Raw genomic sequence first — 144,179 nt, forward strand, 5'->3', positions numbered from 1 at the left:
GATATTAATATATATATATATATATATATATATATATGTATATACTGTATATATAGTAAGAGAAAGACAAGACCATGATAAAGAGTTGGGAAACCACCATAGTAACTCCATATATTTAAATGGTTATAAATTTAAGAAAACATGCAACAATTGCAGACACAATTTCTGAACAGAACTGCCTCAAGAAGGTGGATCTTCCGGTCTTAGATCCTTCTGGCAGGAAGAGGCAGGACTATGTGGATGGGCATCGGAAGTGACGTCAGTGGTGTTACAGCTGTCAATCTTCCAGATTGCAGAGGGAGGAAGAGAAAAGATATCAGGACACAATGCCAACACATGGAGTGGCAAGGAATTACAATCACCAGAGCCCTAAGCTGTCGCTTATGCACATATGCATGACAATATATGTAATTTTGAATATAGGTGTTATTAATATACAGTATATTTATTTATTTTTGAATAGTAGTTCTAGTAGTAGAATAGTGCATTTAATTGAGCAATTGTATGTTTTTAATATTAACTGGGTAAAGATGTGAGGTGAATAGAGAATTAGTGTTTCACTAAGTTGTTAGTAAATGTTTTTGGAATTTAAATTTATTGTAATTTCAAGTCTTGAGAAAGAAAAAGTGAAAGAAGGGTTAAAATAAAGTGCTGAGAACTAGTTAGATGAAGTTTAATCAAAGGAACTCAGGTCAGCACCCTCAGTAAATGCAAGGGACCGCCAGAATTGCACTCAGTGAGTCAGTGAGTGAAGAAGCTTTGTTCTTCATATAGTCTAGCCAAGCCAATTTCTAATAATTAAGGGAAATTACACAGATAGCTGAATTCCACATTATTATACCTTAAAGTGCCGCTGTGTTTTAGTGAGTGTGATAAAGCCACAACGTCCACTTGTTCATACAAGCAAAGTCATTACATGAAAGTCAAAGCTGTGCCAAAAGTCTAGAGAGAAGACAACGTACCACTCCTTATTCCATCGATAGTCATTTATAGAATTTCTGGAACTTCATAAATTAAGCAACTCCTCTCCCTCTCCTATCCTAGGCCTTGATGCTATTCATCTTATCTTGAAAGATTAGCACAACTATGTCTTTGGTAACTTTATTAAATTATATTATTCAGGAGTCACTGAAAACTGGAAGAAATCCAGAAGACTGGAAACAGGTACGTGCCACCCCATTATATAAATAAAAAGATTTTGCTGACTTAGGAAATTGCAAGAGCATTAGCTTTAAGTGTATTATATTCATATTAAATTATATCTGATTGAAAAGACAAGACAGGAAAAATGATTTCCTGTAGAAGTATGTTGGTGAGAAATTAATATGGGTTTAGATGAATGGATACAATACAATACAATTTATTTTTGTATAGCTCGAAATCACACAAGAAGTGTTGCAATGGACTTTAACAGGCCCTGCCACTTGGACAGCCCCCCAGCCTTGACTCTCTAAGAAGACAAGGAAAAACTCACAAAAAAAAAACCCTTGTAGGGAAAAATGGAAGAAACCTTGGGAAAGGCAGTTCAAAGAGAAACCCCTTTCCAGGTAGGTTGGATCTGAGCGTCACTAAAATTGTATAATTTTATAACAAGAAAACAAATATAGTTTTGGTACTTTGACTTTTAGAAGTTGATGAGGTTCCTCATGGGAGGCTACTTGTCAACTACAAGAGATAAGAATTTGGTAGGGTAAAATTGAATATAGAATTACATTGATCACAGAAAATCACAGGACAGTGCAAAGACAGTAATTAGGTGATGATTCAACTGGGGACCAATAATGGCAGTGGTCAGCACAGTTTTAGATTTTTAGGTTTAACTCAAGTGCTAAACTCTTTTTGGAGTGTCCACATGGGTTTTGTTCAGCATCTCAAAACAGAGGAGATTGATTTTCAGTGGCAAATTGGCCTTTTAGGAGTGAATGAATGTGTGTGTGCATTCAACTGGAGTTCACTGCAGTGTTACATCTTAATGAATTACTGAGGGCATCTAGTGCCCCTTTAATTTGCAACTAACAGCTTTGTGCCAACTTGTCACAACAACTGGAGTAGAAGCATGTACGGCATAGCTCCTCGGCACCAACTTCAAACCAGGAAAACCTGTAGTATGATGCACCAACTTTACAACAAACTGTAATAAAACTATGGGACTAAGGGCAGAAGCCCAGCCAAACCCAGAAAACAATTTATATAAAAAAAATAATTAGAATTGAAGCAAAGGCTTGACACTTAATGAAGCAGTTTTACAGATTCCCAAGAATCACTAACTCTAAAATGGGGCTGAACAAAATTCGCAACTGTGAATTGACATGATTTTGATAAAAAGTTTTACACCAAGGAATTAGAAATATTAGAGATAATTTCACAATCAAGGCCTAAAATCAGAGCGTTACTATCCACATCCATTTAGTAAAAAAAAAAATGATTAGGAAGTTTAACAAGATTCTGGATTATAAACTCGCACTATGTGGAATACAAGTCAAGACAGGTTATAATAAAATGCAATTGTTAGACATCAGTTGTTAGAAAATTGTGTTCAGTTTTGGTCTCCAAATTATAAGAACACAACAGTTAGTGAATGTCCAGAGACGAGCTACTAAACCGATTCCAGGACTGCAGAGTAGGAATTCTGGGATCAGACTGAAGGTGTTGTATTGTGTTATCCTAAACAACAGAGTTTTAGAAGTGATAAGATAGGACTTTGTCTCTGTTTTCGCCATTCATTCACACTACCCCAGCATTTTCAACCCACAATAACAATATTTCTGAAAGTGCTCTCCAGAACTAAATAATTTTGTAAACACTGACGTTGCATTTTTGTGTGGATGGATGAAAACAAACATTTTTGAAAAAACAGACTCCATCATTCTCTTGTTGGTTCGTGCTTATTGTGTGGCTCTTCCCTGACTGGATCCTGCTCTGCACAATGTATTATTTCCTGATTGGTCACCCTTCACAGAAGAAAAACATATTCTGACATGGCAGGCATGGAAAGGCTGCTTTACAAGGAGCTAGTTGTTACCTGTGTGCATCTAAATTGTGTTTTGTGCAATTTTTACAAATGGTTATCAAGTGACTACTAATACCGCACGTTAGAGTTGCCAGTCGTATATGTGACTGCACAAGCACATTCATTTTAATTGACATGCTGTGACATGGGTGTTCAGACTCTTTGTGTCACAATGCACACTCACTATGGTTGCTGCACAGTAAATTTCAGAAAATCAGCTCATGAGACTGCTCACACTACAAGACTGCTGATCGAAATTTCTAAAATGACAGTAATTCTTCCAATCATGTGACAGACCAATCATATGATGCAATCACGCTTTTCAACCACTCTCATACTGCATGTTAAATGATGGCCAATAAAGATGAAATTCAGTACACCTTCAAAAATTAGTTAGTGACAACTTAAAATAATGGCAAAATTGCACAGTGTATGCCTGGTTAAAGATTTCTATGCTGTTCTCATGCCCAGTGTAGGTGGGCGATCATATTCAATTTCAACCATTTTAGTATGGACGAAAATAGTTTTGCAAACTATATGAAATGTTTTTTTCATTTAAAATAATGTTTAAATGAAAATGTAGTAGTCTGAATTTAACCTAAGTGAGTTTGTGTGATAAATTATGTATGATAACTGTTGTAAAAATTTATGAAGGGAGCTGGAAGGGTGGATGGCATGTGTTGTTTAAATCGAACTCGGAAGGTAAAAGCTGGTTTATTGGTACTGCTCACCTTCCTAACTTGTAAGGCAATAAATATAAAAACAGGCCAATATAACTCCACAAGGCACCCTGCCATACAGCCTCCTTTACACAGTTAAAACAAAAGATAAAAGACAAAGCCTATCCAGGAGCCAGTGATGCAGAATTTCATGTAATATCACCCCTGGGGGTGTTTGCTGATCTTCACCTATCTAGACAGGTTGCAAGTTGCCAATTCTTCAGATTGCCAAAGCAGTTGCTAATCTATTTGTGTAGTCTGAATGTCTTTTTCCTCTAATTACTTTTCCTCCTGCTTCACTTCAAAAAGGCACAGTGTATTCAAATTACTGCCTAGATTCCACAAAACAGATAGACAAATGGACATCCCACCTTCAACAGTGCTGATGTCAATCATTAGCCTGCTTCACTGTACAAGGCATGTACAGGGTATCGCCTTCTTCCTTTGCTCACACTTGCTGGCCAGACAGAACAGAAAAGTAGTAATAGTAACATTTGTACATGGCAGTACTACAGTTTTTTTCTATAAAGACATTAAGAACCGATAGATAGATAGATAGATAGATAGATAGATAGATAGATAGATAGATAGATAGATAGATAGATAGATAGATAGATAGATAGATAGATAGATAGATAGATAGATAGATAGATAGATAGATAGATAGATAGATAGATAGATAGATAGATAGATAGATAGATAGATAGATAGTGATGAGCTAATGTGAATGTGTTCCCCTTTGATGGACTGGCACCCTAACTAGCGAATTGCTCTTGCTTATTGAGATAGTCTCTAGCCCCTTGTGACCCTGCCCAGGATTAAGCAGACTTAGAAAATTATATGGTATGGTTAAAAATTATTTCTTTACACAGCAGAGTGCCGTTACATGAAAGCAGCACACTGAGGCCCTTCAGATATGAGCTCCTTGATATTTTGCTAAGGCTAAGTTAATATGAATAAAAAGTTAACTTGGACTGTATTAACATTTCAGAACATTCCCTATTTCCTTCTTCCCAGTAGAAATCTTAAATAAAGACCAAAAACTACCACAAACATTTTTAGGGTGAGAGAATAATTCATAATTTTAATTATCTAATAAAGGAGAACTTTCTCCTGCTTTGGAAACTGTGTTTCACATTCAAATGGGAATAGATAAATAGATAGTAATAAATAATTATTTTTATTCAAAGCACTTAAACAAATAGGGACCACTTCAGCCACCACCAATGTGTAGCAACCACCTGGAGGATGCAACAATAGTCATTATTGTGTGTCACGGGTGGCTGGGTGCCATGCCCAGCTGGGACACTTCGAAGGACTGGGAGAGGGATTATACCTCCCCCAAGCCACAAGAGGACAGCTGCCCTGGTTGCTATGGGGGTCATGGGAACCGAGCTGAGAAGCTCAACCCTACAGGGGCCCGTGGCCACCGCCAAGGTGCACATACTGGATCCTAGAGCCCTGGAAGCCAGCACTTCCGCCGCACCAGGAAGTGCCGGCGGAGGTTCATCAAGGGGCACCTGGAACATATCCGGGGGAGTATTAAAGGGGCCGCCTTCCAACAGTCGGGGAGCTGGAGTTGGGTAGAAGAAGACAAGGCTTCAGAGAGTGGAGAGAAGGCAGCCCGAAGAGGACCATTAAGAGGCTGAGAGAGAGGTGTTTGGTGCTGGAAGCACTGTGTGCTGAGCGGGACTGTGGGCATTGTATATAGAACTGTAAGTAAACCGTGTGTGGTGGACTGGATAATGGTGTCTGTCTGTGGTCAGGCTGGCTTTCACATGTGTCGATACGCCATACATTATCTGCTGGGTGCTGAATGGGTGAGAGAAATAGCCAATTAGAGGCACTGCATAATTAGGGGGCCAGAATGGATGGGTTGTGATGGGCAAGGACATCAGGATAAACCCTATTCTTTTTGCAAAATGCCCAGGGATTTTTAATGACCAAAGAGAGTCACGATTTTTGTTTTACATCTCATATGAAGGATTGGGCCATATTTACAGCACAGTGTCCAGTGACCCCTTTACTGATGCTTTACAAGTTTCTTTAGCACCAAACGAAGCCTTTGTTAAGATCAGGAGTGGTGATATCAGTAGGGTCCTGCCTCCTAAGGAATTAGCCAAAAAGAACAAGGCACATAGGCACATTTAAAATCTTCTTCTTCTTCTTCTTCTTCTTCTTCTTCTTCTTCTTCTTCTTCTTCTTCTTCTTCTTCTTCTTTTCTTTTTTCGGCTGCTCCCGTTACAGGTTGCCACAGCAGATCATCTTGTTCCATATCTTCCTGTCCTCTACATCTTGCACTGTGACACCCAACACCTACATGTCCTCTCTCACAACATCCATACAACTCCTCTTAGGCCTTCCTCTTTTCCTTTTGCCTGGCAGTACATAATAACAGACCTAACAGAAAATACAAAAAACACAGTAAAAATAACTCAAAAAACAACAGTAAAATACATATTTAGACTGATACATAACACTTTCTTTGTCACAATTCTTAATATAAATATTTACATTACTAGATCAAGTTTTTTGTTTGGTTGATTGTTTGTTTGTTTAGGCCAGAGGTTACACAGTTCTCCTCTCCGTTTTACGATTTATCAGCTTTGTTTCTGTTTGTCCATTTGGGGTGTGTAGGCTGCCAAGCCTGCCTCTTAACTTTGGGGGTCAGTGTTACTTTAAGCTTATGAGACCCACTCACCTTTCAGATTCGAGGCTTTCTTTTTGAGTTTTGTGAGCCTGCTTCAAAGCAGAATCACAACATGCATTCGTTAATGTGTAGTTTGGATGAACAGGAGCGAAATATGTAAGTGTACAAGTAGGAGGAAACACCCTACATTTAGAAGTGAGTGTTGTGGAGAAGCTGGAACAAATATGTAAAACAAGGCATAGAGGAACTATGTTTTTTGCATGCTTGGGCTTTTTTCTAGAGCCTAGCCTAGGTGTGACTGACAAGATGGCAGGGATTGAGTTGGGGTATCTTTTGTGTGTTTTTTTTATTTATTTATTTATTTTTTTTACTTTTGCTTTGTTTCTTCCTTTATATTAAAATATAAGAAGAATTTGAAATATAGTGAAGGCAGCCTAATTATGTTCTATTCTGGTTGACTAAAATGAACTCATACTGGATACAGCAGAGTTTTTCAAAATGAGCAATTTTCTTTTATTAGCCCATGGAATTTGTGACCTAGTAGTGGATGCCAGCTGTCAATTTTTACAGGTAGAGTGGCACAAGATTTCAGGACAGTGGAGATTAAACTGTTCTGGAGTGCGCTCAATAGAGATAACAACGGTACAGTAACCATCTTCATATAACGCTCATATAGTTATACCTACTACCTTTATAGAATAGTCTTAGATGGCTGCTAAAGTTAGCAATATTATCCTATCTATATTTATGCATGCTGACATTTCCAAAGCTAATGCTCTGTTGAAACCGAGGGACACAAGCTACTTTTACACTGGTGCAGGTGATGACCAGAAGCTGTAAATGAGTTTCATTGCTGCCAGGGATGAGTTCTGTGTAATCAATTTTCCAGGATTGTTCAGACAGCAGTGATTTATTTATTTGTATGCATACAATTCACTGTTCAGCTTCTCTCTTACTCACCAGCGCAGATGCAGACAGTGAGTCATGCACTGGTCTGGAAAGAAAGCCCAGGAGAAATCTGACATTTAACAAATGCAGGAATGCTCAGGCATCAGGAAATCATCTTGTTTGTGGATACATTTGGTTTTGCAGCAGGACATGAACTGGCTCATAGCATAATGTGTCATTAGTCTTTATTATGGGAAATTATGAGTTGTTTTTTTTTTAATGGTAACATTCATGTCTCCTTGAAGTTAAGCTGAGACTGACTTTTTCTTGTTCTTATTTTCCTCTTAACTTATACAGTAAAATGTCAAATGGAGGGAAATGACATAGATGGGAAGTGAGAGTTCATCTACTTCTAAGGCACATAATCCTGAGAATGGTGGCCAAGAACAAGCAGTACGTACTCCGGCTATACAAAGAGAAGGAAACCATTTAAGGCAGAGTGACCAATTTACACTGTGTTTGTTATTTCTCATAGAGAACATGGCTGTAAGCATACATAATCTCACATTTCCCAATACTGAAACTGAAAAGCAGATTTTCAAAAATCCATTAGTTAGCTTTTAGTTATTTTAGAAACTATATCTTCTTAGAATCCATTTATACAGGATAAAACATGGTCATATATCAAATATTTGCATACTAACAATATAAGATTAATTAATTTTGCATATTAGACAACCTCAGTTTCTGAGTATATATTCACATTTACAAATTATTTTGAGAGTAACTCTCACAACTTCTTATGAATGCCATCCAGAAATCCTGGGACTGCCTCTACTGACTCCAGGTGTCTCTGAAGTCCTGACTACCCAAGGTAGCTGCCAGGAAGCCTGTCTATCATAACACATGACAGAGGGTCTCTTATAGCCTAATGAGCCTTTCTGCTGCCACTTATCAGGTTGGGGTACTTCACATAAATTTACTTTCATTGAACACTGACATCCTACTTCTAAATGTGTTCCCCAAGAGGCACTTAAAATTGTGAAAAAACATCCCCTGCCAATATCTCTTCTTTTGCACCAGCATGACAATAAATGCTAGTTGTTCTTTCTTATTGTCTGCACTTTGCACTGTTGTGTCCACATCTTGTGGCAACTCCTTTGCTCTGACTGAATATATATATAGACAGGGTGCTCCAACCACCCCAAACCAACATAGACAAATGAAGGAGGCACGAGTCCAAGGACACTGATTTTATTTTTCTTTTGCTGCCCTTTACACAGTTCTTTCTTTTTCTATTCTTTCCTTTCCTTTCTCCTCCACTCTTTCCTGGCAAGCTTCATCTCCCTTTTCCTGACTCTGGCTCACCGAGTAGTGTCTGCTGGATCCTTATATAAGGCACCCGGAATTACTCCAGGTGCTCAGTGATGGACTTCTGGGTGTGGCGAAATGTGCTGTGCTCCAGGGATCAGCGTCTGCTGCAGCACTCTCTAGCGGCACCCACAGACCTCAACAGAGCTGTATCAAACTCTAACTCCCATGGAGCTCCCATGATAGTCTGAGGCACAGCTGTCATCCAGGGCAGCTGCCACCTAGCATTCAGGGGGAGGTAATGTTCTGGCCACATCTTCCCCCCTGCTCCTTTCGGCATGGAGGCATCCTGGCCAGGTAAAGGCCCTGGCTGTTCATGACACTACATATATATATATATATATAAATGTATTGTGGCAGACAGCCAGGGCCCATGCCCAGCCGGGACGCCCCTCTAACACTGGATCCACGGGAACGATCATGGGAGACCACTTACTTCCCCCAGAACACGTGGTGGCAGCCCCCCTGGGTTGCCTCAAGGCCACTACTATGGAACATTGGAGCTCAACCCTGGGGAGCTACACAGAGATGCACGGGTGAACGAGCCATGTGGATTGGACTGCAGCCACACCCAGAAGTTCAGCCTTAATTAGGTTAATTATAACCTGACGCACTTCCGGGTGTGTTATAAGAAAAACCTGCAGCCACCACTCGAAGAGCCAGAGTTGGGAGGAGGGAGACAAACCTGCTGAGAGGCGTGGAGGAAAGGAAGAGTGTTTTTAGTTTGTTGTTTGTTTGTGCTTTTGGGAAATGGGAAAGGCGTTTTACCACGTGGCGAAGAAAAATAAAAATCTTTTTGTTTTATTTTTACACGTGCCTCCTGTTGTCGGTCTGTGTCGGGTCGGGAACCTATATAGCGCCTTTCACTATATATATATATATATATTGTGGGATATGGCCGGCCATTCATCCCAGCCAATACCCCCAGGCCGCCAGATGGAGCCCTCCCTGCGGTGTGGAGGTGCCCCGAATTACAACAGGGCATCATGGACATTGGAGTTTTCCTGTACAGCCCTGCTAGATAACGTCGGGGCCACCAGGAGACGCTGCAGGGAGGCCCAGAGACTTCTATTTTACCTATAACCTGGAAATACGTCTTAGTCACAGAGACAGAGGAAATGACATACTTCCGGGATGAAAAAGAAGAGTTTTCATCTGACCCAGAAGTGCTAGGAAGTCACATGGACTGAGGTTTCAGAAGCACTTCTGGGTCAAGGACTATAAGAGACTGTGAGAGATCCCAGATGGGCGAGCTGAGTTGGGAGGAAGGGTGGCAACGCGTCTGGGAGTGAAGGATTGATTATTGTTAGTATTGTATTGGTGATTCATGAGTATTGTGGAGTGGAGGGTGCTTGGTGCACATTATTGTCCTAATAAAAATTCATATTGGACTTTTATCTGGTGTTTGGCGTCTGATTCGAGGGATCAAGGGAGCGAGAGTGCCCCCTATCTGTCACAATATATATATATATATATATATATATATATACAGGTGCTGGTCATAAAATTAGAATATCATGACAAAGTTGATTTATTTCAGTAATTCCATTCAAAAAGTGAAACTTGTATATTAGATTCATTCATTACACACAGACTGATGTATTTCAAATGTTTATTTCTTTTAATGTTGATGATTATAACTGACAACTAATGAAAGTCCCAAATTCAGTATCTCGGAAAATTAGAATATTGTGAAAAGGTTCAATATTGAAGACACCTGGTGCCACACTCTGATCAGCTAATTAACTCAAAACACCTGCAAAAGCCTTTAAATGGTCTCTCAATCTAGTTCTGTAGGCTACACAATCATGGGGAAGACTGCTGACTTGACAGTTGTCCAAAAGACGACCATTGACACCTTGCACAAGGAGGGCAAGACACAAAAGGTCATTGCTAAAGAGGCTGGCTGTTCACAGAGCTCTGTGTCCAAGCACATTAATAGAGAGGCAAAGGGAAGGACAAGATGTGGTAGAAAAAAGTGTACAAGCAATAGAGATAACCGCACCCTGGAGAGGATTGTGAAACAAAACCCATTCAAAAATGTGGGGGAGATTCACAAAGAGTGGACTGCAGCTGGAGTCATTGCTTCAAGAACCACCACTCACAGACGTATGCAAGACATGGGTTTCAGCTGTCGCATTCCTTGTGTCAAGCCACTCTTGAACAAGAGACAGCGTCAGAAGCATCTCGCCTGGGCTAAAGACAAAAAGGACTGGACTGCTGCTTTCTGATGAAAGTAAATTTTGCATTTCCTTTGGAAATCAAGGTCCCAGAGTCTGGAGGAAGAGAGGAGAGGCACAGAATCCACGTTGCGTGAGGTCCAGTGTAAAGTTTACACAGTCAGTGATGGTTTGGGGTGCCATGTCATCTGCTGGTGTTGGTTCATTGTGTTTTCTGAGGTCCAAGGTCAACGCAGCCGTCTGCCAGGAAGTTTTAGAGCACTCCATGCTTCCTGCTGCTGACGAACTTTATGGAGATGCAGATTTCATTTTCCAACAGGACCTGGCACCTGCACACAGTGCCAAAGCTACCAGTACCTGGTTTAAGGACCATGGTATCCCTGTTCTTGATTGGCCAGCAAACTCGCCTGACCTTAACCCCATAGAAAATCTATGGAGTATTGTGAAGAGGAAGATGCAATATGCCAGACCCAACAATTCAGAAGAGCTGAAGGCCACTATCAGAGCAACATGGGCTCTCATAACACCTGATCGACTCCATGCCATGCCGCATTGCTGCAGTAATCCAGGCCAAAGGAGCCCCAACTAAATATTGAGTGGTGTACATGCTCATACTTTTCATGTTCATACCTTTCAGTTGGCCAACATTTCTAAAAATCCTTTTTTTGCATTGGTCTTAACTGATATTCTAATTTTCCGAGATACTGAATTTGGGATTTTCATTAGTTGTCAGTTATAATCATCAACATTAAAACATTAAAAGAAATAAGCATTTGAAATACATCAGTCTGTGTGTAATGAATGAATCTAATATACAAGTTTCACTTTTTGAATGGAATTACTGAAATAAATCAACTTTGTCATGCTATATTTTATGACCAGCACTCTGTATATATCAAAAAATTAAAGGAACACTTTTTAATCAGAGTATAGCATCAAGTCAATGAAACTTCTGGGATAGATCTGGTCATTTAAGTACCAGAGGGGGTTGTTAATCAGTTTCAGCTGCTTTGGTGTTAATGAAATTAACAACAGGTGCACTAGAGGGGCGACAATGAGATGACCCCCAAAACAGGAATGGCTTAATAGGTGGAGGCCACTGACATTTTTCCCTCCTCATTTTTTCTGACTGTTTTTTTCACTAGTTTTGCATTTGGCCACAGTCAGTGTCACTACTGGTAACATGAGGCAATACCTGGACCCTAGAGAGGTTGCACAGGTAGTCCAGCATCTCCAGGATGGCACATCAATATCTACCATTGCCAGAACATTTGCTGTGTCTCCTAGCACAGTCTCAAGGGCATGGAAGAGATTCCAGGAGACAGGCAGTTACTCTAGGAGAGCTGGACAGGGCCGTAGAAGATCCTTAAACCATCAGCAGCACCGGTATCTGCTCCTTTGGGCAAGTAGGAGCAGGATGAGCACTGCCAGAGCCCTACAAAATGACCTCCAGCAGGCCACTGGTGTGAATGTCTCTGACCAAACAATCAGAAACAGACTTCATGAGGGTGGCCTAAGGGCCCGATGTCCTCTAGTGGCCCCTATGCTCACTGCCCAGCACTGTGAAGCTCGATTGGCATTTGCCATAAAATACCAGAATGGGCAGGTCCACCACTGGCGCCCTGTGCTTTTCACAGGTTAGAGCAGGTTCACCCTGGGCACATGTGACAGATGTGAAAGGGTCTGGAGAAGCTGTGGAAAATGTTATGCTGCCTGTAACATCGTTCAGCATGACTGGTTTGGTGGTGGGTCAGTGATGGTCTGGGGAGGCATATCCATGGAGGGACGCACAGACCTATACAGGCTAGACAATGGCACCTTGACTGCCATTAGGTATCAGGATGAAATCCTTGGACCCATTGTCAGAACCTATGCTGGTGTAGTGTGTCCTTGGTTCCTTTTGGTGCACAACAATGCCTGGCCTCATGTGACGAGAGTATGCAGGCAGTTCCTGGAGGATGAAGGAATTGATACCATTGACTGGCCCCCACACTCGTCTGACCTAAATCCATTAGAACACCTTTGAGACAATATGTTTTGGTCCATCTGATGCCACCAGGTTCCACCTCAGTCTGTCCAGGAGCTCAGTAATGCCCTGGTCCAGATCTGGGAGGAGAGCCCCCAAGACACCATCCGTTGTCTCATTGGGAGCATGTCCCAACATTGTCAGGCATGCATACAAGCATGTGGGGGCCATACAAACTACTGAGTACGATTTTGAGTTGCTGCAATTAAATTTCGGCAAAACGGAGTAGCCTACCGCATCATTTTTTCACTTTGATTTTCGGGGTGCATTTGAATTCAGCCCTCCTAACACATTACCAAGGCCATATCAGTATAGATATCCAGCATGATTTTATTTCATAACCCAGGTCAGCATACTGCTTAAAAACTCAAATCAGTTCATCACTTAAAGTAGCCTGTGATGCCCAGTCAACTCTGACAACCTCTGTTTTCTTTGAATGTTTTGGCAGTGTTTAATTTGGCCTCAGGGCTGGATGGGATCTGTTTTAGCAATTCCCAAACCTATGAAACATCAAGAAAAGTAAAAAGTATGAAGAAAAGAAAGGATTTACTATAACCAAAAAGAAAACAGTGAAGAAGGATACGGGGTTTTAGAGCCAAAAGGTACACAAATAGGGAGAAAGACAAAATAGAAGCCTTTCTCTCTCTTCTTTCCACTGTAAGTTCAACCAATATGTGGCTAGAAGGCTCTAAGGAGACAGCTGCTCAGAGCTCCAGGCACCACACTGGGGAAATCATATGACCCAACTCGTGTCCAGTACTAGGCAAAAATGTTGTATTTCCTGTCTCTGTTCTCCATAATTGTACACAATTTATCCTCTGCTAAATATTTAAAAAAAGAAACAATCTTCAGACCCTGTTTTTCCCTTGTGCTAATTATTTGAGTAACCTCTCTTCAACCTGCTGTGTATTATCTTACAACAATATTTATTTTTATAGCACATTTTCATACAGCTTTAAAGTGCTTTACAAGATGTCAAAGGAATAATTACAAATTAAATTAGGCGTGAATAAAAATGAGTAAGTAATAAAAAATAAACCAATAAACCAAAAATAACATAGATATATAATTATAATAATAACAATAATAATAAGTTTTATTTATGTAGTGCCTTTCATACACTCAAGGACACTTTACAATTCAATACATACATTAACAAGACAGTAGAAATTACATACACAAATTAGAAGAAAAGCCAAGCAAAATGACACCTTTTATTGACTAACTAAATAGATTACAATATGCAAGCTTTCGAGGCAACTCAGGCTCCTTCTTCAGGCAAGATGCAATCACATTTGCTTGGCTTTTCTCTACATTCTCTACATTCATAATGGCTAACATGGTACAACACCCTAGTACTACATACACGAATAAGAAATAGTACTCATTGAAAAGATGTCTTTTAAAAGAAGTTTGAAATTAATAATAGATTTTTCCTCGTGAAGGCTGAGAGGGAGAGAATTCCAAATTTTAGGGGCCATCACACTGAAAGCTCTGCCAGCCATAGTTACTAACCTGTATTTAGGTACAGTGAGTAACTTAGCATCCAATGATCTTAATGCATGGGCAGGAGTGTAAGAAAGCAGCAGCTCTGACAGATAATGAGGGGCTAACTCATGAAGGGCTTTAAAGGTGAGAAGAATAATTTTATATTTGATTCTTGAGGAATCTGGTAACCAATGTAGATCATGGAGGAGATGTGAGCAGATTTTTTAGTGTGTGTAAGTAAATGAGCAGAAGAATTCTGAACATATTGTAATCTATATATATATATATATTTAGTCGGGTGGCCATAAAAGAAAGCATTGCTATAGTCCGGACAGGTAGTGATGAAAGCATGAATCAGTATTTCAGTATCCTTCACACTGAGGAAAGAATGCTGATGAGCAATGTTGCAAAGATGAAAAAAGCTGTCTGTACTATTGAGCTAATGTGTGATTGAAAAGTAAGAAGTTGATCAAAGATGACACCCAAATTATGGACTGATGCTGAGGGTTGAACCAGGATCCCATCAATGTCAATTTTTAGCCCATGAAGGGTAGAGAGGACAGATTTGGTACCAACAAATAAGATTTCTGTTTAATCAGGATTGAGTTGTAAAAAATTATCTGCCATCCAATGATTGATTTCACAAATGCAGTCAGTCAGTGCAACAGGTGAAGATGTTGCAGTTGCATCAACACTTATATAAAGTTGGGTGTCATCGGCATAGCAGTGGAAGCTTAGACTATACTGACGAATAATCTCACCTAATGGGAACATATAGATATTGAAGAGGACTGGACCAAGAACTCACCCTTGAGGGATACCTTGTGTGAGTGAAGTAGTAGCAGATTTGTATTCCCTAATGAAGATGTAACACTAGCGATCACTGAGGTATAATGTGAACCAAGAAAGAGCAGCACCAGAGATACCAATAGCTGAAAGTCAGGGCAGTAAAATGTTATGGTTAACTGTATCAAACGCTGTGCTCAAGTCAAGAAGAACTAGAATAGTGGCCATTCCAGAATCTGTGGTTATAAGTAAGTCATTGGCTACCTTAAGTAAAGCAGTTTCAGTGCTATGTGCGGCTCTGAATCCCGACAGAAAAGGCTCAAGCAGGTTATGCAAATTTAAATAATCATTGAGTTGAACAGCAACAACCTTTTCTAAGATCTTAGTCATAAATGGAAGATTAGAAATTGGGCGATAAAATTTTAGCTTGTCAGGGATCTGAGCCAGGTTTTTTTAAAACAGGGGTTACAGCAGCAGTTTTTAAATAACTTGGAACAACACAGGTGCGGAAACTGCAGTTGATAAAGTGAGAAATGGGGGCAGAAAGTATGTCAGTGCAAGCCTTAATCAGTAAAGTAAGGGCAGGATTTAGGTGGCAGGTAGATTAATTTAATTTAGATATTATTTCAGCAATATAAGTTGGTGTAATGGGGTTAAATTTAGATAAAATCTAATTTTCTAATTAGTAGAAAAGCAGAGTCTATATATTCTAAGTCTCTAATGATGAGTACATTGATAAGGTCAGTTGGCTAGGAGGACAGAAAAAAAATAAAAATAACTTCGATTTAAGCTTGAGAAAAAAACAAAGTCTGCAGGGGATCCAAAGAAAAAAGACCAACCAGCCTCTAGTCGGTACTCTACTTAATACAAATGTTCTGAAGTCGTTCTTAATTGTTTCCAGGCTTTGTCTCAGGAGATTTGATGCAGTGGATCTCATGGACAGCTGGGTATCACATGTGGCAGAATACTGCCTCAGTCAGGTGGTGATGGTGCAAGACACCACCACAGAAAAACCAGAAAAGAAAGAAGAGAAAAGTAAAGATTAGTAATAATTGTAAATCCATAATGAATGTAATAATTCAATGCCTATGTAATTATTTAAGAACAGAAGTAAAATGTAGCTATAAAAAGTCAAATTTTAAAAAGTGTGTATTTAGCAGTTTTTATTTTTTTTAATATTCCACAGTATTAGCCTGGCATATCTCTATTGGTCAATTAACCCAGATTTTTGGTGCATGACAGCAAAAGGCCGCCTCACAACTTTTTTTATCCTCAGTTCTTGGAATAATAAACAGACCACCATAAGAAGATCTAATGTTACAGCTTGGAATGTAAGGGAACAGGTATTCAAAAATATAGGAAGGAGAAAGATTGTTTAAAGCTTTATATACCATTAGCAGTATTTTAAAGTTAATTATAAATAACCAGTGCAGTAATGCTAAAACTGGTGAGCTGCGCTCAAATTTTCTTTTTCTAGTTAAGATTCTTGTTGCTGCATTTAGAAGTAGCTGCCTCCAATTGATGTCTTTCTTAGGTAGTCCTGGTAGGAATTCATCACAGTCATCTAGTCAACTGAAAACAAAGCTGTGAATTAATTTCTCAGCATCTATAAATGTTATAAAAGGTCTAACTTTTGCAATGCTCCTTAAACGTAAAAATGAAGCTCTAGTATTATAGTTAACTAGCTGTGTAAGCCCGTGCTGTAAAAAGCGTGGGGTCCTAGAAACTATTGAAATCGTCAGAAAAAAAATTGAAATGAAGAGATGTCAGGTAATTGAAAGGAACTACTCTGGGTATCTCCCTCATAGGAGGTTTCATTTTGCCAATGTGCTTGTCTTGCTTGTGTATGAGGGACGAGGAAAAGTGAAAGGGAAACCGTTTGCAAATGTGCTCGCTTCACTCCTGTATTAACTGCTAAGTGAATGACTCTTTTTTCAGAGGTTTTGTTTTGCCGAAGTGTTGGCCGACTCCACCACTCATTTCCGGGCCAGGCAGACAGACACACACACTTCCTCGCACACATGTTTATATATAAGATGTGCAATTTAAAATTTATGTTGCACTTTCATAATTGCACCTAAATTCTTTACATCAGCCTTGATTTTTAATACTACAGGATCATGTTTGTTTCCAATGCCCTCATTAGTTCCATTTTCCAACCATTAAGGTTTCTGTTTTCTTCTTTATTTAGCTTGAGAAAGTTAACATTCATCCATTCAGAAATACAAGTATGACATTGAATCAGAGAGGCCAGAGCATCAGGTTCATTAGGTGCTATAAGGTAAGTAAAGCTATGTGTCATCTGCAAAGCTATTACTCTTAAGAATCTCCAATCAACCCTTTACTGAGTAGCCACTGAGTAACCAATCAAAATGTAACAAGCAGTGCCCTCTTCTGTTATTCATCACTCACTTTTGCATACAGTAGTATAGACATGTATGTAGGACATTGGGGTTAAAATACTCCATCAAAGTAGCATGCGACACACATCAATGTGCACACCTATTGATTCAAATGCAACCAGCTTTACTGCTATTTCCCAAATGGGCAATTTCCAGTTACTGGATCTACCCAGAAGGTATAAACTGTACATTCTTATTAGTGTTCAATGCAGCTCTATAGATCATGAACATCTGCTTCCTATAAAAAGGTCTATGAAAAGATCTGTGTTTCCTCATTCCTCATTTAGATATGGAAAAGGATGAGCAGGGTTATGCTGAGGTCAAAGTGAATTTCATTGTTCTGTAATGTATAATAACATTAAATTAAATGGAGTTGAAGTACTGTATACTAAGGTATTAGCTTTACTGGTTTTCAGACACCAGATGGAGGAGTTTGAAACAAAAGACACAATGTAGCAAGGGTTTTGTGGTGAGTACCTAGCAAAGATCTTTGGGGGATATCAGGCTTCTAGCATGAAAATGGTTACTCAAATATGCTACAGCCAATGGCAAAGTACTGTTTTTGTCTATATTAGCATTTTCTGCTAGAAAAATTGTCTTTTGCTTCATAGAAAAGTATGTCTCACTGTGTCACAGTTAAAAGATGCAGGGACTCTCTGGTTGTGCACCCACCAGCCCTATTTGAAGGATAGATTCCTATTTATTTATAAAAAATACAGAGACCTAAAGGAAAGAGTAAAATGCAAAAATATTTAACTCACACTAAAAGCAGGCTTACTGTGGAGCCTGGGGAAAACATCATTAGAAGTATTAAGCGGCACACAAATTTGCAAACAGCTGATTACATGGCGGAATAAACAAATCTGCTTGAAACCAGCGATAAACAAAACATGCGAGTGATTAGCAAGAGCAGCTCTTCTCTGCTTCTTAGAAATTCTAATAACCAAAGAAAATTACACTCGTAAGGATATGCAGGTACTGTCATTTATCTGCAGAAAAGAAAAAATGGGGTAACAATCAGCACACATCGCAGTTACTCTCTTGTTATGAAATGACCTGAGCTTGATATATAGTCCAAAAAGGCTGATTGCCAACTTGAACACTATGTGGTATGTTGGAATGGATTCTGGATTAGAGGCTATGCGCCCTTCCCCTTTGTATAGGTTTCCCCCTAACATGCAGATATAAATGAGGGTTATAGTCCACACATGCTGTGGATGGTCTTTAAGCAGAAAATGGCAAGGTACTCCTCAGTTTGTGCAGAGAAAGAAGTCCATTTATCCATTTATGTATCCTCTCTTTTTTAAGCCCAACTATGTATTAATTTTACTAATCTGCATGTTCCATTGCAGGGTTAAATGGTGCCCGGGTGGGATTCCAAGGTATACCAAGGTCACACTAATACACACCTATATTGAAACATACTGGACTAGTTTAAAGTCACTAGCTAATCTGACCTACATGCCTTTGAAGTGTGGACTCAAGACAGTACACTCATAAAATAACACATGAATACTGTACATAGAAATAAATTATTCTTTAGTTTAACAGGCATTACTTATGAAAATCAGTACCTTTTACTCAATAACAGATTTACTTAAGATGTAGTGATAATCAGGTCAGAAAGTGACTCCCCCTTCTGGGTGGATCTCCTTTTATATTGTAGGGGGGAGCCTTCTCAGAGCTTTGTGGGTATGATTAGGTGTACCCCTTGGGCAGCTGTTTGATGCTGCTTGGAAGGAAGAAGATATTTTGAGAGTATCACGCACGTGCGCATGGGAGGCAGCTAAAAGGCTCAAAACACAGTAATTCCTCGCCAAACCAGGGGATGGCAGAGTGTATTAATCCTTGCTGTTTTCCTTTGGCAGACTGATCACGGGAAATTCCACTTAGTTCCGATGATGCCACTTTTCAGTTCTGGTATCAAGACACCACATTTAGTTCCAGCTGCAAGGACATCACTTCTGGTTCTGGCCACGTCATTTCCGGCCCCAGCCCTGAGGACTTCACTTCCAGTTCCTGCCTGATGACATAATTTCCCATCTACCCTATATATAAGCACCATGTTTTCATATACTGTTTGTTCTTTGTTATGGACTGAACTGTACCACTTTGAACCACATCTTTTGCTTTCATTTTGGCAGCCAATTTCAAGTTTATGGGCAGCTGCCCCCAAACCTCTTTCCTATGTTGTCTGGACCATTTGACAAGAGTTAGTGCTCTCTCTTGTTCCGGGGTGGAACTGCTTAGCTCCCAGAGCCCAGAAGGCGGTTCCTAGGCACGTGTTCGTGACAGTGTTTAATTAATAAGGCTTAACTTTTAGTTTTTATTTGAGTTAGTATTCAGAAACTTATTCAGGTTAACATTTTGACTTAAGTTTAAAATGTATGCATTGCAAATACATTTTTATTGTATACTTTAAATAGAAACTCATATGTTGCATTTGCTTAAAAAGTGGCAATATTGCCTTCATTTTTAAAAATAATTCCAATACATCATTTTTTTCAGCACAGTGACCAGGCCAGGAACTGAGCTGAAGTACCTTGTGGTTCTGCCCAAACCTCACACTGAGGAAAGAAATATATAAGAAAACATGTAACTAAATGACTGAGACTGGTAGACTTTAGGTACCCAGGTAGTAGAATACTACTACAAAAAGCTTTGATACATTCACATTTAAGTTACAAATGAGAGCATTTTTCAAATGAAGAGATATTATAATAGTAGCACCCAAGATTTAGAACAAAATGGCCTTTGGAATCATTTTCTTATAGAAAATTTTGGTGAGTTCAGGTACTGTGACATTTTCGGGTATTGCAAAGAACTGGTTTAAACCTTTATTTCAGAATTAAGCTATTTTAATGCTGGGTGAGTTTAATCAGACAGAATGGAAAAACCAGGAGTGATACTGAATATTATTCTGAACAGGCAATGGTAAAAAATTGAGCACAGTACAATTAAAACTAAATGTGCAATCCAAACTCTGAAATGCTGACTAAATTCTCCCATTTGACTGCCCAGGGAAATAAGTTACATCACCCTGGCTGACTCAGCAACAGAAATTATTCACTGTGTACCAATATCTTAATGATGAATCATTCTGAATGCTGGTGACTTCAAAAACAGAAACTGTACGATCTCCTTTCCTTTCTTTTAATGTGTCTTTATCCTTCTGTATCATACAGTACAATACAATACAATACAATTTATTTAGGTAAAACCCAAAATCACACAAGGAGTGCCACAATGGGATTTAACAGGCCCTGCCTTTTGACAGCCCCCCATCCTTGACGCTCTAAGAAGACAAGGAAAAATTCCCAAAAAACCTTGTAGGAAAAAAATGGAAGACAGTTCAAAGAGATACCCCTTTCCAGGTAGGTTGGGCGTGCAGTGGGTGTCAAAAATACTGGTAAATAAAATACACTGAACAGAGCATAAGTAATCCTCCAATACAATATAATATTGCAATAGAAATATTACAAGTACAGAGCAGAATTCAACAGTAGATAATATTTCATAACACAATTTGGATTTGTTCAGAGTCCTGGAGATCTCAGCCATCAAGCTGCCTCCCTCTGCTGTCCATTCCACAGCTGAGACAGCACTGGGCCAGCCAATCCAATGAAAGGACCCCTCTTCCCAATGATTCATGCAATCTCCATCAGAGATGACTTTACCTTAGGCAGACAAAACAACTTGGCAGGTGGGCCGTGGCACCAAGTGAAACATTTGAGTACCGAGAAGAGAAGCAGAATAGGTGAGGGTTAGTAACAAATTATAGCTATTATAATACTTATGTTTTAGTGCTAATGACTAACAACAGAGATGCAGTCTGTACAGTTAATCAGCAGCTCTAGTCAGGATATGCTACACTTTAGTAGTGAGTCTTCAGCCAGGATTTGAAAGTTGAGACTGAAGGGGCATCCCTTATAGTAGCTGGAAGACCATTCCACAGTTTAGGGGCCCTGTAACTAAAAGCTCGACCTCCCACTGATATTTTATTAATCTTTGCAGTCATAAGCAGACTGGCATCCTGAGCTCTTAATGTACGTTCTGGTTTGTAAGTCATGATAGGTTCAGATAAGTAAGCCGAAATTTCATCATTTAAGGCTTTATATATTAAAAGGAGGATTTTGAAATCTGCCCTAAACTTAAGCGGGAGCCAGTGTAAGGATTTAAGAACTGGAGTTATGTGTTCATGTCTTCTTGTTCTTGTAATAATTCTTGCAGCAGCATTTTGGATTAACTGGAAGCTGTATAAAGAACAGTTTGAACATCCGGTGAACACCGAATTGCAGTAGTCAATCCTACTAGAAATAAATGCATGAATTAATTTCTCAGAATCCCACTTATTTAGAAAACCCTTAATTTCCCAACATTTTTAAGATGGAAAAAAACAAGATTTAGACAATTTTTAAATGTGCTCTTTAAATAACGTGCTAGAGTCACATAGAGTCATGCTAGATATCATGTTGGCATGGGGAAAATCGTTGGATTTGCCTTATTAATATTATTATTTGTACTTTGTCCTTTAATTTTGGTTTACTTGCACTACTATTTTTTATTTGATCTTTATTGTAATAAAACATTAATTATAAAAACAATGCCCTTGATAGCGATTACTTCATTGCTTTCAATCCCTCCTAAAGAAAGCTTCAGCTATACAACTTACTAGTTTGCTTCAGGTTTCATGACATTTTGTTTGAAAAAGTCCTTCCTGGATTCTGTATTGAATGCACTTCCTTTAAACTTTACTTCATATCTCCAAGAATGTAGTTCATTATTTTTGTGAAAGAATTTCACTGGATTAATTGGTTAGAATTTTACTGGATAAGCTTTGGTAGTTATAGTAGAAGTAGCAGGGCAAGAAATATGGAGAACTTGTTTGTGGCCCACCGACTGGATAAGGTCAATATTTATTCCTATCCCTAAAAAAGGTGTGGCACTAGACCACTCAAATTTCTGCACAATTGCTCTTAGTCCACACTCAAGGAACATATTATTAAAGATCACCCAGCAGTCTCTGGGCAAATTGCAGATGATTGCAATTTCAATGCAATGATGTGCATTAACAAGATCTGGAAAAGTAAAACATTAGTCATGCAACTAAATACAGGCTTGTCTGTGCTATTGTGTAACCTGCCACTATGTATGGATGTGAAAGTTGGACTTTGTAAATGACGGACAGACAAAATATTGATGTGTTTGAATTATGGGCCTAGAGAAAGCTGCTTCACATATCATGGGCAGTGGAAATTACAAACAGCGAAGTTCTAAATTGCATTAAGACAAATATCACTCTGGAAGGAAAGATGACCAAGCTAACTAATTTTCAACATGTGATGCATCATAGCAGTCCAGAAAAAGGAATGAAGAACAAGAAGAACAGGACCATAATGAACATGCTGTATAGATGCCATCAAAAATGACCCAGGCATGAGTCTGCAGCAGCTAAAGGCAGGAAGGTGTGGAGGAAGTTGGCCCACACAGTCAGAAACAATTAAAGCTATAAATCTAAATTAATCAATCAGTAGTACTAGTAGTAGTAATTCTGTCAAATGTACAGAGTACAGTGACATGTCCAACCAACATGCAACACGTTTCAACTTCCTAGCAATATTAGAAACATGACTGTATTCAAATAAAAACACTTTTTATTAGATGACAGCACAGATCAACGTATCCTGCTCTTCTCCTACTCCTGTTTCTATGCTCCCATTACTTGAAGCCTTGAGAAAAACTCCAGCGAGAATCTTTTTAATTGCTAAGAAATGATGCCTTGCCTAATACTATAGACAGTAAACACTTCAGTCTTTCAATTCACAATCATGTTCAAAACCCTGCTAAAACTTTCAAAGGTGATTCCCTCTAGAAGTGTACCTTCTAGTGATTTTCATTATTTTAAAAATTACTGATAGCTCTGTTTCATAACTAACTCATTACGACATGTTGGTAAGGCCGTATCAGGGTGTGCTGACCCTGTGGTCTATGTATGGCTCCCCATCTACCAGTGCAGTGATGAGGACATTGTGCTGTAAAAGTTGACACAGTTCTTTGAATGAGATATGAAGTAAAGGACCTGATTATTTGTTCATTATATATACCTTGGAATCCTTTGAAAAGAATAGAGTATCCCCCTCAAAGCCCTGGCTAAATTGCCCACCATTGACTTGTCCATTCCAGCCCCTAATCATTTCCTGCCCCTTGTTGGCTATCTTTCTTACTCCTTCACCACCTAATACCTAATGTGTGCTGAGTGTACTGGCACAAGAATGGCTGCCATCCAGATGGATGCTACACATTGGTGATGGTTGAAGTGGCTCCCCATGTCTATATAAACTAGTTCACTTTAAGTAGGTTAGAAAAGTGCTATATAAATATAATTAATTATTAAATACTTATTATTATAATTATTTGATTTATTAAAATAATCTTTTGTGCATTTTTATATATTTTAATGTTATTATATTGATTTGCAGCCTCTCAATGACAAAATAAATGCAAGTCAGTCAACCTTAATTTATATAGATGTGTGCTCAGGAAATGTTAAAAACTGAATGATGTTAAATATTTGAAATACTTTTATTAGACAAATTCCTTAATTTTAAAATTCTGTGGACAACGGAAATTGATAAGAGAAAGCAATAGGAATAACCTTTTCTTATTTTTTAAATTTAACAACCATTTAGCAAAAATAGGGAGGCACAATAACTGAAAAAGGAAAACGCAATAAGCAAGCAAGTATATTTCATATGTTAAGCAATTACATCAGGCAGTAATCCTCAAGAAGGTGCTCGGTCATACAATTTGGGAATTTAATACCTATTTATTTATTTATGCAATTATTTTACAGAGTAATGGGACAACTTGGCAAGGCAGGATGTCAGCATACCAAAGCTGGCACTCACACCTTTAGCTCTACTACTGTCGAGAGACACTATTCATCCCTGACTTCATTTCTTTGGCCTATGGAAGAAAATGGAAATTCCAGGAGGAAACCCTTAAGATCGAAGAGAGATACTGAAAACTTCCTAAGAATGGCACATTGACAGAATCAACCTGGGATGCAAATGCAGTGATGAGGCAGTACTTGGTCTGTTTGATCACAAAACAGTCAAGTGTGTAAGTGAAAACAGCCTGAAGTTTTAGTTATCTGCCAATGGCACCACATTTGTCTGCTGGGAATCCAAGATGTACTCAGATTCAAATTGTTTTTAGTACCCTATCATCAGCACCATGCTTCATCATTATTCAGTAATGAGAGAATGTAATAATTTATCTCCACTGCCCAGCATGTGCCTACAGCTTTGAAAAATGTTCAGGACATGATGGGCAGCCTGTTGGCCTAGGTCACCAGAACTGTGGCTATGCCTCACTTTGCCTTTGACTTTGTCTGTTAAAGCTGACCATGGACCCTCCTGGAGGTTTGTTTTCTCCAGTAATGATGTTGACTGCAGTCTTCCTCTCCTCCTCTTCCTCCTCCCAATGTCAACTGGTCATATCTCAGTAAAATGCTAATAAACATAACAGCATGATTAGCTTATAATAAGCTTTGTTTGTATTGCACTTTTTACAAAAAAATTACCAAAGTGCTTTCTAGCAGAACAGATAAGCAAGGCATAGAATTAAAACAAAAGTACAGACATCTATGCTATTTTATATTTTCTTATGTTTAGAAAATTAAAAAAAAAATATATTGTTTACTATGTGTTAACATATTTTATGTGTTCTCGATATGTTAGTGTTGTATACTTTAACAATTTACTGTTATTGCCTTTTAGCTGTGGAATTGTGCACACATTCTGAGTGCATATTCAGTGAAGAGCACTATAAAATGAAAATAAATTGTACTGAAACTGAATATTACCTTCACAACTCATTTAAACTGCAGTAGAACCCTTTCATCTTAATTTCCCAAACTTGTTCCTGACCTAGTAACACTTCAAAATGATCTCAGCCAAGTTTCACCTCACTGAAGAACATAGCAAATTTGACAAACAAGAAGAGACCATTTGGTCCATCAAGCTCATTTTTCTCCCAATATCTCATCCAGATACTTCTTAACGGTTGTCTAGGTTTTGCTTCAACTACATGTCTCTGTAATTTGTTGAAGATCCAACCAACTGTTTGTGAAAAGAAGTGCTTCCTGTCTACAAAATGCAGTACAGTATCACTTAATTTCCTCTATTGTTCCTAAGTATGTGATTCACCCTTAACTTAGAAGAATTCTACTGGATCCACTTTATCAGCACCATTGAGAATTATGAAGACCTGGATCAGTTACCCATTTAGTCTACTCTGCTTGAGACTAAACAGGTTTAATTCACTGTGTCTGTCAGAGAACAATATGTCTGAAGTCCGGGGATGAATTGGTTGCTCTCTTTGCACAGCTCTTAGTGCTGCTATGTCTTTTTTGCAAGTAGCAGATGCCGTCACACTAGTGCATTATATACTCAAAAGTATATCACCCCTTAATTTATATTCAACACTTTTTATAATATAACATAATGCCTTTCTAATTTGTCTTTCTAATTGCTTCTGCAAGTTGCTTAGATGATGAAAATGTTGTGTCAACATAAATCTCTAAATCCTTTAGGACAATGTCTTCCGTCTTGCATTACTCTTACAGTTTTTTACAATTGCTAAAGCACAATTTTGACAACAAGGCTCATTGTTGCAAATAATTTAGCACAATTCACAAAACAGCTCACCCAAAGAGCAGAACACCTCACATATCCTGCAAAATGAAACACTGCAACCAAAACTACATATATAATGATCATAATCAAACTACTGCACTAAATGGCACACATGTCAGTTATATCACCAGATTTTTGTCTAACCAACTACACACTGTTGGGCAAAATGAAAAGCACTCTCATTTTTAGTATGCTCTGCCATAATACTAAAATAGTCCAAATTGTAGAAAATTAGAGTGTTCACATGCACCGAAATATTTGCAGATACACACACATGCATTTATTTTTTTATTTTTCACCAAACAAGTCAGTGCAACATATGCACAGCAGATATATTTACATTGGAGCGAACAAAAATATGCTCAAAAAAAACAGTAAACTGAAAAAGAAAACATGCAGAAGAAATATATAGAAAAAAAAGAGGCAAGAAAAATAATTAGGCAGCATCTTGCCTCTCAGCTGGGTCTGGCCACAATGCCTCGTCCACATCACAGGCAATATCTTCCCTTGCCAGACATCGAGGGAAGAAGCGCCTTGAGTGCCTTATCCATCCCTGAATCGCACCCACATCAATTTCATCACATGCCTCTTCCATAGCCTGCACAAGAGGCATGCGCACATAGGGCTGCCGGTCGTATACCTTCCACCGCCATGCCGAAAAGAACTCTTCTATGGGGTTCAGAAATGGTGAGAATGGTGGGAGGTATTGCATGAGAAACAGTGGGTGGGCAGCAAACCAATTTTGGATTGGGGCTGCATGATGAAAGCTCACGTTGTCCCATACTACAACATACCGGGTTCTTGCATGGTCTGCATCATTCATACGCTCTGGTGGAATGAGAATGTTATGGAGTCTGTCCAGAAATGTTAGAATATGGCCTGTGTTGTATGGTCCAAGGTTGGCATGATGATGGAGGACACCATGCATACTGGAGATGGCAGCGCACATTGTGATGTTCCCACCACGTTGGCCAGGAACATCTATAATGGCTCTGTGGCCAATGGCGTTTCTTTCCCTTCTTCTGGTCTTTGCTAGGTTGAAACCAGCCTCATCTATGAAGATGAACTCATGTGGGATTGCATGAGCATCCATTTCCAGTACTCCCTGAAAACAATGAACTAAAATCAGTCAATATGGTGTTATCCAGTACACTGGGAAACAATGTTGCGTGTAATGTGCTGCAGTCAATATTGTACTTACATCCATATATACTCGTCTGAGCTCTTTGTTTCTTTGAGAGTTTCTCTCAAAAGGCACCTTATACAATTGTTTCAGGCTGATTTGGTTTCACTTGAGAATGCGAGCCAATGTGGACAGACTGACTCGTTGAATGTTGGTGAATATGGTGTTGTCTTGGATGATGTTGCTTTGAATTTCTCTTAATCTGATTTCATTATTCTCCAAGACCAAGTTTACAATGGCAGCTTCCTGTACCCCTGTGAACATTTCACCCCTTCCTCCACCATGGTTGCGTCTCTCAGTCCTTTACAAAAACAAAAAACAAAAATATAGGGCTTGGACAATGCAGCCTAAAGATTCCCCCACAGTAGAGTAAATTGGACAGGAAACTTGTACAGTTAGTGTATGACATTAGCCATTCATGAAGTACACAGGTGTCACCCAATTGATACACTATGGCATGGGGTGTACTACACAGTGTGAAAGACATTTTGGTTGCATACCTGTGCTCCAATCTAAATGTCCGGATGACAGAGGCGACAGTAAAATGTCTGAAGTTGGGCTGCACTCTACGTCCAGCCTGTTGCATTGTCAGCCCATGGTTGATGACATGATCAACTAAGGTTGCTCTGATTTCATTTGACAGTTGCTGTCTTCTTCGCCCATGACCTCCTATACCAGCTCTACCCCTACCTCTCACTCTTCCTCCCCCTCTCATCCTCACCTTCCCTCTTCCTCTTCCTCTCTCTGCAATGTCTTCCATTGTTCTTGAAAAAAAGGTGCTCACCTGTGGTCTTTTTATAGTGCTTACTTCCTGATTGAAGTGGTAACAATTAACCATTGAGGTGTTTGGCCAGGTGGCACATATATTGGCCAATTAGCTCATGTTCTGTCCTTTTGAATGGCAGTGTGTTGTAATGGCAAACATGTGACTTTATGTCAGATTGTTGTGTCTTATGCAGAGAACCGTGTTCAGTGCATTTAGAAAGTGCCATTTTGAATTGCAAAATGTGTGTAAAGCAGGAAATGTGTTTAGAGTTTTAGAGACTTGAGAAGAGGTTTTGCTCTCTATGTGTCAGTTTGAATAATTGTGCTATGCATGTCATTTTTGTGTGTTAGCAATTGTGAAAAACTGTAAGTCAATTTCTCTGTTTTCCAAATGGCTTATTCTCCATTTAAGATCCTGTCTTTTGGCCCTATACACTGTAGGTAAAGTTTACTCATTCCAGTGTAAGACCCTGCATTCAGACTGTTGCTGATTACTTCTGCAGATTTTAGGATGCCTCAGCCTTTTACCCATTACTGCCATTATTGAAGGAGTGGAAATGGGAGGAGAAATGGAGTAGGGGTTATTCTGAAGGAACAGTGCGTCAAGAGTGTTCTGGAGGTGAAAAGAGTGTCAGACAGAGTAATGATTATGAAGCTGGAAATTGGAGGTGCGATGACGAATGTTGTTAGTGCATATGACCCGCAAGTTGGGTGTGCGATGGAGGAGAAAGAAGTTTTTGGAGTGAGTTGGATGAAGTGATGAACAGTGTACCCAAGGGACAGAAAATGGTGATTGGAGCGATTTTCAATGGACATGTTGGTGAAGGGAACAGAGAAGATGAGGAGGTGATGTTTAGGTATGGTGTCAAGGAGAGGAATGAAGAGGGTCAGATGATAGTGGATTTTGCCAAAAGGATGGATATGGCTCTGGTGAAAACAATTTTAAGAAGAGGGAGGAACACAGGGTGACATACAAGAGCGGAGGAAGATGCACACAGGTAGATTATATCCTATGCAGAAGAGCCAATCTGAAGGAGATTGAAGACTGCAAAGTGGTGGCAGGGGAAAGTGTAGTTAAGCAGCCTAGGATGGTGGTCTGTAGGATGACGTTGGAGATCAAGAAGAGGAAGAGAGTGAGGGCAGAGCCACGGATCAATTGGTGGAAGATGAAAAAGGAAGACTGAAAGGTTGAGTTTAGGAAGAAGATGAGACAGACACTAGGTGGTAGTTAAGAATTAACAGACAGTTGGGAAACTACAGCAGATATAGTAAGGGTGATAGCAAGAATGGTGCTTGGGGTGACATCTGTACAGAGGAAGAAGGAAAAGTAAACCTGGTGGTGAAATGGGGAAGTACAAGAGAGTATACAGAGGAAGAGGATGGCAAAGAAGAAGTGGGATAGTCAGAGAGATGCAGAAAGTAGACAAGAGTACAAGGAGATAAGGCATAAGGTGAAGTGAGAGGTGGCGAAGGCTAAAGAAAAGGCGTATGATGAGTTGTATGAGAGGTTGGACACTAAGGAGGGAGAAAAGGACCTGTGCCGATTGGCTAGACAGAGGGACGGAGCTGGAAAAGATGTGCAGCAGGTTAGGGTGATAAAGGATAAAGATGGAAACATACTAACAAGCGAGGAGAGTGTGTTGAGCAGATGGAAAGAGTACTTTGAGAGGCTGATGAATGAAGAGAATGAGAGAGAGAAGAGGTTGGATGATGTGGAGATAGTGAATCAGGAAGTGCAACGGATTAGCAAGGAGGAAGTAAGGACAGCTATGAAGAGGATGAAAAATGGAAAGGCCATTGGTCCAGATGACATACCTGTGGAAGCATGGAGGTGTTTAGGAGAGATGGTAGTAGAGTTTTTAACCAGATTGTTTAATTGAATCTTGGAAAGTGACAGGGTGCCTGAGGAGTGGAGAAGAAGTGTACTGGTGCCGATATTTAGGAATAAGGGGGATGTCCAGAACTGTAATAACTAGAGGGGGATAAAATTGATGAGCCACAGCATGAAGTTATGGGAAAGAGTAGTGGAAGCTAGGTTAAGAAGGGAGGTGATAATTAGTGAGCAGCAGTATGGTTTCATGGCAAGAAAGAGCATCACAGATGCGATGTTTGCTCTGATGACGTTGATGGAGAAGTATAGAGAAGGCCAGAAGGAGCTGCATTGCGTCTTTGTGGATCTGGAGAAAGCATATGACAGGGTGCCTCGAGAGGAGTTGTGGTATTGTATGAAGATGTCGGGAGTAGCAGAGAAGTATGTAAGAGTTGTATAGGATATGTACGAGGGAAGTGTGACAGTGGTGAGGTCTACGGTAGGAGTGACGGATGCATTCCAGGTGGAGGTGGGATTACATCAGGGATCAGCTCTGAGCCCTTTCTTATTTGCAATGGTGATGGATAGGTTGACAGACGAGATTAGACAGGAGTGGACTATGATGTTTGCTGATGACATTGTGATCTGTAGCAATAGTAGAGAGCAGGTTGAGGAGACCCTGGAGAGGTGGAGATATGCTCTAAAGAGGAGAGGAATGAAGGTCAGTAGGAACAAGACAGAATACATGTGTGTAAATGAGAGAGGAGTCAGTGGAATGGTGAGGATGCAAGGAGTAGAGCTGGCGAAGGTGGATGAGTTTAAATACTTGGGATCAACAGTACAGAACAATGGGGATTGTGGAAGAGAGGTGAAAAAGAGAGTGCAGGCAGAGTGGAATGGGTGGAGAAGAGTGTCAGCAGTAATTTGTGAGATATGGGTATCAGCAAGAGTGAAAGGGAAGGTCTACAGGACGGTAGTGAGTCCAGTTATGTTATATGGGCTGGAGACAGTGGCACTGACCAGAAAGCAGGAGACAGAGCTGGAGGTGGCAGAGTTAAAGATATTAAGATTTGCACTTGGTTTGACGAGGATGGATAGGATTAGAAATGAGTACATTAGAGGGTCAGCTCAAGTTGGACAGTTGGGAGACAAAGTCAGAGAGGTGAAATTGCGTTGGTTTGGACATGTGCAGAGGAGAGATGCTAGGCATATTGGGAGAAGGATGCTAAGGATAGAGCTGCAAGGGAAAAGGAAAAGAGGAAGGCCTAAGTGAAGGTTTATGGATGTGGTGAGAGAGGACATGCAGGTGATGGGTGTAACAGAACAAGATGCAGAGGACAGAAAGATATGAAAGAAGCTGATCCTCTGTGGCAACCCCTAACGGGAGCAGCCGAAAGAAGAAGAATATTGAAGGAGTGGAAATAGTAGAATGCTCAACTACATTTGGCATATAGTTAGTTGCTGCTAGATTATGACAAATGTGTTCTGAGATTTTCACGTAAGGAAGACTGAAGTTTCAAAGTAAGATAATTCTACTCACTAATCATGGAATCTGTTGATTAGCACATGCAAAAAAGAAGTTAACTGTACTATGCACATGACACAATAATGACCCTACACCTTTTTTAGCCTTTCACTTTTGTAAAATTCCATGTTTCTCACATTTATTGTCTTAAACATTTATCTTTAGGCAACACAAGAACAGAAAAAAAGTTTTGAGTGATGGATTCAGTGAAAACATGTAGCACTAATCATAGTTAACAAAGGAGGTCGTCACTCCTCTCTGTTTATATGCTCATACAACTATTAAACTCAGAAATAAAACATAAGCAGAGGATAACACAGCACAGTCGGGTCAGTAAAAGCTGTGGCTATGTCCTGCACCAGTAACAAACTACATAACATGAATGAAATGGAGCTGCTTTGGTCACAGGAGTCTAGAGAACTGGATACAAACATGAAGAAAATGTGGTCTATGATTCCCCACCTCTCACAAAATATTAAGTCTAAACTCATTCCTCTACAATTGTGAAAGGCCAGTCCTGGAAGAATAATTACCTCCTCAGCAGTGTATTCTTCAGTCCTTGGATGCCCATAACAATTTCCAGTGCATCTTCAAGACTTCATCTTCCATCACATTCATCTCACAACTGTGTCTCCCTCTCACTTTTTAATCTCATCCCTCCATCCATTTTCTGATGCTCATCCAGATCCAGAGGCAGCCGTTTCAGCAAAGATGACCAGACATGCCTTTTCCTTACCATCTCCTCCAACTGCTCCAGGGGTACATAATCTCTCCAGCGTGCCCTGGGTCTGTCTCAAGGTCTCCTCCCAGTTGGACATACCTGAAATGCCTTCCCAGGGATGCATCCTAATCAGAAGCACCAGAACCATCTCAACTATCTTCTTTTGATTCCTCAGTAATTACATATCCTGACAGATCTTTATGTATGCACAGCCTTGGTAACACAACATCCTTAACTCAGTCATTTGCATCTCAGTTGTTGTTAACAAACCCCTTTCATCATCTGTGTAATTCTTTCTAATTCAGATAGTTCCATGCATACTGCTGAAATAGTTGACCAAGCTGCCATTACATCCTACTTTTAGTTTTTTTTTTCATTTTTTAGTAATTTTATTACTAAATGGACTTCTGCAACAGAGAATTGTGTATTTAGTGCTGGCTCATCCTACATCAGATATAAAATATGAAATGGTATGCACCATAATACACACCTATAAGAACGATGGAAAGTTCAGACACACATGACCTGCCTTTATTTCAAAGCCTGTCAGAAATCTTCTAAACAAACAAGCTATCACTGACGTTTTTGTTGAGCGTCTATCTATAGCTCCTCGACTGGTGTATGTTCATGAGGCTGTATCTGTCTCTGTCATCAAAGTATGACCTGAAGGTAATGTTTGCTGTTCACTGAATTGAAAACTGTATACTTTCATCTTTAGTTGGTGGCATTTCATTTTCTCTTCGTGCCTAATATGCATGAATGGTACATACAACACCAGCCTTTGTCTTTTCATAAATACATTTTTACTGTTTTGTCCATATTCATTCTATTTTAATGTGTGTTTCTATTTTATCTGTTATATTATGCATCTTTTTAGCTGCAATGTATACAATTTGCATGGTGTAACTTGTGACAAAATAAACTGAACAGATTTCCTTCTTTGTTAGGTGAAAAAAACATCAGAGTAAAAAAGGAGAAGGAGGAGCGAGAAAAGATTTATGCAGAGATGAACAAAAGAAGTGCTAAAGAAGTAAGGCTAAATAATACAGGAATACTTTTAAGGCTATGCAGCACTTCTGTGCAACTAGTTGCTTTCTGAGTCGGGCCAGCTTCCAGAAAGGGTTACACCGTGTAAAAACCCGCGCTCAGACTCACAAAAACATGTCAAATTAAACGTGTGCAAGCGAAGAGGGCAAAAATTGGAATTGGCTGAATGGGTAAAGCAGGCGATATTGCGCGAGCATAGGATGCTGCAGGGAGGAGGAGAAGATGCTGCTGCTGTGGGGAGCTCTGCAACCTGCGCTCCTCTACGCCAGGCTCCTCAGCGACCGGAACAGAGAGCCGCTCTAATAGGGGAGGAGGGCTGACATCAGGACGCTATTGACGTAAGAGCCCGTTCAATGGGAGCATCTCGTTAAATAATAAATTTAAATCTGGTCACGTGGCTCCTCTTTGAATAATTCAACTCTCTCTCTCTCTCTCTCTAGCTCGCTTGATTGCTCTCTCTCTCTCTCTCTCCCTCTCTCTCGCTGCGATCACGGATATCTCCTTTCTGGATGCTAGGAAATACTTCCTTGAAAATGGAGCTTTTGAGAGCCCGTGTAATCCATTAATCTGAGTGGGGAAAGCGTGAGTGATTTTCTCCTCGATTCCTTTCTATTTCTCTGTGTCCTTTTTTCCAATGAAGATGGCGAGAAAGATAAAGTGTCGGAACCCGTGAGATTGTTGACAGCACATTTTTAAATAAGGTTGCCTGTAGAAGATGATACTAATAGATTCGTGCTACTTTCCATCATTAGTGATTTAAAAAAATGTCTGCGCGCGTTCGTCTCGGCCACTCTTTCTTCAGTTCGAGTTCGACCGCGGAGAAGTACGAGCTAGTGTCATTTGGGGCTGTTCATGAAGGTATTTATACCTGCATATGACATGCAATGTTTCTGTGATGTTTTGCTTACGCTACATTAGCTGCATCTCGATGAAATCCTTTGAATGTATGCAAAATAATTGTTTGCGATCGTATAGACGACAGATTATTTTCTTGTTTAAGCTCATCTTCGTACTGTGTATGATTGTAGGCTACCCGGCATGCGGAAAACGATCATTTCAAGAACATGATAGCTGGATGAAATAGAACTCATGGAAATATGACCTCTCGATTGGCTCATTAATATCCAGCGTCTGTGTGCTTCGATGCATTTGACAATTATGGTGTTGCCATAAATAAAATTAAACATTTTATTAACCACTATATTACTTAGGGGCACTTATTACCGTGACAAGGACGTAAATGACCAGTACATGAACACCGGTTTTTAAACGGAAGAATAAAGCAGGCAGTAAAGTACAAAACCTATATAAGTATTAGAGAAGCATTGTTTTGTATAACGCCTTGTGATGCTACCTTTTACAAAGAAACCAAGAATATATAATCCATGTGGTAATACTACAATACAAATAATACCCCATGGTCATAAGGTGAAAAATTAAACGAGGAGCAACGGAGATATCCAAAATGAAAATCGATACATGCTAAGACTGATTAAAGGTGGGGGTAGGGAGGTGGGGTGAGGGGGTATACCAAGAATTAGATTATCACAGGTTAAGGATAAAAAGTGAGTTTTTGAAATTGTTTCTGAATTTAAGAGAGTGTCGGATGATGAATAATAAGTTCTAGCTAATTTACAACGCAGAATTCCTTTGTCTATACATTGCAGTTTGTGCTTTAAAAATACTTTTGATTATACCTTTTCTGAATGAAAGTGATAATCATTCAAATGCCCGAGTCGCTTGAAAATGCTTGACATTTGATATGCTACAGCACTTTACTGTTTGAAAGTCTCTTTGTACTCTCCCCTCGATCTCATTGATAATTATAGTTGTTATTTAAACGAGGGGGTTAATTTTCATTGACATCGAGGGGCTTCAGTGTATTAACTAACTACTAGTAAGACAAGTTGTTTCGATAAATGGTGGTTTGAATGAGTGTTAATTCTGCTCTCTTGCCGTTTTTCAAAGTACATTGGCTAGCAGGATCTGTCCAGAGTGCTGAAGTTTAACTGCTTTTTCTTTCTCCTTCGCGATGGATGTTTGTCTCCTTTACGGCGATACAAATACGTCGTTCTTTCTTCAAATACTTCATAAAATACAACGTTTTACTCATAAACAATATATTGCCAAACAACAAATGATAGAAAACACAAATATTCAACGTAGACAAATAATTTATTACATGCATGTTAAGAGTTACTGTGAGTTTGCTTACAAGATCTTATAGTTCACGAACGGTTTATGAAAATGGTATATAATCTTCTCCCTGTCATGGAAGATACCTCATATTATCTCACTTACCATGAACGACCTGCGTGTGTTCATGTTAGAAAAATGAAAAAAATATCAATAATAACCCGACATATGGCAAGTATACCTTCAAAGTGTATCTGATAATTTAACCGAGTAAGACAATCGAGAATAAATAAAAACAAAATAAAATACATTTTATCGATCCTTTCATTTATATATGCATTATAGATGAATTAATAGTCTAGGATCTAAAAAGCCAATTTTAAACAACACACTGCAGTGTCTGGGGGTCTGATGAATAACAGCTTCGTGGGCAGCAATATACTGCAGCAGTTATCAGCTTTGATATAGTAATCTAACCATCGTTTTCTTTTCGAGCTTAGTAAGTGTGTACCAATCCTCCACATGGCAAAACCCAGTGTGCTATGGTATACTCGTTGGACTACATTTAAAAATGAGCTCCATTGTTTTTACGTCTCCATTGTCTTTGGGCAGCGATATGTAAGTGTGAGTGAATTTTAATGTGAATGCTTGATCTAGCAAAATATACCCAGAAGAATTAACCTTAGAATGGGCAGATGGCTAACAGAATAAACCCATACATCCATATCACTTACCATATGTTAGGTTTCAGTAGCTTGTCCATCTAATAGCATCTTTTTTATAGTGGGTGGAGGAGTGCAAAAATCAGTTAGAACTTGTAAGTTTCTCATGAGTAAAACTGGGGAAATTAAAGTTTTTTTTTGCTATTATTTAGGAATGGAATAGCCACTATATATACTATATATAGCAATCGAACCAGACAGGCCAGCCTTCACTCCCCACATACATTCACATACATTAATGAGTCTTGAGAGACCATGACACTGTTGCCAGTTCACCTGTTGTCATTCCTTGGACCAGCTTTGGTAGATACTAACCACTGCATACTGGGAACACCCCCACAAGACCTGCTATTTAGGAGTGCTCTGACCCAGTCATCTAGGCATCACAATCTGGCCCTTTTTAAAGTTGCTTAGATCCTTATGCTTGACCAATTTTCTTGCTTCCTGGATCAACTTCAAGAACTGACCATTCATTTACACCTACTATATCCCATCCCTTGACAGGTGCCAGTGTAACTAGATAATCAATGTAATTCACTTCACCTGTCAATAGTTTTAATGTTGTTGCTGATCAAATATATTATGTGTGCGTGTGTGTGTGTGTGTGGATGGGTGAAGATAGATAGATAGATAGATAGATAGATAGATAGATAGATAGATAGATAGATAGATAGATAGATAGATAGATAGATAGATAGATAGATAGATAGATAGATAGATAGATAGATAGATAGATAGATAGATAGATAGATAGATAGATAGATAGATAGATAGATAGATAGATATGTTATTCATCTTTTAAATGACAATTGCGTATTTACACACACACACATATCCATCCATCCATCCATCCATCCATTTTCCAACCCGCTGAATCCAAACACAGGGTCACAGGGGTCTGCTGGAGCCAATCCCAGCCAACACAGGGCACAAGGCAGGAACCAATCCCGGGCAGGGTGCCAACCCACCGCAGGACACACACAAACACACCCACACACCAAGCACACGCTATTATCTTAACGTGTTCTAATGGAAATGGAAAACCTGCAAAGTTCACACATTCAACAACTGAGCACTGGATTTAAACCTAGGAGTTAGCGTCATTGTCTACTGCATTACTAAATTAATTTTCAGTCTTGCATAATAATAAAAGTGTTTCCACTTTACAAATTTCAAGACTTATTTTTAATAGAATCGAAAATAACAATAAGGGAAAAAAATCTTTTTGTTTGATAGAACTCTACCAGTATCCAAACATGCTTGCTGCACCAAGATGATCTCACAACCCACTTATTGTTGTAGTGCATTTAGTTAAAATGAAATGCATGAAAATGATTAGCAACAGCAGTGGTGCTTTTCTGCTTTTCTGAAATGTGATCAGTTTGCTTTTGTCAGTTAACTCATTAGTGATATAGTTAAGGCATCACATCACACATGAGCCTGTGTTTAATGAGACAAATGTATATATGAGCAGATATTCAAAAATCAAGAATTTGAAACACAATGGACTAGAACTGAATGTGATTAAGATGTGCCTGGAGGTACAGTACAGTGTGCATCATTTAGAAAAACAGGCATATTATGAAGTGCTTATTTTCAGTACCTTTGATTTAGATTATTTCGTTTTTATTTATACATGTAAGGGTGTTTTGGACATACAGCAAGGGAGTTAAATTGAGTTTAGGTAGCTTTGGCTGCTGGGATCTGCTCTGTCAGAGGTTGGACTAATATATTTGACTATTTTGATGAAAAAGGGTATGAACTGAGATTTACTTCTACATTGAATACAAAGCAAACCCAAGATATTTATCAAGCAAATATTGACATTCTCAGTAGCACCTACAAAAGTTCTGGTATCAAGATAGAATAAAAAAATAAAAAAACAATTAAATGTATGTTTAGCAGCTGATTGACCATTCTGGCCATTACGAATGATCTGTAGGAGTAGAAGGCTGAAAATCATGAATAGTGATGAGTGAAATGAATCATGGAAATTTCAATTCACAGTGAAACTTAAAAGTTTTGCTTTGGCAGACATTTGTGAAACACATTTTGCTTTGCCACACAAGCAAAATTCACACTATTAGCACATATATTTTCAACCAGTCTGCCATCCTTTTTTCCATGTTTTCTGGTGCAAAGCATGGAAAAGGGATTCTGTACTGCTAAAATCCATTGGCCTGAGTATGTGGCCTCAAGTGAGCCTCAAAGGATCCTGGCTTAGATCAGCTTGAAGAGTTGGAAAAAGTGTGCATAGATGGTGATACCTCTGACCCCAAATGAGATGTGTGAAATGGAACCAATGGCGTGAATGTTTAGGCAGGAGGCAGACAGGGCATAAGGTACATGAGAGCCTGTGAAGCTACATGGGGAGACATTGGAGGGCAGCTGAGAAAGAAGACTGTGGTTTTGGCTTCAGATTAATCATTAGAGAGTAATATTCTTTACTAAAAATCCCCAAAACATCTGATTTAAGTGAGTTTCATATTTCTCAATTACAAAATTATAAGCAAAATGAATTTTTGAGAGATTTATTGAAACTGTTTCATCTGCAGACTTCAGCAGAGAGATGCACGAATGCATGAAATGTGAATTTGATCTTCTCCTATGATCACATTCATTGTGAACAGAGTGTAGACAATACATTTAAATTCGTTTTGAGATTGCATTCATTTATTAATTTAACTGTTTCTGTTTATATTGTTACATTAGATAGTAAGTAATGCATGAATTGCATGTACTGTACAACTTGCCTTTTATTTTATTTTCCTCCCCCAGAAGTCAAAACATTTAAATGGGTGACTGTTTTTAAAGTAACTGCATATGACTAGAATTGTTCTAGCTTTTTATCACAATCCTGCACTAAACTGACTTATCTAGAGACAGTACTTTCTGTGCAAAATTCACAAAATTTTGAAAAATAAAACATAAGAATCAATCCACATGTACATAATTCTGGAAAATATTACTATACCTGTAATTAATTTCATACTAAAATTTTAATTTATCAAAATACTGCATATCACAGTGTGTCTGCATTTACTGAGTTTATGTTATCATTCAAGGGCAGACACTTTGTTCCTTGGTATTTTGCCAGTGTTTCTGTTAAGGGTACCATTCTTCAATTGCTGTAATTGCTTGGATTACTTAAAGGCCTTATAAAAAAATCACCACTTTCTTCCTCTTATAGATGTTCTTGACTTAAACTGACCTGTGATTCGAAAGTGTCACATGGCAATTTTCCTTGTGGAACACTCATCTGTTGCTAAACTTGCAATGAATTATTTATTGGGTTTGAGAAACAAAACGTCCTCAAGTAAAGCCGTGTGTTATAGGACTCTTTGTGCAAAAGTAAGCACAGGGTTACCAGTATACAGAAAACAAATGGCTACTTTGTTTTTTTGGTGCATTTCATGTATTTTATGTATTACAAAGGGAGATGCTTCCTTTCTCCACTCAGTGGCATGTAACAACACTTTATTTTGCATCTTGTAAATTTTGTCATTACAGTGTAAGCTAATTCATCCCAAATTTATGTTTGTAATAGGACTCTTGTATTAGGTGGTCTCTCACATAATCACTTGATACCGTGCACTCTCTGGTCACTCCACAGTTGTCCTCAAGGTGAACACCACTACAAGACCTAATTATCATATCCCTCTTGACCAAATCCTTTTTAAAGAATAAAATGTAAAATAAACCAGCAGTTCTTACCATATATCAGACAGATCCTTCACTGATTGCACATTTATGGTTCTGATAGAAAACCATTACCAGCACTCCATCTCTATGAAAGTTTTCATGGGCTAGCAATGAATTGAATGATTATACACAGCATTCTTTTAGCTTAGACTTCATATTTATTTATATTCACAAGAGACTCACTTCTCTTTTTTCCTGTCAGTCTAAAAGTTGTCACAATATGAAATATAAAGCAATAAGCGGCACAGGAGTTGATTGACAGTACGCATTCGTTGATAGAATAGAAAGGGCAGTATTAGCATGGTTATTATGAAAATATTTATGAAAGCAATTATTGTTAGAAATAGCAGATATAAAATTTTATATTGAAAAAGTTGGTTTTTCAGGTGAGACTTGAAAGTTTTGAACAAATATGCTTTGTGGGCAGATTTTCTGCTGCTTTCCATAAAAGACATAACATTGGTTGAGAATCTTAAAAAAATTAGTTACATCCATTTTGTCTGTCTGATGTATGTAAAGATATCACATAGTGATAAACAAACAGAAAGTACAGTTCTAGTAAAAATAAATATACAACACTGAAGTATAGTTAATAACTCAGTTTTTAGTAAAATCATACATCATCCATCCATCCATATTCCAACCCGCTGAATCCGAACACAGAGTCACGGGGGTCTGCTGGAGCCAATCCCAGCCAACACAGGGCACAAGGCAGGAAACAATCCTGGGCAGGGTGCCAACCCACCGCAGATCATACATCATTCTTAAACCAAAATAGTAAATCATTGAAAAACCCAAGACCCGTTGATTCCTATGGTAAGCAATGGACAGCAATAACTAAAACACATGAATTATACAAGTCAGTAAATACTGTGCATACAATTCCCCAAGAACAGCCACACCATGCATGTAAATTCCAAGGGATCACCATACTGTATATGCACCTTATGGTTCGCTGTAAAATAGGAACATATCCTGCATGTATCAGCTGTAAACTGTACCAGAAAATATAAAGTGAAAACTAAGAAGAGTTACAAATTTCTAATTACTTAATTCAGATTTTAACAGGATTGCTTTATTCCTTTCTTCCTGGAAAAAAAGTTACCATATTACTAATTACTTTACTTTTACATTACTTTGTAAACCCACACAAATAGGGAAAGCACAAAGATGACACCCAAATGTCCTTTCAGTAATTTAATAAGGAGTAAATACCCAATAACTGTGATCACGAATTCAACACACCAAAAAGTAAACTATATGATTTACATTAGAACTGTGCCATTTGAAAAATATGAGCTAGCCAGTGTTAATAATTCTTAACAAAATGAAATATTGACAATTCAAAATGAAACTGATAAACTTCTTGAAATATGGTGTCTGTAAATGGTAAACTAGTGAGGTGGCCAGCAGACGAGAGAACTCACTGATTGTATGGCTGCTAGTGACCTGCCGTATTTATATTGTAAAATAACAAATAAGTCTTTGTCTCTGGTTTGAAAAGTTAAGTTAAATGGTGATCCATAATGAAGCATTCATTTTAAGTAATAAACTATCTTACATTCAATAAAAATTAAGATCAAGGTTCCTTCACCTTACCTGTACAGAGACATTTTCACAGGAACATTAAAGGAATGTGACAAAAAACTGATATGTACGTTGCGATATATTCCGACACATAATGCTTAAAGCATTTTCAATTGATTGGATATTGATGACCACTTTGCCTCTATGAATCTAATTGTTTATGAGTTATTTGACCAAAAGATTGCACATCATAAGGAATAAGATATGAACATAACTAACGTATATTTAATTATAAATGTTTGCTGAAACTCACCATAATTAACATTGCTCTTTATTCCTTAAACTTGACTTCAGTTCTCTCCATTATTCTATTCTTTCAATGCACAACTCATGAGTCTTTATTTCTTAATAAAGACTAGTCCACCTCAGTACATTTCTAAAGTAAAATTAATTATTGAGTAATGTCATAAAATAACAAACACATCCAGTACAGATGGGGCAACCTTGTAACACTGAATGTAGTCTATGTCTGTGTGAAAACTGTGGGCATGTGCAGTGTGAATCAGCAGCCACACACACCTCCTCTAATGTTAATCAAAATGAAATGCCCACCCTTCATGTTATTTACATATAATTTGACATCTTATTAGTCAGGAGTAGCTATGACAGTCATCTACAGCTGCTGAAATGGCCTGGATATACAGTATATACTTCGTAAGACACTCAGAGCGAGCTCACATTGATGTGAAAACAGATGAAAATCTTTAAATAATCAAAATGTGGGTGCTGGTTATGCATTTCTGAGTATTGGTTTGGCACCCCATACCTATTTTCCTTCTAACTTGTACACTTGTTTTTGACTGGCACACAGCTATATTCATGCTGTTCAGTTAAAAAAATAAATATAACTACAAAATGAGTGCAATTCCTACTATTAAAAAGCCAAAGTTAAAAAAATAAATACAACTAAAAAAATTAGTGTAATTTATACAGTAAAAAAGGCCAGATTTCTTCCACCTGTCTGCCATGCTGCCATTTGCACTTTAAAGTTTCCAAGGGAGTACTTTTACTAATATATTTCGCTGAAGGAGCCCCTGAACACAATAAAATTCAGAAAGAGACCATATTGCTCAGAATAAACTTGCAGACTCAGGTCAATTTAAAAATAGAAAGAACCTTTATTTATTTAGATCCATAACAGGCTCTGTTAAGTGCCATGAACAGATGATAACGGATCTGTGAATACCAACAGGTTCATGACTTTTAAGGGCTCTTGGTGCATATAATAACACTGACAGGTTTCCTTGATCTGTCAGTATACTACTAGGTAGCTTACTGTACATTACATATTTCTGTTTTGTCCACATATTAGGAAGCTTATCAAAGTCCAAAGAACCAACTTCCCAGAATGAAATGGCTTTTTGTCATGCAATGGATCCTGAAGAACCACACAACCCAGTAAAGTGCCATTTTCGAACTGTTATGCTTAAGAGTGTAGCAGAGCTGGACAAAGTCCACAGAAACGCAACTAGGCTGATTCAGGACTGTAAGGTTTGAGCAATGAGGAAAGAGTGAAGGAGCTCTGCCATTTCAGTTTAAGCAAAAGAAGATTACGAGGAGACGTGATTGAAGTGTTTAAAATCATGAAGGGAATGAGCACAGACGACCGAGTATGTTACTTTAAGATGAGTTCATCAAGAACATGAGGACACAGTTGGAAACTTGTTAAGGGGAAATTTCATACAAATGTCAGAAATGTTTTCTTAACATAGGAAAACATGGACCCATGGAATGAACTACCAAGTAGTGTGGTAGACAGTAAGACTATGGGACAGCAATTTGTTGGGCTGAATGGTCTGTTCTCATCAGAATTATCCTGTTGTTCTTTTCTGTTTATCAGCAGTCTCATGTTATGCTGTTCTTCTTTATTTATTATTATTATAATAACTTTTATTGAATTTAGATAAAGCATGTAACATTCCATACAATCGAGTCAAAATTAACAAAACTAAATTCAATGTTGTGCTGTTCCTCCTTAGTTAAATCATTTTTTGTCATAGTTGAAATGAAAAATTAATGTGTTCACTAAATCCCAGATTTCCAGTCTGATCACTTTTTTGGACTATCAGATATATTCAACTGTATGCACTAACTTTCCACAATGGAGAGTGAAATTCAATGTTGTTAACAACTGTCAAGTGCCTTTTAACAGCTGTTATAGATTCTGCTCTTTTAATACTTCTAAAAGTGATCATATTTTATGGCAGCATGGTGGTGGTGCCATCACTACCAACTGCTGCCTCAAAGTCTGTGTTTCCTTTCCTAGTTTTTCACTTCCTTTGAGGAATGTTTCCATTCTGTCTGTGTCTGCAGGCACTCTGATTTCCTCCTAAAACAGGCAACTTAGTTTAAATGGTGTGCCATGTCACAGACTGCTGTCCCCTTCAACACTAATTCCTGTGTCTTGTCCAATATTGCCAAAGTGTCTTTGGCTCGCTGATAGGATGAAAGTGGTTAGAAACTGGATACTGTAAAATTAAAACTTTAAATAAAATGAATATGAATAGTGGATAAATTTTTTAGCTCTAAGCATCTTTTTCTGTACTTAGTGCACTATACTAGGAACCCACATAAATAACGGAAGAGTCTGATAATAATAATAGTATTCTGTCCATTCTGTGTGTGTGAAATATAATATGTAAGATCTCAGCAAGTCGGTCTGCATTCACCAGTAATGGTAATCCCTATTGTTTTACTTTCTGGTCTGACTATTTTCATTCTTCTTTCACTATTAAATTCTAATTGTTTCACAATGAAAGAATGCTGAGCTGTACATTTTTGCAAAAACATCACCTACCCTAGATTGTTGATTGTATTAGATATTTTCATATTTTGCTTCTTTTGCCATTTTACTGTATTGCGAGTTCTGACATGATTCATTAGAAACTTTGCAAGTATATTTGCTAGATGTGGCTATATAGTTTTTTTCTAATACTTTAGTAACGATGTGTTAGTTGTTGTAATGGTGTTGCCTGTGAACTCAGCAGCTCCCTGCTATATTTTCCGCAGACTCAAGCTTTTAAAGAAGCCCATCAGTAGCAGTGCACAGTGTGAGTCAGAGAAGCTGTTAAACTGAGAGTCACTCTCCACTCCCACCAAAACGCCTTTCAATTTTGCTATCACTTAGGACATGCATGTCTTAAGCAGACAAATCACATCCTTTATGGATATGTGATCTTCAGACAAAAGCTCTGCCATCTTGTACTTCTGACCAATGTCACACAGAATATCCACTCTTGGTGATGTCTATGCTCTCTGATGCTCTGCTGTGCCATGCTAAAATGGGTGATTAAATGTGTGGTAGGGTGTTATGAACCTAAGAGCTGAAAGCTAATACCCCAGAAAGTAGAAGTGCATGATTTTCAGCGTAAAGCAATGTTCCCTTTAATCTGAACACTGTCAGTATCACAGTATCAGCAATCTCCATCATGTTCTGTTATCCGTCACCTGTCAGCTGTTAGTTATACTTTTTCTTTAAAAGTCTCTTTCTCATATCCTCTAGAGATCTGTGAAAGGCTGTGCTCTCCTTTCTTGTTGGATGCCATTCAAAATTCTAGTTAGTCCCACACTTCCTGTGAAGAGCTGTCTGTCGGTTGCTGCAATGCTTTCTCATAAACCCAATAGCAGGTACTGAGTGATCTTTAATATCATAACATACTTTCAAAATGTATTTTTCTGGGACCTGAAACCCCTAATTAAAGCATTAATTAGAATGTTCAAGATCCCCAGAAATGTACTATTTCTCTTCTTGCCTATTGTATTGGAGTCAAGGTGATTCTCCACCACACTGTGGTCTGTAAACAAGCATCTTTTTCTACTAAACAATTGGTATTGACATCATCTGGAAATATAAGTACCTCACAGTTGTGTAGCTGAATTCTTCTTTATTTTTCATTGATGTGACAAAGGGTTAATGATGTAGTAGGACTGATGAACATTCAAGAATACTAGGGCCCAATGCATGTACATAGAAAAATATGCAGAATTAATAGTTATGACTTTATTGAGTAGCTTTATTATTCTGCAAAATAGAGAAGCATGACCTGAACTAAGAGAGTGTGATTGAAGTGCTTGGTATGCAATTGATGGGATATATTCATTGCTGATTACAGACTCTAAACAAAAACTTTTGTTTTTTCAAAATCTTTTAACATTGATGAATAAAGTTTTTAATGCAAGTGTACAAAAAGCAGTTGGCAACAAGTTTATTAGATGAATTATACATCCATGTCACAGAACATTATATTGATACTTGGGAATTCAACATTTTGGTAATAAATTTTCTCTTTCTCAATAATTAAACGTTGATTATTTTAGGTTTCACTTTGTAATCGTACACACAATGTTTTAATGATATACATTTTTGTTAAATATTGTCTACATTGTATTTTTTTAATACTCTTCCAGCCAGAAGTCTGGAGACTCCCAGAAATGCTCATATTTGTGATAGAAATTGACACCCTTTTTTATCAAGATACTATTAAATATATTTTACAAATAAAGCCAAGACATTACTAGTGTTTGTAATGGCTATTACTGCATGAAATGACTGATATTTAATTTATTACTCACATATGCCTGTAAAGCCCCATTTTCTGCAGCCATTTCTTCAATATCTTAATGCAGTGTTTCTTAACTATAGGTTGCAACCCATTTTGGGTCATGTGATGTTTATAATTGGGTTATGCTGAGTCATAAATTACGCTTGTACTGCATAAGATAGAGTTGTGAATGGTTTGCGAAAAGCTTTGGAGGACCACAATGAGCATTGAGAAGACTGCCTGGGGACAACAATTAGCAGAGATTCTCCAAACGGGAACAAAGATTGACAACAATTGCCCTAGGGGAAAACCGAGGACAATAATCGACCATGATTCTCCAAGGGGGAATTGGACGATGAATACATCTTGTGAAGATGCATAATAGGCAAAATTGGGTTGTGAAAAAAAAAGTTTAAGAACCACTCTCCTAATGGTTAACTCCGTTAGCTTATCCTTAATTATCCTTATCCTTAACCTTTGTGATTCCATTAGCATCGCTGAAAGCATTCAGTTTACTTGGGTTGCAAGGTACTGACATTCCTAAAATTCAGTTCTGGGTTTAAAATTGCCAAAATGAAACAGCTTTCTCGAGAGTCATTGTTTCCCTGTTGCCGATAGCACTGGTATTTGGTGTGTATTTAATGAAGAAGCCAAAAGAGGACTGAAAGGTGTTTGTTTCTCACACTACACACTCTGTTGCCCTTACCATGCTGTTGTGATTCTGTCCTGGTCAGATCCAGTTCATCTTCTTGTCTCAAGACGGTAATAGACATCTTTGTATGAAATTTTCAGTCTCTTGGCAATCTGTTATATGGAAAAATCTTCATTTTACAAAAAAAAAAATAGACTGTGTTCCCAGAGAAAGTTGTTTAATTTTGGATATGTTTGAACCCAGAACTGAACTTCAGGAATGTCAGTACCTTGAAACTCAACTAAACAGAATAACAAGTTTCAGCAGTGCTAATGCAATTTTAAAGATTCCTCTAATAACCAATTAGCATTAATGCATAACAAACTGAGGATAAGCTAAAAGAGATTACCATTAGGACACTGAAGGAATGGCCGCTGAAAAGGGGGGTTCCAGTCATATGTGAATAATAAATTAAAAATCAGTCACGTCAGGCAGTAATAGCCATTACCAACATTAACAATGTCTTGGCTGTATTTTAAAATTAATTTAACAGTATTTTTTTAAAATAGGTATCAATTACTATCAAAAACCTAAATATTTTGAATGGAGCTGTAGTTCTTGCTGATTAAATGACGTTTGTGCCTTGTGCTTTTAAAATGTACAGGTGAAATTTTAATTGATGACTTCGTTTTGTTGTACATTTTTGTTCCTGGTATGTGCCTTATATTGGACATTCATGTACTTAACTAATCTTAAATGTTGGCAGCACTGTTAATATAGTAATTAATTATGGAATTAAACTGCATAGCAGCAACTCCAACTTGGTTAAAATTTCCTGGTATTCATTTTGGGTTTGTTTAGTTTAGAGAATGTATTTAGGAAGTAGATGTGCTTATATGACTTTTGGTTGAGCTGATTTCTTTTCCCTGGTAACCCACTAAGGGTTAACATGGATTGTTGGCAGTGTTGCATTATATAGTTAATTTTTACCCATACTTATTTTACTTTTCCAACAACACTGAAATTTAATTTAATATGTTTGTTAGATGTATGCTAATTTACATGTCAGAACGGTAGTGTGACATTTTGCATGGTACAGAAGGCAATTAGAAAATTGCTGCAATGACATTTCATCTAAAGCCACAGGTTCTCACCCTGCAGTACTGCAGCAATGAATTTCTTTGATACTGTGCAATATTAGAATTGCATAGTTGTGCCTATACTTTGTGGATATGCTAACGAAAAACATTCATCCATAAAAATATATACATTTGCAAATAGAGAGATTAAAGTGATGTTTTTGCTGATAAAAGTACATAAATACTAAATTTAATGTTATTGGACTCTGCTCTGGAAGGCTGCTTTCTATTAGACTTTTGGAAATGAAAAATGGTCTAAGAGCAGCATTTTCTGGTTCTATCTTTCAGAAAATATTTTTAGCTCAGAGTGCTTCAAAACAGAACTGTTATTCTAGTATCATTTCACTTGAGCCTGGATTTAATTCACCATTTCCTAGTAACATACACTTTAATGGAATTGCTCAATGAAAGCAATTCCAAATGATTGTTTCTGGCTCAGTGCTCTGTTAGCAAACTGATTCCTATGGTCAATCTGAGAGACGCTTAGCTGGTATATCTATAGGAATATTCTTAAATAAGCAATTCTGGACATGCAGTTAGCCACCGACACTTTCTGTTAATGTGTTATTTTGTTAACTCTCCAATGGAACATTTAATTTAGAATCAAGGTAGCAACTGTGGTCATCATTTTGCCTGGGTTTTTAGCTGGCATAATCTACAGGCGACTTACAAGATAAAGCTCTTGTCAGCTTTTGGTTCTAAATGGTCTGTGCATGAATTCACCCTGAGCTGTCTGTAATGCTTTCTAGTGATCTTATAAATGTCAGGATTTACCAGTGTATAAAAGACTTACCAGCTACCGAAAAAACAAATGCAAAAAATATCAGAATTGGGCAGCAGAGTGGATCGCTCTGCTTCATCGCAGCTCCAGAAGACTGAAGTTTAATCCTGGCCTACTCAGTGTCTATGACTGGCCACTTGCATTTACTCCCCATTTTTGTGTTTATGTTACCGCAATCCAAAAGACATTTGTTTTAAATTAACTGGCAACTTCAAATAGATGGTGTGATGAATGTATCAGTGTGGTCATTGGTGTACCCTGCACCTCATCCACCCAATTCTGCTAAGGTCGGCTTTAGCCCTGTGTCACCGAATTGGACTTAAGAGCTTCATAAAATAGATAAATGAATGAATGAATATCAAAAATGATCTGCAGCAATTATACTTCACAGAACACTATCAGTTTGAAATGAATACTTAATTAAATTAATTTCATTTTAGTTCCGTTAATCTTCATACTGCACTCATCACAGCAGGTTGATTTAAAGCATTGCCTACACTAATGAGCATAATAAATTTGCAGCTAACACAGAACTCCAGATTATTCACAGGCGCATTAAACTGTTATGTTTCCTTGGAATCAATGTTTCAAGTAGAAAATAAAGCTGTGGTAGAAACTTAGCAGCTGCCCACTCATTCTCCTCCAGGCAATAAAACATATCCAGCACCATGTCCAGTACAGAGTTGCACTTTGTTTGACACCGGAATCAAGATTTCAGTCATGTTACTTCTCCACTCTACTCTAAGGCTTGCATGGATTGCTTGACTCTAAAATGTGCAACCTAACAGCAAAAATGATTTATTTGTAATTCCTACTGGACCTGATGATTGAAATGAACAGCCTAGTCTGTCGATAACGGTGGGCTCATCCATCTGCTCATCATGTTTTTGGCAGGAAGCTGCAGCTTTTTTCTAGCTGGCCATTCTTTCTGAGCCCAATGTCAGTTCTTGGCTCTGGTGTCCCACATGGGAATTTTGTACAAGCTGACTGCTGACCTAGTAAGATACAAAGAAATATATTTTGTGAAAATATGTTGCATGATGGAGAAAAATGATTTTTATTTTTGAATTCAATTCTCAAAAATATTTAAAGATTACATGAGTTTATATTATAGAGTCAAGGCTGGGGGGGCTGCCAAAAAACAGGGCCTGTTGATGCCCATTGAGGCATTCCTTGTGTGATTTTGGGCTATACAAGAAGTAAGTTGTTGTTGTTATTGTTGTAATTGCAATTTTATATTTAGGTTAACATCAGCTGATAAGACCATGTCATCCTTGTGAGATAACTTAATGAAAAAGGCCCTTAACAACTGCAGCTAAGAATGAAGGATATTGTGAATTTCCCATTGGGATTAATAAAGTATCTATCTATCTATCTATCTATCTATCTATCTATCTATCTATCTATCTATCTATCTATCTATGGCCAAGAGTAGTCCATACTTAAGTAATAAATAGCAACAGTACACAACTGAGGATTGTGAAAGTATGTAATGTCACTTGTAAGTCAGCAGAGGTGCAAAGATGCAAAACTTGTTTTTAAATGTAGCTTCAAGGCCTTCTCCTCCACATCTCCTCCTTATCCAGAAATGAAGGCTTTCTGTAGAAATGTAAAACCATTAGACGAGACTTACGCTAAAGGAATTATGGCTCGGCCTTTAATCCAAGCCTTATTAGATAAGAAGGCTGACTTTATAATTAACATAATTTAATTACCCTGAACTGCTTTACTTCTTAAATAGATATTTAGCAAAACACATATTAAAAATATGAACAGTGCATTGTGGTCTGAGTGGATTTTGCACGTCTCTCCCTAACCTATTTGCACATGTGTCCATCCTATAATAGCTGCTACAATAAAATATTTGAAAAGCGAGAAATAACTGATCTGCTCTAGTCCACAAAGCAATTTGATAGTGCTCTCTAAAAAAAACTCAACAGTTTTAGAAATGTCTGCTGTGACAGAAGGAGACCGCTAAGAAGCCATAGAATTAGATTACATGAGTTTGTTAACATCAAGAATTGACCTACTAATTATGAAATTGTTTGGACAGAAAATGGACCTACAAGATCTGAATTTGAGAGCCTTGAGTTAGCTGGTCATCTGTTGGCTTGCTATGCATCTTACACTTTTGTTGTTAACTAGTAAACCAACAATTAACAATTAAAGGGTCTGAATCTTGAAAAGCAAGTTAATTCAAGTCTGTTCAATTAGCAGCAGTAATGAGGTACTAATGAAGAAAGTGGCAGGGATCAACTCCTAGTCTAGATAAATCAAGTCAGCCAAGTATTTAGCAGGATTTAATGCACACTACTAGTTTAATCACAAAACTAATATTACTATACAGTAATGATATTATTAATCTGAATGAAAACATATTGGCTCAAATGACATCATAAAAGTAACTAAATACTTTTGAATGATGTAGTTTGTCATATTAAGATAACTGTGCTTGTCCCAAATTATCAAAGTTCTGTAGCTTTTAGTTTGCTTTATAGGACAGTTCAGGCAATAGTGTTACACATGTTCAAATAATTCCACGGACCAAATATCTTTATATAGTGAAAATCCAAAGCACAAAAATGGATAACAATTTGAAGGAAAGAAAGGAAAAGTTTTTATTTGAAGACAGTAATGTTTAAGGCCTATTTATCTTGTTTCATTTCTCTCTAGGTTTGGTCATACAGTCATACTTTCAAATGTTCATATCAAAAACGATAAGCATAGTCAGAAGACTGCATGCCAATCTCTTATCTAACAGTCCATGCTAGAAGTGAGACTGTTTTCTAACTGGCTAAATTAACACTCAGTTTTACAGAAAGAGCAAAGAAAATTCTATTTTGTGTAAACTTACAGGGGAGGTAAAAGACTATACCATATTCTAAGTACGAGAAACTGATATTCTATTAAAATTAAGCAAACACTTAAGTGAATTTTACATTAATATTAACTTTTTAAGATTGGCTCTTACGATAACTGATTAAAAGGAATGCATTTTTGTTCTTCAAAATCCAAAAATTTACCATTTGTATTCCACAGATCCGGAATATTGATGCTTGCATGTTGCAGGTATGTGTATTCATTCAAAATTGCAGTTAAGCTCAGATCTGTAACTAGAACCCACCAAACAAGCCGAGTATGCAGCCCATATCAAGAAAACAAAACTTCAGTTGTGCTTCCAGCCATCTTTTAGATATGTGCATCATTATACTGGGAGCAGGCATAGAAATTAAGAAGGCCTTCCTGCTTATGGCTGCTGATGCTATGATACCAAAGGAAACCTAGACAATTGCATTCTGTATTTCTAACACCCTTGGCACCCAATGTTCTTAGCTCACTGAGAATGTTGAAGGGAAAGAACACTCTTTTAATTAGTATTTTTGAGTAATGGCCTAGTCTGTCTTAGACTCTGAATTGATTAATGTAATTAATATTTTAAAGTGTCTCATGCTAAAAGTTATCCAGGCCTGCCAGAATGTTAAATTGATCTCATCAAGATGAAACATCTGAAGTTCATGATATATTAAGAAGAAGATAATATAAGTCAGATAGTAAAAAGTTGAATTGCTTATGCAGACTGGCACTCACAGTTTTATTAAATGTATTTCTGTGCTGACAGATTTTGCTCTTTCTGGTACAAAATGTACTTAGCTTCTGGGATTTACAATGTCGTAGGCTGCAGAGCTGATAGTTGGTTTGCATTGAGAGTGTGATCTCACAGCATACAGCAAGAGAGCACCACGATGAGCATAGACCTTGACAGCACAGGTTAAGGTTCAGAGTTCCTAATGTTGGTGTAGACATTCTGCTCTTTCAGCTTTTTCATTTTTTTGTATAAATGCGGATAAATATTTACCCTGGACATTACTGAATATTGTCAGTGAATATTACGTGATGGAGATCTGTTTCTTTTTGGTCTCCTGTACTGTATATTTATACTTTCTTACTAGATTTCTTTGATATCAAGGGACAGGGAAGTTTGCTTTAAGTATATACAGTTCATTAATTCAATTAGTGAATGTGATCTTTAATGAATTTAATTACAAGTTAACACTAGACGCAATTGCTATTGTTATGAGACCAGGGGGTGGTGGAGGCTCACACCACAAAGAAACCAGAGAGAAACAGGCAGGGGACACATTTAATAAAACAATTAAAGGCTAAACAGCATTTCACTAATCTTTCAAAAAATAGAACAAAACCAAACAGCACAAAGTATGACAATTTCTCAATCCTAGCCATATCATATACCTTTTCAAACATTTTGTTAATATAGGTGCACCCATAGCAACTCAATATTACTTTATAATCATCCCTATTAGAACTTCAACACCTATAAGCAAAAACAATTCTATTACAGACATATTTTGCCTAGCGTATTCTGTACAGTACATCTTTCAAGTGCCATGCTGTCTCTGCATGGATCATTTAACTTTAGAAGCTTTTTAGCTTAAATCGAAATGATGCAGCTGAGGATTTCTCTTGTCAGACATGGGCACATCAGTTTCACAGAAGTGGGGCTCTTCATTGCAGTTTTTCGTTTAACTTCAAAGTTCCCAAAGTCAGATTATCAGAACTTTCCTAGCTATTGTTATGAATATTTTGGCTCCATAAAATACTAAAGGGTGAGATCTTCAAAAATAGCTCACAAGGCAAGCCTGCCCCCAGGAAAATGGGATACTAAAGTCCTCACGAGACCCCAAAATCGAGGTCAGGCTTTAAAAGCTTGAAGTATTTCTCCAGGGAGTGAACCATAAAAACTTTGACTGGGAGTAGAAGAAATCTCAAAAAAATAGATTTGTTATCCAAAAAAGAAAATTTAAAAAAATATTCAAAAGGCAAAAAGGGAGGCAATCCTCAGTTAAAAAAAAAGAAAAAGTCCCAATGCAAAATCCAGAAATCAGAATTCTTAACACAGTAGGGAAAAGCCAAGCAAAATGACACCTTTTATTGGCTAACTAAAAAGATTACATCTTGCCTGAAGAAGGGGCCTGAGTTGCCTCAAAAGCTTGCATATTGTAATCTTTTTAGTTAGCCAATAAAAGGTGTCATTTTGCTTGGCTTTTCTCTACATTCATAATGGCTAACACGGTACAACACCCTAGTAACACAGTAGGAGAAGTCACAAAAAACAGTAAATCCAAAGAAGCAGCAAACAAAACGAGAAATCACCAAACCACAACAGCATATCCAGTGAATGGCCAGGGAATGCATTTCCCATAAGCCTTTGCAGTCTGTCAACAGTGATGAACAAGAGACCTAGCCTCTTGGGGAACCACCTAAAAAAACATAAGAGAACAAATTGAAGCATGTAGAACCAAAGTGTGAATGTAGGAAATGTATGAAAAATACATAAGTCTACAAGTAGTAAACATAAATATCAACAAAAATAAATGATAATATTAAAAGGGTATAACATGAACCAAAAAAACTTAAAAAAGAATTTAAATGTAAGCCAGGGTAGTGGCCTTGGTTTAAACATAACAGCTATGGCCTGGGATGCAAGATGCAGCCATGTCTTTGCAATGTCTGCAAGTGTTAATGTGGAATTCTCTGCTGTAAGACCCCCCTCTCTGTGTTCTCAGTTAGTTCTTGTAAAGCACAAGTCTCTCAATTTGCATATAATTAATTTACTCTGAAAATGTATTAATTTATTGTCTGGGTAAGGTATGCATACACAAAACACTGGCCTTTGGGTTGGAAAAGAACTGTGAAATTCCTACAACAAAAAAGGAAAGAAAAAAGAATAAAACTTTACAGATATAAGAAGTAACTTTATGATTCTGATATTACAAAAATAGATGAATAATCTAAATTGATTTAATAGGTTTAAAAGTGGATGACTAATCTGTCCTACTTTATCCACAATAAACGTAATGATTCTTCAGAACTGAACATTCAAGTGCATTAGCAGAGTTCAAGGTATGCCCAGAATTCTAATAGAAAAAAGCAATCATAAGATGACTGATCTGCACTGTGTAACAGGAGAGAGGCCAGATAATGCCAAAGACATTAGATTTTAATATTAAAACACACAAGAGAGAGAACAGAATTAGTAGAACAAAAGGTAAGAAAAAATAGACTCCAAAAACTGTGCTGCTCGTCTGCACTTTGCTACAGAGCTTCTTACCTTGTTTATCAGTAGATGCGGCTCCCCATCTTGCCCTCTTCCAAAGTCATAACAAAACTCTCTCTCTCTTCCTGCCCCTGTTTACTTGCTGTCTGTCTGCCTTTCTCTCTCTCTCTCAGTGTCTCCTGATCCCGTGATTTCTATTATCTGTTGCAGTGAAAAAAGGACTTCAACTCAAAAAGAAGGCAAGCCATATTGAAACTCATAATCATTCCTGTGGCCTGCAGCCTCAAAAAAGTCAGGCCTATTGCAGTGGCATGCAAAAGTGTTTAATCCCCTTGAAAGTCATCCTAATTTTCCACATGACAAAAGATTTGTACACATATTTATCCTTTCGGCATTTTGAATGTGAACTCTTAAGCTGTAACAATACATTTCTAAAGTCAAAATAAACTATTTTCTATCGATATTTAACTGAAGAAGACGAAAAACGTAAAAGTTAGTGTTTGTATAAGTATTCAAGTCTTATACATTAATATTTTGTCAAGAACCCTCTTGCTGCAATAACAGCCTTAATTCTTTTGGATAAGTATGTACCAGTTTTGCAAATTGTTCAGGAGTGATTCTTCCCCATTCTTCTTGGTAGGTGTAGGTTGGTGTGATGACACTTCCAGACAGCAATGTTCAAATGGTTTATTTTGACTTTGGAGAGTCAAAAGATTTCACATTAATAATACTTGAATATGTGTATAAATCTTTTGTCACGCACAAAATTATGATGACTTTCAAGGGGATTCAATGCTTTCCTAGCTACACCATTTTATAGTACCTGTAGAGACCCCTGGCCCAATTACAGCAGGTAAACATTTCTTAAAATAATGATGTTTTATTGAAAAGGTTATTCAAAAACAAAATAAGAAATGATTTCAAAAATGAACACAATCCAAATTTATACTCCTTTAACAAGAGCAAAAAATCCAAATTCTAGAAAATGAATTTTAAATGAAAAAAATACAAGATCTTCACAAGGTTTATTTAGAAATGAACCTAACAACATGAGCAAGAGCTAATGTCTCAGCCCAGAACTGAGGAAGGAACATGTGGGGGACTCTAGTTTACATAAGAAGTCCTCCACATTGCAGGCCTGAGAAAAGAATAGACAAGGGAGTAGTTGGAAATTAAAGAAAAAAAAGTTCCAAAAAACACAAAAATAAAGTCATATTTGTAGCACCCGCCAGTTAGCCCCCAGCCTACAACTCCGAGTTCTATGCACATGTAGTTCTCTGTCTTGAAGTAGCTTTACACTTCCTCCTATTGTTGCTGCTCTTCCATGCTACAGCATCTTCGCGTGGTCCTAGTGTCCCTATATCAATTTCAGTAGCTCTTAACTGGCCATGCCTCCAATTTCTTAAAAGAATTCTCCACCCAAAAATGATATTTTATTTTTATATTTTTTACTCCATGTAGTTTTATAGTGATGGCCAAGAACATTTTTGAATCACATGCAGAATTCATGCAGAATGGAGAGAAAAACGTTTATAACAGAAGCCAATGGTGAACAATGGTCCATAATGGCAAAAAGTGTGAAAAATGTCAATTGAGAAAATTTTTTTAGTTTTTCAGTTGTATGCTGAAGATATACAAAATGCATGATTTTTTAATAAAATATTGTTAAATAGATACTTCCTGAATTATTAGTGCATATCATGGACTAGAAAGCACATTCCAATAATAATGCACTTTTGAATTATAGATTTGTTTCTTCCCCTCATTCATTGGTCAAGAGTCAATATTCTTTTAAAGGCCTTCTTTTCCCCTATTGTAACCTTCAAGGCAGACCACAATGGCTTCTCTCTCTCTTTCTGTCTCTCTCTATAAGCAGAGGTTCCTTGGAATGAGTTGGATCATCTGCCCTCTAGTGATTAGGAGGAGTATTGTCAGTTTCCTCCTGGAACGCCATGCATGACATGAAGTAGCACCCCTTACCAGCTCCTGCTTTTTCTGTCTGGCATGAAATGGACCTCATATTAATGCTGCAATGCCAATCTCTGCTCATTACCACTTTATAGTGTCTTGCTATCTTAACATCCACCATAAAGGGATTGTGCTTTCAGTATTTTAAGTTCAAAATGTATTTTTACAGACATAATAGTCACATAAGGTATTGCAAGTTAGCTGTTTTTAGCAGTCTATTAAAGACTGACCTCATATATTTGCCTGGTGGAAAACCACTAGAGAGGTGAAAATAGGAAAAGAACAATGAAAGAAGTGTTTTACATCAGTTATCTGAGACATACTGAGATGAATAAGGCACATATATAATATTATTAAAATGAAATAATAGAATTAAATGGCAATATACAGTGCCTATAAAATATATTCATCCAATGGAAGTTTTCACATTTTACTTTCAAGCAATATTAATTCTTTAATAATAATTCTTTGCATTTATATAGCGCTTTTCTCACTACTCAAAGCGCTCAGCAATTGCAGCTTAAGGGCCTTGCTCAAGGGCCAAGCAGAGCAGAGTCTCTTTTTGGCAATTATGGGATTTGAACCGGCAACCTTCCGATTGCCAGTGCAGATTTTTTGACACTGTTTAGCAGAAAAAGACTCTTTAATGTAAAAATGAAAACAGTTCTTTGCAAAATGGTCTACTTTAAGTCCAAATATGAAACACAGAATAATCGATGGCATAAGTATTCACATCTTCAAGTCAGTATTTAGTATAGGCACGTTTAGCAGTCATTACAGCCTTGTGTCTATGTGGACAAATCTTTCTCTGTCTATCAGCTTTGCACATCTGGACACTCAAACTCTGTCAGGCTGCATGGAGATCCTGAGTGAACAGCTCTTTTCAAGTCCAGCTACAAATTAACAGTTGGATTGATATCTTGACTCTGACTTGGCTGTTCAAGCACATTAAGATTGTTGTTTTTGAGCCATTCCTATGTAGCTTTGTAGTTATGCTTGGAGTTGTTGTCTTGCTGAAAAACAAGTCTCCCCTCAAGGCACAGGTTTCTTCCAGACTACATCAGGTTTTCCTCCAGGTTTTCTCTGTATTTTGCGCTCTGCACTCACAAGCCATCCAGGGTCTGCTACAGAGATGGCCCCCCACACCATTACGCTCCCTCCACCATGCCTCAAGATGTAGATGGTTTGTTTTGATAATGTGCAGTGTAATATGGGGTTTAGTCTGATAGCCAAAATGGTCAATTTTGGTTTAATCAGACCATAACACCTCCTCCAAGCTGACTTCCATGTGCCTTCTGGCAAACTCTAATCGAGATGTCATGTGGTTTTTTTTATCTTTGCCACTAGTGAAGCACCAGGGCAACACTTGTATGCACAATCTTTCCAATCTCCATCACTGTAGCATGTAACTCTTTCACAGCTTTCACAGGTCCATTGATGGCCTTCTTCACTAGTCATCTTCTTGCGTAGTCACTCAGATTTGGTGGACAGCCTGCTCTAAGCAGATGTACATCTCTGTCATACTATTTCCATCTTTTAATGACTGATTTAACTGGACTCCAAAAGATATTTGGTGAGTTGGATATTTCCTTGTATCTATCCCCTGATTTATGCTTTTCTCATCTTTTCATGGAGTTGCTTGAAGTATCCTTTAGTTTTTGTCTTCATGTTATAAGTTAGGCCATGGTACTGCCTGACTGCAAGTTAGACCTTTCAGATAAGGTGCATTTATATTGCAATCAATTGAAACCCCAGGCAGGGTGATCTTCATTGAACTAATTTTAAAACTTATAAAACCATTTGGCTGCACATGTGATGATGTAGGTGTATCATACTGAAGACATATGCAATCAGATATTTTTGCTCTGTAATGAGTTTAGGCCACTTTGCAAAGATTTGTTTTCACTTTGACATTAATGAGCCTTTTTCTCTTGATCAGTGTCAAAAAAGCCAAATTAAATCCACTAGGATTCAATGTTCTATAACAAGTCAAGTAAAGTTGGGGAGCATGCACTGGTACAGTACGTCGCCGCACCCACTACATGACGAAACAACTCGGGATCCCAGTTTGCAACCCCCCAGGCAGACACGCAGTCCAGTCCCACCCTCCGGAAATGACCCTCTATCTGCCACAGCCAGGTGTTATGTGGGCAACCCTTTGGCCTGGTCCAGCCACTTGGGTCCCCAACAATGAGGATCTTACGAGCTGGATCACCCTCGGAGAAACGCACCACATGGGCGTTGTACCGTAACTGACGCTCCCTCACAATGCAGGTAATGTGCCTTATTCGGGACTCCATCAGCAACCGCTCATTCAACACAAAGTCAAACCAACGGTACCCAAGGATTTTTTGGAGAGACACAGTACCAAAGGAGTCCAGTCTTCGTCTCAGGTCACTGGATAGCGTCCATGTCTCGCAACCATATAGCAAGACAGGAAGCACCAGGACTCTAAAGACTTGGACCTTCATCCAGCTAATTGGAGGATCGGCCTCAAGAACCGTGAACCCAGAGAATGTCCAAAGTCCTAGCTGGAGGATCAGCTTTGAACAACTGCTCAAAGTAGCCAGCCCAGCAGGTTGCAACTGCAGTGTCTATGTTCTATAACAATAAAATGAAAACATCCAAGGGGTGAATGCTTTTTATAGGCACTGTGTGTGCCTTACACACGTCCATCTGACTAGTCTACATATTCTCTATAAACTAACTGCATGTCCACCTGATAAGTTTTAGCGTGGCATTATAATTTTTTTTAATTTATAAAATTATAACTTTGTAACTTTTCCTACTATAGAAAGCAAGCTGAAGAACCTGAGAACTAGTCTGTAAGCCAAATGATGTTAAAAAGTAAAAACTAAATCAATAAGTAATACTTATCATTTGGAAGTGAGAGAAAAATAACAATGAACAGCAACAAAGGTGAAGCCATACATGTGTCACTCAGACATATGTCTGTTTAAAATATAGTGGCCATTTACTTACCACATGGACATAATCACAATATATATAAAATCTAACGTCTGTCTGTCTGTCTGTATGTCCGCTTTTCACGAGAGAACTACTTAATGGATTTAGATCGGGTTTTTTTCTACAATTTGCTTGAACATTCCAGTTGATTTTGCAACTTCTGTCATTGCGCTAAGAATTATAGTTTGCTTGCAGGAACAATATACTCGGGCTAATTCAAGACAGAGGCTGCAGGCCAAGGGGAGGGGGAAGCGTGATGTCAGGAGTGGGGAGCCGGCCAGGGCCCTCCTCGCTGTCCTGTTTCACTACTACGTGTTCGGACCTTCTACTTGCTACGTCATCAGTATATTTAAAGCCATCTAATGCTTCTGAAGTCTTAAAGTTCTGAAGTTAATTTTCACTCCAACTTCAAACTGAACAATTATTTATTCATTTTCAAAGTAGCACCACATCATGGTAGCTGACACTCTGAGTTGTTTCTCTATAATGGTTAAACTTAGCTGCCCTTTTCCTGCTTGGAAGTGGCCAGTTTTTATCCTTAAAGAATATGCCTTGTACATGTTATAGTAGGTTTGAATAATCTGATGATTTTTTGTCAGATGTCAGACTCAATACTCACTCTAAAAACTTTCATTAGCATTTGCTGTTAGCAGTGCCATAATTATGAATGTACAAGGTCCATAAAGGTAGGAGCCAATGACCTGGTGAAACTATGAAAATAGTCCATCCTGCTTAATCCAAATTCAAAGTCACAAGGATAAAGGTCTGGGTTAGTGCAAAATGTATGGACACAGCCACAACTTTGAAAAGAAAAACATTTTCAATGGAACCCCAATTTAACATTCCCATATTTAGTGTTTTCACACAGTTAACATTTTTTAGATGCTGTTCTTAAACATAAGACAGCCAATGTATGAAGAAGCTCAAGTGTTTTAAGGATAGGTTCACACTGCAGCTAAAAGTGACTATACCCTAATTTTTGTCTTGTATTTATTAATTTTTTGGACTGGTTTAATCAATTGTTCAAATGATCCAAATCTAACATGCACAAAGATGTCCAACCCAAACTTGTCCAACATACGCAAAATGAATAAAACAATTTTGTCCGACAGAGGCTGGTAGCTGCACTATTTCACATTGTACAGTGCGAAACGTCTGCTAATTTGCAAGCTCGTGATAACAAGGAAGAGAATCAGGAAACGAAAGATTAGAGCTGTTGGTCTGTGTGCATTTACCACTCTGATCTGTACACAGACACAAGTGACCCAAAGAACTGGTGAGAGCATAATAGCAGCAATTTTTACGAGAGCAGTATAAATACTTACTGAAACAGAATCCATATCTTTTTTTGCTAATCACACATCTCCAAAAACATGAAATCTGTGTCACATACTATATGAGTAAAAAAGTGGAAATGGAGGAGCTGCAGGGTGAATTGAGCCTTTTTTGGTTTTAAAAAATCAAACGTAAAGTTGTACAAAATGCTTTAACAATGGCGCAGTTATAAGCAACAACACAGTAGTGTTCATGGAAAGGAAGAGCAAAAAAACAACAAAAATGACAATAATAATTCCACAGATTAAACAAAACAAATCAGGAAATGCTAAATTTGATCTTAACTATCAATCATAATAACAAATACAGTGAAAACACAGAAGACAACCCTAAACTCAGTGAACTCCAAACAATCCTTGACAATTTCCTACATTTAACACATTTTTTTTTACTTGGGTGTTCTACCATATTTCAAACTCGTCTGCCTCTCTGGCTGAAGTCAGTAACTATTCAAACAAATGTTTTCTTGAATATGAAATTGAAGTAAACCCATGCTGTGCATGGTCGTTTTGTTGTAATTTGTGGAAAAAAAACTTCTATGGAGTTAACATATGAAACATTTTGAGACACCAGTCTTATTATTTACTTATTTTTATTCAAATACTGCCAATCATTATTTCTACCTGGGCCCTGGGGCTATTCAGTTTGCTCTACACATCCTTATTAGTAGGCCTATGGTTACCTACAGTGGGAAGAGGAAGGCTGTGGGCGAGGAGGACAAGGAGAAGAAGCCTCTTCTGTTGAGCTCGCCACAATGCTTGTTTTACCTAACATGGAGTCATCTCCAGTTTTGACACTCGATGGTAGCATTTTGCCAATTTCTTCTTCCACCGATGATTTAGGCTTAGATGTTATCTTAGGTATAGTTTGGCAATGGCTTGGTGTGTCGATTCCTTGCTTTAAGCAGTGCTCAGTTATTTCCTTTTTCTTATCATGATCTCTTTTTCCATTGCCTACTCACTAACTTTTGCAGATTTCAAGTATTACTGCACCCATCCACCCACCTGTCTGTTGCCTGTGACATCACACAATGCAACATAGCAGCTTTTCACTGTTTTGTTTAACCTGAAAATGCACACATTTTGTTTTTCTGTTTTCAAAAATTAAATATTTTTGTAGCTGGCTTTGTGGAGGACTGATGAGTGGACCCTTTGGGTCACTTTACATGGGCCGTGGGAGTGCCCACTATGCCACTAAGTCTATTGTGGCAGCATTAAGCACAAAGCAAAAATGATCCTTTGCCATATTTTCCATAATTTAACTTTTTGTACAACATTTCAAATCCGCTTCATGCAATTAAAGGCTACAGAAATCCATGTCTTGTGGAGAACCTGTATGCTCCACATGTACAACAAGTGGATGTAGGATTCAAACCCATGGTGGTGGATCCAAGAGACAGAAGTGCTAACCACTGCACCACCAATGCCTCTGGTCTACTTAACTGTATCATATACAGTTTTATTGTATATTATGTGGACAAAATACAAGTATGTAATATATTTCATTTTAATTTTGACTCTTAAATTGTCCAGACACAAAGGATTATCAGTCTGATCATTGTTTGACAGCATTGCTCCATCTCCTACTGAGTTATGCTAAGTGATAAAGTTGCTTTTATTTTTACTTCACATAAAATGGATAATGGTGAAGACAATTAAGGGATGCTCAAAGTATAAATGACTGATGAAGCTTACAAATAAATGACTAAATGGCTCTTTATAATGGGTATATGCTATAACTGTGGATAATTTTCATATGTTACAAGTGCAGATGATTTTTACACTAAGATCTTTTTAATTAAATCAGTTAATAGTTGTGGATTTTCCAAAAGGGGTTCGCCTGATCCCCAATCCAAACAATATTAAATGAAATCAAGACCTATTTGTGCAGAAATCAAGTTAATATCTTTACATGAGCATCAGGATACACACACATGTTGCTTTGAGGTTTGCTATACACCAGCCATTAGCCTCCATTACTGGAATCCACAGGTGAAAATCTGGAAAAAATCACAACTTTTATTTATATTTTTTGTTGTTTACGTAAGAATTATTTGTACACATACATATCTATGCTGAATAGCTTCTTATAAAGCTTTCATGGATATTAGATGTGAATATCTTTATATATAATACGCTACCGTGGCTGTTCATTTGTCTGTCCAGGATTTTAAATCACCTGTAGCTCGCAAACCGTTTGACCTATTGACCTGAAATTTGGTACGTCTACTATCCACTTTCGGGGTGATGATTGACCTTCAAGGTTATTCTTCTTTTTATTTTTATTTTATTGTAGTATCAACTCTTGGCAGCGGCCAGCAAGGTGGCCATTCTCATCCCTACCACCTTCGCCGTCACTTCCCCTTCAAATCTTAAGTCATTCTTGAGGCAGATTGAAGACTTAAGTGCCAGCTTAAGTGAAAATGAAAGAAACATACTAAGTAATTGCAACACAAGCACTGACTTAACCAGTTTTAATGCAAAAAAATGCCAATGAAAGAAGAGAAGAAGCGGGCCACTGGGGTGGAGAAAAGAAGAGCTGCTCAGGAAGCAGCAAGCACATCAACCTCTGAGCAAACAAATGCTAAACGTACAGAGAAAGAATATGAAAACTATGAATGCTCAAGTCAAGTTATCGTGCAGTGCACCATTATTGGTGATATAATAAATACAGTACAATGTGTATGGTGGCTTGCTGTGCCAATTCTAGTGTTTTCTAATATAATTGAGAAAAGCTGTTATAAGCTAAACCTGATCCATATTATCAGGATGACACATTGAACCCCTCCTCATGTATCAGCCTATGAATGTGCTCTGGAGGACGACATGGTGGCACATGTTTACTTCATATAAAATGGATAATGGATCCAGAGGCCTCCGTTTGAATTTCCTGTGGATTTTGCATGTTCTCCACATGTCTGCTTAGGTTTTCCTCCAGCTACTCCAGTTTTCATCCTACATCCCCAAAGACTAGCAGACTGGGTTAATTGGGGATTTGATATCGGACCCTGATTTGTGTGCTTATTTTCAGCCCTGCATCCAATATTCCTGGGATTGTTTCTGGTCCTTCATAACCCTAAATTATATTAAGTGCAGTTGAGAATATAATATTTCATTATATTTACTGGAGATTTGAAGGGATTGTACAGACTTAATGGGGCTGCTGTTGTTTGCACTTTTTTATAAAATTTTATAAAATTCTGGCTGATACTGTTATGTCACATTATGCGACATTTCCAGCAATTTTGAGTCATAGCCTTCATTTACATAATCTTATTGAGTTGAAGGCAGTTGTCGGCATGCTCCTGTGAAAACAGTTACCTAATGTGACATACCCAGTAACTCACTCTAACTAGTCTCTAACAGCTGACCCAATCGTCCAGACCCGCCACTACACCGCCAAGACCCGTGGCCTGGAAACCTAAGGGAACATAAGATTAGACAAGCCGTACTTTTTCCAAATCACTTCCCCAATCGTCAATCAAAATAAGCAAAAAAGCAAACAATATGTAAATTATATATTAATGATAAGAAATTAAACAAATTCCAAACAATATATATATATATCTCACCCCCCATCCCACCCTAACATAACACACACAACCCCAAAAGTGAATGGCGGAATGTTATAATAAAAGGTGCAGCAATAAATATACAATATAAACCCTCCCATGCCCCTACACTGAATATGAAACAGATACGACACATGGAAAACACACAACACACATGAAAGTCCAAAAGATTAAACTAAAGTTGATTAATGGAAGTGATCTTGTTGAATTGTCCTGCAGTAAATATCACACAGATGTAACGGTTGTTTGCTCCTTCCCTAAACGACAAAAAACAGTCTCACCATGCTCTCCTCGGCTTGCATAGTGATAGTGAAGCAGTTGAATGTTTGGCATTGAAAGCAGCAAGCATGAAAAGGGTGTAAATTCCGTATTTCTTTGGTTTCCAATGAAGTGTCCAGGTTGTAACTGACACTCCATTTCTTTTCGTCCTCTTGTTTATATAGCAATGACTTGGATGGAATTGATGTGATTGACAGGGACAATTACCACGAGGGGCCACGGCTCTGCAGCGTTCTCCTTTCCCCTTTGTTTCCAGGGGGTAAACATGTAAACAGACACACAATAGACTATATAAACGGGACAACGCTATACAAGACGCGACTCAGCACAGAACACATTTAAGATGTCCCCTTTCATGTAGCACCGCTACAAGTGCAAAATTCATTTTAGATAAAATCAAACAGGGTTGACTTTGTCTTTAGTAGTAGTGGTGGGATCTGTGTGCATGAGAGCTGAAAACCAATGAATGGTCACCTGGAAACACATTGCATTTAATGTAGCGATGAGGAATAAAGAACGCTGGTGTTTTGGACCTCACAGACAGAAGAGAAGCTCATCTGTCTTATGTGTTATATTTTACATGCCACAACAGAATGGATAATAAAAAGGGTAGCGGTTGTGGTTGAACTCACCGTACCTTTAAACCCTTCATACAGCACCAGCTCCATCAGGCAGCATGCTATTGGCTGTCACTAAAAGAGACAAGCATGACTGTGCTAGAAGGTCAGCAGTCAGTCAGTAAATATGACATGGGCAGTGGTTTTCAGTTGTGTAAACTGACATGGTCTGGTGAAACGATCAGCAACTGCAGTTAGCAAAACTGCTTTAACACACAACTACAGGTTGCATAATGTGACACAAGCATGTTTCCTTGCAGTGTTCCTTGAGAACAAACAGACAAAATGAAAAGCCGTCTTCTCCTTCCCACTAATAATCACTGCACTACACCCACACACTGTTGCAGTTTGGTAATGTGGACCTTCAGCTTTGAAAAAGTGACCTAAAATTATTTCATTTTTAAAGGAAGACCACTAATTGCCCTATGTGTGTGTTTTATAATGGATAGCATAGCTTCCTCAGAGTTCTGGAGTCCTTGCTTCATGTTCCATGCCCAATTGCTGTCTGTGTGGAGTTTGTATGTTCTCCCAGTTTTCTGGTGTTTTTTTTTCTCTTGATACCCTGGTTTTCCTTCCACATTGCAAAAGTATGCAAGTTAAGGTAATTCATAATCTGCAAAATGACTCAGTGCGAGTGAGCCTTGAAATGTATTACCGTCATGTCCACGATTGATTACTACCTTGACCTCAGTGCTGGCACAACCTAAAGTTAGATTTAACAGTTTTGAAAGAGTCCCACCCAGGGACTGTAACTTTGGAGTGGTAGGGCAAGGGGGCCTTACCTACCTTAATGAGTATGTTGTCTGGAATATGTACAGTAAATTGGTCTAATGGTGGGGACCAGACAAGGAGCATTCCATACTTTCGTCTCATGATTGGTCTTATTAAATGTAAGAAAATCTCACCTGGAGCAAAAATACTAGGACCACCTTCTGGAGTTTGGGGGCCTGGGGGAGGTGCTAGTGACTAAAGACCATTTGGTAGGATGACCCACAAAGCCCAGTCAGGCTCAATCTGAATAAGCTGGGTGGAGCTACCATGAGGACAAGAGGTGAGGATCAGGTGTAATGTCAGTCAGATGACAGGCAAGAGTGAGGAAGACATGGGACCTTGACCTTGGTAATAGAAAATGGCTTTTGGGAGGTAAAATCTTACTTCTTGATAGCAAAGGTGTCAGAACTCATGTAGGAGGTTGAACAATGGGTTTAAATATTGATGAACTCACCTCTACACACAGCACTGGCTCTGCAGCCAAACTTTAAGATTAAAGGTGGCCTCTTCTTCCTCCTCCTCCTCATGTCCCGGAGTTTTCCCAAGAGAGGTGTTTTTGCATGTTATTAGAGGTAACTGTAATAATGATATTGAGCGTGCATAAATACTGAAGGATCAACCATTAGTGCATGAGGAATGTATTAAATGTTACAAAACCAAAATATCAAATAAACATTTACATATTCCAGGATGCAATTACAGCTAAAGAAAGTGTAGTAAACAGAATGTCCATCATTACCAGCTAACTTGAGAAGCAGCCGTAGGAAGAATTATAACTGGTGTCCTGGGGCCTGCTCTCTATTTCCATGAACAGAAAATCTAAATGCTCTTATCAGACTCTAACCTAGAAAAGACAGGAAAGGCAGTAAATTGCACATTCTTGTGTGTGCTGCTATCTGTTAGGAGATTTTCTCTTTATTGTCCACTCTTATCAAACCCTTCAATTAGGTAATTGATACAAAGGAGCTTCCTGAATGCTAAAAGTCACAGTCACTGCAGAAAGAGGTTGAATCTTACTGTCTTGTTTTTTCTGTGTGTTTCTCTTTTTATATATCACATACTATGTATTTCTAAATATTTAGATGTTAGCTGCATTATTCACAAAATTATGATTATTGTTATTATTAGTTTTAATAATAATAATCATGTTGTATTCAAAAAACACCTTCCCATAGCACAATAATGCTTGACATTTAGATAAAGTAAAGTGAAATGCATTACAAATGCAATAGCCATTTTATCATAAGGTGTATTCTCTTATACTCACTTATTTTGTTGCAATTTAGAGTCAAAATTGGCATGACAGATACATCTTTGATAAGTAAGAGGAAGATGTGCAAGTTTCACACAGACAGTGACCAGGCTGTCGAAGTCAGCCTCCTGGAATTATAAGGCAGAAGACCTAACCACTGTGTCAGGATGCCACCCTAGTACCAGAACATCCATCTAGTCATCCAGTTATATAGATGCTGGAAGTTATACCAGCAAAACTAGGCAGAATGAAGTCCTTGAAAAGTAGCCAGCCATAGTCACACAAACTCCGAGCCAACTGAGTGTCACCAGCTACTCTAACAGAGACAAAAGTGAGTTTAAAATCCAGACTGTCATAGAAGGTGCCTCATGAAGTACCTGGAGAAGGACATTCCTCATCCATAGGAGTTGCCATTAAGAAAGGTCAGTCATCATGATATTTGGGAGAGCAGAAGTTGGATGTACACTATCTACAATGAGAAATGTGCAGGAAAAAATTGCCAAAGGGCTTAGAGTTAAAGGTCATAGAGAATTTAATACCTCAACAGTATGATTTTAGAACATAACAGGTTTGACAAACAAATGAAGACCATTTAGTCCCTGATGATCATTTCTTTAAAACTGAATATCTCATTGAAATACTTTTTTTAAAAAAAGATTTCTGCTTTAATCACATAACTTGGTAGCTGTTTTGTGGTGTAAAAGTGTCCACTTCATATATTGTTGGACAAGTTGATACTGGAAATCCCTAAACTGTTAGCATTGATTCACACATACATCCTGCAATACTTAACCTATTCAACATTCACTCAGCACAGATTCATTCAAATACAAAGTAAGAATATCTCAACACTGGCCTAGGATAGCTACCTCAACTTCATTACTTTCCCAGAGTATGGAAGACATTATAATCACGAGGTGTCCCTGCCAGGATTCACTTACATGTTGATCCGTCTTCAGATTGCTTCCTCTGAAAGGGCTACACTTCTGAATACCCCAGCAAAAGCCAGAAATTGCTACTCCTGTCAGGCTTTTGTATCCCAATGGTTACCTTTGAAAGGACTACACAATCTAACAGAAGCCAAGGCCTAGTCAGTACTTCTGACAGTATGTAGCATAAATGGACACAGATTGTTTCATTAACAATCAACAGTCTTTGCTAAATGTCAGTAAGCAACAGGCCACTTCAGCAAAGCAATACTCAAAACTATTTCAGTCATTACTTATGTTTATTTAACAGAGAAACCAGGTGTAAATGTTAGGTATGAAAACATACAAAAGGGAAACTTCTTGTCTATGGTATTCCACTTGAAGTTCAAGTATCTTAAGGTTTATATAGGGCATCCCATTCACCACACATACGTATTGTGGAACAAGCCGCGGACACAGACAGGTAGACATGTTTAAGCACCACACGTTTATTTACAGTCTATTATTTACAGTCTTAAAGTGCCACACAACCCCAAGACTCCCCCAAAGTCCAGGCCTCTCACTGTGCCTTCTCTCTCTCTTCAGGCCACTCCTTGCCTCCTCCCAGTCCTCGTCCTTCTCCTCACCCGACTCCAGCCCTCAATGAAGGGAGGCAGCCCCTTTTATACGCAGCCGGCTGGATACCACGCCCAGCCGTGTGCCACAGTATATATGGTCAAACCTACTGTACAGCCCTCTAATGTCTATCTGACTAACAGCTAATGTTTCTGTCAGGCAATCTCAGAGTTACAGTACAGTATACTGTTGTCACACAGAGATAACTTTAAGAACATTCCATTACCTTTAACTTATAGGGGATGGAACAGCCTGGTGTATCTCTATTTTTAAGACATTCGAGAGTTTTGGTGCCTAACAGCAAAAGCCTGCCTCAACACTTCTTTTATGCTTAGCTCTCTTAATAATAAGCAAACCAGCGTTTGAGAATCTATAATTACGACTAGGAATGTAAAGGAACAGGCACTCCAAAATATGAGAAAGAGCCAAATTGAGTGCTCCCTCTTTGGAGATTGCATATTCTCCCCATGTCTGCATCAGTTTCCTCTGGGTGCTTCTTCTCACAGTCCAAAGACATGGAGGTTAGGTTAATTGGCAATGCTAAATTTGTCCTAGTTTGTGTGTGGGTGTGTATTTACCCTGTGATCGACTGGCTCCCTGTTCAGGTGTTGGTCCTGCTGTGAGCCTGATGCTTGCTGGGATAAGCTCCAGCTGCTCTTTGACCCTGCCCTGGATAAGAGGGTAAAAAAAATGGATGTTGCAAAGATTAGAGTGTATACATGAAATCCAATCATATGGTAATTGTATATCCCTAGAGTGAAATGGTGATGCATTTGTCAGCACTACTGCCTCACAGCTCTCGGAGGTCAGCTGGAAATCTTGAGTCATGTTGCATGTTCACTGTTGTCTATGTGGTTGTTCTTCTTGCTACTTTGGTTTTCCTCCCACACTCAAAGTCATTCATGTTAAGTTTATAGGTGACTCTAATCTGTCCCAACATAAGTGAGCGTAGGTGTGTATATAAGTAAACTCTATAATGGAATGGTATCCTGTCCAAGGTTGATTCCTGTTTTGTACTCAATACCGCTGACCAAGGTTCTGGCTTTTGTGATCAACATTAACTGGACAAAGTAGGTAAAGATAGATAGATAGATAGATAGATAGATAGATAGATAGATAGATAGATAGATAGATAGATAGATAGATAGATAGATAGATAGATAGATAGATAGATAGATAGATAGATAGATAGATAGATAGATAGATAGATAGATGAAGGTAGCTCTACGAAATAACTAGCTGATTAATTATGAAGGGTTTATGACTTCATGAGAGCAACTGATAAAGGGAAAATAAGCACTACAAAGACATTGGAGAAGGATATTGCTTTGTGAAGAAGCACATCACTATTTTGTTTGTTTTCATTCTCCCTGAGCAAGGTATAGCATTTTATAAGTTAAAATGCCCTTTTAAAATGCATTGTACCTTACTATGTTTATTGTTCCTTTCACAGATTCTCTGTCAGTGGTAACTACTGGGCAGCATCGCTTTGTATCCTTGTAAAATGAGGATTTTCTTTGGGCAGCATTGAGTGTGCTAGAGTGTGCCAAGATGGACAGGAAAATGTGGCATCATGGTAGAGAGGCAGGGGGTTGTTTTTCTTGGAAGGTGGGGGCCGGATGAGGTATCTCTCTGTGGGATAAGCAGAAGTGGGAACATTTGTGCACATGCTGATTAATTGGATTTTAAAGTGTAGTTTGTCCACATGGTGGTGAGTAGCTTTCTGGAAAGGAGTTCTTTATTGTCCCTATTCTTTATTGAGTTCTTTATTGTCCCTATTAGCTTTTATGCTGTCTTGTAGGAGAAGTCAGTATATTAACTGTGATGGATTCAGGCCTGTCTCACTAGAGAATACTTTGAGGAGTGAGAAAGGTATGGAGAAATTCTTTCAATTTGGTTCCAACCCTCAAAAGACTTGTACAAGACTTTAAAAACTGTTTTGGGATTGGTGTAATAGTAAGGTACTGGATTGAAGATTTATTGTGTTAATTTTCCTTTTTATTGTAATTTTAATGGGCACATTTTTCAGTATTTATTGAACACAATGGAACTGTCTTTAAATATGAACTTATTTATGAATGATAGTGTCCCAGGCTACATAACCTTAAATGAAGATATTCCAAAACTCAATCTAAAAGATTATTTAAGCCTTTTAGCAGTAGGAATATAAAAAACTTTAAAAATGAAAGACAATCTTTCAGTTTCTCAAGTTAATCTGGTTAAGCACCTTGAGCATGGGAAAGGCTCTATATAAATGAAATGTGTTTTGTTTGTATAAAATGCAAGTGTCTGTTATGATTATTATTAACTAGCTGTGTAAGCCCGTGCTGTAAAAAGCCCGGGGTCCTAGAAACTATTGAAATCATCAGAAGAATAATTGAAATACAGAGATGTCAGGTAATTGAAAGGAACTACTCTGGCCGTCACTCTCCTAGGAGGATTAGTTTTGCCGATGTGCTTGCATTGCTTGTGCACTAGCGGCGGGAAGAAACGTAAAAGGGATACTGATTTTCCGATGTTAGCGGCTAATCGACTTTTCTTTCTTCTGAGGTTTCATTTTGCTGACATGCTTGCCTCGCTTGTGCATTAGCGGCTGGAGGAAGATTAAAGGAGATACCGTTTTGCCGATGTTATCAGCTAAGCAACTTTGTCTTTCTTCTGAGGCTTTGTTTTGCTGATATGCTGGCCTCGCTTGTGTTATTAGCAGCTAAGTGAGTTTTTTGTTTCCTCGGAGGCAGAGCCCCTTACCCCGACTCCACCTCACACTTCCAGGCCGGACAAACACACACACTTTCACGCGTAGATGTTTATATATAAGACTAGAGAAAAAGCCCGTTTCGACAACGTAAGATGAAACGGGCATGAGTGGAATAGTATAATATATAATAAGTATAAGCACCACAAACCTGATATAGGTGTATTGAATGAATGCGTAATTAGGCCTCAAGCTGTAGTCGAAATCGCCTTTCAGGCCTCTAGAGCTTTAATCGAAGTCGCCTTTCTCTTTGAATTTTCGCGGCCGTAAATCCGCCGCCTGACGCGATGTCGGTCTCGTAAGGTTTTTCGGGCAGCTGCGCAGAAGGCGACTGCGCAGAAGGCTTCGGACATGCGCAGAAGGCGACTGCGCATTCCGCACCACAAACCTGATATAGGTGTATTGAATGAATGCATAATTAGGCCTCGAGCTGTAGTCGAAATCGCCTTTCTCTTTGAATTTTCGCGGCCATAGTCGCCTTTCTCTTTGAATTTTTGCGGCCGTAAATTCGCCGCCTGCCACGATGTCGGTCTCGTAAGGTTTTTCGGGCAGCTGCACAGAAGGTGACTGTGCATTCGGCTTCGGACATGTGCAGAAGGCGACTGCGCATTCGGCTTCGGACAGACATGAGTAAATGAGTGAGTGAATGAGTGAGTGAGTGAGTGAGTGAGTGAGTGAGTGAGTGAGTGAGTGAGGAGACTGGCGAATTATGTATTAAGATTAAAAGCTTAACCTCCCCAATATCTCATCTGGACATTTTTTTTAAAAAAGGACAGGGGGTATTCATGACCAGGTAATATGACTTTAGATGATAGACACTGTTTTACTAACAAGCTACATTTTCTGAGGAAGCTATAATATTCACTGATTGTAGTGAAGCATAAAATATTTTGCCATTAAAGACAAGTCATCAAAATGAGGAGATAGATGGACAATTGGTATAAACACAGACAACAACTGATCATTTTGCACATAAGTGTGCTCCTTCCATGCACAAGATTTACTGCAACATTATTGTCTGTAAAGATGCATAAGCAAGTTGCAGTTTCAAAAAGTGACATACTTGATATAGATTACTGTGTTCTTGTATATAGGGCACAGTTATCACCATCATCTGTTTCCTTCTGTAGTCTTTACACTTCTCCAGTTTTTTCTTGTTTTTTTCAAGCACGACCTATTAAGCACTGTGTTTCTACAGATCATTGACATGCATAAGTAAAAAATGGGATTATTATTTTTTTTTAACCATTGACATTTGTATATTAATGTTGTTTAGATTATCCTCAAGATAATTATGTTTATTTGTTCTTATTACTGAAAATCATCAAGGTTCTCATCACTTATAATTTACAATGAGTACATTCAGAGACTGTTTTAAATCTATCTTTGCCTAAGTATTTAAAGAATTAAATGAATCATGATATGACATAAATGGATCATATTAAACAGCTTATAAAATTCTAGGTTCTGAATTCTAAAGAGTTTGCACTTTAGAGAATAGTCTTTTGAAATCATCTTTAGTTACCATTCTCTTACAGTCTAAGTGGGACATTAAACTGTTCTTTCTGTCCCTTGGCCGGTCTGCTTTACCTTTATCCAAGCCTATGGAGTGTTATACCTTGCAGACTTCCCCCTTATTCTGTAACAATTCAAATAATGTTGGTCAGGAAATTGTTGGGCTTGCTGTGAGTACACTCTTGTTATTGCCAAAATGGCACCATAATATCTATTTAAAAGTGTGGATCTTAAGCAATGCAATTCAAATACATCAAATTAGGTATGTCCTGTGTGTTATGAAAATGTTTTTGAATTCATAATTTGTGCTGGTTCTTATCCCAGGCCAGCCCCTCATTGTGCTCAGAGAGGACAAGTGTGGGACAGCACACAGGGACAAAGCCCTAAACATTAACTAATGGTTAGATGGCAGCACTCATGAAAATGTATGATAGCTCAGCACATTATCCCTCATGATGCCTCTGTGCAGGTCACATTAAGGTTAATCTAATTTAAAACGTTTGCCTTGAGGATAAAGTGCAGTTTGCACGTGTCTGCTGGTGTTTGATATTGAGTGGTGTGCCTTCCTGCCTTTTCCTAGTGCCTATCATTTTTATTTTGTTTTTTAACATATTCATTACTTTATGATAAATTAAATCTCTTGTTGGGTGCATGCATGTACAAAGTTTTAACTTGTTTTTTTAGTTTGTAATTGTACATGTTCTGCTTATCTGGGTCTTTTCATAAAAGTCCAAATGAATTTAACTAGTAAATCAACTGGAAGAGGATTTTTTGAAATACTACACAGAGGAAAGTCAGATTTAAGCAAAAAATACAAGAGGCCAATAGGTCTTCATTTTCAAGTTCAAGGGAATTCACAAGATTCCTAGTTAAATTAAACTAAAATGGGTACCAGGAGTTTCTCCACTAAAAGTCTGCTAAAAATGACATTTTCTGTGAGGTCTTTCCATTATTTTGCAATCGAGTTTGGACTTTACTTGTGACATATCTATATTAACAGTACGCAAGATAAACAAATAATACAAATTAATATTATGTGTATAATCCTAATAGCATTCACATGTCTTGAACCACTTTCGAAGAATTATAATACAAAAATGTTTACTGCATGCAGTGTTTCACTCCAATCAATGCAAATTAGCACTCAGTTCCATGTCTCAGTTTTCTCTTTGTCTTTCTCAAATTATTTTATTCAGAAACTGTTTGTATGTCTTTACAAACTACTCCATGTTCTCGACCAGGGGAACACACAAGTCCAAAAAAGAAATGTTGGGGTGCCCCTCCTAATATTGGTGCCAAAAAGTCAAAATATACAGGAGCACAATGTCGCAAACAAAAACACAAAAGCAATAGGTAGGCTGCAGAGAGCCTTAGAAACAAAGGTAGAGTTGCTCTGTAGAGCAGTCAGGGTAGGTAGGAGATCCAACCAGCAGTCTGCACTTTCCCAAATGTGAGAAGTGTCTTGGTCTTTCACTCCTTGGATTGAAAGGGTGGCATAAGTTGACCTTATTAGGTATCTTCTTAGAGCTGTGGGTGAAAAAAGAGACTATAAATTCAGAAACAGTGGCCCCTTGTGTCCTGGGGTGGTAGTGCTTACCTCTGATGAGCCTGGAAGGTGACCCACTCTCATGCATGTGACATTGAAATCTTCAATATAATAAACCTATTGAAATATAATATCCACCTATCTACCTATTTCTTTCTTTTATCTTTCTATATTTTTATGGGCCATATTCATTAATGAAGAAACAACTGACTTATTTTTCACTATTACCCTCATGTGATATCTTTCTCATTTGTTTTAAATATTTTACAACATTATGTATGGAATTACTAACTTGACAAGACAAAGTAATTCTTATTTTTTATTTATTTTGCATTCCATTACTACCAGGGCAGCAGAGAGGCTCATAAGTGGTCCACTGTTCCATGGATCAGACTTCGAATATCAATGTGCAGATTTTCTCCAGGACTCTGATACCTCCCAAAGGTTTGTGCTTTAAGCTAACTTGCAATTTGGAAACTGAACCTTTAGTGTTTGTGCATTCTACGATGGACTTGCATCAATTCTGGAGATTATATTCTGTCATGCTATGGATGCTGTTGGGACAGGTTTTGGCTTCCTGTGACTTTCCTTGGACAATCACATTTTTGAATAGGGGCTTTAGAGGTTTGCTATTTTAACACTAGAATCCCTGAAGCCTACGAAAAAACTCGTAATCCCAGGCCACCTTAAATTCCTTCGCATCTCTCCATAACCGTCTTTTGTTTTGTAAATGTGTTGATCAGCACAAGCAGCAAGTAGCCTGCTATCTCATCTCTCCCTCGACGAAGCTCAACTCGGGCAAAAAGTTCTCCCAGCTCAAGGCTCCTTATCTGTGTGTGACGTGCCTGGAGTCGTATTGGGTAAATAATACAGTATATCGTTATTTGGAATACATACATTTCATGTGTGTTCCGTGTCTACAAAGATCTGGGTAAATGCAGAATAAAAGGAAATGTGAGGCAAGAAATGCTGAACATATACCTAAAGCAGAAATTTTTTCCATGTTATACTAAAAATGACGTGAAGTGTATAATGTATGAAGACTTTAGTCCAAATATCAAATAAACACGTGTGCTTTTACTCAAAAATATAACCAAAGTAAACAAAAATCATTCAATTTACATGTTGCTGTCAATGAGTTACAAACCCAAGCTCAAATGTCATTTGATAGAAAGTTAATACGTATTCTTGAATGGTGCAGAGGTAAGAACTGCTGCCTTATAACCAAAAGGTTGCCGGTTTGAGTCCCGGCACTCCGCATTTTGATTAGTGAGCCGCTATTATTATTATTATTACTAGAATATCATAAAAACATACATTTGATCTGAGTCTGTAACGCCCCGTGTAAATTTGGGCTACTTGTAAAAGTTAGCACTCTCAGTGACATTTACGTGATACAATGAACTTGCCTCTACCTCTCTGAGCTGATGCTGTTTATCTCCATTCTTTTCACAAGAGCAGTGTTGACAACAGTTGGTACTGTGGTTGATGCCTGATCAGAATTATTTGTTGTACCGGCAGTCAAAGATACGATGTCCCATGACTGCAATTAGACTAGACAAAGGGAGGACCGTAACAACAGACAGCTTCTTCACAGCGCTTTCACTGGCCAAAAGACTGCTGCAATGCAGCACAACTCTGTTTGGCACCAAAAGTAAAATGGGACTTCCACCTGCAGCTAAAGTCACTTTAGTATGCAATTCGCCAAGCTAGTGTTTAGATCTGGCAGTGCCATGCTGAACCTGTATGCGCCCAAAAAGAATAAGCCTTTGATTTCAGTCACAAACTAAAAAATAACATTTGCTAGGATCTTGTTATTAGTAGTAAGCTACTAATATACACCCTATAGGTAGGTGTTATCCATGTTTTAACACAGAGTCATAAACATTGCGAGAAGGGGAAGTGAAACCTCCAAAATACTCTATAAAGTAGGCCAGGACCTTCACTGGCCAGCCCAGGAAAGGCTCACCCCAAACTAGCAATTACCCTAAATGCCTCCTGCAGGTTTTGGTCTAGACATGCAAATAAATGGGGAGCTTATCTAAAAGATGAAAAAAAATCAATTATTGAAAGAAAGCAAAAATAGGCAAATATAACGAACACTGTTCTAACAAGAAGAAAAGAGTTGCCTAAACGGCAATCCAAAGATAGCAAGTCCTAATACATTTAACTGAAGGTAAAGATCCAAAAGCAGAAACAGAACAATTCAGAAAACCAGAAAATCAAAAGACAGACAATACTTACAGTAAACTGCAAACAAATTCAATCTAACACCACTAAAAGTTCCTCTTTTGCTGAGACATATAGCCAGAGGGAGGACCCAGCAGCAGTGATGTGAGGGTGGCTGTGCCTCCCGGGGCTACACCCACAAAGTATAAGGAGTAGCAGAATATTTAAAGAGATAAAACACAAATAACAAATAAGCAGGACTGACGGAAATGGCAGAAAAAATGAAAAGGTAAACCTCAGAATTAACTAAAACACTAAAAAATTAAATACAGAATAATGCAAGCCAGGAAAAACCCCCTGTTTGTAATACAATGAATCTAATGTATTGTCAATTGTGCTTTGTCAAAGTATTTGTAAAGATCACACAGCAGTGAATGACTAATAGACACATCTCAGTAGCCTCTATTCTAAAGTGTTACCAATGTAGATACAGAAAATGTGTGCATGATTGGATGGACAGATATATGGATAAATAGATATCAATCATTAACTTCTTAAGTTGTAACTATAAGGTATCTAGTTTCTTAGATATGTCACTGGATCTATAGTGGAAAAGTAAGGCATTTACGAAGATAGAAGAGTATATGGATGAAAAGATGGACTCACTGATCCTCATATGCTTGGCCTGCCTTGTACTTTATTGAGTGCTGTTTGCTTTCTAGTAAGTAGTAGTAATTGCTTTCTAGTTGTGTCATATGTATACTTATAGTTTGGAAAAAATTAAAAGTAATAGACTCAGAAATGAAAGTCTGAACATATATGAATATTCAAACACTCATTCTGGACAAATAAAAAGATGAGTTTGAAATATAGCTCAGTTCTCTGTAGCACAGATCTTCGTTCCACAAGGCCTTTAGAAAATCGTCATTTTTTTCCGTTCTTTAGCCAGAGAAACAGCCACATATGTGGATGCAATTCACTGTGCTACACCTTATTTTATCATAAATGAGTTTTACTTAAATCATTCTACTCTGTCGAGCCTCCACAGGCCCTCCAAAGAAGAGCCAATTATCTCACCAGTTCCCAAGTAAAGGGCACCACTTCCAGAGAAGTTGGACTCAGCTTAGAGTACAAGATTGACAGCAGTAGCAATCAGCAGTCCAGAGGTGGTGAAGTCACAAATAAGATAATACTGGAGGCTATTGAAAAACACAAAATAAGACTATGGGTGTTTTTGTAAATGAAATTATATAGATTAAGGCAGTGCTCCATCATCAGTAATTTTACATCTGTACCTAGCACTCTACCCTTCTTGTCATTTATAAATCTCGGAAGTCATTTGCCAGTTCTTCATCTCCATGCCTCCAGCACTTGCTATGAATTACAAATCCTGCTCAGTCTCTGCAACACTACTACTTCAATCACAAGCCATTTAACCTTTGATTAAGCTCAATTGCTTTCCCTCATTGCTCTCTTGTCAATATTTATTTCTGCAACAAAATAGACCCTGGAAAAAAGACAAGATAGCAGATCTTTCATGATGGACCTCATTGTAAGTAAATGTACAGAAAGACTCACATTTTCTCTTTTTATATTTATTTACACAGGTTGGCAGTGAAATATTCTGTTGACTTTTATGTTCTAAGTAAGCTCTACGTTAAAGACGTTTCTTAAAAGCAAGATTTCATCTTAGGGATTGACTGAATAAATACTGTATAATGTGCTGAGTTAGGTGAACCTAATATGTGAAACAAGTGTGCAGATAAATTATGAAGTAACATTTCTCAATGTATATTCTGTATACTCTTCAGTACAACAAGCAGGCTCATTTGGTGTCATCTAATGTAAAGTGTCACAGCAGGTGGAGGTTTAAAATATGAAAAATGTGGCAGATGAGAAAACCGAGCCTCTTTGAGAATGTGGAACATGCAAAAGCACCTGTGGGATTTCCAGTAAAATGCACTTTGGCAGTAGCAACGTACATTGACATGCCAGTGCAAGAAAAAATACAGTCATACAGCAGTTAGCCCTCTGCATGTTCTTACTAGAACATCAAGCTGTGTCACCAGTAAAAGAGTGCAACATGGGTAAAAACATGCTATGCTTCTCCAGGATGCTAGAGAACAGGTGACATGGTGTGTTCTGGGAACCTTAGGGAAAAAGACAGATAAGTAGGGACAGAAAGTGACAAGCTACAGTGGCCAAATGAAGGCTGTAAATGTGATCATACTGAGAAAAAGAGAGCTCAGAAGCCAGCATATCACAAGCAGGACATAGTCCCCAAGTAAAAGCACTGGAATTGTACTGGCCTTTTAACTAAGGCATCCCAGACGGTAGTTAAAATCCTTTAAGAGATAAAGAAGGTGTGTGTTTTGCTGTAAATGGAAGGCAGCAGATTTAAATTAAAAAGAGCCTGGAGATAAAGATGTAGTCACACAGGGGTCAGTACTAGAAGATCAAAGTACACTGACGTTAAAATCAAACACAAAATCCTAAATTGAAGTGGGAAGTTGTGGTTCAAGATCTTAAATCAGGAAAAACTAGATACCATAAACTGACATGCAAAGTGTCAAGGAAGTCATTTGGAACCTCAGATACCAAGATGTGTGTCATGTCAACCTTTATTCCGTGGCACTCAGTCATTACCTTCTGGCACAAGTCCCTTGCAATGGTATAGTAACCACTTCAGAAAACAGTAGCAGCCACTCCAAGAAAAATCAAATCAGAAAATGATGCAACAATAATTTCATGACTTTAAATAAGTTATTATCAAAGCTGAACTCTAAATACCTAACCTTCTTCCTAACAATACACAGTTGTCTTGGTTTCCACTAGAGGGTACTGTAGTCTAATAGGCCCAAGACTTTATTGACTTGTCCCTGTTAAAGTCACCTAAAGTCACCTGACTAGAATTGGGATATGACTTGGGGGGGAAAGGTTCTCTAGCTGGAGGAACAGAAGCCAGCAAGTGAGAGAAACAGACTGTGTGTGTGTGTGTGTGTGTGTGTGTGAGAAACAGAGAAAGAGTGACCACAAGACATTAAGAGAGAGAAGGAAAGGTAGGAGGTAAATATAACTGATTTACAGTAGTGTAACTTTGGCCCAGCATTTAGACATGGGTTCAACACTCATTTAAGTAGGATCAGAGAGACTACAGGATTGTGTTAATCTTGAATTTATTTTTTTACTTTCTGCTCTCCTTGTATTCATACACTTTTGGAGTTTTTGTGAGATTAGACTGCTGCCACAGTTACCCCTTCTTTTTTACATTACACACAAGCAGATGCTGAGATCCTGGCATCCCACAGGAGACAACACTAAAACACAATTTTGTTTCTCATTTAATGCTTAGCTGAGCAGCATCTATGCTGAACAAAAGTCACTTTAGCTTTGCCAATGTTCTCGTTCATCTAATTTATTTTTTACTGTTGCTTAAATTTACTTTCCTGTGGCTGCTGTTTTTATTTTTATTTTTCTACAGCTGGTTTATACTGGCACTAAAATAGAAAGCCACTATGGAAAATTCAGTGACATCTCTGTGAGGTTTCTTTGTAAAGTTATTAGACAAAAAAATATCTGAATCTATGCATGTGACTCAAAGTGGGCCCTGAGTCTGATCAATCTAAAATATGATTTCTCTCTTTTGCCTTTTTCAGACACTGATAAAATCTGAGTACTTTTTGTCAGTCCTGTTCAACATGTGGATAAAAACTGACATGGACTTCTTGTAAAGGCAGCAGCCTTTTTCTCCAGTTGACCACTGCATCCTTAACTAGACATCAACAACCTTACCTTCACAGTTTGTTGTCTTCTCTAAACAAAATGAGCAGCTTTTTTGCTAAGATGGATCCTCGGCGCATCCAGTGGGGTGCCACTTGGTATGCTTTTCACTCTCGGATTCTGCGTACCAAGCCAGTGGAGTCAATGTTGGAGAGTACAGGTGGTGCTGCTGCACCCCAGAGCACCAAGCTTGCTCGAGTACTTACCACTGTGGACCTGGTATCTCTAGGAGTTGGAAGCTGTGTGGGCACCGGCATGTACGTAGTTTCCGGACTGGTGGCAAAGGAAATGGCTGGGCCTGGTGTCATTGTGTCTTTTATCATCGCAGCTGTGGCATCCATCCTGTCAGGTGACATTGGAATTTTCTTTATATTGGAAAGTATGAATTTAGTGTGGGATATCCTGAAATGATCCATCCCTACATATTCAGACCATATTTATTCAGGTTAAAGTTACAGGGGCTGTGAACAATGAAGAATCCATTTCTGGAAAGGGCACCAGTCCATCTCAGAACACAGACATGTAATTATTCATCCTGCTTTAGTTTAAAGATGCCAGACAGCTTAAAATGTGCTGGAATGTGTGTTAGAAATCTGGAGCACTCAGCTAAGTCACAGCCACAGAAAGAGCACATACTGTAGACTCAATTCAGACAATGATCAGGACAGGATTTGAACCAAGTCTCCTGGAGCCATGTAGCAGCACCACCCATCATTTCACCACATTACTATCTATCCTAAAATCTGGGATTGTAAAAGATCTATACAGGCTTTCGAAATTGTTCAGATCTCAAATCTACATATAACATCACCTTTTATTATATATAACATCGACAATTTACATAAATGCACTAGTGGTAATAAGATACTAATGACCCAGGTTAAAAAATCAGTATCACTGAAGTGAAACTTAAACACTCCTAAGGTATTTTATGTTAAATATGCTTTACCTTGAGTAATGGTTTAAGATATAATTAGGATTACACAATTGGTGGTAATTATCATCAGCCCATCTGTATCTTCAGAACTGAAAATTAGAACTACTAATGTATTCACTTTTTCCATCTGTCTGTTTGTCTATAACACATGTAGTTGGAGAACGTAATGAGCTAGAATGCTACAATTTTCAGGAATGTTTTTAATTATTACGACGAAACATACAAACCTCCACTGATCCAGCATCATCGGGTGAATATAAGCTAGCTGCCAGTGAAAGACTGCCATGAAAAGTGATACGAAGCAAAAGAACAGCAAGCAGCACTGTCATCTCTCATACCAAGTGCTCACTAAGGATGGGCATTTCTAGCAAGTTTGCATTTGAATATCCTATCCTGATATTTCAATATTGATTGAATGTTTAAAAGAATCAATTTCCTAGGATGTTTTAAATTTGCTGAAGGATATAGAGTTGCTGATTTGCTGACAGGAAGCAAATGATGGAGAAACTGTTTTGTAAAGATATGTTCTCAAGTCCAATCTGTTATTTCTTACAAAAGTCTGACTCGACATTTCTGCAGCAGATTGAGGGAGCCTTTCAGAGCAAGAAAAGGCTGCTACTTTGATGCTTGTAGGATGTCATTATGGCAGAGGGTCAGGTTTGGATTCATTATTCATTTCAGTTTTGAAAACTTCAGGTATTCAAAAGCTGAAATTTTGTCACAGGGAAAGATCTGCCATTTAAAATATATAAAATTAGATTTTTCAGTCCATTGTCTGTTTTGTTTTTATAGTTACAGAAGCTGTTGCTCAACCACCATGTGATCAGGCACATATTGAGCACAATAACTGTGCAAACAAAGTGAGGGAGGCATCACTGAGAAAGTCACATAATGTGTTGTATTAGTCTACATAATTAAAAAAATGAATTGGTTTCCTTAATTTGTAAGAAACGTGTTACAAATGATAAAGTGCATAAACAACAATGCATCAAGAAAGAGAAAAAGTCCCACTTTGTCTTTAAGTTTTTAACAATGAAAGAGACAGGACTGCAAAAAAAACAGAATGGGGTATAAAGACTGGCAGGCCATATCACAGTCGGAAGAAGAAAGCTAAAAAGCAGTACTCCATAGCGATCATAAGGTCTTGTTTCACTCCTCATTTCAGTGCAGCCAATGTGAGCTTCTGCCTGGCTTCACTACCTGCTAATGGGTATAAACACCATTATGGTAAAAAAAAAGGAAAGACCTCAAACAGCCATAAAAAATTAAACAAAACAAACAGGAGTACAAAACAAAATGTATAATGTGCTCAACTAACATAAAGACAATAAAATGAAAAACAGGCAGGCACAGATGGAAAAGATCCTTTAAAATATTAAAAAAATGTCAAGAACAAAGTTTGACTTCTCTGAAAAAAAAGGTAAGAAGACCAGTCTATCTGACTATGCTTTCATCTGTGCTTACACAGTATTCTAAAACTACATATCTACACTGCCTGTGTTCCAAATTTCCATTGTGATTATGTCGATCACTGCCACTGACTGTTAAGACCTTCTTGGTTCTTAAAACACAAAATGGTGTTGAGCCTCAAAATGAGAGTCAGACCAGTACTCCCACATTGATCTGAACTAAAGTTGTACGCATCACCTACTCATATCAACCCGTCTCCCAAACTTGAGAGGAAGGTTTTAAGGCTTGCACATGCCAAACGAAACAAATGCTTAATAAACATAATCAAAAACAACAGTAGAATTCAAAAGAAAGATGAAAAACAGAAGTGAAAACTAATGTGTCAGTAAGGAACTGAAGCTTCTCAGACCATTGTAAAGGCTGAAAGCAGCCCCTCAGCTGCAACATCGGGGTGGCCTGTCTTTGTAGGTGCCACATATATAAATCAGGATCATACATAAAAGAACAAATAAATATATAGTCAGCATGATGCAAAAATGTCAACTAACTAATGAACAAAACAGTATTGATGAAGAAATAGAAAAATATACACAAATAAGACCACACAAACATATATATAAACGTCTACGTGTGGAAGTGTGTGTGTCTGTCTGTCCGGCCCGGAAGTGAGAGGTGGAGTCGGGGTAAGGGCTCCACCTCGGAGGAAACAGACAACTCACTTAGCCACTAAGACACAAGCGAGGCGAGCACATCAGCAAAACAAAACCTCAGAAGAAAGAGACATTCGCTTAGCCGCTAATAGACAAGTGATGTGTGCATGTCGGCAAAATGAAACCTCCTAGGAGGGAGATGCCCGGAGTAGTTCATTTCAATTTCCTGACATCTCTACATTTAAATTTTTTTTCTAATGATTTCAATAGTTTCTAGGACCCCTGGCTTTTTATAGCACGGGCTTACACAGTTAGAAGTATATAATGGCAAAATTAACAAAATAATACTCAAAGGAAAAAATACAATGAATAAAAAGAATAGACACTTGAGACTTAACTGTGATCTCTCACCATGACATCATAATATGGTGGCCATCTCAGATCCTTGGGCACAATAGATGATACCCAGCTAACATAACAAAGGTCAACAAATATCTAGAGACTTAGATGAACAGTAACTACCCTTCATGAATTACAGCATCTGAGAGACGAGGGCTGAAATAGTGGATAGCACAATGGTGCAGTGGATGAAGCGATTTTTCTCTAGGTATTCCAGTTTTACTCCTACAATTCAAATGCGTATGCGTTAGCTTAACTGGCAATCCTAAATTGACTCAGGGTGAGACTAGACCCTATGATGGATTGTTTCCTGAGTATCATACACTGCTACTAGAATAGGGTCCTGTCCCCGTGACTCTGTCTTTGATTAAGTTGGTTTGACAGTTTTAAGGTACAAGTGGCACAACATTTTTCCTAACCTTCCATTATTCTTAAATCTACAATACAACTCGATATGATTTGGCATAGGTAATACAAAAGAACATGATCATCATTAGGCAAATAAACAAACTGCAGAGAGGCTTTTTTAACTCACTTACACCCTTTCATGGGCACATCCCTCAAAGAGTTACAAATATTGTGTAAGCTACTGTAGTCATTTCTATAACTAAGCTGCCTGCCTCATGCCTTAAATAATTTCATTTAAAACATTATTTTATGTCACTGAAATAAAAAATAAGAACTGAGAAAAAAGAGATGCATCATTTCATTATTAGTGCAGGTTCCAATTGGCAATTATATCAAAAGCTCTGGCAAACTTCACTTGTTTGGACAACCGCGCTTCTCCACTCCCACAACGCACAGCTTCAAATAGTCTGCAACTACATTTGCAAAATAAAATTCTACATTTTAAAAGCCAAGGTGATTTTTTCCTAGAGAGTCCAGATGGCATCCATAGGTAGCTGACAAGTTAATGGAGACACAAGAGGGATACAAATTATATCAGGTACTTACGTGCAGATGAGGTTGGAGATAACAAAATAATGAAATCACCACTCTGCTTAAGGTTATTTGTAAAGCAGTCCTAGCTGACATGGCTTGTTGAAGGAACGTCAAGGATCCTGAGAGAAGGCTGGATATTGGGGTGAATTTCAATGACAAAGACTGACCATCATGCTCATGTCTCACAACGAATAGTGACTGACATGAAAACGGAGTAGAAGTTAGAAGGAAAAACATTGCAGTTGCTAGAGGAAACTGTAGGCATGAGACTGTTTATTGATTCGCAATGCAAGGAAATATATCTTATAACATTCTATACTATTGTGACAGGGGGCCTTTCCTCTTCTATTCTCCACCAACATGTATTTCCAGGCTGTACACCATAACATGCTATTTTTGTGCAAAGAAACTGAAATTTAAAATGCTGTTATGTATGAAACTCTTTAAAAGCATTAATGGTGTGTTCATCTCTTGGATCCAAATTTACTTTTAAGGTCTTGGATTGCGAGCTTTACTTGAACAATCCATGATACCCTCAACTGTTTGTTCTAATGTTCCCTTTCGGCTTCACAGGTGTATGTTATGCAGAGTTCGGGGTGCGGGTCCCAAAGACTACAGGGTCTGCCTATACCTACAGCTATGTGACGGTTGGGGAGTTTGTGGCCTTTTTTATTGGCTGGAATCTCATCTTGGAGTATCTCATTGGGACGGCCGCTGGTGCCAGTGCTCTCAGCAGTATGTTTGACTCCTTGGCTAACCACAGCATTAGCAACTGGATGATAAAAAATGTGGGCACACTGAATGGTCTGGGTGAGTATTAGACCTGTCAAGTATTCTTTTTTACCCTACTTGGGCCAGGGAGATTAAGAGTAAATCCTGAGTGAAAAGTGGCTCACCTTTTGTACTATTGTGTAACATTTTATTTTTCACTGCCTGCTGCCCAGGTGCTCTCAGCCTTTTATACAACTAGTGCTCCACCTGGCTGTTCTTTCTCTGTCTCAGTGTCTCTTGCTTTGTCACGTTTACATCTTTCGATTCAATGTTATTATTAAAATGTTAATCCTGTTTTATACCATACCATTATTTAAGCCTGTTGAATCCCAAGCAGGGTTGTGGGATGCTGCAAGCTATCTCAGCAAGCACAGGATGTAAGGCAGGAAAAATCTGGACAGTGCATCAGCCCATCGCAGGGGAACACACACCTGAACCCACTAGGGCCAATTGAGCATCACCAATCCACCAGGTATGGGGGGGGAAACCCATGCAGACTTGAGGAGAACATGTAAAATTCACAAAGGGAGGACCAGGGATGTGAACCCTGACCTCTTAACACTTCTATGGTTATGATTGTAGTAGTACGGGTGAATAAAAGTTCATGAATTTAGCTTTTTTTGTGATCTTTTATGTTCGTAAGACTTACTTTTGAACACTTTGAAATCACTTCAGATTTTTCTTTACTCAAGCCTCCTGACTCACATCTTACATATAAACATCTACACATGGAAGTGTGTGTGTCTGTCTGTCCGGTCCGGAAGTGCGAGGCTACAGCAGTGAAGCTCAAAGAGCAGGCAAGGCAGCCCCAAGTTAACGAGGCGGAGACAAACTCACTTACAAGGGGAGCGAGTACGTCCGTAAAATGAAACTCTTTGCATTTCAATTTTGTTTCTGATGATTTCAATAGCTTCTAGGGGCCCAGGTTTTTTACAGCATGGGCTTACACAGCTAGTATGATATAATGTTCGATTTGTCTTAATGTCTAGTCATGCAAAATGTCAACTTTTTTGGAGTTCCCCCTATTTTTGGCCCCATGGACCCAAAAAAACTCTTTTAGGCAATTGCAGACCATATTTTGTGCAGGAATTTACATCCTGAAGATAAAGAGTAAAGCAATATGTGTTATCACCCAAAATGATCAGAAGAACTTAAAGTTGTGCGTATCACATCAGCCGACCCCTGAATTAAAGTTAAAGTTACTGCTATTCACAAAACAATGGGGACGATGATACACACATCAGTACTAAAATGCTGTTAATGGCTATGGGGATCACTTTGGATCAAAGGCCTTAAATCTGGGTATTTGAAACACAAATGCTTGATTTGAATCTTAGCATTTTTCAAATAAATGCTTCTCGTAAAATAAATCCGGGAAATTTAATGCAGAATTACACTACAAATTGACTATCAGGCTTAGGTGGTCCGCTGTTTGATTTGATTTTAGTAAAGTGGTCCTCAATCCAAAACACTTTGAGTACCACTGGTTTAGAACTACTATGTCTTTCTGTGTTTTTAAACAAATCTATGAGTTTATGCATACACATTATGTAATTATTAACTTTGTAATCATATTTTACCTGTGAATTTGTTAGCCTTCACTCAATGAAGAGTGCTATACATTGAACTGAAGCCTAGACGGGAACACACCGATACTTGCTCATATGGCGAAACCACTAAATTATTGTGACAAATAGAGGGAAATTGCTGAGAGTTAAGACATTTTAATTGTGTAATTCAAAAAATAGTTTTGTCCAACCTATATGAGATGTTTCAAGGTAGGCTCTACCACCCTTTTAATCCTTTTTTGTGGCCATGCTGACAGAGACAATCAAATGAATTTAGCATTACGCCTTCTGCTGCCTTTGGATTTTTGATTTATATCTTGGATTTTATATGTTAGTTTATGAGGCCATATCCTACTCATAGGAGCTGAGCCATAGATAAGTCTGAGATGGACAACTTGAATGTCTTCTTTCTCTTTCTCTTTCTTTTGCTCACCTTATTTCATGTGTGCTGGATGAAGATGTTGCCATACCATTGATGTCTTACAGGCAAAGGAGAGCAGTCGTACCCAGATCTCCTAGCTCTTGTCATCGCTATCTTGGTGACTATCATTGTGGCTCTAGGAGTAAAGAATTCTGTTGGCTTCAATAATGTCCTCAATGTCATCAACCTGTTGGTCTGGATCTTCATGATGATTGCTGGACTTTTCTTCGTCGATGGTAGAAACTGGGATGGTGGACTTTTTCTTCCTTATGGATGGTCAGGGGTAAATACTTTTTTTTTCTTTATTTGATTAAATAGCAGGTCCTAGCTGGAGCTGGCACATGACTATTCCAATTTAGACCAGGGACTTCACTTCATATTGTTATTTCCATCCTATCTAAAATCATTAACCTGTTGCTCATCCCTGTCAGAGGTGCTACAGGGGAAACTTTATTCATAACATCTAAGAAAAGTAGAAAATAAAAACATGTGTTTAAAAGTGCATCCTGAAAAAATCAACTATAAATTTGTGGTGAGGCAAAAGTTGTCAAAATAGAAACCAGTATTTGTGTGGTCATGTAGAAGTCCTGTGTTTCTGAATAATTTTTTCAGGGAACACTATTTGGAATTGGCAGTGAATAATGAAAATAATGAGCCACCTTTAGGATGCATCAATATCTATGAGTGGTCACTTCCCATTAAATGTTGTGATTTCTTCCTATGTGGACAGGGAACCACATGCTAAATTTGCAATCCTACCCATAGAAAGTCTCAAGTGGGGCCCAATTGCGAGTCACTCAGCAATATTCTGAATTGGCTTCTCTAAATAGGGACACACTATCACCAGCTTTCACAAACATGCAGGTGTCATTGCAACTCACGTAACAGCACAACTTCTTTGGTTATATGTCACTTACTAACCAAACTATGTCTTGCTTTGGCTGCAGTTGTTCTAATTATTGAGGAGTAACTTCAACAGCCTTGATAAACCCTGTGAATAGGACAATACCCATCTAACTCATACCTGGTACCCATTTATTATTTAATCTCCCTAGATTAAAGGCAAAGTATAGAATATATAAAAATAACATGGTATTTATTAATGTATAACACTACTAGAAGAAAATATAATAGAAAGTAATATAGATATAAACAGTCTTAGAAAAGCTTACTGAAAATAGAAGTGTCAAATGATGGATGAGTGGGTTTTGGTTTAGCAACTGTCATTGTTCATAGTTATGTTTTCTGACATCCAAATCAGATCATCTCACTTCTCTTGATCTCTGATGTCGCCCTTCTGTCATTGTTTCTCCTCCTTTCATTTTTTTCAGACAAGCCATATCGACAGTATGTTAAAATGCACATGTGGGGTTTCAGGATATATGACATTGCACACATTTGATTGTTTATCTTGTCCTGATCACAAATGATTCTGAGTGTTTGAGATTTTAAGTACTTCCATGCTCCTTCCTTTCATAAGTTTCTCAAGTAATTCCTAGTCCTACAGAATCAATTAGTTCACAACTTATAACTTAATTAAAACAGGTTCTATGACATCTGTGCTTATTTCCCATTCTCAGGTCGTAAAGTAATTGAAAAAGAAGCTGATTGGAACAAATGCATAACTTATTAGTTCAATACACTACAGTGCTTGCAATGACTGTAATTAAACTCCTGTAAATTCAATTCATCTTGGTTTGTTTGAGCAAAGTATTTAAAAATCAATATAATCAGTTTACAGTTGAAAAACTGGAGATTCTCCACACCAGAACACTTGTAATTCATTCATGGTAATATAATTTTTTAAACCAATAAGAAATTAAAAAAACAACCCACATGGTACACACTAGAATGTTAAAGGGAATTTGAGTATCTGCAGAAAACCCTTCCAGGCAGAGGGAGCTGTGGAGCTGTAAGATGACAGAACTGATTAATGCTGACTTTAGGAATATACGCTCAAAAGACTCAATTTTGGGCTTAATTTTCCAGTAAATAAATATGTTAATCAATCCAAGTTTTGAATTTTCTTACTTTAATTTAGAGTCATCTCAGACAATAACAGGATCAGGCTATTGTGATTACAATAGGCAAGATGGCAAAAAAGGGGTGCAGTTCTCAAAATATCCTTACCAAGACCTGTACTCAGTTGGTTTGGAGCCCAAAAGCAGGCTTCAACCCCAGCAGTCTGACCCCAAACTTAAAATGGGACTCACATTTTTTTTTAAGTTGGAAAATATACTTTAAAAGTTCCAAGTTTACAAAAAAAAAAACCTCAAAGGACAGGAAATCATAAAAGCCCCTAGTGGAAAGAACAATGCAAACAAAGAATCTTTACAATTGAAGAATTTATTTTCACAAAAATGGACCAAAAAAACTAAACAAAATGCAAAATAAGGGCAAAAGGATATGCCTACAAATAATAATAAATAATAATACATTTTATTTATATAGCGCCTTTCCCATGCGCAAGGCACTTACAGAATATAATAAAGAACAGCAGAATATACAGTATATAGCATTGTACAAACCAGATAAATAAATAAAGAAGATTAAGACAGTAAATTCTGAAAAAAAAACCAGACAACATAATTGATGGTCTAGCACACACATACAGGTTACATTGGCATCTTGACAGAGAAGTAAACTGAGAGAAAGGTAATAAAGTCAAGTAGAGCTAAAAGCCTTCCTGAACAGATGAGTTTTGAGTTGTTTTTTAAAAGAATTCATGGAGTCAGCTGACCTGATTAATTTTGGTAGGTCATTCCAGAGTCTGGGGGCTATACAGCTGAAGGCCCTGTCACACATGGAGTGTAGATTAGTGAGGGGCACAACAAGATTACCAGAATCAGAGGACCTTAGTGGGCGGGCAGGCACATAGTGATGGAGGAGGTCAATGATGTAGTTTGGTGCAAGGTTATTTAAAGCTTTGTAAGTTATTAGTAGGATTTTATATTCGATTCTGTAGGACACAGGGAGCCAGTGAAGACGGAGCAGGATGAGTGTGATGTGCTCGCTGCTGCTGGTTCGAGTAAGGACTCTTGCAGATGAGTTTTGAATAAGCTGGAGCTGTGATATAAGATTAGAAGGGGCACCTGCCAGTAGGGAATTACAATAATCGATGCGGGATGTGATAAAAGCATGGACAAGTTTCTCAGCATTAGAGAAGGAGAGGAAGGAGTGAACACGGGATATGTTACGGAGGTGAAAGTAAGAAAGTTTCTTAATGTGATTTATGTGGGCGGAATAAGTGAGGGAGGAATCAAAAATGACACCAAGATTTTTTACAGTAGAGGCGGGTCTGATGAGATCACTGCCAAGATGGACTGGGAAGGAGTTCATTTTATTAAGTTGCATTTTAGTCCCAATTTGCAGGAGTTCAGTTTTATTGAAATTTAATTTTAAAGAGTTCTGCTCCATCCAGGTTTTAATTTCACTAAGGCAGGTTGTGAGCTGAGAAAGCTCTGATGAAGTTCCACTTTTAACATTGAAGTAGAGCTGGGTATCATCTGCATAAAAATGATAACCCAATCCATAACTACGGATAATATGGCCAAGGGGAAGCACATAAATACAGAAAAGCAGAGGACCAAGGACAGAGCCCTGAGGGACTCCTTGTGTGACTGGCACGGAGTTGGATCTGCTGTTGCCAAGACTAACAAACTCTTGCCTATCAGTCAGATAGGACTTGAACCACTGGAGGGCAGTGCCAGAGATACCCAGCATGTTCTCCATTCTGGACAGTAGGATGTCATGTCTGACTGTGTCAAATGCTGCACTGAGGTCTAATAGAATTAATATGCTAGTTTGTCCAGAGTCTGCTGCCATAAGCAAATCATTGGTTACCTGTAGCAGAGCAGTTTCACAGCTGTGCCGCGCCCTGAAACCAGACTGAAAGGGTTCCATCAAATTATTAGAGGTTAGGTAATTGGTGAGTTGGGAAGCTATAACACGCTCAAGAACTTTTGACAGGAAAGGTAAGTGGGAAATAGGCCGGAAATTGTTAAGATTGTCAGCATCAAGACCAGACTTTTTTAACATTGGGGTTACAGTAGCAATTTTAAAATTGAGCGGCACGGAGCCAGTGTCAAGGGATGAGTTTATTATTGTTGTAACAGTCGGGATTATGGCATAAAGGCAGGATTTAAGTAGTGTGGTGGGGATGGGGTCCAGTACACAAGTAGTCGGCCTCATCTTACAAAGCAGGTTATTAACAAACGCAGAAGTGACTGGTGAGAACTTAGAGAAGGAGCTGGATGGAGTGGGAAAACAGGGAGAGATATAAACAGATGATATATTTATGTTAGTTGAATTATTTAAATCTTTAATTTTGTTACGGAAAAAGTGGAGGAATTCCTCACAGACTTCAGTAGAAGAGGTAGTTGGACCAGATGCGGGTTCGAGTAGTTTATTAACTACAGAGAACAAAACCCTTGGGTTATCGTGGCCACTTTCTATTATTCTGCCATAATGGGCGTTCTTGGCAGAAGTTAGTGCTTCTCTGTAAGCTTTTTGGTGGTCAGAGAAAGCCTGGATGTGCACAGTGAGGCCAGTCTTACATGACATTCTCTCAAGGCGTCGGCCAGCTGCTTTCATAGATCGCAATTCTGAGTTATACCAAGGAGCTGAGCGTTTAAAGGAAACCAACTTATGTTTTAAAGGAGCTGTTTTATCTAATGCTGAGTGAAGGGCTGTGTTATAGTGGTCAACAAAACTATCTAGTGTTGGTGGAATAGGTGCAGACAGTAAAAGATCAGAAATGGATCCAGAAAGGATAGAGGGACAGATATTTTTAAGGTTTCTTTAAGAAATTTGTCGTTTACAGGTAAGAGGTGGGATAGGTAATGAGACAGTGAAAAATACTGCTTTATGGTCAGAGAGTCCCAAATCAGTGCTGTAAAAGTTGGCAACAGATAGTCCAGAAGTGCAGATCAGGTCCAATATATGACCGCCAGAATGGGTTGGAAAATCAACATGTTGTGTCAAGTCAAAACAGTCCAGTAAGGACAGGAATTCATTTCTCAGTTTAGATGTAGTAATGTCAATATGGATGTTGAAATCACCAAGAAGGATAATTCTCTGAGAGTAAGAGCTTAGGTGGGTCAAAAGTTCAATCAGATCGGATAAGAAGGATGCATTGTATTTTGGGGGACGATAGAGAACAATGAGTGAGACAGGACCTGATTCCGTTATTAGTTTAAGAGCCAGGCACTCAAAAGACAATGGACAGTCAATTGGAATTCTTTTAATGTTTAAGTCTTCTCTGATAATTACTGCAAGCCCACCGCCTTGTCTTGAGCTGTGAGGCTCTGAGTGGAAAGTGAAACCAATTGGAGTCGCCTCTGTGAGAGACGCAAATTCGTTTGGTTTTTGCCAAGTCTCCGTTAAACACAGAATATCAAGTTGGTGTCAGTGATGAGTTCTGACAGCACCAATGCTTTGCCATTAAGAGACCTCGAGTTAAACAGTGCAACATTACATAATGAGGCTTCTTTCTGCACAGAGCCGCAATCAGGGTTTATTTCCACATAATGCAAATTTGGCACACCGACAATTCTATTTCCAGGGGCATGAGAAGGACGGCGTATTCCTGAGCAAATGCTGCCAGTGGTCTTTTCATTCGCAGCCCGGAGGTGGCGGCGACCTGACCCGCGATGTATATATTTCGGGCGCTGCAAAATACCGGCGTCCTTTAGGATGTTGCAGTCAGACCATTTGCTCTGGACAAACTGTTTAATAAGAAGGAGTTTGTCATGAGAGTATTTTAGCATGATACTGGGCAATACTTATCAAGACAATCAAATGCAAACATGTCCAAATCATAAACGAAAGGCCAAATCCAATAAACAGTAGAAAGAAATGAAAAACAAAAGAGAATCCAAAACAATCCTCATGCTCTAGATCTTTACACCACAAACCTCAATGAACATCTGAGGGATTCACTCTCCTGCCTAAATTATACAAGCTAAGGGCAATCCCATAGGAGTGACATAATAGTGGCCACCAGGAAAACAAAGGTTATATGCACAATATATAACAATTAAACAATAAGTACGTAAATCAATATAAAAATACAAAATACGAAAATAAGAATTCAATAACAGAAATAATAATATATAAGTCAGGGACAAACTCTGCCTGTCATGTAACATTGGCATTAGGAATGAAACAGCTCTGAACTGGATTGCCATCCATTGTAGTGCTCAATAGGCCAGTTTATAGATCTTCATGCTCCCTTGGCATAGTTCTTACCCATGCCAAGACTATGTCAACTGGCCACCATAACACAAGGGAAAGGTTTAGGAAGCCTCTTGTTAATAAAAGTCAGCTTCAACTGTCTGAAACAATTGCTTTCATATACTGTGAACCAGTGGAAAAATTAAAGGTTAAGTTTGGATTTTTTTTACATGAAGTTATTTCATGACAATTATGGTAAATATTAATTTGCCACATGAAACTGTGTTCTAAAGTGAAGCATTTTTATACATTTTAATAGATCTATTGAATAAATAAAAAAAATAAATACCAAATGTTTGCAGAATGACTTCATCAAGATTTGTTTAAAAGTAACCCATAACAGCAACTAAAAAACTGGTGGGGAAAGTAAAGCAGAACCATATTTCTATTTCAAAAAACCAAAAATGTTGAAATATTTGGGTTAAATGAACACATATTCTAATTGCTTCATGAGCGGAAAAATGTATTAAAAATTTCAAGGAAGCTGCCATTTTAGGATCCATGTGTCTATGATAATTAAAGTCTTTTTTTTTTTTACAAGAATGCTACTCCATTCTCCTTCTTCCTAATAAAAACTACACTTATGACTATACCACTGAATTATTTCTTGGCCATTACCTAACAGGCAATAAAATCCAATATCTGTGTTAGAAGCCAAGGTAAGAAAAAATACATACAAAATACAAGTCTTTTATTATAACATCTTACTTGAGTGGTGTTCTTTATTGTAGGAAAAACAAACTGTTCTTTAGCAGCTTGCATTGGATAATGACCTTGCAATAAGATGTTCAAAAGCTGACTTGAAACTCTGCCTTATGGGTGTTTCTGACCCAAGTTTGACACCCCATTTATGTGCACTAAAAATCAGATTTATCCCACACTGACCATCTTAATCTGATTGTAAATTTTAAGATTTTTATTTTGGAGAATGAATGAACAAATATCTAAAATGAATAGTTCTATCCACTAAAATATATGGTTGGTCAAAACTGACCCAAAGTACATGGCAGTATATATAATGTGTAACAACTGGGTTTTTTTTTAGTGTTTGTTTTTGTTTTTTTTTTATTTTGTTTGGTAAATCGAGAGCTTCGCCTTTTGACTCGTCTTCTTCTTCCCCACTACAGATCCATAAAAATTGTTTTAAACGAGCTTCTGATACTTAAAGTGTTTTCATTATTCTTAATTTATATCTGCAGCTTTGTTAACTTGTCCACAGTTCCCATTCAGAGGAAGATTAGAATTAATATCTGAGGCCTTTATATGTGAACAGTGTGTAAAACCCAAACATTATAATAAACTTATTTACTGTGTATGACTTTCACATATATGAAAATTATTTTGATCAGTGAGCAAAATTTGAATCCTTGGGCTATGTTGTCACTTTCAGTCTATTCCTGATTTATTTTGGTGTTTTTTATTTTTGTGTCTAATTTTGCAATTTTAATTATTGTTTAATTCCAGTGTTATGTTTCTGTTGCCAATTTCGAGTACATTTTTGTTTCTGCTGTTGCCAGTTTGGATGTTGTAATGTGGGTGGCCTGTGATGTCATAATCTCAACATTATAAAAGTTGGTGGTGTGCAAAACTCTACATCAAAGCTTTTGCATAAATGTCAAAGAACAAAACATCACTATCACTATTGCTAATTAGAGAAACAATTTATTTGCAATGATTAGGACCTTTACTTTTGCTTTTTGGACTACACATTTTAGTAAACATTTTGCACTTTGTAATTTATTACTCTGTTTTTCTTTACTTAAGAACCATGCTAGTTTTTTGACCATTCATTTGTTTTGCCTCCTTTAAACTCTGTTTCTTTATCTCATGGTCTTGCTTTTTTGGTGAGTTGAAGACAAAGACATGACAAAAGGGTGTTGTGTATATAAAATGCTCCACAAAGCAGGCCAGGATGTTTAATACAGAAAGGGGTCACCCTAAGTCAGCCAGCCCCCCCAACTGTTACCTGCAGGCTGCAGGCTACATAGGCCTAAAAATGGGAAGTTGGCTTTATAAATTCAAAACACACAAAAATGTCTTATGAGAAATAGGAACCCCTAGCTTAATAAGACAAGTCCACAAAGAATGTTTACAAATGAAGATGTTTATTACATAAATGAGAGGAAAACTAAAAAATTGCACAAACCCAAAAATGAGGCAAAAAGGATATATTTTAAAAGGCAATCCAAGATGACTAAGTCTCAATACATAGTCCAGTAAATCAGAATCCCAAAGTAGAAGTAATACATTCAAAAATTATAAGACAAAATAACACGAAAGATAATACTCATGAGTTCCTACATAAACTCAATGATCCTCTGCTGGTTTTCTCTTTCTGACTGACTATAAAGGTAGCAAGAGGAACAAGAGACCATGACTATACCTCCTCAGATTCTGCCCTGAAAGTACAGGGAATGGTGTCACATTCAAAGACATATAATTATTAAATAATAAACCAAAATAACAGAAATTACATAAACATTTTTATATATAATACTCTACCGTGGCTGTCCATTTATCTGTCCATGATTTTAAATCACCTGTAGCTCGCAAAACCGTTTGACCTATTGACCTGAAATTTGATACGCATATACTACGTGACATCTACTATCCGCTTTTGGGGTGATGAATGACCTCCAAGGTTATTTCTCTTTTTATTTTTATTTTATTTTAGTGTAGAATCAACGGCTAGCAGGGCGGCCGTGTGGTGCATGTGTACGGGTGCCGTTCTCATTCCTACCACCTTTGCCATCACTTCCCCTACCTACCTCTTCATATCTTAAATCATTATTGAGGCAGATTGAAGACTTAAGTGAAAGATTAAAGAAAACCTACTAAGTAATTGCAACACAAACACTGACTTAGTCAGTTTTAACGCGGAAATATGCCGACTAAACAAGAGAAGAAGTGGGCCGCTAGAGTGGAACAAAGAAGAGCTACTCAGGAAGCAGCAAGCACATCAACCTCTGAGCAAACAAATGTTAAATGTACAGAGAAAGAGTATGAAAACTATAAATACTCAAGTCAAGTGTATCCACTGCACGTTATTGTGCAGTGCACTGTTACTGTTATTAATATAATCATTACAAAATACCCCAAAACACAATAAAACAGTAAATACATATAGCCCAGGGGGAAAAAAAACCTGACTGTAACAGCTTCATCCCTATCATTATGGTCTTTGACATGACGGTTTCTAACTTGGTCACAATATCTTACAGCACATGAATTTCATGAATTGCAGTTTCCTCCAAGGCAAGACAGGTGTGATGCCTCCACTGGCTGCTACTCAAGCAGGCCAGGATCTTCACTGGTCTGTCTGACACAGCATTACCTTAACCCATTTAGGCCCCTAAGGCTGTCTGCTGGCTTCAACCAGAACAGGCCAAAAACTGGCTGGACAACTATAAATATCAATAAATTATAACAAAATCCTTGTAGTAGAAGTGCAAGTAAAAAATCTGTAAAAATGAAAGACTTAACAAAAACATTAAAATACAAGTGCCTATATGATATGCAAAAATCTGAATACTTAAATCAATAGCAAGAAGTAATCAAACATCTAGAAAGCCCAACACAGAAAATGTAATACTCACTAACTGAACTCCAACAAGTGAGTGATTTCCAACCCAATTTAAACAGCCTGAGGGAGGCCTCAGGAGTGGAAAAGTCAGGGTGGCCCTGCCTCCTAGGGCGCCACTCACAAAGAACAAGAAATTAACTTTATTTAAAGTGACAGTACACAGTTACAAAAATCACTTATGAAATCAACTAAAATCACATATAGTTGTAAAAATAATAACTCAAAATGAACAAAAAACACAATAAAACATAAAATACCCATAGCTTTGAACTTATACATAATAATGAGGAAGTAAAAGAGGGGGAAACATAGCTTTTACTTGAGATTTATTCATTTCTTCGTGTTTCTTGGTTTTAATAACTGTTCATCTTTAATTTTTGGATAGCCCTAGGCATTCTAACTAACAAGGCCTCTTTGATTTTGAATTGGGCCAGTTCCTAGATGGAACACTCTAAAATGCTATCTACCAGATCTTCACTACTTACAATAACTGTTTTGGGCAACCACTCTCACTGAGATTTCAATTTAATGTGCAGGTCATTCTTGTAGAAAAAGCTACATACTTAGGGGGTACCTAGAGGAACCACATTTCCTGCTTTGTGACAAATGAGATCCAAAAGGCATGGAATTCAAATACCACTGGTGGGTCTGATAATGTGAAGTATGAGAACTTCAAGTAGCCACAGGAACAGAGTGTGTATAGATAATTGTATGCATTCATGATATTAACTATGCAGTTGTGCAGGTTTAGTGAGCTATAATGACATCTGCTGATAGTGATGGCACTGGACTGTCATTTCATTAACCTTGACATGCCTCCTCCCATTTTGTATGCTCCATCCATCAATTTGTGAAATGTGCTCAACCAAAATGGTGAGCTCACTTCCTAGCCAAATTACAATTTCAATAAAAGGTTGTTCACAACAGTGCATATTCTTCTGCTTTTTAGGTTCTACAGGGTGCTGCTACCTGCTTTTATGCTTTTATTGGCTTTGACATCATTGCTACCACAGGTGAAGAAGCAAAGAGCCCCAACACTTCCATTCCTTATGCCATCACTGCCTCGCTTGTGACTTGTCTGACCGCATATGTCTCGGTAAGTTAAACCTTTTAATGAAGACGAAATTTACAAAGCACGTGAGCTGGGGAGGTGACAGTGTATGCACACTTTCTTCTTTTCTGTTGTCTTTATATTTAACAGTCCGAACATTCCACCAAGCCTTGCATTTAGCTCAGTATTCATAGCCCTTTTATATTTTATTCAAATTTTATCATTGTTCAACTTTATTATTGCTTACTTATTTGACTGGTGCAGTCATCCCAGAGGATTTAAAACATTTGAGATACAATTGGTTATATTTCTTTTACTGTACTTTTCCAGTTGGAGCAGGTCAGACAGTGTCAATACTAGGTTTGTCCACACAATCTCAGTTCCAAAGATCTAATTCCAAAAGCTTAACCAGTATGGCACACAGCCTGCCCAAGGTAAATGCTGGACTCAAACCCCAATCCCAAGAACACAAAGTAACCAACTAAGCCACTACTCAACTTCTTAGAAGTACATTAGAAAATGGACGCCTAACATTTGTCTGCAAGAGCAATTTGTCTTCACCCAGAGTGCCTTTCATATTCTGCTTGGAATGAAACAAGCAGCCGAGAATATAATATTTATTTTCTTCTCTCCCCAGGGCTTGTGCAATACCATAGTACCCATATCAGTTCTTTTTGCATCATCATTACTAATGTTCACAGGTCCACCAAGCCTTTCTCCTGTTTTCCTTGCTTTGAATGTTCCACAAATGTTAGCATTTTTTCACCCAAATGCTTTGTTAGTATTGCAATTTGCAACTTGAACAGGGTGAGTGCTTTTCAGTCTCATCAAATAAAGAATGTAACATTTTAAACATTATCAGAACAAATCTAACATGAACTAGAGCAGATCTCTAGGTCTCTAGGTTTTCTCAACTGAATAAAACATTTATGTCCAGAGACTAATTGTTATATTATATTTTATGTTATATTATAATTATACAGTTTAATGGGAAAATTCAGAGGGGTGGCTGGGTGGTTCAGTAGTTAGTGCTGCTGCCTCATGAATTTTAGCTTTCAATCCCAGCCAAGGAAACATCTGTGTGCAGTCTGCAGATTCTTCCAATGCATCCTTAGCATTTTTATAGAACTCCAGTTTTCCCCTCTGGAAAGTTAGCTGAAATCAAGTCTATTAAATTTTACCAGTGAACTGTAGTGAACTGGAATCTGATCCAGTGTTGCTCATTGCCTTACTCTGGATTGTGTCAGGATAAACTACGGCTCCTGTGACTTTGGGCAGATTTAAGCAGGTTCAATAAGAGATAGATTGAATATACGTCAGCTTAATGTTAGGTTGCCTGGCATTTCTAAACTAGCTAGCATAAGTGATTGTTGGTGTACGTGATTTTACACTGCTGGCACTTCATCCATAATGTTTCCTGCTTTGTTCTTGTTGCTTCATCTTTTCAGTAAAAAAAAAAAATATGAGTAAAAATGTAAACATAAAGGACACAGTGCAGTCAACATTGTATCCAGCATATGTTCATTTAATGTTTGATTTATGGGTTATTTTCTGCCACCTCATGGATAATAAGACTACTGCATTACATCAAAGCATAGTGGAGCTAGGCTGTCTTCCAAATTTACATCCCTGGAATTCTAGATAAGATTTCCTTATGAAAACTAAAGAATACTTAGAGTCATTATGAATACAAAATGAACTTTTAACAATTCAAAGAGGTTTTAGAATGATTATGAATGGCTGCTTTAGACCACACACATGCATGTTATTAACATTGGCAGGCATACAGAGTGCAGCCAGCTGCTTAATGTGTTTTTGTTATGCACTTTCAGTGTTACTCTAAATTATATGATTTGTCCTTCATATTTCCACATAAATGACAAGTCTGTCCTTTAATGAGTGAGTGAGTGAGTGATCTGTTACACATCTTAGAATTGTGCAAATCCGTCTGAAGGCATTCTAGTTCTAACATATACCCTTCTTCCTGAGCTGGCACAAGGAAGAAAGTGGCATCACCTCCCTGTCCAATAATCAGCAAGAACCCTTGGGCCGTCACTGGAAACTGACCACCACAGACTTTGTGCCCATGTTACTCTTTCATAGATAACATGTCAATTTAAGTAGCATAACAGTAAGACAATTCTGGTAGGTCACTGTGCTAGGATTAACTTTAAAGCTTTGATGTGTGAACTCACGTTTTCTCCCAATGAATGAAATCTATTTGGCATTCAGCTTACATTTTAATATTGAGTTTACCATGGAGCTTCCAAAGACATGAAACATGGCATGAATTTCAGATTTCTACCCAAGGTAAAGACACTACGGTAGATTACACTTAATTTTTTAGCAAACAGAAAAAAAAAATATTTTCAGTGCAAGCAGTGTGTTGTATTGCTTGGGGTGTTAATCCCCAAACCATAAGGCTTAGTCAATGCCCCCAACTCCAACTCAGGCTGTCTTCCCATACTTTAGTTATAAAAAATATATAATAGAAATTTTAGGCTGATCTTATTTTGCATCTGAAAAGCATATAATGTTGTTACTGCATCTGGACAATGTATTGTACATGCAACAGTGAAGGACTACAAAGTTTCCAAATCAAAACTAGTGTGACTTGGCACAAAAAACAGGCGAAGAGAGGCGTTATTATCAATAATAATTCACCACAAATTAAGGTTTTTCTTTCATAGACTATGTGCAATGCTGCAGACCTTCCCAAATCATATAGTCTGAACTGTAAAAAGATTTTCACAGTCTTACCTTTTCCTTTTGGTTCTGGGCTCAAGGCCTATGATGCTGTTTTCTAGCCATTTTATAAATTCACTTCACTTTACTCCCACGTCCAATCCAACTAACTAGTAAATCTAATTCCTCAATTTATTTCTTTTTTCCTTTGTGCAGGTTAGTGTGATATTGACACTCATGGTGCGCTACAACGACATTGATGCAGAGTCACCCCTTATGGAAATGTTTGCAGTCCATGGCCTCATGTTTGCCAAGTATATTGTGGCCATTGGCTCCATTGCTGGTCTCACTGTCAGTTTACTGGGGTCCCTTTTTCCAATGCCCAGGGTGATATATGCCATGGCTGGAGATGGCCTGCTTTTCAGGTAGGATTTAGACACACTGACTTCTGTGCTAATTATTTTAAAACAGTATAATATGTATGTAAATTAGATTGGATTAGATCTTTATTGTCACATACTCTACAGGTACATAGCAAAAGTGCCAGAGTTGCAGGGGAGATGTGGAAAACTAAGAATACAAAGATAATGGCTGTACTGTAGATACATTACTTTTAGAAATAAACCAGCAGGTGGGTACAGTACAGGGCCCTTATTGCCTAGGGAAAAAAACTGTTCCTGAAGCAGGTAGAGCATGTGGTGAGGCTCCAGTAGCATTTATCAGAAGGCAGGAGTGAAAACAGGGGATGAGCTGGATGATTGTCATCAGTGGTGATGGATTCTGCCCCCCTAAGTCAAAAGGCGAAGTAGTTTGTATGAGGTTGTGGAAAGTCAGCCCCAGTGATTTTAGAAGCAGCACAGGCAGTTCTTTGGAGGCGCTTGCAATCCTAGCAAATCAGGTTACCAAACAACGCCATGATACATCTGGTCAGGAAGCTCTAAATGGTGAAGTTGTACAAGATTACCAGCATTTTTGTTGCTACCTCAAAGCTATTGAGCCTTCTCAGGAAAAAGGAACTTTTCTGAGAATTCAGATGGTGCTGAGTCAGTGACATGAACACCCGGGATCCTGAAGCTGCTAATTGTATGGAGAGATGAGCCATTAATTTGAAGTGGAGCATGATTGCCTTTGTTCTTCCTGAAGTCAACAATGAGCTCCTTTGTCTTGTCGACATTCAGGGAGTGGTTGTTGTCATGGTACCATTTAGTAAGCTCTTTTCCCACAACCCCCCCCCCCCCCCCAGCAGCAGCCCAGGCAGCCTTGTCCTCATCAGTGGTGTCATCAACAAACCTGATGATGCTGTTGCCCTTACATTTCTCTGCCCAGTCATAGGTGAATAGACTGTATGGCCAAATATACCATAGTGTTAAAATTTTGTTTTAGCAGAACACTCAACAGGAGTGTTTTCATGGAAAGACTTTAACAGAAAAGTGGGAGGTACAGATGATGTGCCAAAAGGTAACTACAATGAATGCGCCTTCAGAAGGTATGGAGATCCCAAATAAATGTGTCTGTCTGCTTTCTTTAATTCTTCCCTTTTCCTAGGTTCCTCTCACATGTGAGCAGTTACACAGAAACTCCTGCGGTTGCATGTGTAGTGTCAGGTTTCTTGGCTGCACTGCTCTCCCTGCTTGTAAGCCTCCGAGACTTGATCGAGATGATGTCTATTGGTACTCTTCTAGCATATACACTGGTCTCTGTGTGTGTCTTGCTCTTGCGCTACCAGCCTGAAAGCGATATTGATGGATTTGTCAAGTTCCTCTCAGAAGAACACACTAAGAAGAAAGAGGGAATCCTAGCTGAATGTGAAAAGGAGGTATGCTCTCCCATGAGTGAGGGAGACGAATACAGTGGTCCACCAACAAACACCTGTGGGGCAAAAAACCTACCATCTCTTGGAGACAATGAGATGTTGATTGGCAAGTCTGACAAAACCGCATACAATGCCAGCCACCCAAATTATGGAACTGTAGATATGACATCAGGTATTGAAGCAGATGAGTCTGAGAATATCTATTTAATCAAACTCAAGAAGCTTATAGGTCCTCGTTATTATACTCTTAGGATACGCCTTGGACTCCCCTCAAAAATGGATCGCCCCACTGCTACCACAGGGCGGACCGTCACCACTTGTGTCCTGTTGCTTTTTATCCTGCTCTTCATTTTCTGCTCTTTCATCATTTTTTGTGCTGACTACATTTCTGATAACAGCTGGTGGGCCATTCTCCTAGTTGTTCTTATGGTTTTGCTGATATGTGCACTGATATTCGTCATTCTGCAGCAACCCGAGAACCCCAAGAAGCTTCCCTATATGGCTCCATGTGTCCCTTTTGTGCCAGCCTTTGCCATGTTGGTCAACATTTATCTCATGTTAAAACTGTCAAGCATCACTTGGATCCGCTTTGCAGTATGGTGTTTTGTTGGTAAGTAAATGATTTTTATATTACATTTGTTGATTCATTTGAGAGATCTATAAATCATGATGTTTCCAGCCATTCATCAGCATTCATGTATACGCAACTATAGAAGTACAGTAAGATGTTTTGGTTGTAGTGAGGTTGACTGCTGCTCTAATTCCTCGTAAAAATTGAAACATCGGAAATTTGGTAGATCTCACTGCCATTTTCCAGGTGATGTACTTTATAAAATAGAAATATGACAGAAACTGTAGTTTTAAATGGATTACTACAGTGGAGGCAATATGAGTGAAGCAAACTTTTAATATGAGGGAACATTACCATATGTTACAATTAATAAGTCCAACTGTGAACTTGCCATTTACCCAGAGTATATGTGAGGAACAGCAGGAAGAAAATAGATGTCTAAGCAAAAGGTACACAGACCTGGGGCCTCATGCATAATGCCGTGCGTAGAATTCACACTAAAACATGGCGTATGGACAAAACTGGAAATGTGTGTACGCACAAAAAAATGCAGATGCATACATCTGTGTGTACGCCAGCTTCCACGTTCTTCCGCTACATAAATCCTGGTCAGCGTGAAAAGTAACGCACATGCTCTCCTGTTGTCCCGCCCCGTCTCCTCCCAGAATTACACCTCTTTGAATATACAAATCAATATAAATATCCCTTAAACTCAGCATTCTGTGAAAAGACGATGGCAAAAGAATGGGGGAAAATAGAAGAATTTCAGTGAATACCAAGTGGAGGCAAGGAAAAACGTACTATTTGTTGGTTTAAACAGTGATATAAACAATAAAAGGAAGTTGATCGAGTGACATAGTGTCAGAGAAACTCGAAAGTTCAAGTTCACAAAGTCGCACAGTGCCAAAATAAAAAAGAAGCTGTCCGATATTAAAGTTGCCATGAAAAGGCAAGTCGTAGCCCACTATATGAGTGTCATATGGAAGCTTATTAGGGTACAGAGAAAAGAAAAAAAATAGGCACACTGTGGGAAAAAAGCTCGAAATGTCAACTTTAATCTCGAAATTTCCACTTTAATTACGTAGTTTATTCTGTCATTAAAGTAGAACATTATAAACTTCATCTTAAAATCAGTTAGTTTACTAGTTTCTCAAATCCCATCGTAACTAAAGTAGCATGTTAAATGCTTTGTATTGTATGCATTCTTCTATGTGCTCTATGTGTGTGAATCACTATGTGCTTCTTAAACAGGCTTTCTCTTTCTCCGACAGGACACAGAATCCATTACATTCGTGATATTACAGCTCTCTGAATAATTTACATACTGAGATGTATACTTTATATCATTTACATGATGATAGGAATTAAAGCATGTTATTAAACATGGGAACACAATGACGCAGTGATAGTGACGAACTGGCGCCCTGTCCAGAGATTGTTCCTGCCTCCCACAAGATGCTTGCTGCGCCGTGCACAACCTTCAATTAAATAATTTATTGAAGCAATACTGTCTCTTTCAAACGTACTAACCCCCAATTCCTGTCCTTCCCTTTCTTTCTCCAAGTAACCAATTGCCACACAATCAGCTCTGTATTAGATGTCAAGCCATCTGTAAGCTTAGAATGCAGATTCTTCAAAACTTTTAAGGAACATTGAAATATCTTTGTAGTACATGTTTAATTATTCTATCCATCTATCCATCCAGTGTCGCGCCAGCCCCTTCAAGCATACAGCGTGAGGCAGGAACAATCCCTGAATGGGGCGCCAGCTCATCACTACTGCTGTCCACCGTGTCCACACATATTAAATTATTAACAATATAGATTATTTAAATGATATTAAAATTTTATCTGTATAATGTAATAAACATATTTTGCTGCATTTCATCTTAAAATGATATTGTCATCATATGTAAATATGCACCTTATAAAGTGGCTCAGGTTGTGCAATATTATAACTGTAGTGCAAGTTTACAGTGAGATGATAGTAGATAGTACTTATAAATAAAAACAGTTGAATAAGGAGCACTTGATGGACTGATTGAGTGCGTTTATAGTTCTTGGGATGAAACTGTTTCTGAACCACGAGGTCCCTACAGGAAAGGCTCTAAAGCATTTGCCGTATGGGAGCAGTATGGCTGAGGCAGCGTTTGCTTGATGCTGTATCCCTATAATTCTTTTTCTGATCAGCTGCTGTAGAGCTGTGATTCCACACTCAGATACAGTGGGATAAATACTATGAGTGGTGCATTGAGAGGAACAATGCTAAAGCAGCTATGGTATTTGAAATAGTGTGGCCATTCCGTGGACTATTGTTACAGGTTAATTACAATCAGATGCCTTAAACTAATAAATTATATGCGGTTAATTTCAGTGTATTTGATAAAGCCGCGTCAGGGATGTGAATCTAAAAAAGAAAGAGAAACAACACTGGAACAAAAGCGTATGCCAAGGATTTAGCTGCCGTGAAAATGTGCGTGGCTTTATGCCAAGTTTAGTTTTTATACATCGCGATGTGAGCATGGAAATGGGCGTACGCAACATTTTTGTGCATATTCACCATTTATACATGAGGCCCCTGATGAGGTCTTAGATTGTAAAGGCATGTCTGTCTTTATTCAAAATGAGTTTGGGTAAGATATGGGACACCAAAATCATGGTAAGGGGTAAGCTCAATCAGCTTTTAAGCTGTTTAAGTAAATAAAGTGCTTAAAAAGTGTTCTCTGGTATCCATCTGCCTAAAATATCAGTAGCCCCTATGTCTCTTTTCTCATTTTGTAATGAGTTGTTGCCATTGACATTAATGTCAGAGGATTACTCATTGCTGTCAGGATGCTTATTGAAACGAAGTTATCCGGGATCATCTGTACTCTCTTTCTTTGCTACACTGGTCCATCTTCCGTGGCTGCTCTAAATTGTAAGACCAAGAGAATTTTAAAGTGTGACCAAAATTTAAAACATCAGTAAAAAGCTATGCTGGAACATTGAGTCTTTCCTATCTTTCATGTAAGCCAAAAATCAGAACCAGAAGTCATAGTCAAAAGATCAGAGCCAGGGATCTAGTAGATTAGATTAGATACATTTCTTTAATCCCATGAGAAAATTCAAATGCATACAGCAACAGAAATATAAAAAAATAAGAATAAACAGGACAGATAATACATCCAATCAATTTATTGATACATACATACATACATACATACATACATACATACATACATACATACATACATACATACATACATACATACATACATACATACATACATACATACATACATAAACTTAATGAGTACATCAGGTGTAAGCACTGAATTGCCTGATCGCAGTAGGCAGAGAATATAAATCATATAACGCGTGCCACCGCCAAAATGTTTTTTATCTGTAATCTCGGATGGTCTGACTTTTTTACATTTGTGTCCGTGATGTAACTAGCTGTACATCTAACATTGATTACCATAACAACCAAGGGACAAAACAAAACTAAAAAGTCACTAGATCACCAAAGTTGAGGACCTAAATTGTTCCTTTAATTATATTGTTTGAGAAACTAGTGTTTACTCAACAAAAAGTCATTAATTTACTTAAAGTTCAGATGATGTCTTAGTACATGTGCCTCATCCTTAAATAAGATGGTTGCTGTGACACCACATGCAGATCAGTGTAATGTGCACAACCCGCCTGCATCCTAGCAATTTTCTTCCAAATAGCACAACTGGTTAAGTCATCAGTAAACATGGTAAAATGCAAATATAAAAAAATGATAAAAATAAATTATACTTTTATTAACTTATTTGGCAGATGCCTTTATCCAAGGTGACTTATAATATCTGAGATACAACCGGTTGCATTTCTTTTGTTTTTCCAATTGCTACCATAGTGCTCATGGTCACACAGTATCAGTAGGGGGATCTCAACCCACCAATTCAGAGTTTGAAGGCGAAAGCCTAAACCAGTGCACCACACTGATAGCTAGATTCACATGTAAAATATGACAGCAATAAATGATTTTATTTTTATTGCTCCAAAAAATGAAAACAGGCCTCCAGCACATATGTATGATAATGGCCACCTACACTTTTGGAGCCTGAAATCCTTTCTTAACACTAAATTTTAAAAAAATCAACTTACCTTCATAAAACTTACTGTGAAAAGAAACAATTTCCTGGTTTAGACCCTGGATTTTGAAAAGGTGAGTTAGTGTTAGATCTTTATAAGTAAAATTTACTGACTGACGTCAGTATCACTCTTCTGGGTGCCAAAGTGTCAATAAGGGGAGACAAAGAAGCTGCTAAGAGGCATGCAGTTAGCCAGGAAAGCATTTCAAATCTCTTGAAAGTGCAGTGGCATTAAGTCCTCATGGATTAAACAAACATCAGTGTGAGTACAGTTTTTAAATTTCATTTTACAAGGAAATAAAATAATGATGCAGATGATATTGAAAAGATGACATATCTGCTGTCAGATATCAAGTAGGAAAACAAATATACCCATTAGTCTTCATTATTTATGCAGTGAGTTAAGTTGCCTTTACACCTTCTGAATAAATTCAATTCTAGTTAAGAATCACAGCTGTCTTTTAAAAAAGGTGACTCCATGCAAAGCACATGGCTTGTGGAATTCCATCTCCGACTCCTCTATTAGCCTGCTTCAATGGATTTGTCTCACAGCTTCTGATAAAAATTGAATATGAGATGCAAAATCCTGCATTCTCTGCATTACGGCAAGGGCTTCCCTATCATACAGACAGAGTTTCACTTTCATTCCTCGCTTTCAAGAAATTTTTGACCTTCCATTTTCTACACCAATTTTATTTCAGCCAAGGAAGCAAAGGTGATAATAGCCAGAACATGTAGGAGGCAGAATCCAGAGTGCTGGTCCAGGTTAGACTCACCAATCAACCTGGCTGTATTGTAAGAAGAAACTTGTCCCTGTAGGAAACCCATGAGAAATTCTCACAAGAATGAATCAAATAAGGGTTCAAGTACTAATGCTAATTGCTACACTACAGTGCTGCCCATCTGAAATGGCAATTCATTTCAAAAGTCTTCTTCTAGTCCACTCAACCCCTTTTAAAATCACAATATAAATTGTTGACTCGATTGGTCAGTGTAGCAGCCTAATTTTGGTATTCTCTTCAAAGTGAGAATACAGTAGTTACAATGCTGTGGCTATCAGTAATGTCTGCATTAGGTTTAATCTAACTGCGTATCACATCTAGCTATTAAGCAGCCACTCTCTGGTATTCATAGAAGTCTTACTAAAATATAATTCACATGTCAGTGATGGGCAAGAAATCATTACTGGAATCGTGGTCCATCACTGCCTGGATGTAGTTGTCTTACCATTCCTATGTCTGGAAGGTACTTTATTCTATTGTCCTCAGGGCTGTCTTAATGTATGGGCACAATGGGCATTGAGGATAGTTGTCTGATGTTTCTGATGCCTATGTATGATTCTGTTTTGCTATCAAAACCAGGGCCTCAGCATGCTACTCTGCCTGGCAGCCTATGATTCTGTTAAGATGGTCCTGTCTAAAGACAAGCTTATCAGGCAAACTGGTGACTACATATTGGCTCTTCATGAGGTTGGCAGTCAGTCTAGAGTTGGTTCCAGCTTTGTACTCAATGCTACTGTTAGGCTCTTATTACCCTAAACTGTATTAAGTAGATTCAGTACTTAAATGGCTGGATTTATATGAGATTTTTCAAAACTATGACCACATCAAATGACAGATAAGTGCAGCATCAGCTTCATTGTATACTTCTTCATTTTAATCCAAAATTTCACTTTGAATTTGTACACTTTCATGAACATGCTGAATATATCATTTTACTTCAACTTACGTCCTGGACCTACTCCACACTAACACAAATACATTTGGAAACCTATCTTTTTTTATATGTGTTCACTTTCTGGCCATACTAAAATGCCATTTTTGACCACCAAAAATGTACTGTATTATTTCAAAAATGCTCTCCAAAGTATGTAACTCTAAAAAAGTCGGATCTTGTGTCACAAAATTGGTGGGACAATGGAGCTTTTCGAAAATACTGGCATATAATTGTCATGAGATCAGACACTGACTTGTTTGTTCTGAGAATTTTGTTTGTGATATGGGAGAATTAACTTCTTTGCATTAGACGATGGGCAATGTACCTTGAAACATCCAAATATTTCAATGTTATTTATCAGAGCAGGACCCCCAGTCTTTATTTTCCAATACTTGCTTGTAACCTTTAAAAACAGCTGTGTTTCATCATCTTTTTAGAAAAAGAAGTCAATTTTGTTTTTTTCTCATTCTTTTGGCATTTCAATTTACTTTGTATTTGCTCCATAAACAAAGGGCAAATAAACCACACAGGCCCAATTGGCAAGATCATTAATCATTACATCATACCTGAAGAAGGGCCCTGAGTTGCCTCGAAAGCTTGCATATTTTCATCTTTTTAGCCAATTAAAGGTGTCATTTTGCTTGACTTCACACTACATTCATAATGGCTAACACGGTACAACACCCTAGTACTAAAATGATCTGAAAACACTAGTAGTATTTCCACAATTAGCCATGTTGGTGTGGACTAAAATTTAGAGTTTGGAATCTTCTGTGAGTCTTCTGAAAATAATAAAAATTGAGTGTTGGTGAAAATTTTAGGAATGCCATTGGATCATTCATCTAACCATATGTGATATGTGAATCCACTTTCACTACTGTGATGATGTGGAGAGTAGGAAGCTATCATAGATGCCCCTGAAATTAAGACTGGCCTGAACCTTGGAATGGGATGTATGTCCATTGTAGGATTCATACATACACATACCAGATCAATTTACAGTCACTCATCCACAAGCATGCTTATCTCTGGACTGTGGGATAAATCATAGATCCAGGATTGAAGATACAGGAACAAGGAAAGAACTTGCAAATACCACACTCAAGGTGCCCCAGTGGAGAATCTTAACTGGGGCCAAAATACTGTCATATAGCGACATGTACCTCTGCTTCCAACCATTTGGCAAGGTTTATCCAAATTAATTTTTCTTACCTGTCTACAGTTAGTTTAAGCATTTGTCAGGATCTAGTTATTTCAGTGTTTTTTTTCTTTAATTTGTTTCATGTTTATTAGTTTATAATTAGTTTTGTTCCAATATTTGTTTTCGTTGTACTGTTCTTTTGTTACATTAAATGATGTCACTCTACTTGTGGGAACTGCACCGATTCAAGGCATACTCCCATTGTTGTGAATGCACAACTTTGTTCATTTTTTTTATTTGCATTAGAAATTTTTTTTACAGCTCATTCATGCATTATTTCTTTTTATAACTCAAGGATTTTGAATGTTTGATTATTGCTGTGAATAATAATGGTTATACTTTTATAAAATTAATTATTAGATGTTTTGGATCTACTGCAACACCATTTTGTGTGTGCTGGCTATGAATGTGGTCACAGATTGCTAGGTGTTATGTTTCAGCCAGGGTTCCTCTGCTGGTTTATGTTTAAATTGCTTTTTCTGTCTTATTTGTTCATGTTTTACCATTTAAATGTTATTGTTTATGTTTATATTGTAATTTTAAAGTATTATTTGTGTAAATATGTAGTTATTGTTAGCTTTGATTAATATTTAGTTTCTTTGTATGGGAGTATATTCTTTCTTGTTGCTTGTGTTTTGTGGGTGGTTCTCCAAGAGGCGGAGCCACCTGTCTATCAATGTTGAGGGGCTGCTCCCAGTCCTGTAAAGGCTGATGGGAAACATGGTGCATTCTATATACTCTCTACTACATTCTGTATTGTATACAGTATATTATATGCTCGTGGTGTTGGTGAGTTCTCCTCATTATGTTTATTGTTAATCTTTGTATTTTCTTGCTTTTTAACATTTCATGTGGTCTGTTTAAAGATTTTGACTTTTGATTAATGCATTGAGAATAGGTTACTGTAGATTACCTTTTGGAGTACTTCCTGTGCATGTTTTTTTTTTTTTGCGCTCTTTGAGCTTCTTTTTCTTTGTAAATAATATTTTTGCATTTTTTATAAAGATTTGTAAATCTTTTATTTATAAAGACTCTTTGTTTGCCCTATCTATACATGTTGAGGGTTTTCTGTCATCCCTCCTCTTTTGGGGCTCTTGCAAGTTTGGTCAGATATTTATATTGTTTTTCCAGCTTTCTCTGTTTAGGGTCTGCTAGGCCTAGCCTGTAGAAAGTATTGGGGAGTAGTTGTATTGGGGGGGGGGTCATCTGGGCAGCCCAGTTAAGAATCTGGCCTGCATGTTAGCCTCTTTCGGAGACACTATGTACCGTTTGTAAGTGTTTTTGATTAAGGCCTTCCAGGTTTCAAACTAGCTACAGTGTTTCTGTCTATGAGTTTTGGTTAGCATTTAAAATACTGGAGAAATACTAGGACTGGTTTATACGGTTTGGACTTCTTTTCATTTCATCTTCTAACCTGCATCTTTATTTTTTCACATGGCCTTCCATTTTCTACCTTTTGGCAGAATAAAATACTAGAGTCATTTAATTATGGGTCCCAAGATGGAAGCTCTTAGTGCGGCCATTCAAACCTTATGTATACAACTACAAGATTTAAAAGCCCACTGTGACAATTTAAGTTGTTCATTATCATTTACTTTAGAAAACATTACGGAATTGACAAAGGTAGCTCTTTTGTTGAAAGGAGAAATAAAGCAACATTCTTACAAAAACTTTGAATCTCATACAATTCGTCCTCATGAGTGTGAGAGGCAACAAAAGAGGGCTGTTACTTTTATTGTGGGCCACCAGGAGATTTTAGTGCAACCTGTCCTAAATTAGGGGCAAGACTTGAGCATAACACACAGATCATCTGTGGACTAGTTGGTAATAATAAAAAGACCTGTTTAAAAATTCATTGCTGAACCAAGTTGGGGTGTGTACTTTAGATATCTAAGCTTTCATTAATTTAAGAGTTGCAGAAAATGTTATCAATACCAAGTTATTAACAGACATACAAGTCTCATTGCTAACCTTAAAAACCAAACCACAAATTGTTTCTGTGAATGGGAAACTGTTTGGGAATGAGATTGGTGAATGCACCATTAGTACACTCATTACGACACATTCACCAAGAGCAAATACATTTTGATTATTCCAAGTGATTACCCACAGGATATTCTAGAGTACCTCAGGTTGAAGTCCTATAATAGACTGGACTTTAAAAGAAATTATGCACGTCTGAGCACTAGAAGTGTTTCTCACATTAGTAAAATATAAACAAAGTTCTGCGTCCACAACACTTTTTCCCTTGTTACATTGATGCAATGAGCACGATCTTATTTTAGAATGAGAGGCTGTCATTGCCTTTTATATGAATTTTAAATAAAGGAAAAACTCTTCATAATCCCTAAAGAAAAATGCTTGAATTCAAAGAATTGCAGGTTTTTGATTGTTCCTTGCTTCTGATTCAAAGTTTTGGTTTGCCCCTTATAATGTTCATCTGATCATTCCTGACTCCTGCCTACTTATGATCATCCTTCTGTTTATCAGTTAGCGTTTACAAATCTCTAACACTTGGGTCTTAATCAGCATGTCACATCTTTTATTTTGGATAAGCTCATTTTGATGGTCACAATATCGTACCGAAAAACTGTTAGCTTCTTATAACTATTCCACGTGTATATTTCCTGTAGAACAGAAAAAAATATGGATTTTTACATTGTTGTGTGTCATGCCTTTGTGCCATTTATACTGTCTCAAATACTTTCACCCTGTTGGTTTACCAGAGAGGAGTAATGCCAATTTTTGTAATGTCCATTTTGAACAAATGTAGCTTCTGAATGAGGAGCCATGAAGTTGTTAAATAGGCAGAATATCTAAAGATTGTCAGCGAGGGTTTTCTGCTGGAATATCATGCTTGATGCCATTGGGTTACCTTTGGGCAAGTGCACATCTAGGACAGCTTTCAACTTATTACACAACCAACACATGGTATTTATTTAATATGAAGTAAAAAGAAAACCTTCAGGAGTTCCCTTGTGTCAATTAATATGTTACATACAACCAGAGTTTAGAAATGCCTTTTCAACAATAACTCACACTTTATTTTGCCTACAGGTGTGCTCATTTACTTCGGCTATGGCATGTGGAACAGCACACTGGAGATTACTGCCAGAGAAGAAATTCTCCACCAGAGCACATATCAGCGATACGATGCAGATGTGGATGACAGCTTCACTGTAGATGATGGATTCTCCTATCCAGAAGAAGGAGATGGACAGTACCAGGACTGGGGCCCACCAGAGGGCAAAGCTTATCACTATCAGCAGCATGGCATGCCAATGAGTGCAGACAACAACAGGACCTCGCACAGCAGTAAATCCAAAAGCAAAGGGAAATCGAGTCGTGATTCCGAAGCTCTCATAGCAAATGATGAGTTAGATTACTCGCCTGAGTAAGAATGTATCTGAATGTATTTATTAGTGTTTAATGAACCCTTGGATGGAATGTTTTTTCTTTATTTATTTTCTTTCTTTTGTTTTTGTTTTTTTTTTTTTGTTTTTTTTGCTTTGGCAGCTGAAGACATTCTGATAAATTCCCACCACCTTATGCCTTGATCAAACTATGCTTTCTTAATGTAGTGTGTGTGTGTGTGTGTGTTGGTTTAGTGCTAATTTCATTTGTATTTGGACTTTTTTTTGGCCACAGCAGCTCTACAAATTATTTTGATAATGTTCACAGATATCTAAATGAACATCTTGCCTTAACATCTCTTTGACCCCTTGTGCCACTATCCCCATATTAAGGAAAAGTTTGATTGTGGTAGCTCAGCATCAGTCAAATGTTTTTTATTTTACCACTGGGGAAATCTGGCAAAATCAGACTTAATAACCCCTTAAGTATTTAAAAAATGTACACATTACATTAAATACCAGTTGTGTTGACTCCACAACTCATTGTATCCTCACCAAGTAAACACCATTTCAAAGTTCAGTGTAAAAAAGCCCAGAGGACAGCCTTGTAGGAATTACGCCTGACTCTCAGCAGGAGTGGGGTTCCTGAGAGCAGATATTATTATTCGGTGCAGTTAGAGATTGTCGAAAGTTATACAGCTTTGTTGGAGCCAACAGGCCTTCAAAAAAAAAAAATAGAGCAAGCATTTTGATCTTGTAATACTTATAGGAAAATAAGGAGAAGAAGTTGAGATGTTTTTCTAGGTGACTTCACCACTTTGAAGAACCTGTACATCCTGCACTTTCATTGTAATTTTTCACAGCTGCTGCAGTTCAAATAATCCACACTAATGTAGCCAATACATTTATTAATTCTAAAATTTGCACCGCTTTAATGAAATTCAAAAATATGAGTCTATTCAGTAAAGCTTCTCCATCTTTTCTGCTTTATTCCCACTCAAGATCCAATTTTGTAGGCCACTGTATGCAAGAGCAGTAGGAAATGGGGCAATGCCAGTTATCCAAAATATAGATAAGATGACCTCATCTACTGAGAGTGCTTCATGAAACAGATAATCTTGAAGCACAAATGTTTCCCCATGAAATTCCTTAAATTCAGATGGTGCTATGCATATATAGCTACTTAGATAGTATAATTTATAGATCTTTATTTGTGCCCTGGGGGACATTTGGCTTTTTATAGAAGCCATTTAAATATATAAATACTTAAAAATAATATATCAAATTCTATTTATAAAGGCACAGGAATGGTGGTAACCTCATAGAAAAATAGGTACACAATTACCTTCATTGTTTTTTTAAAGTGGTTATGATAAACTTGAAACATTTCCCCGAGGGTGATCCGGATCACAGGACCCTCAATGTTGAGGACCCGAGTAGCAGGACTAGGCCAAGAGGATGCCCACGTGGTTGCAACAGATAGATGGTCAGGTCCAGGGGCTGGGACTGGAGTGCATGTCTGCACCTTGCCAAATGGAATCCCAAGCTATTTTGTCTTGTGGTGGGTGTAGCAACACACTTGACCAGTGCATGCTCCCCAACCTGACCTGAACTGAGCTGAAATGCTGCTGTTTCATAAATCCCTCAAGATTTATCAACAGGACAGATTGACCTTCAGTCAGTGAAAGCATGCACAGCTTTATGTGGGAAACAATTACACATTCACTTCCACACATATTTCTGAATCATTATGGTTCAAACAAACCCCTCGACAAGTCTTGGGCTCACGCATGCATACTGCAGCTAGCGATTCCTTTCGATTCAAGTCAGTTTACACCCTAAAAACAATTAAATAGATGAGTGCAGGTGTAGACAGAACCCCAAATTCCCTTAACTCTTCTGTAGCACCCCATACTTCTGCACAGTTGGTAAAGTCAACTAGAAGCATGCAAGCAATTTAGAAAAGGATCCATGCAATTTCTTATTGAATTGTTAATATAGATATGACTTGGGGATAAAAAGAAGAAAGTATACTTTAAATAAAATGTCTGAATATTTTTATACTTTATATAAGCTATAAAAATTATATTTTAAAAAAACATGTATTTAATATTCACCAAATACTTCTTTTAATCTTTGGATCCTTGTGATGATCTTAATCTAAACTTCAGCAACACTGGATTTGTAGAAGAAAAAAGCTGATTAAATATTTATTTAAAGAAATGTAACCAAATATAACTTTTCAAACAACTAAACTATGCAAATTTACTGAAACATTCAAAATAGAAAGCTATTAAACAAAATAGAGAGCAGGCTAGATCATTTTATGACATGTAGCACATGATGTCTGCCTGATTCATTTCATTAGAGGGCCACTAAACAAAGCAGTGTAACGACATTTTACCTCTTCCTCTTATTCTCGTGATCTTGCTTGTTTTGCAAGTTGCTTTATAAAATATTAATTGATTGGAGACACCATGTCTTTCTTTAGTAAAAACAAAAGAACTATATTAATTACAGATTGATTTATGATTTACATATGTCTTGGTGTTTTAAAGACACTGTGAGCATTTCACATAAAACTGATGTGTTTTTTTTTGTTTTTGCACCTAAACATTTGTGAGACATAATGCGACCAAGATTGAATTTGTCCACTGTTACAGTATTATAACATTATTGCATGTCAAACACTTTTCTTTACATATCCATTTCAAATTTGCTGTTCTCCATTGAAGGGTTTCTATCAATCTGAAGTCATTATAACTGATGATGGGTCAGCCCCCACTATTTCCCACCCGAGATTACACAAATATTTTTGTGACTGCAATCCGCTAATAACGGAACAGAAATGTTACCTAACCAGTTGAGCTAAATGAATCTTTCGGTAACTTGGCATTACAGCATTGATTTTTCTTTTTCAGGAAGGGTCTTCCCATCACACCCATCACGACTCAGTTAGTGCAATATCCAAACTGTTGTGCACCAAAAAAAAAAAGTTTGACAAATGAGCGCATGACATTAATTTCAGAACATTTATTTATTTGGCTGCTAGCTAAGTATTTTATCCAAGTTATAAAAGTTATCTTTTCAACACAATGTCTCTGTGGTTTGATTCAGATTCTCGTGAACTTTTATGTGAAGAAGTGCTTCCTGGATTCTGCCTTAAGTTACAACTTTGACTGTGATTAAAAACAAAATGTTACAATATAGTAAAATGAATTATATATTTTTACAGTCCCAAATGAACTTAATTAAGGACTTTGATTTCAAAAGTAAAACAATTAAAATATTTAAAGACACAACAGGGTACCAGGATAAACCTCTCTATAACATTAAATAAATTAATATCTACCTATTAATATCTCTTTTTGTTTGTAATGCTATAACAGAATTTAAGAAGTGTATGCTGCCACCTCCTTTTTCGACACAAATGCAGTGATTGTTTCACTTAACTCTTAACTAGTGAATGTGCAGTTCATCCAGTCAGCGGTCTGGTGGCATGACAAGCTCACCACTGAAAAATCCCGGGAGAAAGATAAATGCACTACTTTGTTCTTTCTAATTACTGTTTTGCATTATATTTAAAAACTCCAAGGCTTTATAGCATTTGCTACTATTTAAGAACATGAGTGAAATATAATTTAAAATGCCATCTTTTTTTTAGTGCACATGCACATTCTACAGTGCTGAACGGTCTGCTTAAACAGCTATAAATATGTTTCTTTTTGTTTGTGTTTTTTGTTTTAAACAATAAATTCGGAATCTCTCAGCACAAAACTCAAGTCAATGTCCCTGTCCATTTGATTGTTACAAAAATAACAGGTCCACATAACATTTATTATGTTCGGATGAATCTGACTAATGCTTTAAATGAACTTTAACAGTGTTTGCCGCTCATTACAAAAATCGAGAGACCATATTAAATAACATAATAGCAAACACATTATGCAGCAGAGTAAAAAAATAAGTGAACGTTAGGTTTAAAAACATGATATATTCTGACATTCTTTTCATATTTCAGATTGACATTCATTTTATCTCAGTTTTCCTTTTGCAAATACACACTTGGTCACCCTAATTCTATATACACCCTCATCAAGGAGGCATATAAAGATTGGGTCGATTGCTAACTTTCAGCTAACAGTTTTTAGTAATGTGTTCATTTGGCTCATGCTCTTAAACATATTTCATCAAGGATTTGTAAAAGCAGAAGCACTCTTGTAAAACTAATGTCGGAATAGTTCATGACACCTTACTGCTAATGTGTTTCCTAACCTGCGTATTGCTAATGCGGATCCCGAGTGCTGATTTTTTTTTTAATATTTTGGCCTTCTATCATCCTTATCATGCAGCAATTTGAAGTCTAACTTGGACCATGCCTGGTGCCTTCAAAGCTGGATTTTTTATTAATGAAGAGGGATTTATCATGCCTTGGGTGCTTGCTGGTGTTCAGTTTATTGTTTTCATTACAAATATGACTTAATTCTTTATTATTCTCTTTGCCTAAGGTCACATTTAACATCAATATTTTTGCAAAAGACTCCTTTTTCTCCAACACTTTACATGTTCTTGTTTCGAAAAGAAAATAATAAAAATATACAAGATACACAAGTTACTCACCCCTCACTGGTTTCAGGCATGCAGTTAGCAGCAGAAAGTGTGAAAGTTCACTTCTGCAGAACATCAGCAGAAACTGCATCCATTCTTTCAAAGATTCTTGGGAACAAGGGACTGTGGTTATGACCTCAGTGAGTTTGAACAGAACATTGTGTCCAAGAAATTAACAAAACAGAGTTGAAAAACAGGCATCAAATAACATGAGCACATAGTATAAAAGAAACTCAAAAGTCAGAATATGTTACCAAAAAAAGTTCTAACAACAGCACTTCACGGAAATGCCTTTTAGCTTCCACTAGCAAAAAAAAAAAACAGATCAGATCGAAAATAAACAACCATGTTTTTAAAATCTGGGCAGGCAACAAAAGCCAATTAATATTCTTTTTCATTGAATTTTCAGATACAATGACCAAACCTCACATTCCTCTTGTACCTTCTCAACTATCTTGACGATCATAGCTCCATAAAATGTGAAAGAGTCAGCAAAGCCCAAGAAAGGTTGCACGGCTATTTTATTTTGAGAAACTCAAAGTGATACAGCATAGGTATACTTCTTCTGTTTTCTGTAGTTATTCCCATTTTTATATGGGGTCGCTGTTTTTTGGACTAAACTTCTCCAGTTGAGGTTTCGTTGTGATTTTTATAGCCAGATATCTTTGGTGACGCCAACCCTCCCCATTTATCCGGGCTTGGGAGTGGCTCTAAAATGGAGGCTGAGATGATAAAGCATTGGTAAGCAACCTTCTTAAACAGCATTTACTAAAGAGAAAGATCTAATTAAAGTTTGGTTTGATAACTAATGTCATTATTAAACTAATCCTGTAAAGTTTCTTGTCTTTTGGTGTTATATGAGCATAAAGTTGGTAATTTTCTGGGACCAGGGAATGCTCAAAAATGGTCCGGTTTAAATGAATGGTAACTAAGTGTTTGCATTGTGAAAATTCACTTTACAGAATATCATCACAAAGCAGGTGAAGCCTTGTGCACAGATGTCAGGGATTGTGCGCCACCATCTTTTACAGGCAAGACAATGATGAGAAAATATAGCAACAGTCATAGCACTCATGATCAATATGGTTGTGGCCATGCAGAACAGTCACAAAATATGGGCGACCATCCAAATTTCTGAATCACAAAATGGTTTTGTCAGAATAACAAAAAGTAATGTATTTGCAAAAGTAAAGCATATATGTACAAGAAGCCCAAATTTTAAAACTAGAGGTTCCCAACCATGATTGCAACACATTGCAGGTTAGGGCCATGTTATGCTTCATGGTAGGTAGGAGATGTGGTGCTGCCTTAAAAACCACAATGCAGCAGATGTGCAGTTTGATGCTGACCTTCAATGTCTTTTATCACATCAGGGAGAACATGCTCCATTAGTCCTACAGAATTTACATATCACAAAGATGATGGGCCAGCAGTCGCCTCTAAAATAAAGTCACAACAGATACATAGCATACATGTAGTATATAGGAAATTGTGTTTTCTGTTTCTTTAATTTCTACTTCATGCTTTCATTGCACCGCATCCTGGGGAATGAGTTGTTGAAGTCTTCATATTATAGTGGCATTGGTAATGTCGGCACAAAAACTATTTTTGTTTGTGCAGAGTTTGCCTGGTCACTCAGTGTCTGCATGGGCTTTTCTGCAGATACTCCAGTTTTCTTTTTACATTTCAAAGATGGCTGGGTTAGGTGACTCTAAAGTGAGTGTTCCTGTGTGGATCTGCATCATATCTACAGCCAGGGATGGCTCTACTATGAAACTAATGAAGCTAAAGCTTCAGGGCCTTTAATTCCAGATGGGACCCAGAAGTGACTTTTATGTTTATACCCCCCATAACTCAAAAACTATAAAGCATAGGAAATTTTTATTCACACCAATATGTGAGATAATCCAGTACAGCAATTTTAATCAAAATGAGATGTAGTGGTTAAAATTAAAAAAAACATTGTGGTGATCTGTTATGGAACAACCCCAGAAGAAGATAATAGTGGTTACCCAGACATTGTTGTTGGCTGTGAAGGGGCCACCATAACAGTTCAAGCTTCAAGGGCCCAAAAATGTAGGCCCACCACTGTCTTCAATGGGTTTCAGTCTTTCGTGCAATGCTGCTGGAGATGGTATTGGCCCCCAAAAATTATAAACAAGTTAGAAAACAGATGAATGAATTAATTGACTAAATTTGGGAGAAAGCAACAGGGGCCTTCTTTGGTTTACTGTAAACAAAGCTCAAGAGCTCATTCACAGGATTTCAGTCACCTCATCAGAATCTCTTCTACCAAACTATGCATTTTCCCTTTTTCTGATAGATAATGTAAATAAGTATATTTAGCACAAGGCAGCAAAACATCACAATGTTGGCACATTTGGCCTGTTAGAAAAATTAGTAACTGCTTATGACAGTGCCTTAATCAGTTAGCGCACCCCTATTACAAAAAAAAAGGTTAGAATTTTTTTACTAATTTAAAGTAAAGAGGAACAATAGTACAACAGTTATTGCAGCATAACACATGATAATACAGTATATTATTAACTTCAGTAAAAGATGTCTCTAATAGGGAGCATTCTTTCTTACTAAAAAGAGTTCTTTATGCATAGGACAATAAACATTTCCATTTATAGCATATATACTGTAGCAAATAGAACCACTTGTATCATAAATATACCATATTGTATGTATATACTGTATACTGTAGTACTACTCATATATACACATAAATACCTTGTTGATGGAAGAGATCCTAATGTCTCTTTAAAGTTCGTAGTCTCCTAGTCTGTGTTTAAGAGTATTTATTTTTTTTTTTTTGGGTCATATGCTGCAGGTCTTAGATTTGTTGAAGTCAACCAACAGCATCGCTTGTCCACAGCATTGTTAGCAGCTTTTGTCTGAAGCCCTTTTTCTCTATGGTTTCTTCATTTTAGTCACTTTTTTCATGTGAGCCACACTTTCAACTCTCAGCCCGTCTAAAGCTTAGAGTGAAGTGCACCAAATATAGTGTAGATATTAGAAAGACAGCAGTTCAGTCTGTGGGATCTTCCCATGCTTGCTCGTAGAGCAAGACCACACATATAATACTACTTTTTGTAGGAAGTGCTAGTGTGACTGCAGTTAAAAGTGGTCATACAACCCCCTGCAACATCTTCACAGTCAAGCTATACACATCTCGTTTCCCTGTATGGCCACCAAAGATGAAATTCAGTAGCCATTGGAAGGCTATCATAAGACGAGACCACAGATAAAGCAGAACTCACATCAAGGGAAACAAGCTGAAGCATCTGCTTTCTGCCAGATAGCATAACAAGTCAGTATAATGTTGCTCCATTCACAGGTATTCCAGAAGTATTAGAAAGTGGTAGGATATTTGAGAAAGCTCAGCAAAAGCAAACACTCAGCTTTAAAGATGACTTTTCCAATTAGTTCTCTTTCAATAGGAAAGTTGTACAAAACACGCTGAAGGGAAACCAAGTCCTCCATCCATACAGCATCAACCAGGAAGTGTTTTCTTATAGATTTCATTATATAGATTCTGAAGTCAATTATAATATACCATTCTTCATTCTTTTTAAAGTCACACTTGGAAGTGAATGCAATCATTCCAGCTTTGTTTTGTTTTTATACATATATATATATATATTTATGTATTTTATCGCTGAAATTGTGGCAGCCTGTTTTTTCTGTTTAAGATTGTGTTTTTGGCTGTATATTTGCAGTTTTGCTATGAAAATGCTGTACTGTTGTTTGTTTGTTTACCTTTTTTGTCTATTTGTTTGTATTTTTCATTTTCAGTGTGGTTCTTACCCCTTTGGTGCACTGTATGATGGAATATTGTACAGCCTACTGCTGCAATGAAGATGATTTATTGCATATATGTTACAGAGTGACTCTTATTTTATGTTTTGGTGATGGCATAGTCTAAAACTTTACAAATAAACACCTGGCAAATTGTGTATATTTTGAAAATGCACGCATACACACTGCTTAATGGTTTTATTGACCCAACTCTCTGGACAAAAAAAAAGTTAACATAATGAAATGAAGAAAATAAAGAGCTCTTCATCTGTATCAAAGAAAACGAGACAAATCCCAGAAACAGCTTCATATTGTTGTGCCAAAATGAGACCAAAGTGTTGGTTATTGGAGGTGCCATCTTTCTTTCTGTATGTAACTCAGATCGTGAGGAGCCAAAGTATGCCCAGCATACGATGTTAGATCCACAAATGGTCCTTGTTAAGTGTTGGGAAATGGACATTCTGCTTACAGCATTGCCTCAAAGCCACAACAGCAACAAAATAATATCAGCAACAAAAAAGCCATTCAGAACACAAAACAGAAAAATTCTGCTTAGCTTGTATTAAATCATCATTAGTGTACAACCCACACCATACTCTGTTCTGGAAATCTCCATTTGGAAAATTGGCAAGATGAATGAAGTTGCAGCAGTCAGGACTCTCATGCTCATTCTCTCACAGTCTCTCTCAATATCTCTCTTTCTCTGTCTCTCTCTCTCTCTCTCTCTCTCTCTCACTATCTTTGTTTCTCTTGCTCCCTCACTCTCTGTCTTGCTCTCTCTCACTCTGTCACTTGCTCTCTCACTCTGTTAGATGTAGTGCTGTCAGTGCTCTGGCCCCTATCTTCGCCAGGTGCTAACAGAGTGTGTAGAAAGATACAGAGGGCTGCATTTCAAGCATCATACGGTTTACCAGGTCAGAAGGTGTGGTAGTCTAGCGATTTCAATTGTGTGAAAATGTTTTTATAAGTTTAAGATAATTGTGTCTTGGTCCATTACAGCAATCAGTGTCTGACTAGGAGCTCTATTATGGAAAGAAAAAAATTCTCCTAACAGAGCCCAAGAAATACTTTCTCACAGATATAGCATAATAGCAAATGTGAATATTAAGACTGTATAATATGAATCATATTATAGTGAAACCCAATCAATCTAAAATAATAGTAATATGTAGAAATAAAATATATTCTATGTAAAAAAATAACATTTCATAAGAAGGTCATGTGTATGCATCATGTATCAAATACACAGACCATTGTTACATATTGAATATGAATTAAACATTGCTGCCTGCACAAAGTTCCCACATCACATGAACAATGGGCTGGCAGCAGGCTGAGGCACACAAAGACCATCATATCTCAAAAAATGGTGGAGCAAAAGGTAGTGGGATCACAAACGCCTTGCAAAAGAAATTTCTTGAACTTTGTGGGAAAGAAAACCCAAGGCCAAAACCAACGTATTTATGAAGTTCAGCACCAATGATGCATCATGTCTGAAGTTAGGCACCAATAACAATATGTGGTTCATGGCAGAAAGAAGAATTTAAGCTTCATGAGGCATTGTGAGGCCACATCTTTTATCAGCAAGGTGGATTACACCCATAAGTTAAATATTCTTTGGGTAAGACTCCTTGGGAACATTTTAGATTAGGCACCACCTATAATGTTTCTTGTAGTGACATATTGTTTTGTAATAACACAGTAACAAAATCTTCTTTTGGTCTTAATAACACTTCAAAGCAGTAATAAAGAGCTTAATTACATCTGTGCAGTGTTGCATACTAAAATAACCATTTTGGTGGCATAAATGGATGTAACATGTCTCTCATAATGCACACTTCAGTATACGGTTTGCGAATCCTTAATTAATGGTTAATAAGACTAAATGAAGCTCTCATATTCACTCTCATATTACTTTTACCAGCACATCACTAGCTCTTAATATGCTACAATGCACTTTTTAAATATACGTGTTATAAGTATTACTAACACCGTACATTATAGACAGTACCTCTTCTAAAATGTTACCCACTCCTTAAAGAAGTGTATGAGCATTTTAGACTCTCTAGGGCAACCAAAAAGGAGAACTACAAGAAGGAACCTACTAAAGGAGATATTAGCAAAGCATAAACATTTAAATTACATTTGTTAAAATGTAAAATGCTAAGCACCAAAGGGCATTCTAAAGAAAATGAAATTACAGTGTCAAGGTATGATAGTAAAAAGACTTCATGGAAAGATGAACAAATAATTTTAAAAGGTGGGACTTAAGCAAAATGATTTTAAAAAGTGTAATAGCTAACTTATTTAACTGCCAACCAAAGTTGAGAAAGCAAAAGAACAAAGGAAGCTAATAAAGCTACGCAGACGTTGAACTCCATTCCTCCATTTGCTTTCTGAAACCGGTCAACCAGCCCAACTCTTTCCAAAGGCAAATTATTATTTGATATAGCACTTCCCACTTTATTTTGTTTTTCATTTAGCAAATCTACCTCTTAAGTTCTTTAATGCTATCCTACAGATTGTTTTGCCCTTTCCCGTATTTCTGGCAATTTCTTTCCCAAGAATTACATGCCAACTTGTTTGTGTTTCTTATCTTTCCTTAAAGAGCCATTCAGATACTTGTTTATCTTCACACATCAACCACTGCTTTCTCTTCAAAATTCTCTGCTTTTTTTTCAATGTTGTCCGCATCCACTGTGCCATGTAGGTACAACATTTTGGAGGTGTGCATCATGGAGAAAGAGAGTTGTGCACAGCTCTCATACAGTTGGTGTTTCTGCTTGTGTGACATGTCAGCTGTATAGACTTCGCAATCCTTGTAGATGCATCAAGCATAAATCCGGCTTAACTCAAGCCATAATTATACTCTGACTTCAAGACAGCTTAAACCCTATTCTGACCTCACAATCAGCCAAGCCATGGAAAAACTTGAAGGACTGGAGTGATCCTATACTCGCTTTGAGGACATCAGGCTACAAGGTGTTCTAGTGGCTCCTAGTTTCCCTGAGGTCACTAGCATTTAGTTAGCCTTATAAAGCCAGGTTCCCTTGGCAGCCCCTTAGCTAACCAAAACCCTAAAGCCTCATTCACACCTGGTATTGATGTTCATTGTTTAAAAAAAGTTCTAACATGGAAGAAAATCACTGCCCATGCATAAAGCCCATCCTCATTTGTTTAATGCTTGCTTTATCTCACCATGTACAACAAAGGTTCTGGGCACAGCCATGAAAAAAAAAAAATTCACAAACGAGTATATACAATACCACAAAGTGCTTCAAGTGGAAACAAATAAATGGCATAGCTATCTGTTTTTGTCTGCTTCTTGGTCATCATGGCAATGAAAGCAAGTTCTTAACTAAACTTTCAGAGTTTTGACCATGCTATTATGTGTATATTTTGTATTGAACTTGGAATTGAGGTAATGAGGGACTAGGGGGGGGTTGGGCCCTTGCTATTTTAAATATGTTGTGAGGATGTTTGTTTCGGTGGAGCCACGTTTGATTAGATGGGAAGCCTGGTAAGACCAGGGCATTTTGATATTCTTCAGTTATTTATTGCAATGCATTGCATGAAAATTGGGACTGTTCCTGTCACCTGGATGTCTGGTCACCCTAGTAAATAGTGATAGTGAGATACTGAATCATTATAAGGTGCAAATAATTGAGCCACGAGCTTGGTTTAGTGCCAGGTAAATAGTACTGGGCACATGCTTATTTGCTTACACACCACAGGGTACTTCATCCATATGTAGATACCTATTTGTTTTCCTTGCTTGCATTTTATACTTTTATGGTTAGTAAGATCATTTAGCTTACCTGTTACTAACTGAAGCATTGGGAGGAGGAAGATGCATGCACAGGTTTCTACACTCACCTTCCTGGACTTTCTGATAAGAGGATTGCAGTCATGTGTGTAGTTAAAGGGACTTTCTACAATGGTTGTTCATTAACTTGTGCTCAAAAGCTGTTTGTAGCAACTATAAGAAGTGAAAAAGAAGAAAATATACAAGATAGTGCAACCACTCCCAAGGTAAAACTGGAACGGTGAACTAATTCATAGTTGAAGCTGCATAAAACGTTTCTCCGTTTTAAGATAGACAAGCTCCGAAATTTGCAGATGCTTCTCAATGGGAGATTTTGAAATTTTAAAACTATCTATTAAAGATACCTCATTGAAAATTGAATTGTCTCAACAAATTTCCGTGAAGAATAACTGTGTAAGTTGTTTCAGACAGCCATGTCTATCACAATAGGCGCTTCAAACATTATGTATGAACACCCCTACAAAAGGTTCTTCTTATTTTAATGAGGACAATAAGAATGTTTCTCACTAATAAAAGCAGTATGTTTCTAAATAAGGAATTACGGAGAGTATATGACCTAACAATTGGAAAAATTGCTTAGGGAGACAAAGCTGACGTTTGTGATAAACTTTTTAATAATAAGTTAAATTACTTGAGGGAAGCTTATTTATTATTTTATATAACATCTAGTGGGATTTTGCCCCATTGGCCCTTAATGCAGAAATGCCACTGGAAATGGTAGAAAAAATAAATGTCTTATTTGAAAATTTTCCAAGCACCTGCCAGCATAGGTATAGAAAGTATTATGTTTACATTTACTTAGGAATTCACATTATTTTTGTCTAAAGATTGCTTTTTGCCTGGTACTATTTTATAGGGTCTGGCGTCTGCAACCCCAAGTGGATTAAGCAGGCACAATAATGGATGGCTGAATGGATAGCATTATCTGGAGGAAAAAAATCTCAGATACTGCAAATGTCTAGCCAGTAGGGATGAGTCAGACCTGTCAGAAAAGAAATAATAAATTCTAAACTGTTGGTTGTGTTTACAATAGCTACTGTATGTCGGGTATGCATCTAAGATAGTAGTAGATAAATACAGCAGATAAAATAGTTTGAAAAAACAGAGCAAATATGACAGGATTTTGAGGACTATAATAAAAGAGGAATGAATTCACTGGAGCACATCAAGTGGGCAGCACTGTGGAAAAGTGGTTTGCACTGCTGCTTTACAGCCGTTGCTCAGTCCAGTCACAGTCCATGTCAAGCTTGTAAATTCTCAACTCATCTTAGAGATCTTCTTGGAATTCTCCAGCTTCATTCCATAGCTCAAAGACATTCAGGTTAGGTTAATGGGAAACTCTTTGCTAGTCTAATAAAATATGGATGTATTCAGTGTGATAAACTGGTCTTCTCTCCAGGGTTGACTCTTGCTGTACTCCCAATGCTGGGATTTGATTTCCTTGTAATTCTGAACTGGAAAACAGGTTCAGAAAGTGCATGGATTGCACTAAACTAGAAGTTATTTATATTCAATTCAATTTATTTTTGTGTAGTGCTATTCATTCAGTGTAGCCTCAGAGCATTGTGACAAGTTCTCAAGTAAAATGAGTTTAACTCAATGCACCACAACAACAAGTGGGTTGTGAGATCATCTTGATGTAGCAAGCATCCTTTGATATTGGTAAAGTGCTAGTAAACAAAAAGATTTTTTCTCTTATTATTATTTTTGATTGTATTAAAAATATGTCTTGAAATTTGTAAAGTGGAAAAACTATTATTATGCCAGACTGAAAATTAATTTAGTAATGCAGTAGACAACGATGCTAACTCAGGCACAAAACATCCTAGGTTTGAATCCAGTGCTCAGTTGTTGTCTGTGTGAACTTTGCATGGCCTATCTGTCTGCCTGGGGTTTCTCCTTCAAGTGGTCATGTTTTTTATTTCCATTAGAACATGTTAAGATAATCTAATCTATCGCTCATTAACTCATTATTATCTATCTATCTATCTATCTATCTATCTATCTATCTATCTATCTATCTATCTATCTATCTATCTATCTATCTATCTATCTATCTATCTATCTATCTATGATCTGAACACACACCAGAATGACTAAAAATGAAGGAAATCAAAAACAATAAACATAAAAGGAGCTCAAAAATATATGCACTTTAATCAATTATTAAACTATGTCCAGTTCAGAAACTCCAGTCAGCAGCATTCCTGAGGAAAATGAACCCCTGGCTGGTCCAGGGTGTATTTTAATGGACAAAGTCAAAAGGCAAGGTCAGACACAGTCACAGTCCTGGTCAACTAGTCACCCACCTCTTCCTAGGCTTTCTACACTAAAGTCTAGGCTGGACTGTATAATACAGCAACAGTATCTTTCCATCTGTTGAAATCAAGGCTCCAGGTATCTCAGGTGTCTTTTCCATGGGCAGTGAACAGTGGCATCAAGTGCCACCTCAAAATACAGAGAAGAGAAATAGAATAGAGCAGGGTCATTAACAGTTTATAAATATTGTGTTATTTATAATTTTGTAAAATGACTAACAAACAGAAATGCAGTATTCTCAGAAAATCAGCAGCTCTAATCAGGGTATGCTAGACTAAAGTAGTAAGTCTTCAGACTGTATTTAAAAGCTGAGACTTATGTAAATAGGAAGATCATTCAACAGATTCAGGATCCGGTAACTAAAAGCTAATCCTCCCAGTGTTATTTTATTAATTGTCTGAACCTTTTTAAATGCAAAGGAAAAAGGATGAAAAGAATCTGAAGCAAAATCTAAGATTACCCTAACAAGTAAAAACCGTGCATTTGCCAGTTCCATTATACGCATTCATCTGTCTATTAATTTTTGTATTACAGGTTTGTAGGGAGCTGGACACTAGTCCTGCAGAAATGAGCATAAAGCAAGAACCATCCCTGGAAAGGGCACTAGTACACCATTTCATATCAAAATAATCAACCTAACCTTTCGGTTTGGAATTTAGAAGACCACTGCATAATTATAGAGAAAACACACACAAAGACAGACCATAAAATGTTCACACAGGTGGATAGAATTTTCATAGAACTAAAGACAAGATGTATATACAGACAGCTGCATGTATAACTTGACAACTGGTGAACATCTTCTTAGTACATTTATTTTAAACACAAACAAGTGAGATATTAAAAAAGTAAAATAAACACATCTAAAAACACCCAAGGAACAGATGGTAGCATTATTTTCAAAGCACACCTCATTAAATTCTTAATTACTGACATTCCTGCACAGATCATTGTGGAATATTAATGGTTCTCTAAAAATAAGGTCAATCACAGTCTCTAAGAAGAATAATGAAAACGGCAAGTGAAATTTCCAAAATGATAAAGCAGATTTCCAAAATACATTTTCTGAGACTACAAAAGATAATTTTCTAACAGGCTATATTATCTACCCTTCAGAAAGCTGAGGAACTGAACATGAAAATTAAGCCATTCCTTATGACAAGTTTATCACTTCAAAGTTTTAGTTCTGATATTTTAGTGCAATCTAGGGCACCTGTCAGAAACTTGAGGTAAAATAAATTATTAATTTTCTATACCGTTATTGTAGAACACAGATGCTTTAGAATACACTGGTGTGCAAAATAATGAAGGATTATAATTAAAGAGCAGTTTTTTTGTGATCAACTTTTTATTAAATAAAGACAAAATGACAGGATGTAAACAATAACCAAATACTCCATTTTAATGAAACAAATATTGAAAAGAATTATAAGTTACACATATGAGTGTTTTAAATATAATTATTATGTACAAACGGTTGTAGCTGGTACTTTTTCCTCATAATATTCTGAATGTGTTTACAGTGGACTGACCAACAGATGATGGCTAACATAGACTCACTCCACTTTCACCTATAACATCCCTCCATCTGACCGATATCCTGGTGGAAACTCTCCACATGTTCAATGGGAACCACTGCTATGTTCCTTTAAGTGTTAATTTACCTATTCCCACTTGGATGGATCAACCTGATCTTACACATTTCTGCAAAAACTATTGAATCAACAACTTTCTCTCTTCTTGAGAATAAAAAGGCAACTTTCTTCCCTTCCAAATATAAATTCCTTGATATTTTGAGGGAATAAGACGAGATTAAAAAAATACAGATTAAGAACAAAAATTGTGTAGCAAATATATGATTTAGTGTTGTTTTCACCTCAACTTATGTTAAGAATAAGGAAGACTGCCATTTTTAAGCTCATAAAATATTGCAAATAATATTGTGAGCATGAAAAATACTTTTATCATAAAGCAAACATAACTTATTTATAAAAAAAAACAGCGTCTTTCACTAAGTCCAATATCTTGTGAAAATGGTTCATGGTAGAGAAATTCCAATTTCATAAATGGATTCAGCATTTATGGGGTGAAATGATAAAGGGGATGAGACAGAGTATAGGAGTCAGGAGGAGATCTTTGTTTCTTGGTACAAAGAGAATTGTCAGCATCTTAACATCAGCAAAACCAAAGAACTGTTTATTGACTTTCGCCGCACCAAAGAGCCTCTATGTCTGGTCACTATTCAGAGAGTTAGTGTAGAGGTGGTCCACTCCTACAAGTACTTGGGGGTCCACATTGGCCTCATAACACAGAGGAACTATTTAAGAAGGGCTAGAGCAGGCTCTTCTTCCTTAGGAGACTGCATATTAATGAGAAGTGATGGCCAGTGCGATTTTATGTGCTGTGGTGTGCTGGGGCTCCTTTATACCAACAACAAAATGTCTGCATAATGCCTTACCATGACTGTGGTACACTATCTATCTATATCTGAATTATTATCTATCTATCTATCTATCTATCTATCTATCTATCTATCTATCTATCTATCTATCTATCTATCTATCTATCTATCTATCTATCTATCTATCTATCTATCTATCTATCTATCTACATTTATAAAATATATTTTTTTGGCATGGGAGGATTTCAGTGTAGACCAGTAGTCAACCTGGATGAAACTCAGGAGGCCTTTCCACACACAGCCATGCTCACTCATATCTGGTTAATACGTTTCATCTATAACAGGATGTGGGAGGATACTGGAGAAAATAAGAACACTGCACAATAACAGGAAATTGAGTTCCAAGGTGGTAGTACTGACCTACCACTGAGACTTTCCTGTGTTCACATAAAATGAGGGAAGCACCTCTGGTCATTGTCATGTCTGTCCATCTGTCTGTCTCTGCTCCCAGTAGACCCAGTAGAATGAAATCTGGTACATTCATTCTTTCTTCAATTTGTCGGGTGAGTTCAATTTGTGTTGAAGAGCACTGTTATCTTTAAAAAGAGAAACCTTCCACATGTCTTCAATTACTAATTGATTTACTCTTTCAATTTTGTCTTGAGTGCAGTAATTTCAACATGTACATTTTCTTCCTTTACACGTCCAATAGTTGCTCCTGATGACAAATCTGATGTCTTTGAAAGTTATTTTAGGCACCACGGGATTTTGAGTTTTATCTATGTAATATTGTAAAATGTTATGAAAAAGCATGCATTTAATGTACTCTACTAATAAATTAAACTCTGTTATCATTGTTATTTTTGGATATGACTCATTGTTAGTAAACAATTAAAAAAACATGAAATTGGTCTCAATGATTAAATAAATCTTAAAATATTAAAATGCTTTAACTTTCAAAACAGATGACTTAGCTCCAAAAGTACAACAGTGTTTTTGAACCTGTTTAATCACCCAATGCCCATCTGCCTCCACTCTGTGGTCAGATGGGGCATTGACTGAAAGAAAGAACTGCATTTCCATAGTGTGATGCAGTTTTTATTTTTAAGAAGATTGTTTGTGTTCGGTCTTATTGCCTACATATTGCCACAATAACAAATCACAGATCACACAATGTTTTAAGCCCCAGGTTTCTTCTTTTGTCAAGGTACAGTATAAGCTGAGAAGCTGTCTGTGGGGCATTTGAAGACCAAAAAAACAATAGAGAATAATAATAATAATAAGTTGCATTTATAGAGTGCCTTTCACAAATCCAAGGTCGCTTTACATATACAGTAGATGGGGAGGAAAAGAAAAAAAAAGATCACACAGAAGACAAAATTTGTCAAAGAGGAAAGTTTTGAGTTGAGATTTAAAGGTGGAGAAAGAGGAGCAATGTCAGAGAGACTGAGAAAGAGAATTCCAGCGTTGAGGGGCCATAGCACTGAAGGACCTGCCTCCCAGGGTGGAGAGTCTGGTGTGTGGGACAGTAAGGAGATTACTATTCGAGGATCTGAGAGAGTGACAAGGAGTGTAAGGAGCTAGGAGCTGATTGAGGTGGAGGGGGGCAAGGTTATGTAGGGCTTTGAAGATGAGAAGCTGACTATTGAATTTAATCCTTGATGGAACTGGTAACCAGTGAAGATGGGAGAAAACAGGGGAGATGTGAGCAAAATGCTTTGTGTGGGTGAGGACTCTGGCTGCGGAGTTCTGAATGTACTGTAGATTCTGTATACATTTTGCAGGGAGGCCAATGAAGAGGGAATTACAGTAGTCAATACGTGACATTATGAAACAATGAACCAAAGTTTGAGCATCATTAAAGGACAAAAATGGACAGAGGTGAGCACTGTTACTGAGATGATAGAATGAAATTTTGGAAAGAGACCTAATGTATAGTAATAGCACAATCCATAATTGGTGGAGACCTAGGTTTGCTTCCCGGGTCCTCCCTGCGTGGAGTTTGCATGTTCTCTCCATGTCTGCGTGGGTTTCCTCCGGGTGCTCCGGTTTCCTCCCACAATCCAAAGACGTGCAGGTTAGGTTCATTGGCGATCCTAAATTGTCCCTAGTGTGTGCTTGGTGTGTGTGTGTGTGTGTGCCCTACGGTGGCCTGGCGCCCTGCCCGGGGTTTGTTTCCTGCCTTGTGCCCTGTGTTGGCTGGGATTGGCTCTAGCAGACCCCCATGACCTTGTAGTTAGGATATAGCGGGATTGATGGATAATTGGTGGAATTTTTAGAATGAAAATACTGGCAGGGCTGTGTTGACTTGGAAGAGAATTGCTGGCCAATGGGCCTGAGCCATCCAGAGAAGCTACGCAGAGAGTGTTTGTGCATGTGAGAGCGTGAAATAGAGAGAGATGATTAGGCACTTAAACAGCAGCACCTACAAGAGTGAAGAGTTCAAGGTCTAGATGAGCACACATGAGTAAAGAAATGCCTGGGACACTACAGGGCTGAAAACTTCTTTTACCTACCTCAGGACATGAAGGCTAAAGCTGTTTTACTGTATACAAGCCATTGGTTGATTTTTTTTGTGAACCAATTTAAAAGGTGCATTGACTCAGTATTTTTCATCAACATCATGAATTACAAATGGTTTACTTGTCTACAATATTACTTAACACTTTGGCTGTTGAACAAAAATTGGAAATCTATGAATATTTATTGTGGCACGCGGCTGGGGGTGGTACCCAGCCGGGACGCACAAGAGGACCAGAGGAGGGCTTGCGCTTCCTCCAGACCACGAGGGAGCGACCGCCCTGGTTGCTTTGGGGACCACAGGTACACAGCTGTGAAGCTCAACCCTGTAGGGGCCCGTGGTCACCGCCAGGGGGTGCCCCAATGCCTTTGGAGCCTTGGACCTCAGCACTTCCGCCACACCCGGAAGTGCTGGGGGGAAGAGGATTGGTGACACCCGGAGTCACCTGGAGTGCTTCCAGGTACACAGCCGGCACTTCCGCCACACTGGGGAGTGCCAGTGGAAGATTGCCAGGAAGCAGCTGGAGCACATCCAGGTGATTATAAAAGGGTTTGAGTCAGGTAAGGAGGAGGACGAGGTCCGGGAGGAGGCAAGGAGGTGGCCTGAAGAGTGAGAAAAGACATTGTGTGAGGCGTGGACTTTGGGGGAGTTTTGGGAGGTTTGTGTGTGCACTTATTGTAAATAGAACTGTAAAATAAATGTGTGGTGGTGCTTAAATACCATGTCTACCTGTGTGCGTCCGGGGCTCATTCCACATTATTTATGTTTTTGATTTTGGTATTTGAGTATTTGATTTTGATGTTGTCATATATTTAATAGTGTTATTCTATATGACAATACATTGATAGATCATCATTTTGTGTATTTCAGCTATCACATTATCTAGCGTACATTTTATCAACACTAGTGCTGGTTGTTCTGCTAGAGATGAGCAACTAGCAGTAAAAGGTGTATTAACCAGGAGAAAAGACATAAACTGAAAAGCCAAGCAGGTAGTCAGAGAAACAGTTATTGAAACCAAAAATCAAAGTGGAGAAACACTACATAAAGTTCTATACCAGGAAAACTTTTAAAAAAAGAGTTTTCACTACAAAGTTTCTCAGGAAGTCAACAGCAAGTTTGGATAGAGACAAGACGTCAGCATTAACCTTTAATTCCATCTCACCAAAGACATCACACGCTGAGCATATCTGGTTCATTACAGTTTTTCTCAGTTGCTTTGGTGCATTTCTCACAACAGACTTAACATTTGCATAACAGCGAGTGCATTTCTCAAAACACTTAGTGCAAATGGCAAAACATCATGGATGACCAGCAAAAGCAGGTAACCTCTTCAAAATCTTTAATCCATGCCTCAAAAGCAAGTACTGTATTTACATCGCTGAATATGTCAGTGCCATCAAAATGCCAAGTCCATGAGTCATCGTCCACGGACATGACAGCCAAAATGTAAAGTCATGTTATCAATATAAAATTGGCACAATCTAAACATTTTCTGATGCACAAAACATCTGAATGACAAGGGCAGGAAACATAAAAATACGAAACACTGATTGCGGGAGATTGATTCAAGAAGAATATTTTATTGATTGCACAGGTATATGGTGACATACCATGCACTGCACTTGGAGTCTAGCAAAAAAATACATTTCAATACTTTATGCATAACATATGAAATGAAGGAAAAAAAAATTACAACATCGAAAACAATATATACATACTGAAACTCTAAATGCTCTCTACAATTGCTGCTGATCCTGTATATTGGGCCACATGTTCTCATCCACATCACAACGGATATCTTCCTTTGCAATGCAGCGTGGAAAGAACCTCCTAGAATGTCTTTTCCAGCCTCTGCAGGCGTCTGCTGTTATATCCCCACACGCAGCTTCCATGGCAGCAAGCAGTGTCATTTGTGTATGTGGGTTACGCTCATATACCTTCCACCTCCAAGCTGAGAACTCCTCAACTGGGTTGAGGAATGGGGAATATGGAGGTAGGAATTCCATCAGCATCCTGGGGTGGTTGGCAAACCATTGTCTGATTAGGTTGGAGTGATGGAAACTCACATTATCACAAATGATCACATACTGTGGTACATTTTCTTGACCAATCTCCTCTTCAGGAATGCGATCCCTGTACAGGGTGTTCAAGAAGGTCAGCAGATGTTGGGTGTTGTATGGCCCCACAAGAGGAATATGAGTGTGGACCCCATTGTCTGAAATAGCCGCACACATAGTGATGTTCCCACCCCGCTGGCCTGGCTCGTCAATAGTAGCTCTTGTCCAATCAGATTACGCCTTCTTCCTTTGGCCAAGCTGAAGCCAGCCTCAATCATGTATATGAAAATATGTGGTGGTTCACTTGATTCCAGGTCTATTATACGCTGTATCAAACAAGATACTACAGTAAGTTTGATGTAAAATGCATTTTCATTTTGGAGACAATTGAGTCAAATCTAACATATTCATGTTGCTTTCACAGCAGTAGCAAATGTGTCAAGGTGAAATCAACTGTACTGCATGTCGATATACAATGTTGGACTATTTGCTGTACAGTAGATTACAGTTACAGTATTACTGCACATGTTCAATACAAAGCAAAAAGTTTTATAGAAACCTATAAAATAAACTTGACAGCCAATGATACCTTGTTGAACACTTTTGACTGCAATAACTTACACAATGAAAAAATGACAAGTTTGTCTGGAGTGTAAGACTATGCAAAAGAGGGCTACACAATGCATTTTGATCATCATGACATAAGCAACCGCTGATGCATGATATAGGTGAGAATTGCACATAAGCATCTGCCTGAGTGAACTAAAGCAATTGCAAAATGACGAAAACACCCAGAAATTGCTGTTATGATGTGCACAACTGACTAAAGGTTGTGGGAATTGAAGGAGCAGTTTTGAGAACTGCAATTCTGTTGTGAGAAATGCACCAAAGCAACTGAGAAAAACTGTAATTTAGTAATGGTACCATAAAACATTTCAAATTGTTCAAACTTTTGCCCTCTGGCAAACGCTGCCAGAGTATGCAGCGCAAGAAGCAGCGCCAGACTCAGTAGGAGTTTCAGACCACTCAACTCCCACTAAACAACAAACAACATGTTGATCTATTGGGACTGTTAAATTCCAGAACACACACATAGACTGAACAGATATATTTGAAATCTCATATCTCCTAAAACACTGCTATGTCTATGGATGATGTTAATGTTTTTTGTCACTTTACACACCAATTTGTCTTTTGGATAACACTTATATTCTGTCTGTTTATGTGATCTGTTATGTCTTTCTGTTGTTGTATAAGGTGCACTTGTCTCTGTGTTTGTGTTCATACATTGAGCCTGGAGAAACCCAATTTTGTTCAGCTGTGCACTCCTTGTTGTATGATTTCAGTGACAATAAAGTAAATTGAATCCAATCCAATCAAAAATGGCAGCACCCGTAAAAAAACTAAAATAGTGTCAGAAAAGAGCAAAGTAATTTTAACATTGTTAAATGCTCAGCAAAACTGTTACAAAATTTTGATTCTTCATGATTCAAAGCACAAAGCAGAAGAAAAAACATTAAGAAAAACAGCTGTCACACACGGGCGAGTAGGAGGCAGCTAAAGGGTCTGAGTAATTGTAATAAAACATCCGACCAGGGGGTGTCGGAGTGTGCTGACTGTCTTTTTCAGTTCCCTACATACCTTTTCCTGGAAATCCTGCAAGGTTCAGGCGTCAGAAGACATCACTTCCTCTGCCGGTCCCTTTGCTGACATCACTTCCGGCACCGGGCCCTTTGCTGATGTCACTTCCGGTCCAGACGACATCACTTCTGATTCTGGCCCATTAGATGACATCACTTCCTATACGGGCCTTTAAAGCCTCCATCTTTGTCTCTTGTGATCAGTTCTGTTTTGGACTCTGTTCTATGTATATATGCTACTTATTTCGACTTTTGCAGCCAGGAAAAACAATATACATGTGGCTGCCCCAAACCTTTATGATGTCATGGACTCTATCTTGTCACACAGCTCAGTGAAATTATAAATTAAATGACTTCATAACACTGGTAACCTAAACATTGTGAAATGTAAAGTCTCCCTCTCACACAAATTCACTGGAGGCCATCTCCTTCCTCGCCTGCCTTCCAGAATCACTGTGTCATGATCATGGCTGAATTTTAGGGTCTTATAGCTTTTTTCTATAGCAGATGCCATTTTGCATAATTTTCATTAGGGTCATATCCTGCATTTTTAGGGCCGTGATCTCTAGGGTTGTAACCTCAAGTTCATCAGTACAACAGAATTAAAGGTCAGCAGTTGCACTAAGCTTTATCTGATCTGCAGATATATTCTTTAAACTCTAATAGAAATTCTCCCTTTGTTATTGATTTTCATGTCTTGCCTGGTTTTCGTCTTCTTGCCTGAATTTTGACTGTGATTTTTGACTCACCTGGGTTTTGGTCACTTTGTTTATATTTTATTTGTCTTGTTTTGACCTTTGCACACTTCTGCCATTTTGACTCAAAAAATTACTTATCTGTTTCTTGCTGAGCCAGGATATACCTCTTCCATCCTGATATCCTATGACTCCTGCCATGCATGCAACTCCAAGGATTTTTCCTCTGCTGCATCCACTGCATGCACATTCACTCCATTGGCTCTGCCTCACACTACTCACAGAGGCAACACTAACTCCATCAGCTGATCTAACCAGGGTTTTTGTGAAACTTCTGTCCTCCAAGTACACAAAACCAAAAAAGAAGCAGGTCTTGTAAGTGCTGCTCTTTAAGTATTTGATCGTCTCACTCTGCTTTCTCACCAACATGCTTATGTGCACCGTACACAACTAACTAAAACTAAGTCTAGCTCCAGTTCATTGTCTTCAGTGTCTTCCATGTCTTCAGGACAGAACCTTAAGGTAGCACGTATACTTTTGCTATTTCAGGTCTGATGACTAGATTCCTTTCTATTTATTATTATCATCAGCTGCCTTTTAACTTCCTGGGCTTCCACACTGCTGTTAAAATCTCAGCTACATTTATCCCTATTAGTGCTTAACAAAAACAAGTACCTTCATAATATTCTTAGCTCTTCAGAGTTTTGGAATATCATCCTCCTGGCACATCAAAGACACCAACAAAATACCTTTGAATTATGTCAGCAATATGCATATAACTCAGTCAGGTTGACAGCCATGCATTATATGGAATGCCTGTTGTCTCCTATGCTTGGCATACCAAAAAGAGATGTTCAGATCCTTAACTTCTAACAGAACTGCAGTAGCAACAATAAAATCATTTTATTTGCATTGCAACATGCCAGAATTTCAGAAAGCACAGTGAAAAAATGAGATGCCAAAATCTCATGAGATTTTGCAAACACTTCAGTAAATTCTCTGAAGTCAACCTTATTGAGAGAATCTCTGCTCTCATATGTCTCCAAATAACAAATTCCTGGGTTGAAAGCAGTAATGAAGACCAGAGCACTCACAGAGTCGCACAACTTCACACCTGGGATATGTGCCCCAGTGTAGAAAATCATTTCATCTGTGTGTGATTACTAGTAAGCAATGGCTTAAATAATACACTATCTTGAAGTAAGCAAGAGCAAAGTAGGTTGAAGAAGCAGAAATCGGATCTCATCTCCCCATTCATTTTTGCAAACCTGATTAACTCATCTCTTTTAGGGGCACGGTAAGTCTTGAGGTTATTTCAGCCATATCTGTTGGAAGGCAGCAGTCTGCCTTACATGGCCCTCCTATCCATATTCAGGTACCCTCTTGCACATAACTATACCAAGATATTTTAAAGCTGTCATCTTTGGATGTTGGAGGAAACGAAGTAGATCGTGAAATCAAATTAAATAGGTAGGGATTTATTGCAAATCCAATCTTCCAGCTCTATGATCCATACAGTACAGTCTCAACCACTATGTCACAGTCTATTCCAAGAACAGGAAAACATCATCTCTGACAGCATAGCTAGTGAATTGAAAACCCAATCTATCAATTTTGTAACTGGTTTATCCAGTTTAGGGTCGTGGGGTGTAGGTGCTAATTGGCATTTCTGAGAATAAGGGTCAATGCCAGCCTTGGACTGCCCATTATAGAGAACACCCTCACCTATGCAGACATCCCATGCGTCCAGGAAATTAGTGTCCCCATGCTGAACACACCAAGTGATCAATAAACTCCCAGACATTACCCCCAACTCCAAAATTTGTCTGTTGGTTACACCGTTGATTCTAAAAAATCATCAGTGAATTGTTTAATTTTCCATAGGTGAGATATTTTCAAGGAGAGGGCTCCCCCACTCAGGAATTAGTCCAGGAAGTTACTTAATAATATAGCTTCATACAGTTACCCAAAACTCTAAACTAAATCCATATATTGTAGACATAAAAAGAACAGACAGTGCTGGTGCTGGGATTTGAAATCAGGGCTCTAGAGAAGCAGAAGCAACCATTAAGCAGTAATAAATTGATCCTTGAAAGAATGTTTACTTCAGGTTAAAAAAATTAATCTCTGGGTGAATGGAGTAACTAAAAATTAAGAAAGACACTTAATAAATCACAATAAAGTCACTCTGGTGAAGGGGATCTGGGCCGACACAGCTCAGGGGTTCTTGTATTTCAGATGAGTCAATTGCTCCTAACCCATTGTCAAGCTGATGTCATGCATAATTATTCTGAGTCTGCAGTAACATGTTTTATACGATACTTAGCTACAGTTGCTCCAGTTGTTATCAGAGCTCAGAGAACTGACTTCAGGTTTGATTTTATTTTTAGTGATGGACCTGCCAATCAGGGTTTGTATTTGAAGCACTGTGTAGTGCTGCAACGTTACGTATCTATTTGCCAATTAGACTTTGCAGCACAATTCATCTAGACATCTCTTATTTTTCATGCATTTCTCTCAAATATTCTCACAAATATTTAGTAGTTCACTGCCACAATAGTCTCCATTTAAAGTAAAATGTTTTTCATGTAAAATATGTTCAGTGTCAATGTCTAGGTTGTCTTATTTTAAGTTCTGTCTGCATTTGGCGAGAAGTGACAAGTAGACCTTTTAATAAATTTACTTGATTGAAGCACAGCATCACTGTGCCAGTTTGGAAAGGCAAAAGTGTTGTCAGCCATTGTGTGAACCATCACCCGATTTTCTAGAATGCCCCTCTTAATGAAGATCTTTGGATGAGTTCTTGAGCAAAGCCTTCACAGGATCTATCTTTTATCTATCTTTTTTATTTATTTATTTTTATTTATTTTTTTCTTTTTTATCTATCTTTTATCTATCTATCTTTACAGGATCAGGGCTATGGAGCTATTGACACCATACATGCTGCTTACCTGCTGATGGAGGGATACTATGAAAAAAATGTAAGAAATCTTGGATAAAGGCAATTCAGAGAGAGATCACTTTCCAGGTAGGCTGGGCTTGCAGTTGGTGTCCATAAATGAGGTAAGTACAATACAGTACACAGAACAGAACACAAGTAATCATTGATACAATGCAATAGTACAACAGTAATAGTACAAGTACAGAGCAAAATGCAATATTAGATTATATCACTTAATGGGATTTCGATTTGTTCAGAGTCCTGGAGACTTCAGCCACTGGTCAGTGCTGGGCCAGCCAATCTGGTGAAAGGACACTTCTACCCGATGATTCATATACAAATACAAATGCAAATACAGCCCTATGCTTAAGTACATGAGAAAAGTAGCTGTGTGGGAAGCCAATAAAATGATGGCATGATCATCTCAAAGGGCACATGCAAGAAGTTAGCATTGCAACCGAAGACTCCTTAGATCAGTGTGCACACAAGTGGCCTCTGCAAAAAAGTAGGACAAACACCATGAAGAAAAGAACTTCTGAGAAACAGGACCTTCATACAGCACAGTCAAAGTGTTGTTATCGTTCATAACCAAATAACTGTACGTGAATATATTTCTATACTACACCATTAAAACAAACACTTATATAGGTATAAACAACTATGGAGCTGGAATGTTTATGAATCCTTTGGAAAAAACTGTACAAATACAATCTGCATAAACTAATATCTCACAATCTGACTTCTTTATGTCAATACTCAACACATTATTTAAACATTCATCGTCCAATCCAGGTTTACAAATACTTCTGTTTATTGGCTGCTAGAACCTCCTTTGACAGCAATAACAATGACTAAATATCTCCTGTGGCTGCTCATCAGACTTAAATAACAGTAAGGAGCAATTTTCCTCCATTCTCCCTTAACAAACTGTTTCAGTTTATTGATATTTCAGAGATTCCTTGCTTGCACAGTTCTCTTTAGGTCATAATGCAGCATCTAAATTGGCTTGAGATCTGGACTCTGACACGGCCTTTCCAGAGCAAAACATCTTCAATTAGAGCCATTCTGTTACTGATTTTGTGTCTTTGTCTTGTTCAGCTTCCGTTAGGTTTCAGGTGATGGATGATCAACTACGCTTGTGCCAGTACAATTCTTAACAAAAATTTGAATTCATCATTTCTTCTATAGTAACAGGCTAACCAGGCACGGAGACAGAAAGACGAAACCAAATGATGATGGTACATCCATTATACTTCGTGTATGGAATGAGGTTTGATTGTTTTTGTGCAGTGTTCTTTTTTCAAACACAGCATTGCACAATTCTGCCAAAGAGCTCAATTTTTCTCCCATCCATCCACAGACCATTGTAACCAGATGCTCTTTTACAAACTTTGAAGAGCTGTTGTTTCCTCCAATGTTCTTCCAAGAACACCACTCTTGCCCAGAGTTTATTTATATTGGACACATGAACAGAGACTTTAGAAAATGAACATTTCTACAGGTGCTTTGTTGTTATTCTAGGATTCTTTTTCACACTAGTGCAAAAAACTGAATTTCTTCCAGGTTGTCTTACTGTTACTAATAAACATCTAGGCCTTGAGAAATTCTTTTGTAGCATTCTTCAGGTCGTCTGATATTTCTTTTGGTCAATTCACATGGACAGACCTTTCTTGAGAAGTGCAGACTCGATCAGTAACCAGACTTTATGTACCCTTTTTATAAAGCTGGGACCCTCCAACCAACACCTCTAGTCTCAGCTGATGGACTGGAACTCCTGGCCACAACCAGCTTTTGAAGAAGTCATTAGCTGAGACATTCAGTGACATGGACTGTAAATGTTTAAATGGTGTTGTTAATATTGACAAGCAGAAGTTAATTGTGTTTGCATTATTAGATTAAGCAGATAGTGTTTGTCTATTAGCGTAACTTATTTGAAGTTTAGACCACCTTGTTAGGAGTAATTATTTCAGAAATTCTGAGAATTCCAAAGTGTTCACAAACTTTTTTATTGCAGCTGTATATTGTGAACAAAAGACAGGGCAAAGGGGAAAGGATTGGGGCTCCTGAAGATACCCTCTTCAAAATCCAGAAGTTTAAGCTCCTGAAGTTGTTATGATAGGTTTCCATATTTCTGAGAAGGGTTGTGTCTATATTGAAAGCAGGTTCCAGACTGAACAGTGAAAGATGAATCTGTCTGGTTGAAGTATTTATAGAAGCTGAAGAAGAAGGGGTGAAGTCACTGTGGGTGGAAACAGAAGTATCTGTCTCTACCTGACAATTGTATGCATGTTGTGAAGCATGCGCATCAGAGGAGGACCTTCCAGGCTCATCTAAGGTAAGCAGTACACTATAAGCAGGGAAAGAGGGGTTCCTGTTGCTAACACTCTTGTCTTTTTTTCTCTCTCCCACATCACCAAGAACACTCCCCTTGGGAGCAATTAACTCCACCCTTCTGTTCAGATACAAATAGAAACCTAACATCCCCGTATGGCTACATCTCAGTTGGACCTGGACATGATAGAGGATGGAGCTCTGTGATCCAGACCTACTCTCACAAGTCCACAGCTTTTAAAATTGAGGAGGATGCTGGGTTTTTTTCTGTTTGTGTTTTGCTCCTTTGTGCACCGGTTTTGTTTAAACCTGCCAAGTCATTAAAAGGAGCAAACCAGTTGCCACCCTAATACTACTCGGGACTCACTCCGCATTTCTCCCACCTGTCCACAATGTGTAAACTTTATTATCTTTCACAACTCTTCCCAATCTGCACCTTTTATTTTATGACATAAATTATTGTCCGATTTGCATTTTGCATGCGCCCTCTGATTACTAAATTATTTTTACGACACTGCCTGATCTGTACTGCACATGTGTATTACAGTCATATGAAAAAGTTTGGGAACCCTCAGCCTGCATAATAATTTACTCTACTTTCAACAAAAAAGATAACAGTGGTATGTCTTTCATTTCCCAGGAACTTCTGAGTACTGGGGTGTTTTCCGAACAAAGATTTTTAGTGAAGCAGTATTTAGTTGTATGAAATTAAATCAAATGTGAAAAACTGGCTGTGAAAAAATTTGGGTCCCCTTGTAATTTTGCTAATTTGAATGCATGTAACTGCTCAATACTGATTACTTGTAACACCAAATTGGTTGGATTAGCTCATTAAGCCTTGAACTTCATAGACAGGTGTGTCCAATCATGAGAAAAGGTATTTAAGGTGGTCAATTGCAAGTTGTGCTTCCCTTTGACTCTCCTCTGAAGAGTGACAGCATGAGATCCTCAAAGCAA

The 144,179-nt window shown here is 37.9% G+C and overlaps 1 protein-coding gene across 1 annotated transcript; it reads left to right on the forward strand.

The window, feature by feature from the left end:
* Positions 1-33,719: 33,719 nt before the first annotated feature.
* Positions 33,720-115,159, forward strand: slc7a14b (solute carrier family 7 member 14b). The gene is made up of 9 exons (XM_028794722.2): positions 33,720-33,852; positions 75,054-75,149; positions 80,531-81,003; positions 85,566-85,802; positions 87,818-88,035; positions 98,519-98,665; positions 101,522-101,730; positions 102,851-103,728; positions 113,781-115,159. The coding sequence occupies exons 3-9, from the start codon at positions 80,697-80,699 to the stop codon at positions 114,119-114,121; spliced, it is 2,337 nt and encodes a 778-aa protein (XP_028650555.1). The 5' UTR covers positions 33,720-33,852; positions 75,054-75,149; positions 80,531-80,696; the 3' UTR covers positions 114,122-115,159.
* The last annotated feature ends 29,020 nt before the right edge of the window (positions 115,160-144,179 follow it).

Source organism: Erpetoichthys calabaricus, chromosome 2 (assembly GCF_900747795.2).
Source record: "Erpetoichthys calabaricus chromosome 2, fErpCal1.3, whole genome shotgun sequence".
Lineage (NCBI taxonomy): Eukaryota > Metazoa > Chordata > Cladistia > Polypteriformes > Polypteridae > Erpetoichthys > Erpetoichthys calabaricus.

Bases quoted from the DNA above. Each gene is read 5' to 3' on its own strand.
- slc7a14b (XM_028794722.2), top strand. From the start codon at position 80,697: ATGAGCAGCTTTTTTGCTAAGATGGATCCTCGGCGCATCCAGTGGGGT. The intron at 85,803-87,817 runs GTGAGTATTAGA...GATGTCTTACAG, and splicing joins GGGCACACTGAATGGTCTGG to GCAAAGGAGAGCAGTCGTAC. The intron at 98,666-101,521 runs GTAAGTTAAACC...TCCTTTGTGCAG, and splicing joins GTCTGACCGCATATGTCTCG to GTTAGTGTGATATTGACACT.